Here is a 118,955-nt window from a genome sequence, read left to right on the forward strand (position 1 = left end):
AGTTCGGGGCATATACATTCACTAACACCTCCCGGGTCCCCTGCAGCTTGCCACTCACCATTATATACCTGCCCCCCTTGTCCGCCATGATGCTCCCCGCCTCAAATGCCACCCGTTTACTGACCAAAATGGCCACTCCTCTGGTCTTGGCGTCTAACCCCGAGTGAAACACCTGTCCCACCCATCCTTTCCTCAGCCTCGTCTAGTCAGCGAGCTTTAAGTGGGTCTCTTGCAACATGGCCACGTCCGCCTTCAACCCCATCAAATGCGAGAACACGCGGGACCGCTTGACCGGCCCATTCAGGCCCCTCACGTTCCACGTGATCAGCCTGGTTTGGGGGGGGGGGGGGGATCCCGCCGACTAGCCATCTCCCTTTTTCGGCCAACCGCGTGCCCCCGCCTCCCTCCTCCAGCTCTCCACCCGGCGGCCACCCCGCCTGACTCTCCATCCATTCACCTCACCTGGCTCCCCTTCAGTCAGCAAAGCAGCACCCCTTCCCCCCCCCCCCCCCTCCACCCCCAAAACCCCCTGCACCCCCCACCTCCAAAACCCCCTGCACCCCCCCACCCCCAAAACCCCCTGCACCCCCCCACCCCCAAAACCCCCTGCACCTCCCCACCCCCAAAACCCCCTGCACCCCCCCCCCCAAGCATCCACTTAGCTCTGGTTTCCCCGCCATTGTGCTTCCGTCAGTCATCTCACCCATGTTGACCCCGGCCGCTCCCACCTCTATATACCAACTTTTAACTTGTTGCCTCCTTTGGGCCCCCCCCCTCCCCCCCTGTCCCCACAGGGGTAGAGGGGCAAGCGCCCTCTGGGACCTCCCCGTGCGCCGGACAACCCGTCCCGGGCATTTCCCACCCCCTAGCACCGAACACCTGGAGAACAAAACACCTGGAAAAGAAACAACAAAACCACCAACCAAACTAGGGCAGACAAGCCCATAAACTTATGCTTTACCCGCCGTCCTCCCCTCAGTCCCTCCCCACCCGCACATTTCACCCTCATACAAGTGTCCCTTAGTTCAGGTCCAGCTTCTCCTGCCTGATCAATGACCACGCCTCGTCTGGCGTATCAAAATAGTGGTGCCTGTCCTGGTATGTTACCCACAGTCTCGCCGGGTGCAGGAGCCCAAACTTCACCCCTTTACCATGGAGGACCGCCTTCGCCCGGTTGAAACCTGCACGTCTCCTCGCCAGCTCAGCTCCCAGATCCTGGTAAATTCGGATCTCGCCGATCTCCCACTTACTGCTCCGCTCTTTCTTCGCCCACTGCAGGACTCGCTCCCGGTTTGCCAAGCGCTGGAACCGTATCACCATCGTCCTTGGTGGCTCGTTTACCCGCGGCTTTCTGGCGAGAGCCCCGTGCGCCCCATCCAGCTCCAAGGGCCACGGGAAGGCCCCCGCGCCCATCAACGTCCCCAACATTGTGGCCATGTACGTGCTCACGTCCGCCCCCTCCACTCCTTCGGGAAGGCCCAGGATCTGCAGATTATGGCTCCGAGACCTACACTCAAGGTCATCCAGCCTCTCCTGCCATCTCTTATGGAGAGCTTCGTGCGCCTCCACCTTCACCGCCAGGCCCAGGATCTCGTCCTCGTTCTCCGCCACCTTCCTCTTCACCTCCTTGATCTCCTTCTCCTGCGCCTTCTGGGTCACCACAATTCTTTCCATGAAGGCCAGCATCTCAGTTTTCAGCTCCATAAAGCAGTTTTTAAGGAGCTCCTGCTGTTCTCTGGCCCACTGGGCCCACACCTCCCGATCTTCTCCGGCCGCCATTTTGTCCTTCTCGACCTTCTTCCCCGGGTTCGCGCGTCTGCCGGCTCCGCTCCTGGTTCTCTCCATGCACCGCCGAGGAGAGCCTCTCCCACGTCCGTTCCTGCGCCGGTCCCTCCCGTCAAGTACCGCCGCCGCTCCTTTTAGCGGCCCGAAAAACCTATCCCGGCGGGAGCTGCCGTTCGTGCGACCTAGCAGGTCATGGCCGCTACCGGAACCTGCTTATGTGTGAATGATATTCATGTGTGTCTGTTTCAAGTGTTGATGTTTTTCTGTCAAAATTGCAATCGCTGAGCAAACAGCTTACAAAACCTGGAGTCATGTTTTTTCTGGCCAGAGGCATGCTTCCAGGATATTTGTGATCAACATGTGGGAATATTAATCCAGATACAAATTCACACATGTAAGAGTGATATAATTTTAGTTTATTATGATTTATTGGAATTTGGGATATCTAAAATGATTTTAGTTTATCATGATTTATTGGAATTTGGGATATCTAAAATGATTATGGCATTTGGGATATCTAAAATGATTATGGCAAATCCTGTGTTGGATAGATTATGTGTTAAAACTTCTTGTCGGGTTCAAAAAATAATTATTCCTGATGCAAGAAGAATGACAGAAAAAATTCTGAGATCGAGAGAAATAAAAAGTGTGTACAATAGAGAATATTAAAGAAAAGGGGGTCCCATGTTTCTTACTCGGTCAAAACAAAGAGAGGCGGTGACGTAATGGTGTCCAGTTGAAAATTTTCAAAGGAGCAGAGAATTAATCCATGCCTGTTAACAGCTGAAGATGTATTTATATTTTTACACAAATTGGGAATTACAAATTTTAAGTTTGAATTGTCAGATATGTTCCGATTAATTAACCCATTTTGCCCCAAGCAGAATGGATCTTTTGTGTTTTACTTTCCAGGTAACTGCAAGTGGAACAAGATTTGCAGCAGCTTCAGGAATTTGCGAATTTATTTGATAGAATCATTGCATCGTAGAATCACAGTAGTGCGGAAAGAGGCCATTTGCCTATCAGTCTGCACTGACCCTCTGTGGGAGTGCCCTCCCCAGGCCCCCTCTATCCCCATATACCTACCTAACCTACACATCCTTGGATCGTGACCAACACACCTACCCTGCACGTGTTTGGGCTGTGGGAGGAAACCTACACAGGCACAGGGAAAAAGTGCAAGCTCCCCACGGCTAGAGTAGAGCCCGGGTCCATAAGACCATAAGACATAGGAGCGGAAGTAAGGCCATTCGGCCCATCGAGTCCACTCCACCATTCAATCATGGCTGATTTCAACTCCATTTACCCGCTCTCTCTCCATAGCCCTTAAATTCTTGATTTCTCGAGGAATTATCAACTTCTGTCTTAAAGACACTCAACGTCCCGGCCTCCACCGCCCTCTGTGGCAATGAATTCCACAGACCCACCACTCTCTGGCACTGTGAGGTGGAAGTGTTAAACACCGTGCCGCCCCCTTTGTAAGACTTTCAATTTTGCAGCAATAGTCGACCTGATTTAAAATCCAGTCAAAGGGTGGGTGGGCATTCAGTGAGAAGTTGTAACACAGAATTGATGGAGAAGCGCGAGGTTGCATTCACCAGTCTTAGACAAGTCTGAGCAACAGCGTCAGCATTAGGTTTGCCAGATTTTACTTGCTCCCTTCCACATACATGGCCATAATAATGGGAATTATTACTTTGCCGTACCAACCCAACAATATGGAGATTCTAAATGATCTGAAGTCTGTTACTCCAACAGGCAATCAGCAGTTGCTGCTGGATAGAGGATATTCTGAACATGGGAAGATTGAAAATGATCTCAGATGCTAGAAGGGCTCCAGGGGAGTGTCTATTACTCAAATGGGCGGCTTACAGTAGTTCAGGACAAGAGGAACAACCAAGTTGGATATATGAACATTGAGGCAGATTGGAGTTGAGGGAGTGAGTAGGGTTGGGGAAGAACGATTAGAGGAGGCCAATGTGACGACGGGATACGGCAGAGTGAATGAAGAGCCAAGAACAGGATGGGCGATAGGTGAACAAGGCGGGATGCAATTAAAAATGAAATCTATTTGATGGGTAACAAGAACAACGATGATGTAAAAAAAAAACATCCAGTTTAGCTGGTGTCCATGGACATAAGGACAAAGCCTATTTTGAAGAAGAGATCCTACAACTTCAGACAAAGAAGAGATGAACTGGACATTAATACAAATCTGAAAGCCAACAACATTGTTGTTCGAATTTGAAACACTTCTGTGATGTGAAAAGACAATGTAATTGAGCAAGTTACTGTAAAACAAATGGGTAATTTAAGACAAAGAACAAACAATCACAATGTTACTGTCTGGAACCAAATGGAAATGTTGATTTCTGTTTTAAACATGAAGGTATATCATTGGACTGCTAGATAACTCCAGGGCTCATGGTTGGGGTAGGATTAAGTAATTGAGGGTAGACGAATGAGACAGGAAATCAAACCAGGAAATGGGAATTGGAATATTGGGTGCAATTCAATGGAATATTTCAATCTGGCCTTAATATGAAGGGGAAAGTTCAGAGGAGGCTAATACATTGATAAATTTTCTCTTGGTAATGCTTGTGTCCTTGTCTATGCTTTTATTTAAGAGAACAAAAATTTGATACTCTGGCCACCACCCAAGGCATCTGGATCATACGTGGAGAGATGAGCAACAACTTTGAGATCTTTTGATAAGATCACAAAAGGTTCAAGAATGTGTGGTTATGACATTGGGGGCACTGCGTACGTGTGCAGATGAGTTACGTGTGAAGAAACTAATAGGCAGGCTTGCCATTATGCATTGAAGAGCAGGCCCCATGCAGGCACACTACTTGACATGGCCGGAAATGGTAAATGGGGCCAACAGAGAGAAACACCATCATTAAGTGATCAAGGCACTGACACACATTCCATAGAGAAACTGACTTAAAATAATTGGGATAGAATCAAACACACTGTTACCTGTCGAAACGAGCACAATTGAAGTGACAGGGCAAATTATTTGGATAAGAACAAGTAAGGGGCTGCTAGCAAGTAAACCCGATGAGGAATATCCATAAGGTGGATACAGACAATTTGGAGAGCTGGAGAATATTTTAAGTCCATGCATGATGTTATTTTGAATGATATTTGAGTGAGATGCTTTGCAAATGGAGAGTGTCCGAGAGAAAGGGGTATCAATCCAATTATTCAGAGATCACATTCAAGTTACAATAGATTGTGGAATAAGATGGAATTTATCACAAGTTATGAAAAGAAAAAAATCAGATTAGAAAAGAAAAACAAAGTGAATTTTCTCCCTGCACAGATCACCCCACTCAAGGCTAAAGAAAGAAGTGACCAAGAACAATAATGAGATAAGGGGTGGAATAGTAAGATCTCACCCTGCGACAACTGGAACCGTATTATACATCACTCAAGTTGAAATTACATTTATTTTAGTTTAGTTAACACATAATCTGTGTATGGCAACTCAACATGATTTTATAGTCAATTTTGGATCAAAAGCTTATCCCATGACCCGGTCTTAGCATCACGCTCAAAATTGACAAGGAAGAAAGAACATATGGCCTTAAGACAGTGATGTGAGACGTCAAGGATGAACAATTACTGATGCAAACTATCAGATCAAAGAAGTAAACGTGCCATTACTGCACGACAAGTTTTTCGCTTTGTTTTTTTAAAAAATGGTGCTGCAAAGACAGCCAAAAAGTTAATAAACTGGCAGTCATCATAGAAAAGGTAGCAAATGACACCTCAACAGCCTTGTTCAGGATTTCCTCTGAAATGCGAGCTATCCGACCTGTGGCCTTGCAAATTCGAATAGCTCTGGATTATATTCTCACCAAGAAAGGTGGACATGTGCCCTGATCGGATCGGAATGTTGTACTTAGATTCCAGATCACTTCAAAGAGATCATTAATTTGGCAAAATACATTAAAAGTGAGGTTGAAAATCTCAAAAAACCCGAGTCCAGCACTCTTCGAGTTGGGATGTGGAGTGGTTGGGATTCTTGGGAGTTTCAGTGGTACAAAGCCTGGTTATGTTCTTTGTAGGTTTTTTTGCGATATATCTTGTATTTGTGATAATCAAATGTATCTGTAAAAGAATGTCAAAAACGCCGAGTCAGAAATGAAGGGTGCTTACTATTAATTTCTCATCAAATACTGTAAATGTGTTCATTTTTATGGCACTTGTTTCTTTGCTTTACTTTGTACTATTGTAATTGGTCTATTCGATTTTTATTTTGAATAATCAAAAGGGGAGAAATGATAGATTACAGATTTATTGATTCACTGATTTATTTAGTTGGAACCTTTAAGAATTGATGCAGTATAATTTTTAAATTCAGTACTTAGACAGAAAATGGAATGTCCAAAAAGCCAAATCCCGAGTCGCCACACTCCGGTGCCTGTTTGGGTACACGGAGGGAGAATTCAGAATGTCCAATTCACCTAACAGCACGCCTTTTGGGACTTGTGGGAGGAAACCGGAGCACCCAGAGGAAACCCACTTAGACATGGGGCGAACATGCAGACTTCGCACAGACAGTGACCCAAGCCGGGAATTGCACCTGGTTACTGCCGCAGTGAAGCAACATTGCTAACCACTGTGCTACCATGCCACCCTGAAACATGGGTTCAGATAAAAATATGAGAATTGCTGTACAAAGCTCACATTCTTTCAAGAAAATGTGCATAAAAGCCTTTGTAACGTAGAGACCATTGTTCCACAATACATTTAGTAATAAGAAAGTATTGTAGTCTTAGCAACAGGAGAAGAATGTACAAGAGTCTTAGAAACAAGCAAGGTTAATGCAGAACACCTTATCTTTGTAGAATTGGTACACGTGACGGGCACATATAGACATTTAATTAAGTTGATAGACATTAATGAATCTTAAGTACTGACCAATGCCCGGATAACAAATCATGTTTTGTGACAGATAGTTGTTTGAATAAATCAGAGAGCCTCACTCAGCTGAGAATTAGAACCAATGAGTGTAAATAAGGGGTTCGACCATTGATAAGAATTTCTTTAAAAATAAGGATTCATGATTAAAGTTTTTGTTCTGAATCTATGCTCTTAATAAATTCTGAACCATCTATTGATTTTTGAATGTTTTCGTTAAACTCTCTTTGTTTTGCTGTATTATTTGATCTGAGTTTTGATTTATTTTTATTTAAGAGAATCAAGGTGAATAATTAGCAATAAAGTTGTATTTTTTGGACACCTCCAATTCTTATTTTGAAGATAAATAAAAGATTGTAACATGGCAAGTTTGATCAAAGTATTCAAAGTGAATTGAATTTCTATCTGAAAAGAAAGAATATGCAAGGTTACGGGGATAAGGCAAGGGAGTGGGGCTAGGTAGAATGTTCTTTCAGAGAGTCAGCACAGACTCGATGAGTCGAATGGGCTCCCCTTGAACTGTAACGATTCTGTAGTTCTGTCAGCACAGGTCCTCCCTCATCAGCACTGGAATTGAAACTCCGATCATGACATTAACACCAGAACCACAATGGAATTTCAGAAAACTGGGAAATCCTCCGAAAGGCAACTGACACCAACATCAGGTGAATTTCACCAACCAGCCAAAGTCTTCAACAGATTGATAGGATTGATGAAAGCTCGGAGTTTAATCTGGGAGACGGTGAACCAGAGGAAAACAGAAACCAACCTGACTTGGACTTACATCGGCATTAATTCATTGTTGCCGGGTGATAATCCTGTAACTCGTTAGCTCATACCATTGTGAGAGCACCTTCACCACTCCGATTGCAGCAATTGACTAAACATCACCATCAAGGGAAACTGCTGATTGTCAGTCGATTGTTTCAATTCTTTCATGGGATGTGATCATTTGTTGTCCATCCCTAATTGTCCTTCCAAAGTTGGGGGTGAGCTTCCTTCATTAATCGCTGCAATCTAAGTATTGTTGGTGTACCTATAGTGCTGCTAGGAAAGGAATTCAGCCCAGAGACAGTGAAGGCACAACAAAATACCTCCAAGTCAGAATGGTGTGTGGCTTGGAAGGGTAATTGCAGGTTGTAATGTTCCCGTGCTCCTGCTGTCCATATTCTTGTAAGTTAGGGGGTTTGGAAGGTGCTTTCAGAAGAGGCTTGGTGAGTTGCTGGTTATGCTAGCGATGCCCATTTCCCAATAATAAATTTTCAAAATATTGTAGACATAAAAAGTCTCAACAGAATTAGATTTGCTGACTTTAAACACAGCCTTTAATCAGTCTGTGTTTTTAGACTCAGTTCTCAGAGCAACATCTGTAACAAAACAAAATAAAACACGATCAACATCTTGGGGCTGCCATTGACCAGAACCTGAATTGGACTAGCCATATAAATAGCATAGCTACAAAAGCAGGTTAGAAGCTAGGAATTATGTGGCAAGTACATGCCCAACATCTACAAGACACGAGTCAGGAGTGTAATGGAATACTCTCCACTTGCCTGTGTGAGTACAGCTCCAACAACACTCAAGAAGCTTGACACTATCCAGAACAAAGCAGTCCATTTGCTTGGCACCTAATCCACAAACATCTACTCCCTCCAGCACAATGGCAGCAGTGTGTACCATCAACAAGATGCATTGCAGAAATTCACCAAGGCTTATGCAGCACTTTCCAAACCCACATCCACAAAGGATAACGGCAACAGACACAACGAAATCCCCTCTCCTGGAAATTCCTCTCCAAGCCACTCACCATCCTAAATTAGAAATATATCGCTGTTCCTTCACTGTCGCTGAGTCAAAATCCTGGAACTCTCTCCCTCTTGGCACTACGGCTGTACCTACACCATATGGACTGCAGCAGTTCACCAAGGCAGCTCGCCACCACCTGCTCAAGGTCAGTTATGGATGGGCAATAAATACTGGCCTAGCCAACGACGCCAACATCAAATGAATGAAATTTTAAAAAGCAGAAACACTGCAGATGTTGGAATATCAAAATATAAAGAGCAAATGTTGGACATACTAATCAGATTAGACCGCATCTTTGGAGAGAAATGAACAGAAACGAGGCCTTCTGTGCTCAATGGACACCAAAGGGCTTGGACTGCTTTATCGACCCCAGTCAGTTTTCACGTTTTGATTTGATGTTTTAAGTTTCTGTTCCTCTTTGTTCTTTTTGGGCCATGCTCCGTTTGTTCTTTGCAGGAACGGCCCCCTTTAATTTATCTCTAAATTAATTTAGTTCTTCTATTTAGTTGATTGGGCCCTAAAATAAAACAGCAATATTATAGGTTCAGGTCTGATCTGCGGTCAGCCTGCAATAAAACAGCTGATGAATGGTAGCCACAGTCCCCACAATCCTCCGCGGCCCAGTAACCGCTCTATCCAATTTGCTCATTGCCCAGGCGCTGAGTGCGCATGCTCCAGGGCCAGCCAGCCGCGAGGCATTCTGGGTGATCCTATTGTTCCAAGTCGGAAGGAACCGGGAAGCGGTGGCGCAGATGGGCTGCAGTAAACTGGTAAAGATATGGAACCCCAGTGGGATCCATGGAGCCAGCTCTGAACGGGGAGAGTTTCTCAATCCCGAGTGAATGCCGCAGGCCGAAATAAGACCCTGCGGTACCGAGTTTGTGGCTTCGGGTCCGGTGCCTCTGATCAGGTCCGGGTGAACGGCCGCCATCTTGGTTCAGCGAGGATAAGAGCGCATGCGCTGGCGTCAGAGTGACGTAAGAGAATGGGCAGGACTTTCAGGGGTCTCTTTTCCAACTGTCCTAATGCCCGGGCGAGTCCTAATGGCGACAGGTTTTTAAGAGCTTAAATCGATAATTGGCAGCACGGTAAGCACCGTGGTTAGCACTGCTGTCTCACATGTTCGAATCCGAGCTTGGATGGCTGTCTTTGTGAAGTTTTCACTTTCTCCCGCGTCTGCTTGGGTTTCTTCCCACAGTCCAAAGATGTGCAGGTTTGGTGGGGTTCTGCAGATAGGGTGGGGGAGTGGGCCGAGAGAAGGAGCTCTTTCAGAGGGTCGGGGCAGACTCGATGGGCTGAATGGCCTGCACGGTGGAGATGCTAATGTGGATGTTACAGCCCCTGTATCGTTACCGGAAGAGGCTGCTCCTAAATGCTTTGTGATACGTTAACTCCACATTCCTAGCTTTGCTGCTCAGAGGGGTCTGTGCTAGACGGAGCAGAGGGTCTGCTCCTGGATCTGTTGAAAACACCAATTTGTAAATCCAGATGGGTGAGCTCTATGGGGGAGAATGTAGGGCTTCCTCTGACTGCTGGCCTCTCTTCCGTGGTCTTTTCCATGTTTAGGTAGCCCTGGAACGGAAACATGAGGTGTCCACCAGTACACTTCATACCTTCCACAGCTGTTGGTACCTCAGGGTGCAGAGTGCTTCTGAGACACGGAAAACAACATTCTGGTTTAGTGAAAAAGTTTTCCATGTTTTTGTTGTGATTTTGCCTTCTTTTACTTTGATTGGGCAACATATTTGGGGAAATTAGAATTATTTGTTCTGAATTTCTATCCTGGGCAGACAGTGATACTGACACAGTCAACTCCTTTTACAGGGGATTGGAAGGAGAGGATTTGACACATTCATCATGAGTTGAACATCACCAGCCTTTGAATGTGGGAAAGGATCTGAAACATCAGTGTGACTGGAAAAGCACCGAGACCCACACAACACACACCCGGGTGAGAGAGTTCCAGTGAACTGACAGTGGAGAGAGCTTCAACTATTACACAGCCTGAAAAAAACATCACATCATTCGCAGTGAGGAGACACTGTACAATTATTCTCTGTGTCCACAAGGCTTTAACTGATTATCCAATCTAGTGGCACCATGGTGAAACAGTGGAAATGTGTAGACTGTGGGAAGCGTTTCAGATCCCCATCACAGCTGGAAATTCATAAACGCAGTCACACTGGAGAGAAGTTATTCACCTGCTCCACCTGTGGAAAGGAATTCACTCAGTCATTCTGCCTAACGACACACCAGCGAATTCACACCGGAGAGAAACCCTACGATTGCTCTCATTGTGGGAAGAGCTTCCGGTCTTTATCCAACCTCACTGAGCATCTACGGGTTCACACTGGAGAGAGACCATTCCACTGCTCTGAATGCGGGCAGAGATTCACTTGTTCTTCCCACCTCACTCTACACAAACGTGTCCACACTGGTGAGAGGCCGTTCGTCTGCTCAGTGTGTGGGAAGGGATTTATTAAATCGGCGACCCTTCTTGAACACCAGCGTGTTCACACTGACGAGAAAGCATTCACCTGCATGGAGTGTGAGAAGAGTTTCAGTCGTGCAATTAGTCTTCGGGATCACCAGCGAATTCACACAGGGGAGAAACCCTTTACCTGCACTGAATGTGGGAAGGGATTTGCTTTGAAATCGCAGCTTCGGTCACATAAACTTGTTCACACCGATGAGAGACCATTTCAATGTTCTGACTGTGAAAAGAGCTTTAAAAGCAGAAGAGATTTGACGATTCACCAGCGAATCCATTCCGGGGAGAAGCCGTTCACCTGCCCAGTGTGTGGCAGAGGATTCACTCGGACATCCGGTTGTCTCAGACACCAGAGAGTTCACATGTGATTACAGGGATTGGATTCCTACATCCAGGAATGAACCATGTTATTCTGACAGTTCAGATTTATTTCCTTTGATGTTAAACTCCAGCCCAGTTAATGGAATTAATAGAATGGACCTGAATTGTCTTTGATTTGTCTAAGATAAGAGGAGACTGATTGCTGTCCTCTTGCCGACTATTCCATTGTTGGGTCTTTTCTCCTTTGTTAATGGAAGATTTGTATTTATAAAGCGCCTTTCACAACTTCAGGCTGTCCCAAAGTGCTTTACAGACAATGACGTTCTTTTGAAGTGTAGTCACTGTCGTAATGTAAGAACAAAGAAAAATTACAGCACAGGAACAGGCCCTTCGGCCCTCCAAGCCTGCGCCGATCTAGATCCTCTATCTAAAACTGTCGCCTATTTTCTAAGGATCTGTATCCCTCTACTCACTGCCCATCTTAAATGACGCTATCGTGGCCACCTCTACCACCTCTGCCGGCAATGCGTTCCAGGCACCCACCACCCTCTGCGTAAATAACTTTTCATGCGTATCTCCCTTAAACCTTTCCCCTCTCACCTTGAACTCGTGACCCCTAGTAATTGAGTCCCCCCTCTGGGGGGGAAAAAGCTTCTTGCTATCCACCCTGTCTATACCTCTCATGATTTTGTAGACCTCAACAAGGTCCCCCCGCAACCTCCGTCTTTCTAATGAAAATAATCCTAATCTACTCAACCTCTCTTCACAGCTAGCGCCCTCCATACCAGGCAACATCCTGGTGAACCTCCTCTGCACCTTCTCCAAAGCATCCACATCCTTTTGGTAATGTGGCGATCAGAACTGTACGCAGTATTCCAAATGTGCCCGAACCAAAGTCTTGTACTGTAACATGACCTGCCAACTTTTGTACTCCATACCCCTTCCGATGAAGGAAAGCATGCCGTATGCCTTCTTGACCACTCTATCGACCTGCGCAGCCACATTCCAGGTACAATGGACCTGAACAGCCAGATCTCTCTGTACATCAATTTTCCCCAGGGCTTTTTCATTTACCGTACAGTTCGCTCTTGAATTGGATCTTCCAAAATGCATCACCTCGCATTTGCCCGGATTGACCTCCCATCTGCCTTTTCTCCGCCCAACTCTCCAATCTATCTATATTCTGCTGTATTCTCTGACAGTCCCCTTCACTATCTGCTACTCCACCAATCTTAGTGTCATCTGCAAACTTGCTAATCAGACCACCTATACCTTCCTCCAGATCATTTATGTATATCACAAACAACAGTGGTCCCAGCACGGATCCCTGTGGAACACCACTGAGCACAGTTCTCCATTTTCAGAAACTCCCTTCCACTACTACTCTGTCTCCTGTTGCCCAGCCAGTTCTTTATCCATCTAGCTAGTACCCCATGAGACTTCACTTTCTCCATCAGCCTACCACGGGGAACCTTATCAAACGCCTTACTGAAGTCCATGTATATGACACCTACAGCCCTTCCCTCATCAATCAACTTTGTCACTTCCTCGAAGAATTCTATTAAGCTGCTAAGACATGACCTTCCCTGCACAACCATGTTGCCTATCACTGATAAGCCCATTTTCTTCCAAATGGGAATAGATCCTATTCCTCAGTATCTCCTCCAACAGCTTCCCTACCACTGACGTCAGGCTCACAGGTCTATAATTACCTGGATTATCCCTGCTACCCTTCTTAAACAAGGGGACAACATTAGCAAATCTCCAGTCCTCCGGTACCTCACCTGTGTTCGAGGATGCGGCAAAGATATCTGTCAAGGCCCCAGTTAGTTCCTCTCTCACTTCCCTCAGTAACCTGGGATATATCCCATCCGGACCTGTGGACTTGTCCACCTTAATGCCTTTAGGAATACCCAACACATCCGCCTTATGCCGACTTGACTTAGAGTAATCAAATATCTATCCCTAACCTCAACATCCGCCATGTCCCTCTCCTCGGTGAATATCGATGCAAAGCACTCGTTAAGAATCTCACCCATTTTCTCTGACTCCACACACAACTTTCCTCCTTTGTCCTTTGAGTGGGCCAACCCTTTCTCGAGTTACCCTCTTGCTCCTTTATATATGAATAAAAGGCTTTGGGATTTTCCTGTAGGAAATGCAGCAGCCAGATTGTGTACAACAGGCTCCAACAAACACAAATAAGATGCTGGAAATACTCAGCAGGCCAGGCAGCATCTGTAAAGCAAGAAAGTGAGTTCAAAACCGAACTATGATTATGACCAGATTATCTGCTCAGTGCTCATCACCGCGGGCTTTATATTGAGCAGTCAACCTGAGAGAACTTCCTCCTTTGAAATATTATCAGCAGAACTTTTACGTCCAGCTGCAAGAGCAGATGGGGTTATATTGGAAGGTTTCCTCTGAAAGTCATTGCAGTATTCCCTCAGTACAGTGCTGTATTCCCTCAGTACAGTGCTGTATTCCCTCAGTACAGTGCTCTATTCCCTCAGTACAGTGCTGTATTCCCTCAGTACAGTGCTCTATTCCCTCAGTACAGTGCTGTATTCCCTCAGTACAGTGCTGTATTCCCTCAGTACAGCATCGGAATACCAGCTGGATTTTATGGTCATGTTTCTGGAAGTGAAGTTGAACCCACATCCTCCTGACTCCGAGATGGGAATGCCACCACTGAACAATAACACCTCATCATTAACTCAAGATTATTTCCGTTCTCACATCTTTGGTTGTTCTCCTGAAAACATTAACCCATTGGGCTCTCGGACAAAGCCAAATGGATTTGACAGGCGATGCTGGTTTCCAGGGTTTGTGCTGATGCTACAGCAAGAGATCAAGAAGGTTTTTATTTCTGAATTCAAGAACTGGCATCAAGTATCATAACATGGTGACAATTTGAACTCAAGGCATTGCCTTTCAGAGACTTTGGCCTTAACCATTCAGGCCATTTGTTACTTTCTGAGAGAAAGAGCTTGAGATGGGAGAGATGGAACTTGCCTCCAAACCAATTGCCAGGACTTCTGATTCTGATGTAAAAATACCATTTAAAATCAGAGTCTGCATAATTGTTGCCAAAATTGATAAAGTAAAATTATAGCTTTTCTATTTCAAACTTCGAAAGGGAGATTTACCTGAAGCTGAGGGGGATTATCAAATATTCAGAACAAAACCTGATGACAAACGGTCTGGGTGGTTCCCGGGAATCGGAAAAGAAAGTTTCATTTGGGGAAATAAATTGAAGATTAAGAAAACCCGCCAGCCCCACAATACGGCAAATTGAATTTGAACTAATTTTGAAAATAAGAAACATACAAACTGTTGATACCTCGAATCAAATTGGAATGTCTGCTTCCTGTTTTAAAGATAGTAGAAGTATTGGACAGTAACGTTTCTCTAAGCCTCATGAATGAGATATCTAATGGGATGTGTAAAATTGTATAAGAGGAAGTGATTGAGCACAGGAATAAAGTTAAGGAAAAATAACCCCCCTGAATGGGAATTGGAATACCTCACTGTGGGTGTAGTTCAGTGGAATATATCGAGGTGGTATTGATGTACATTTTAATGAAGGGAAAGGGTAGATGAGACTAATAAATTGATGGCTCTCTTGGAGATGTTTGTATCCTTGTGGATGAACTTTCAAAGAGAATTGCATTTGATAAACTGGCCACTGCCTAAGACATTGAAGCATTCAGGGGAGATGAGCAAAGATATTTACAGACACATATAAGTGGGACGAGGCAGTAAGTTTCAATAGAAATGATTCATTTTCAGGTGAGCTACATTTTATATTTACTGAAGTAAGCTAATAAGATCAAGGAAGCCATTGTGAAACGTAACATTTAAATGAAAAGGGCATTTTGTATTCAGCAATTGATCGATTGTATTAATCAATGTGTGTATTAATTATTCACTCATCAGAAACAAATTATTAATTTAGTGTGCCTCAGTTGATTTTAATTGAAGATTTAATAATCTGGAAGTGGTTGTGTTAAAAGACTTGGTTGTACCTAAAACTGTGTAAGCCTGTTTTAAATTCTATATTACAGCTTCTGTGAGAAGGAATGTATGATCTGATATGATGGTTAGCAACGATTCTTCATACCCTTGGTAACCTTATTTGGAACTGGAAGGTCACACAACACTGGGAGGGACACATTAAACATTCCCATTGTATCCCGATCTGCGACATTTACCCAAATGGTTAAAACCCAATCAAACCGATTCAGGTATGAAATTGACCAACCATTGAGTTCTAATCAGTTTATTCAAACTGAGGGAGGATCTACTTAGGTACTTCAAACCCGAGGAGAAGGTCTGTTGCCAGCCAAGTACTGGAATCCCCAAAGCAAGATTCCCATCAGAATTGTCAAAGAAGGGGTACAAGAGGGATTATGTTTTTACAGCCTGATCAACCAAGAGAAATGGTAAAAGTCTGTTTTGTGTCGATCAGTTTCCTCTTTTCCTTCTGTATCGATCAGTTTACCCTTTTCCTTCTGTATCGATCAGTTTGCCCTTTTCCTTCTGTATCGATCAGTTTACCCTTTTCCTTCTGTGTCGATCAGTTTACCCTTTTCCTTCTGTATCGATCAGTTTACCCTTTTCCTTCTGTATCGATCAGTTTACCCTTTTCCTTCTGTATCGATCAGTTTACCCTTTTCCTTCTGCATCGATCAGTTTACCCTTTTCCTTCTGCGTCGATCAGTTTACCCTTTTCCTCCTGTGTCAATCAGTTTCCCCTTTTCCTTCTGTATCGATCAGTTTCCCCTTTTCCTTCTGTATCGATCAGTTTACCCTTTTCCTTCTGTATCGATCAGTTTACCCTTTTCCTTCTGTATCGATCAGTTTACCCTTTTCCTTCTGTGTCGATCAGTTTACCCTTTTCCTTCTGTGTCGATCAGTTTACCCTTTTCCTTCTGTGTCGATCAGTTTACCCTTTTCCTTCTGTGTCGATCAGTTTACCCTTTTCCTTCTGTGTCGATCAGTTTACCCTTTTCCTTCTGTGTCGATCAGTTTACCCTTTTCCTTCTGTATCGATCAGTTTACCCTTTTCCTTCTGTATCGATCAGTTTACCCTTTTCCTTCTGTATCGATCAGTTTACCCTTTTCCTTCTGTGTCGATCAGTTTACCCTTTTCCTTCTGTGTCGATCAGTTTACCCTTTTCCTTCTGTATTGCTGTGTATCTTTATTTTAAATAAATTTATTTCAATTTACCATCGGAAATTCCTGTCCTTCCTAATCGTTAAGTCTTGTTCAAACTAAAACAATTGAGTGAACTGTTTATAAACACTGGTGGTTTGGTTGATTGCAATTAGACTTAAACAATTCTAGGTTTTAATATGAGATCACCTGAAAGTCTCTGAATTGTCTGCATTGGATGGAGCCCTTGTAGCCTCATGCAAGCATATCGGTGTGAGTGTGCAGATGTGATTTGTCAGATGTAAAATGACTAATTCAGAAATGCTTTGTGAAATTCACTGAAGAATGAATCCCAGACGTGCTCAAACTGTGTCATAGGCCAAACTAGTTTCAGCTGATGCTTCATCAATGACCGGAGTCCCATGATAAGGTCAAAAGGTGGGATGCTCGCTGATGACTGCACAATGTTCACCATTTGCGACTCCTCAGTTACTGAAGCGTCCATGGCCAAATGCAGCGAGATAATATCTAGGTTTATACAGACAAGTGGTAAGTTGCATTTGTGCCACACAAGTGCCAGACTATGACCACCTCCAACAAGAGAGGATCGAACCATTGCCCCATGACATTCAATAGCATTACCATCATTGAATCCCTCACTGTCAACATCCTAGGGGTTACCATTGACCAGAAACCAAACTGAACTAGCCATAAATATTGTGGCTACACGAGCAGATCAAAGACTAGGGATCCTGCGGCGAGTAACTCACCACCTGACTCCATAAAGCCTGTGCACCATCTGCAACACACATCAGGAATGTAATGGAATACTCCCCACTTGTCTGGATGGGTGCAGACCCAACAACACTCAAGAAGGACAAAGTACTTGATTGGTACCCTATCCACAAACATTCACTCCCTTCACCACGTATGAAAAATGGCAGCTGTGTGTACCGTCTCCAAGATGCACTGCAGTAACTCACCTCGGCTCCTTGGGCAGCACCTTCCAAACTCAGGAATACTACCATCTAGAAGCAGAATGGCAGCAGATACCTGGGAACACCACCACCTGGAAGTTCCCTCCAAATCACTAACCATTCCTATTTGGAAATATATATATTTGAAAATATATATTACTGTCACTGGGTCAAAATCCTTGAACTCCCTCCATAACAGCACAGTGGGTGTACCCACACCTAAGGGACTGCAGCAGATGAAGACGGCAGCTCACCACCACCTTCTCCAGGGCTTCTAGAGATGAGCAATAAATGCTGGCCTAGCCAATGACACACACATTCCATAATTTATTTTGAAAATGTGACCGTAAAAGGAGAAAACATTTTTAAATCACCAAGGCATGGACTCATACTCCAATCAGGACAGAACAAGAAACACTGGTTATGGTCAACAGGAGTAGGATTTAAGTAAAAAGGAATTGAGTTTGGACAATTGGAGGCTTGGAAGAAATAATACTGAATTAGAACGATCCACAAGATGGATACAGGCAAAGGGAGAGCTGGAGAATCTTCAAATCCAAGCGCGATCTGTCACTTTAATGTTTTGTCTTATTTGCTGGTAAATTAAAGTCGCCATAGCCCCAGATGACCAGAGCCTGCTTTCCGCTTTGAGGGGGAGAGCTGACTGGTGGTGATTTAACTTGAGGATCACCACACCTCAGGCGAGGGGTCAGATTGCAAAGGCGGGGCCTTCATGAATAACCTCAGCCGGTTCAGGAATTCAACTTGCGCTGTTGACTTTATTCTGCATCACAAACCAACTGTCTGGCCAACTGAGCTCAACCGGCCCCCAGTTATTTCCTAGTATTTTAGAATTAGCGTCTCTGCTTAGGATAAGGAATATCATTGAGAGACGTGCGGCGTGCTTATTCAAGTAAATACTAATGAGCTACTTTTACCAGTTTCAGTGTGTCTTCTCAGGTATGTAATCAAGAAATCAGGGAAACAAGCTCATATCTTATAAAAAGCTGGATTAGCCAAAATTAATTGTGAGAACTGAGAGGGAGGAACTGACGGAGATCAATATTAGTAGAGAAATGGTGTTGGGGAAATAGATGGAAGTGAAGGCTGATAAATCCCCAGGGCCTGATAATCTGCATCCCAAAGTACTTAAATGAGTGGCTCTAGAAATAGTGGATGCATTGGTGGTCATCTTCCAGGATTCTATAGACTCTGGAACAGTTCCTGCAGATTGGAGGGTGGATTATGTAATTCCACTATTTAAAAAAGGGAGGTAGAGAGGAAACAGGGAATTATAGACCAATAAGCCTGATGCAGGAAGTGGGGAAATTTCTTGAATCCATGATCAAGGTTTTATAACTGAGCTCTTAGAAAACAGTGGCAGGATCGGACAGAGTCTGAGGGCAGCACGTTAGCATTGTGGTTAGCACAATTGCTTCACAGCTCTAAGGTCCCAGGTTCGATTCCCAGCTTGGGTCACTGTCTGTGCGGAGTCTGCACGTTCTCTCCGTGTGTGCGTCAGTTTCCTCCGGGTGCTCCGGTTTCCTCCCACAGTCCAAAGATGTGCGGGTTAGGTGGATTGGCCATGCTAAATTGTCCTCAGTGACCAAAACTGCCCTTAGTGTTGGGTGGGGTTACTGGGTGATGGGGATAGGGTGGAGGTGTGGGCTTGGGTAGGGTGCTCTTTCCAAGAGCTGGTGCAGACTCGATGGGCCGAATGGTCTCCTTCTGCACTGTAAATTCTATGAGTCAGCATGGATTTATGAAGGGAAAATTGAATTTTAAGGATAGAACTAGTAGAATTGCTTTTTTAAAAAATTTAGAGTACCCCATTCAATTTAGTGTGGCCAATCCACCTACCCTGTACATCTTTAGGTTGTGGGGGAGAAACCCATGCAAACACGGGGAGAATGTGCAAACTCTACACAGACAGTGACCCAGAGCCGGGATCGAACCTGGCACCTCGGCACCCTGAGACAGCAGTGCTAACCACTGATACATTTACATTGTTGTATCCAACCTTGTGCAAAACCTATCATGTGAGCGTTTGATGGGCCAATGTAGAGCACCACTCCTCCACCCTATCCCCGTAACCCCACCTAACCACTGGACACTCAGGAGAAATCTTTTAGAATGGGCAATCCACCTACCCTGTGCATCTTTGGATTGTGGGAGGAAACTGGAGCACCCGGAAGAAACCCACACAGATATGGGGAGAAATTGCAAAATCTACAGTCACCCAAGGCTGGAATGAACCCCCCTCCCTCTGATCTCCAGTCAGCCTTTGTTCGAATGAAAAGAGCCCCAGTTTCTCTAATATCTCCTGGTAACTAAAGCCTCTCTTCCCTGGGATCATCTCGGTGAATCTCTTCTACACCCTCTCCATGGCCTTGACATCCTTCCTGGTGTAAGATCCCCAAACCCTGATCTGATATTCCAACTACAGCCTAACCAATGATTTGTCCAGGTTTACATGACCTCTGTCCTTTTGTGCTCCACACCCAGAATTATAAAACCTTGGATCCCATGTGTTTTTTAAATACTTTATCAACTTGTCCTCCCACATTTAAAAGTTTGTGTATCTGAATCCTTTTAGGGTTTGGGAGATATTAACATAACATGGCTGAAATACATTGACATCCAATGTCTGATATAATGTGTGTTATGGAAGAAAAAAGTTTAGTCTGAGTTAGAAACTCAAGCAGGCGCTTCACTGCAGACAGGTCGCCGTGGAAACACTGATAAGACATTCCATTCCACAGAATCGACTCATTGGAAACTCTAGTCGGAACGGGGAGAGGACAGAGTTTGTCTGTTATTAACCTCAACATAAACTTAAACCAGAGTGAATAATAGAACAGATTGAATTCTAATGTGTGATGCTTATATCTACAGTAATGGAATTATCAGAAATAATAGAATTAACAGGCAGGGTAGTTTAGGGAAAATGAGGAAATTACTGAAGAAACGAAACTGCTGGGAACCAAGAATGTGTCCTTGTAAATCAGATTAGAGAAATTCCTGTTGTCTTTTCCTCATTTGCTGAATGAACTGTGTTCCGTACTGGGCACCAAACCTCAGGAAAGATACATTGCACTTGGTAACAGTCCAGTACAGATTGACCATGAAGAAGTGAGGCTGGTGAACTGAGTGAGTCCCTTCCCACACACGGAGAACATTAAGGGTCACTCCTCATTGTGAACAGGTCGATTAATCTCCAGGTCTGATTAAATCTGTTCCACAGTCCCCAGATTTCCAAGGTTTCTCCCAGCGTGACTACATATCATTCGAAAGGTCAGACCATCGGCTAAAACGTCATCCACATTCCGAACACATGAACTGTTTCTCCCACATTGAACAGGGTCTTTGAAAAAAGAACAATACAGCACAGGAACAGGCCATTCGGTACTCCAAGCCTGTACTGGTCATGATACCTTCCTTGTGCCGTATCCCTCTATATCCATCCTATCCATGTGTTTGTCAAGATGCCTTTTGAATGCCGTTAATGTATCTGCTTCCACAACCTCCCCTGGCAATGCGTTCCAGGCACTCACCACCCTCTGCGTAACAAAAGCTGCCTTGCACATCTCCACTAACTTTGCACCAGGGACCTTAAACCTATGCCCCTTGGTGACTGACCCCTCCACCCTGGGAAAGAGTGCCTGCCCATCCACTCTATCCGTGCCCCTCACAATCTTGTCGACCTCTTTCAGGTCACCCCTCAACCTCCTTCTTTCTAACGAAAACAGTCCGAGTCTATTCAGCCTCTCCACATCGCTAACACCCTCCAGACTAGGCAACATCCTGGTAAACCTCCTCTGCACCCTCGCCAAAGCCTCCACGTCTTTCTTGTACTGTGGCGACCAGAAATGTGGACAATATTCCAAGTGTTGCCTTAACAAAGTTCGATACAACTGTAGCATGACTTGCCAGTTTTTATACTTGATGCCCCATCCAACGAAGGCAAGCATTCCGTATGCTTTCTTAAGTACCTTGTCCATTTGTGCTGCCAGCTTCAAAGATCAGTGCACATGAACACACACAGCTCTCTGACTTTCTATATTCCCAGGAGTTTTGTCATTTACGGTATATTTCCCCCCATCATATAACAATATTCTCCTTAACCAGTAATGCTACTCCCCCACCCCTTTTACATCCTTCTCTATCACTCCTGAAGCATCTATATCCTCCAACGTGCAGCTGCCAATCCGGCCCTTCCTTTGGAACAAATACACTTCAAACCACTGCGTTTGAGCAGACAGGGTGATATTGTTCTCTTATTTTTGTTCTCCAATTCCCCTTCAGTTATTACACCTTCTGCGCTAGTGCTCCAGTTCCCACCCCTCTGCCATACTAGTTTAAATCCTCCCAAGTGACTCGACCAAACCTCCCAGCCAGGATATCAGTGCCCCTCCAGTTCAGATGGAACACATACTTCTTGTACATTTCGAGGATGACATCTACTCGGAGTCATGTGTTTCTCTTGTAGTCCTTCTGTGATTGGAGAAGGTGTTTCTCGACCCGCAGATCTTTGGCAGAGGTCCCTCTCGGCCACTCTCTGCCTCTTCGTTGGGGCGTTGGAATTCAAATGTAATCTTTTTTATTGTCACATGTAGGCTTACATTATCACTGCAATGAAGTTACTGTGAAACTCCTCTAGTCGCCACGCTCCAGCGCCTGTTCAGGTGAATTCAGAATGACTAATTCACCCAACAAGCAAGTATTTTGTTGAGAATGTGCAGACTCCGCACAGACAGTGACCCAAGTGGGAATTGAACCCGGGACCCTGGGGCTCTGAAGCACCAGAGCTAACTATTGTGCTACCATGCTGCCCTAATGATGCAGTTTGATGGGCACGTTGTCATGATAGTGACTGATTGGCAGCTATGAGACAGGAGCTGAGGAGCATAATGTGGGAACAATTGTTCTTGGGCAAATGCAGAACAGTAATGTGGTGGTTGTTTAAGGAGCACTTGCTGCGAGTGCTGAATAGTTTTGTCCCACTGAGATGAGGAAGGAATGGTAAGGTGAAGGAGTCTTGGATGACAAGAGAAGTGGAGCTTCTAGTCAAGAGGAACAAGGAAGTTTATGTAAGGTTGAGGAAGCAAGGATCCAGCACAGCTCTAGAGGGTTACAAGTTGGCCAGGAAGCAACTCAAAAATGGACTGAGGAGAGCTAGAAGGGGGCATGAAAAAGCCCTGGCAGGAAGGATCAGGGAGAACCCTAAGGCGTTCTACACTTCTGTGAGAAGTAAGAGGATGATCAGAATGAGAGTAGGGCCCATCAGGGATAGTGGAGGGAACTTGTGCCTAGAGTCTGAGGAGATGGGGGAGGGCCAAAATGAATATTTTGCTTCAGTATTCACGAGAGAGAGGGACCTTGTTGCTCATGAGAGCAGTGTGAACCAGGTTAATAGACTCAAACAGGTTGATATTAAGAAGGAGGATGTGCTGGAAACTTTGAAAAGCATCAGGATAGATAAGTCCCCTGAGACTGACGGAATATACCCAAGGTTTCTACGGGAAGTGAGGGAGGAGATTGCTGCGCCGTTGGCAATGATCTTTGCGTCCTGGCTCTCCATTGGATTGGTACCAGATGTTTGGAGGGAGGCGAATGTTGTTCCCCTGTTCAAGAAAGGGAATAGGGAAATCCCTGGGAATTATAGACCCATCAGTCTTGCGTCTGTGGTGAGCAAATTATTGGAAAGGATTCTGAGAGATAGGATTTATGATTAGTTAGAAAACCATAGTTTGATTAAAGATAGTCAGCATGGCTTTGTGAGGGGCAGGTCATGCCTCACAAGCCTCATTGAATTATTTGAGGATGTGACGAGACACATTGACACAGGTCAGGCAGTGGATGTGATGTAAATGGATTTCAGTAAGACATTTGAGAAGGTTCCCCATGGTAGGCTCATTCAGAAAGTTAGGGGACGTGGGATACAGGGAAATTTGGCTGTCTGGATACAGAATTGGTTGGCCAATAGAAGACAGCGAGTGGTAGTGGATGGAAAGTATTCCGACTGGTGGCCGTTGACCAGCGGTGTCCTGCAGGGATCTGTTCTGGGACGTCTGTTCTTTGTGTTTTTTATAAATGACTTGGACGAGGAAGTGGAAAGGTGGGCTAGTATATTTACCGATGACACAAAGGTTGGGGGAGTTGTAGATAGTGTTGAGGACTGATGCAGGTTACAACAGGACATTGACAGGATGCAGAGCTGGGCTGAGAAGTGGCAGATGGAGTTCACCATAGATAAATGTGAAGTGATTCATTTTGGAAGATCGAATTTGAATGCTGAATACAGAGTTCAAAGGCAGGATTCTTGGAAGTGTCGAGGACTAGAGGGATCTTGGGGTCCACGGACAGAGATCCCTTAAGTTGCCACCCAGGTTGATAGGGTTGTTAAGAAGGCATATGCTGTGTTGGCTTTCATTAACAAGGGGATTGAGTTTCAGAGCTGCGAGGTTTTGCTGCAGCTTTATAAAACCCTAGTTAGACCACACTTGGGATATTGTGTCCAGTTCTGGTCGCCTCATTATAGGAAGGATGTGGATGCTTTGGAGAGGGTACAGAGGAGATTTATCAGGATGCTGCCTGCACTGGAGGGCATGTCTTATGAAGAAAGATTGAGGGAGCTAGGGCTTTTCTCACTGGAGTGAAGAAGGAAGAGAGGTGATTTGATTGAGGTGGACAAGGTGATGAGAGACATGGATAGAATGGATAACCAGAGACTTTACCCCAGGGTGGAAATGGCTGTCATGAAGGGACATACTTTTAAAGTGATTGGAGGAAGATATCGGGGAGATGTCAGAGGTAAGTTCTTTAGACAGAGATTGGTGGGTGCGTGGAATGCACTGCCAGCAGAGGTGGTGGAGTCAGAGTCATTGGGGACTTTTAAGCGACTCTTGGACAGCCATATGGACAGCAGTAAATTGAAGGGGTGTAGGTGAGGTTGATCTTAGATCAGGATAAGTGGTCGGCACAGTATCATGTTCTATGTTCTAAACTCTGCCCAGTCATTACAGTCAATACTTATTACATAAGGGCAGCATGGTAGCCTTGTGGATAGCACAATTGCTTCACAGCTCCAGGGTCCCAGGTTCGATTCAGGCTTGGGTCACTGTCTGTGCGGAGTCTGCACATTCTCCCTGTGTGTGCGTGGGTTTCCTCCGGGTGCTCCGGTTTCCTCCCACAGTCCAAAGATGTGCAGGTTAGGTAGATTGGCCATGATAAATTGCCCTTAGTGTCCAAAATTGCCCTTAGTGTTGGGTGGGGTTACTGGGTTATGGGGATAGGGTGGAGGTGTTGACCTTGGGTAGGGTGCTCTTTCCAAGAGCCGGTGCAGACTCGATGGGCCGAATGGCCTCCCTCTGCACTGTAAATTCTATGAAGTGGGGAGTGAACAGGAGTGGAGTAAATTCAGAGATGGGCAAGGCAGCCCCCAGTTGTTAGCCTTGACCAGAACACCAGCTTTTTCAGCATTGTTTCTCCAGAGTTATTAAACCACTCGAAGGAAGGAAGCACAGGTTCAGGTGCTGATGGAGATCCTGGTGCATCCTCCATCACCAATAGTAATTATATATAAAGTCGAGGTCTTGAAATATGTGGAGGTATGATCAATAAGTTTGCAGATAGAAAATTGTTGGTGTGGTAACTAGTGAGGAGAAAAGCCTTAAATTACAGGATGATACAGATGGGTGGGTCATATGGGGAGAACAGTGGCAAATGGAATTTAAGCAGGAAAAGTGGCAGCTCTTGTACAGTCAGTACAGACATGGTATGCCGAGTGACATCTGTGCTGGATCATTCCAGAAAACATTGAACATTCAATATCACGAGCAAGAGGGAAGAAGAGGGGCAGCACGGTAGCATTGTGGATAGCACAATTGCTTCACAGCTCCAGGGTCCCAGGTTCGATACCGGCTTGAGTCACTGTCTGTGTGGAGTCTGCACATCCTCCCCGTGTGTGCGTGGGTTTCCTCTGGGTGCTCCGGTTTCCTCCCACAGTCCAAAGATGTGCAGGTTAGGTGGATTGGCCATGATAAATTGCCCTTAGTGTCCAAAATTGACCTTCGTGTTGGGTGGAGGTGTTAACCTTGGGTAGGGTGCTCTTTCCAAGAGCCGGTGCAGACTCAATGGGCCGAATGGCCTCCTTCTGCACTGTAAATTCTATGATAAGATAGAGGAATTATTGATTCTAGGATTGAGCCCAGCAAGAGTTGCATCTTCTGGGGAGTAGAGAGGAAGGACTCATTGGGGGAAAAAAACCTTAAATTCTGCATTCTTCCACAGGAGAGCAGCATTTAATCATTCTGAGAAATGGAGAATAGCAGAATACCCGTTGACAATAATTTGTTTGATTATTTTTATCAATTGGTAACAAAGTTATTTTGTATTTGTTTGTGGTGTCAATGGTGCGGCTATTACCCAACATTCCATGTGGCTGTGAATGTGCCCTATTCCCTCCACAGGAACCCAGTGCGCAGACGCATTGCTGGGTGTATCGAGCATGCGTAGTGTCACTTTGCTCGGCAGTCTGGGCGAATGGGAACGGCTAATTCCAATGGTGAGGCGGAGGGAAGAATGGAGCCGGGAGTCGGGGTGGGAAGGGAGTGAAACATACAGCCTGAGTGTTTCAGGCTTCGGAAACACCCCCTGCTGGTCACAAGTCCGGAATAAGACCCTGCAAGTCCCGTGTTTTGCAGCTGCGGCGCTTGTAATTGGTGTCAGGCCCAGTTCCACGGCCGCCATCTTTGTTTAGCGGAGCTGTGGGGCCACCTTGGTGACGTATCAGATGCGGTGCTTCAGGATCTCGGTGACTCTTATTATTGGACAATCAGCGAGTCAGCCTGAGCCAGTGGCCGATTTCATCATCTGTAACCGTCACAATGTCCGGGTGATTGACGTCAGGGTGGGGGCATGAGCGGTCATCCTGGAGTCGGGAGCAGGAGGGGAGAATGTTGTGAATTTCTATTCTGGACTGATAGTGATTAATTTTAGAAACTCCTTTTACAGGGGATTAGTAGGGGAGGAATTACATCCAGCAAACTCAAACCAGGAGAAATGTTTATCTTTCCAGAATTTCATTTCTGGACTGACCGTGATGCCTTTGTAAACTTCTTTCACAGGGGCTTAGAAAGGGATTCACAGACAGGAAACTCACAGCCAATCCTCACATCAAATTCTAACACCACTGTTCGAGTTACCAGGATCTGGAGATTATCGACCTTTGTGTGTAAGCATTGAGTTCCATATCATTGTCACTCACTGTATAAAATGTCTACCTCCTATGTCCTCTGTAGTTCTTGTTCACAATCTTAAATCTGTGTCCCGTAATCCTTATACAATCTGCTGATGGGACCAGTTTTTAAAAAATCTTTTGCTGGGTTTGCCGTTGTCGTTTCTGGTGCCTGGGTCGATGCCGGGTGGTCCGTCTGGTTTCATTCCTTTTTCATGTTTTTGTTGTGCTTGAATCAGCTTGGACCAGTCCATTTAGGATCCAGAACACAATTGATGTCTCCTCCAAGTATCAATTGATTTGTATCCACGTCTGGGATGGATTGCAACAATTTTGTTTACAAATGTTTCTATGAGATCCCCTCGTTTAAAAAATAAAAAGATAGAGAAGCAGAATTAGGTCATTCAGCCCATCGTGTTTTTGAGTTTGCTCTGCCATACGATCATGGCTGATATGTTTCTCATCCCCATTCATCTTGTATTGTAGCTCTCTTGAAATGAATGCGAACACTGCATTTGCCTTTCTAACTGCCAACTTTCCTTTATGTGTCCTTGGGATGTGGGTGTCGCTGGCTGAGCTGACATTTGCTGCCCATCCCTAATTTCCCTTGAACCGAGTAGCTTGCTGGGCCATTTCAGAGGGGGGCAGTTTGGGAGGATGTAAGGCTGAAGTGATTAAATGACAAAGTGGATAATGGTGCAAGACAAAACTGGGATGACAATATTGAATTTTTTACCCGTCAGTCTGGCCTCAATAAAACTCGAGATGGATTTTGTAGGTATAGTATTATTTATTTTAACCAACTTGCAAGGCTGACTCACTTCACACAGACTCCGAACAGAAATGCTGTCTCCTGGACCCCTCGAAAACTAATGAGGTCGGAGACAAAGAGATCTCTGCAAATACATTCAAATGGTATCAATTTTCACATACTCGATTCCCATAGGTCATCCTAAACCCCTCCTGACCTGGCCATACATCCTGATTGGCTCACTTCGCATTCCTTAACCCTGGGTCTCTTGTTACCCAGCATCCTTTTCCCCATCTTCCTTGCCATGCTTTCTGAATTCCTTTGTCCTTTGTGAACCCACTACCATTAGACTGACCCACATCTACATTACTGTAACTAATATTTGAACTAACTACTTTATGTCACATTCATCATTCCCTCCTTTTATCATTTCATGATAACCTATCCAATCCGTAGCTACGGCCCCTCATCTAAGAAGATTCCTCGCTGCATTTCCAATTCCTGTTGCAGCACCCCATTATCCGCTGCAACCTCGTGGATCCTAACAGCCAAGATTCTAGGGGTGTCTGTCCGTTCCAGTGCACCCTGCATTCTACCCATCACGCATTTAAGGATGGCCAGGCCCACAAAGATGCAGCCGAGTGCCACTGCTAAATACATGGCCATATTTATCAACCAGTCTTCCAACCCCCGAATCCCCAATTACCCCAAGAGCCAGGGTCCTGCATACCGTCCAGGTGATCCCGTATGTGATCCATAAATTTAGTGATGTTAGCGGTTAGGTCTTGAACTCCCATGATACACTTGCCCTGCACTATGGCGCATACCCCACCCTCCCAGGCCAGAAGATAGTCAAGAGTATACCGGTTCTGCATTGCAAACAACCGCGGCTGAGACAATTCCTTGGTTATTGCCCCGAGGGCTCCCAAGATTTCATTTCCCAGGATTGTAAGGCCACAAATAAAATAATTCCTATCGCTGACCGCCAAGGAACCCCCCACACCTCCCAGTGTCCAGACACACACAGAATTCCCCATCCGGCTGAGTGGCCCTGGTTGGGTGCGAGAACCTGAGGTTTTTTCCAGTTCTCGCAGAATTCGGCTGAGACTGCCCGGCCTGCCAACTGATTGTGCAGTATCCATGTCGAGGGGCAGGGGACTGTGGTAGGGACTAGAGTCCCGATAGCAATTTGGCGGGGAAATGGGGGTGACAAAACATTGGTCGCTGTGCCATTTAAAAAAAAGTAATATCCTTGCTCCGTGTACAGGCTCGCATCACAATCAGTATATCGGTTGCTGTGGGATCCCCCAGTAGCCCAGTTTATCCAGCTTTGGAACGCCCATTCGGGCCTCCCAGCAATGCGGAAAGCCCTAGTCCCAACAGTGATGTGAGAGACATTCGCCCAGCCACAAAGGAGCTGGAGGTCGGCGTTCAATGGAACGCAGGTGGTGTTGTAACAGACGCATTGGCCAGACACCTGAGTGATATGACGCCTCCTGTCCGTACAGATGGGGAACAGACGTGTTATATTCGTTTCCACCTCTACCAGCAAATGGCCGTACCCGTCACTGCTGAAACAATTCTCATACTGCCGGGAGTCTCTATTGGGAGTGAAGTGGCTAGGTATGTACGCCCTCCACCATTGTAGCCTATCATACTGTGAGTGGGAATTATCCCGAGGAAGGGGAAGCCAAATAGCCGGTGGTGCTGAACCCAGATCGTAAGGAAGAGTGACTTGCTTGGGCTCGGAACGCTGACAATGAACCACCGTTTGGGGAGTGCCCTAAAGCGGTGAAACAGAAACTAACCTAGACACCGATGCGGGGTTCGGGTAGCAGACAACCCATCCCTGGCCATACAAGCGGTGGTAGATCTGGTAGAAGAGATTCATACCACCCAGGTTATCCTCATTCTGGGTCCTAAATGAATTAAGTATATCTCCTGATAACCTACGTTCTAGTTGTACTCCCCTCCTTACATGCCCCGTCCTCTCTCTAGTCCCCCTCTCTCTCTCACAACCTCTTCCTACCCTCTCCTCACGGTCTGACTTAACGTTTATGGCACCAATCTTAACACATCCAAAATCAAATTTACATGTACTCCAAAAACAAGGCAATGTCCATGTAATGTTCCCTTCCCATCGCCGGGACTGGTGCAATTGCTTCATGAGCCGTGCATTGTCCGTTAGCCTGATGACCTTCCATGAGTCGATACCATGTCCTCGTATATGGGGTCAGCGAAGAATGTCACCTCTACATAAGTGAAATGTCCTTGTAGTTTGGCTGGGGTTACAGATGTAGATGATATTTCCCTTTTCCATGTCCGTCGCCGATGTCACCCCAAGAGAGGCGAGGCCGAAGATTACACAGGCGGTGCGTAGCCACCCCATCATGCGCCACACCTGTGAAACAGCGCTGGGGAAGGGAGGCAGGTTAGTGACCGACCTTTTTACAGTGGTGGAGGTGGACCCAAGCACTCTGCCCCTCCACTTTAACTGCTGTGGGGGTGGTAAGGAGAACTTGGAAGGGCCCCTCCCACCGTGGCTCCGACCCTTTCTTAGTCCAATTTTTGACCATGACATAACTACCAGGCTGCACTGAAAGCGAGCTAGGCAATGGGGGCGGTGGCGGGTGAGCCGTGCGGACCTGGCCATGGAGTTCCTTGAGGACCTTAGTGAGGGCTAGAACATAGGTAGTAATTTCTTCAGTCATATGGTGAAACTGAACCAGCCTGGGAACATGCAGATTCCAGGGAGTTCTAAGGGGCCTGTCATAAAGAATCTCGTCAGGAGAGAGCCGGGCCGGTCCCGCAGCTGGAAGAGGGCAACGGGGAGCAACTTAAGCCATGTCAGTCCCGTGTCTACTCTTAATTTTGCCAATTTAGTTTTGAGGGTCTGATTGTGTCTCTCAACCAACCCGGCCGCCTGCGGTCTATAAGCACAGTGTAACTGCTGGCGTACGCCCAACTGGGAGCAGAACTCTTTGTTAATCTGTCCAATAAAATGAGGCCCATTATCAGAACTTAACTGAGCTGGTATACCGTACCGGGGAATGATTTCCCGCATCAGAACTTTAACCACAGTAGCAGCTTTATTATCGGCAGTCTGATACGCCTCGACCCATCTGCTGAACACATCCACAATGACCAAAACATATTTATAACATTGACACCTTTCTAACTCAATGTAATCCATTTGGAGCGTCTCAAAGGGACCACTGGGCAACGGGGTTTGCCCCATACCACAAGGGATACCTTTGCCGGTGTCATATTGCTGACAAATCAAACACTGATTACTGATACTCTGGGCCAGCCCCTGCATTTTAGGGTGCCACCAAGTGTCCAGCAACAAATCACTAGTCCCCCGAGCCCCGCAATGAGTTGCAAAGTGTACACATTCGATGACCCATAAAGCCAGTACATCAGACATACAAGTCTGATGTGCAGGCTTGGTCCATAAAGAGGAAGCAGAATCATATGTACAACCTGACCGTTTCCACATTTGTTTATCACTCTCAGGAGCATCCTCCTGTAACCTTATGATGTCTTGGATGGTTGGCATTGGCTTGTCAGAAGCAGACCTATTTATAGCAGAACGCTTAGTCCGACTTAACATTTTAGGCGCCATCACTTGCTGAATTTGCGCGGCTGTCCGCGCTGCACAATCTGCTCGTTCGTTACCAACGTCAACTGGGGTCTTGCCATTTGTATGGGCAGCGCATTTAATGACGGAAATCTGCATGGGCATAAGGAGAGCCTGCAGTAGGTCATTAACTAAACCCCGGTGGGATATTTCCGTGCCGGACGAGGTAAGGAATCCCCTATTCTTCCAGAGCTGTCTGAAGTCATGAACTACCCCGAAGGCGTATCGGGAGTCAGTATAAATATTTACCCGACGATCTACCCCAAGTATACATGCACGGGTAAGGGCAAAAAGTGTGGCATGTTGGGCTGAATAAGGGGGTCTGAAAAGCGGCTGCTTCTAGGATCAGACCACCCTGATCTACGATTGCATAACCGGACAGTCTCCGGCCAGTGGGGCTTACTAATGCACTGCCATCAACATACATAATCATGTCAGGTTGTTCTAACGGAATATCACTCCGATCGTCCCTTATTGTGGTAGTTTCCTGAATCAAGGCTAGACAGTCGTGGCCAGGTGCGTCTTCATGGTCAGGGGGACCGCTAAGAAAATAGGCTGGATTGATAGTGGTACAGTGTTTAAATGTCAGACGTGGATTGTTTAAAAGGTATATTTCATACCTATTCTGACGAGCTGCGGTAAGATGCTGAGTCTGCAGTTGCCCCAGTAGTACGATGACCGAGTGGGAGCTATACACTGTAATATCCTGTTGGAGAGTTATATTGGCAGCAGCCTGCAAACTATTGTATATCGCTACCAAGGTCTGGGTGCAAACAGGGTGGCCCAATGCCATTGGATCAAATTTGGAAGAGTAATATGCCACAGGCCAGTGCTTACCTCCATGTTGCTGGGTGAGTACCGCTGTTGAACACCCTTCCAGAACAGTACAGTATATCTGGAACGGTCAGTCGTAGAGGGGCCTACCGAGGGCCGGTACTTGTAAGAAGGCCTGCTTCAGGCAACGGAAGGCTTAGAGTGCCTCGGTGGTGAGAGTAAAATTCCCCCCTTCAGTAGTGTAAGGCGTCAGCAGCTTTGTATAGACAGCGAAGTTTGGTATCCACTGCCTACAATAATTCATCATACCCAGCCAATGACGGACCTCCTTGGCTGTGGTAGGGGCGGAGAATTGGCATATTGGTTCAATCCTACTGGGTTCGAGACTTATTTCTGTGGCTGTAAGTAAAACTCCTAAGAACCTGACCTTTGTCTGAACCACCAGGACCTTTGATTGTGAAACAACATAACCCAACGAGGATCGGTGGTTTAATAACTGGATCACATCATCCCTGTTACTGGGCTCGTCTGGACTCGCTACCAATATGTCATCTACATACTGCACTACATATTGAACCATGCTCCAATGTTGAGGCCTGGAGTTGGGTCTGCAGACATCTGGAGAAGAGCATAGGTGAGTTGACGAACCCCTGAGGCAGTCAGGTCCAGGTATACTGCTGCCCATTGTAAGTGAAGGCAAACAAATATTGTCATTCAGGTGCGAGTGGAAGAGCAAAGAAAGCGTGCTGGAGGTCAACTATGGCGAAGACCCGGGCTCGAGCTGGAATTTGAGCCAGTATGTGGGTAGGATTAGGGACGAGCGCATGTAACTGCTGTGCGATGGCATTGATTGAGCTTAATCATAGATTATCATAGAATTTACAGTGCAGAAGGAGTCCATTCGGCCCATCGAGTCTGCACCAGCTCTTGGAAAGAGCACCCTATCCAAGGTCAACACCTTCACCCAACAGTAAGGGCAAGTTTGGACACTAAGGGCAATTTATCATGGCCAATCAACCTAACCTGCACATCTTTGGACTGTGGGAGGAAACCGGAGCACCCGGAGGAAACCCACGCACACAAGGGGAGGATTTGCAGACTCAGCACAGACAGTGACCCAAGCCGGAATCGAACCTGGGACCCTGAAGCTGTGAAGCAATTGAGCTATCCACAATGCTACCGTGCTGCCCCTATGCTACCGTGCTGCCCTGTACTAATCCTGTACTAATCGGTACTGGTCTGGTTTGGGCACCGCAAGTATGGGGGTGTTACATTATGATTGGCAAGGGACCAGAATACCCTGTTGCAACAGCTCTCGGATTAATTTGTCTATAGACGGGGCAGCTTGGGGTTTCAGCCGAATGGAAGGCAGTGTTACATGGTCCTTAATCGTTACCTTAATGGGTGTAACATTTGCCTGTCCCACTTGTGATGGGTATTCCGCCCAGATCTGTGGGTTGACATATTCCAAAACGTCACATCCCAGGTGATGCTGAAGTCGAGTGTTAATCATTTCAGGGATCTCAAAATATTTTATGGAAGTGCCATCTGGCATGACTTGAAGTGCGTACTCTGTTGGATCGGAATGATCCACTTCCCTCCTTACCATAGGCCCCAGATCCTTGACATGGTACTGGTCATAGACCTGGCGTGTAATATGAGGGTTTACAGAAGCTGACTGTGGCCATAAATGTGGTGGTGTTGTAACAAAATCGGCTGTACCTTCTTTTCCCGTGACTGTGGCTGTAATCTTGACTGGCCACTCGGTCCCAATTAATGGCCGGTACTTGTCCTCCAACTCACTGTTTTGTCCGGTTCTGTCACAGGCCAGGGTAACGTGGTGCAGTGAATGTTCAATGTCTAACGTCCACCACCGGGGTGTGATAGAAATATAGCACTGTTGTCTCATCCTCCATGATTGAACCGTTACCCCTTTGTCTCCGCACTCTAGCTGTAGCTGGAAGGTACACAGTAAATCTCGGGCCAACAAGTTACAGTCCAATCCAGTAGTCACCACAAACTGATAATCTGTAGACTTATTCTCATAAGTGACTGTCACAGGTTCAAAAATAGGGTACTCATACACCTGTCCTTGGAACACCGACAAATGCTGGGTGTGGTCGGATAATGGTAGTCAAAGTTCTGATTGCACCGAAGGCATGGCTGCTCCAGTGTCGATTACAAATGGGTAGTGTTGATCTCCTAGCTGCAGAGAAATAATAGGTTCCCTTTCCGATTGGAGAGTCCTTATGACTAAATTAGCTAATCAATCTTGTGTTGGGAAAGGGTTTGCCTGGGAGAAGTCGGTGTACCTCATCTGTCCTCCCCTTGGTGGGTACCCCCTTCCTTTGGGTCGGGTAGTCTCCTTCTGCTGCCCGTTTTTTAAAAGGGCATTCCTGTGCCAGTGACCTGCACGGCCACAATTAAAACATGTATTGTTCCCTCTATATCTGCCCCGTCCTCTTTTCCCAGTAGACCAATGGCCCCTGTGAGGGGCAGTTGTAAAGCTGTTGGTGCATACGGTGGGCCATAAAGAGGAGCTGAGGGTCCATTTGGGTGGGTTTGATATCCTCCCCCGTGTTGATCCACCCACCCAAGGTCACAATATTGGGGTTTCAGCTGGTAAGCCACTGTACCTGCCGCTGGTTGGGGTCTCAGATCATCCTTTTTCATTACATACTCAGTCTTAATCTTTGTAACTGAGCCTCCTTCCTGGCCTACACCCTCCTTCCAATAAAATCTGACTGCCCTGGCCATTTGAGAAGGGTCGTTCTCTGTCCAATTCATGTTATTACATTTCGCGGCAGTAGCCACGAAAGGTGGTAGGCAATGCATTAACATAGCACAATATTATGGGGAATTCTGACCATTTTGGTACAGCAAGTCTGTACTGCCCACAGTAGATTTCATTAAAACATTCCAGAAATTCCTCTGGCTCTTCAGTCTTTTTAGGTTTGAGGTCTAAGATAGCAGAAATGTTTATGGGCTTTTGAAATGTGACATTCAAAGCATTCAGGATTTGTGCCCATCTGTCATCGTCCAAAGCATGGGCTTGCTGAAGTGCGGCGTGGCTAGCATAATTCAAGTGATTGAGATGACTGCGGTACTCTGCTGTGGTTAAAACCTGCTGGACTAGGGCCCGGAGGTCCCATGAATCAGCTTGATAAACTGAGATGGTAGTTCTCAGATAGTCCACGAAAGCAGCAGATTTCTTCCTGTCTGGGATTGCAGCCAGAATAGCCATCATCTCACTGGGTCTCCATGGGAAATAAACGTCAATCGTGGGTTGGGCTGCTGCTGTTGCAGCATCAGGGTTGGGTATTTTCCTAATCGGCAACTGTCTCAGAGTCTCACTAGGGGGCACTTTAGCGGATTCCTCTGGCTCTTCAAAGACTTTGACGTCCTTCCCTTCCGATAGGGGGAGCTCCGGCTCCTCAGAACCATTCCCGTCCTCTTTCTTTGTTCTCATACTTTTCTGTCCTACCATATCAGTCTTAAGGGATCTAGGTGGTATGGGTAATTGTTTCTGGATAGGATCAGGCCCCTCTCTCATTGTTCAAGATCGGGTCCTAGAGCTAACTGGACTTGTGGAACAGAGCGCCCCTTCTCTAACAGATGGTGAAGGTGCTGAAATAGGACCCAAACTATCAACCGAAGGGGCTGGAAGGCTGGCATGATTTGAATCTGGGGAGCAATGACTGAATATAAATTATGATACCCTGGTGGTTCTGGAATTAGTGCAGACAATGGTACTGGTGCAGTCGGGACTCTACTCGACATGGTCCAATTCTCTAGGTCATCATCTGCGTCTGTCAATGCAAGGCCAGCCATTGAACTACGTAGCCCATTTTTTAAAACTCGAGTCCACCCTCTCTTTACTTGCACGTTTTTTGAATGCACACTCCTTTTTCAAAATCTCCAGAGTTCTTTGGTTCCCCCCTTCACTAATTGGAATCCCCATTTTAAGGGCATGTTCTTGCCAACTTGATAACAGGATCTTATCCCTCTCCTCTTGACAATATTGTCTCCATAATCCAATTAATTCTTTTGCTTTCAGACTTTGGATCTTTTTCCAGATTTCACCCTGAATTTTCTTAATGACGGCCAGGTCTTTAGCGCCCCCTGGTGGCCATTCTTCACCCAATTTCTTCCTTAAAGTTGCTGACATTTTCCTAAAATCTCTCGCTTTATCTGGATAAATATCACATAATATTTGCAATGGACTGCCTGGATCACTTGTGTTATCCAAGCAATTCCCCATAATCTCGAACTAATCCGCAAGACTGCATTGCTCGCCACTACAGTCCAAGGATACAATTTTGGCTGAATCAACTATAGTTTCCAAAACACTCACACGTGGAATTGAATCAATTCCAAAACACACACACGTGGAATTAAACCATCATCCTATGTCCCATCAATTTCAAAACACACACACACATCGAATTAAACCATCATCCGATGTCCCATCAATTCCAAAATTAACCCAAAACTGAATCAATATTATGATATCCCATCAGTTTAATTTTCTAATCCCCAGACTGACCTTTGATTTCGTCGAGACGATCTTTCCGTACCAACCGCAAGTGACCAGACCAATCCGACCATGAGAAGAGGGGAAACTCAATGTGGTCATTTTACAGCTACACACATTGTGGGCCCAGTTCCACTTTTCTTGTTCAACATCAGTCTAATTCGGATTTCGCAGCTGGTCGGTGACCGTCTGGACAATTTCCGGGTTTCGGCACCAAATGACAATATTGAATTCTTTACCCGTCAGTCTGGCCTCAATAAAACTCTAGATGGATTTTGTAGGTATAGTATTATTTATTTTAACCAACTTGCAAGGCTGACTTGCTTCACAGAGACTCAGAACACAAAAGCTGTCTCCTGGACCCCTCAAACGATTGAGGTCGGAGACAAAGAGATCTCTGCAAATACATTCAAATGGTATCAAGTTTCACATACATGATTCCCATCGGTCATCCTATACCCCTCCTGACCTGGCCATACATCCTGATTGGCACACTTTGCATTCCTTAACCCTGGGCCTCTTGTTACCCAGCATCCTTTTCCCCATCTTCCTTGCCATGCTTTCTGAATTCCTTTGTCCTTTGTGAACTCACTACTATTAGACTGGCCCACATCTACATTACTGTTAACTAATATTTGAACTAACTACTTTATATTACATTCGTCAGGGTGGCAATGAGATAAGTAAATAAACTAACAGGAAAAGAGAAGAAATAAAAGACAGGTCCAGGTGAGTATAAATGGCAACAGCAGAACCGTTACCAGCACCAACTGTCTAAAAATATCGGAGTGATGATTATAATCTGAAATTACTGAAATGAATGTTGTGTCTGGAAAGTCATAAATTGCCTGATCAGGGATGAGGTTCTGTTCCTCGAGTTTCCTTTGAGCTTTATTGGAGCAGTGCAGGAGGCCGAGGACAGAGTGGGAATGGGGCGGGGAATTAAAATATTAAATGATCAGGAGCTCAGGATTATGCTTGCAGACTGAATGGTGATGTTCCACAGTCACCAATCCAGATTTAATCTCCTCAGTGTGGGGGAGACCAAATCGTGTGCAGTGAATACACAATACTGGATAGCAAGAAATACAAGTGAATCACTGTCACCTGAAAAGTGTGTTTGGAATCCTGGAATATGGGAAGGATGGCGATGAACTGGTGGTTGTTGCATCTGTTGTGTCTGCATGGAAAGATTGACAGTGATGTTCAGAATAACACAAGAAATGGGAGCGGGTGGAGACCATATGGCTCATCGAGCCTCTGCATTTCTTGCTGGGTGTAACCTGCTCGTTCAGGCATCATTCTGGTACACTTTCCTGTATCTTCCCCAGACCTTCTAGATCCACTTTATGATATGGATATAATGAGTTCACATCTCACTGTCGTCACTGTTGTCAATCACACCCAGGACAGAACTGTGGCGGAGGGCCCGTACTATTTAGGTGCTGTATTAATTGGTTTCATACATTTGTTACCTTGGCCCAATGTTACTAATGGTAATCAGTTCGCAAAGCATAAGTTGTATGAAAAATATCCATTTCAATGGCGAGTTTATTACCCAACATGCGTTGCAGCTGAGAATGTGCTCCATCCACATTACAGAAGCTTCTCGCACATGCGCAAAGTCCAGCAGTGCCTGGAGCATGCGCCGTTCAGGTTGTCGCTGACGGTGCGAGGAGAGGGAAAGAAACAATCGAGCGACTTTCAGGAATGGAGCCGGTGGGTGGCCGGGGAGCGATAGAAGCTGCGGAGTGAGCCGGGAGGCTTCATATATACCCCGTGGAGGCTTCAACTCCCGAGGAAAATGTTAACGGTCCCGTCTTAGACAGCACCGAACAGAGTGAGCTGAGCGGTGACAGGCCCGGGTTACCGGCCGCCATCTTTACAGAGGACACGGTGCCGCAGGGCGCATGCGCTGCGAGCCTGGACCGGATACCAACTCTCCCGGATTGACTGACTGGAGTCTCCAGGATTTTATTTTAATCATTTGTGGGAATCACTGGCTGGGCCAACATTTATTGCCCATCCCTAATTTCCCTTGAACTGAGTGGTTTTCTAGACCATCTCGGAGGGCATTTAAAGAGTCAATCACATTGCTGTGGTTTGGAATCGTGTTGGCCAGACCAGGTAAGGATGACATTATTTTTTTCTATTCATTCACGGGATGTGGGTGTCACTGGCTGGGCCAGCATTCACTGCCCATCACTAATTGCCCTTGAACTGAGGGCATCTCAGGGCATTTTAAGGGTCAACCAGCTGACTGTGGATCAGACATGTTGGCCAAACCAGGTAAGGATCGAAGATTTCCTTCACTGAAGGACATGAGTGAACCAGATGTGTCTTTGCAACAATCGACAATTGTTTCATGGTCTTCAGTAGACTTTCAATGAACTTAAATTTTACCTCCTGCGTTGGTGAGATTCATACCTGGGTGTCTGGAAAATCATTGGGAAATCAAAAATATTTTTGAACATTTCTCTTCAGCGGATATGAAAATATTGAAAATGGGATAAAATTAAATTTAGAGTGCCCAATTCATTTTTTCCAATTAAAGGGCAATTTAGTGTGTCCAATCCACCTACCCTGCACATCTTTGGGTTGTGGGGGCGAAACCCACACAAACGGGGAGAATGTGCAAACTCTACACGGACAGTGACCCAGAACCGGGATCGAACCTCTGACCTCGGCACCGTGAGACAGCAGTGCTAACCACTGTGAACCGTGCTGCCCTAGTCAAACACTGTCCTGTAAGGTAATGAGCCCTTTTGCTTCCCAAGTGGCCGAGGAAGGCAGTGTGTCACAAGGATGGATGTGTTGATCGATTAATGGCTGGAGGATGTGGGAAGGTCATGTGATCAAACCTCCAGGAATACATTTAATCAAAGTTGGCGATGAGAGAATGTTGTGAATTTCTATCCTAAACTGACAGTGAGGTTTCTGTAAATTTACAGGATACTGGAAGTGGAGGTGTAACAGACGGGAAACGCAAACCAAACATCACATCGCAATCTGACAGAGTCACTTGATTTATTAGAACCTGAATTTCAGCAGCATCTGGGTGTGGAAGGTAAAAGGTTTGTCTGTTCTGTCTGTGAGGGATGATTTCTGGTCTCGTGTGACTGGAAAAGCCCCGGGATTCACAAACCCTGGTTAGACCAAATCTGGAGAACTGTGTTCAGTTCTGGACAACAAACCTGAGGAAGGAGAGGATGGCCTTGGAGCGAATGTAGCACAGATCTACCTGAGTGATATCTGAACCCCCCAGGGTTAGATTACAAGGCGAGATTAGACAGAAATGTCAGAGTCAGCTGGCAGCACGGTGGTGCAGTGGTTAGCACTGCTGCCTCACAGCGCCGAGGTCCCAGGTTCGATCCCGGCTCTGGGTCATTGTCCATGTGGAGTTTGCACATTCTCCCCGTGTTTGCGGGGTTTCGCCCCCACAACCCAAAGATGTGCAGGTTAGGTGGATTGACCACGCTAAATTGACCCTTAATTGGAAATAATGAACTGAGTACTCTAAATTTATTTTAAAATATTTAAAATTTAAAAAAGGGCAGAGAAGGGTATTCGGTCCATTGAGTCCATGCTAGCTCTCTATTCGGAACGGTGGTTAGCACAGTTGCTTCACAGCGCCAGGGACCCCAGTTCTATTCCCGGCTTGGGACACTGTCTGCGGAATCTGCACGTTCTCCCCGTGTCTGCGTGGGTTTCCTCCAGGTGCTGCGGTTTCCTCCCACAAGTCCCGAAAGACGTGCTGTTAGGTGAATTGGACATTCTGAATTCTCGTTCAGTGCACCCGAACAGGCACCGGAGTGTGACGACCTGGGGATTTTCACAGTAATTTCATTGCAGTGTTAATGTAAGCCTACTTGTGACACTAATAAATATTATTATTATCTGGAGCAATCCAGTCAGAGTCATTCTCCTGCTCTGTCTCTGTATCCTCACAGGTTTATTTCTCTCAGGTTTTTATCCAATTTTTAAAAAAATCATTTATTGTGTCTATTTCCAAACACTGTTATAGGCAGCAAGTTTAAGGTCATTGCCACTGGCTGTGTAAAAACATTCTTCCTCATACCTCCTAGACCACTTACATGCAGAGATACGGAGCAACGTAGAAAATAGGAGCAGGAGGAGACCATTTGGCCCTTCGAGCCTGCTCCACCATCCATTGGTCAGAGCTGATTAGGCGGCGACCATTTGGCCCTTCGAGCCTGCTCCACCATCCATTGCTCAGAGCTGATTAGGCTCAATAGCCTAATCCCGCTTTCCCCCCCATATCCTTTGATCCCCTTCACTCCAAGTGCTGTATCTAACTACTTCTTGAAAACATGCAATGTTTTGGCCTTAATTAGTTCCTGTGGCGACGAATTCCATAGGCTCACCACTCTCTGGGTGAAGAAATTTCTCATCTCTGTCCTAAATGGTCTACCCCGTATCCTCTAATTATCCCGTGATCCCTATTTCTGGACACACTCACTATCGGGAACATTCTTCCTGAATCTACTCTGTCTCGTCCTGTTTTTTTAACATAAATTTAGAGTGCCCAATTCTTTTTTTTGCAATTAAGGGCAATTTTAGCGTGACCAATCCAACTACCCTGTACATCTTTGGATTTGTGGGGGTGAGACCCACGCAAACACAGGGAGACTGTACAAACTCCACATAGACAGTGACCTGGTGCTGGGATAGAACCCGGGACCTCGGTGACATGAGGCAGCTGTGCTAACCACTGCGACACCATGCCACCCACTTTTTATAGGTTTCTATGAGATTCCCCTCTCATTCTTCTGAACTCCAGCGAATACAATCCTAACCGATTCAACCTAACCTGCACATCTTTGGACTGTGGGAGGAAACCGGAGCACCCAGAGGAAACCCACACAGACACGAGGAGAAAGTGCAAACTCCACACAGTCAGGCTGGGAATTGAACCCGGGTCCCTGGTGCTGTGAGGCAGCAGTGCTAAGCACTATGCCACCCCCTGTCATGCAACGCTCAAGAGAAAAAACAATCCTTATCCCCATCTGAAATAGGTGACCCCTCACTTTGCAACAGTGACCCCCTTGTTCCAGATTCTCCCTCAATAGGAAACATCCACTCCACATCCACCCTGTCAAGACACCTCAGGATCTTATATTGTTCAATTCAGGTTTTACCCCAAAATTTAAATCTGTGTCTCGACTGCTTGTACGATCAGTGAATGGAAACCGTTTCTTTGCCCACCTGATCGAAACCTGGCATAATCTTGTGTCCCTGAATCAAATCTCCCCTCAACCTCCTTTGCTGGAACCATTCTGGTAAATCTCCTCTGCACCTTCTCCAAGAACCTTCACATTCTTCCTGAAGAGTGGTGACTAGAGCATCATAAAGATTCATAGAATAGAATTAGACCCTTAGAATTCTTACAGTGCAGAAGGAGGCCATTCGGTCCATCGAGTCAGCACTGATTCTCTGAAAGGGCACCCTGCCGAGGCCCACACCCCTACCCTGTCCCTGTAACCCCATAGCCCCACCTAACCTGCATATCCTTGGACACTAAGTGGCAATTTATCAAGGCCAATCCAACTAATTTGCTTTTCTTTCGACTGTGGGAGGAAACCTGAGCACCTGGTGGAAACCGATGCAGACACTGGGAGTGCGCAAACTCCACACAGTCACCAAGGTCGGAATTGAACCCGGGTCCCTGGCGCTGTGAGGCAGTAGTGCCAATCACTGTGCCACCAGAAGCACAGCTTCAGCATCAATATTACTGTTTATGAAGCTCAAAATCGAATTTGCTTTGCCAACTACTCTCTTAATATGTTTTGTAGATATACAAAATCCCTCTTCACTTCTTTCTCTCTCCTCCCAAAGAGGCCAGTTGGGTTTTTATGACAATCCAGCAGTTTTCATGGTCACTTTTTCCCAGTGTCGGCCCCACAAATGACCAGATTCATTCAGCTCAATTTCACAACCTGCCTTTGTGTTTTTGTGGGTTCTCTCTCACTCCCTATTTTCTGTTTTAAATCAGTTTCTCAGGGTGTTCAAAGGGGCGGATTCAAAGTCCGGAAACTCAAACCAAGCATCACATCAGGATCAGACACAGTCCTCAATTTATCATATCCTGAATATTAGCGGATTTTGAACATGGAAGGAAAAAGCATTGTTCACAGTGGGGAGAAACTGTACACATGTTGTGTGTGTGGAAAAGGATTCAGTCAATCTTCAGGCCTCACAAGCCACATATGCAGTCAAACTGAGGAGAAACCGTGGAAATGCGCGGAATGTGGGAAAGGATTCACTTCCCCATCCAAGCTGGAAATTCATCGACGCAGTCACACTGGAGAGAGGCCATTCACCTGCTCCAAGTGTGGGAAGGGATTTATTCAGTTCACGGCCCTGCGGAGTCACCAGCGAATTCACACTGGCGAGAGACCATTCACCTGCTCCAAGTGTGGGAAGGGATTCATTCAGTCATCGGCCCTGCGGAAACACCAGCAAGTTCACACTGATGAGAGACCATTTCAATGTCCAGACTGTGGGAAGTGCTATAAAAGTTCTGGGGAACTGATGTACCATCAACGTGTTCACACTGACGAGAGACCGTTTAGGTGCTCTCACTGCGGGACTGGGTTTAGACGATCATCTCAGCTCACTGCACATCAGCGAATTCACACTGGGAAGAGTCTATTCACCTGCACCAAGTGTGGGAAGGGATTCACTCAGTCATCCCACCTGCTGAGTCACCAGCGAGTTCACACTGATGAGAGACCGTTCCAATGTCCAGACTGCGGGAAGTGCTATAAAAGTTCAGGGGAACTGATGTTCCATCAACGTGTTCACACTGACGAGAAACCGTTTAGGTGCTCTCACTGCGGGACTGGGTTCAGACGATCATCTCAGCTCACTGTACATCAGAGAACTCACACTGGGGAGAGACCATTCACCTGCGCCCAGTGTGGGAAGGGATTCACCACTTCATCCGCCCTGCTGAGACACCAACGGGGCCACAAGTAACCACAGTGATTGGGTTTTGCTGTTACTCACATTCAGGACTGAACCATGTTCATTTGGGTCTCTTTCTGCCGATAACAAACTCCATCCCATTTACAGGGGTAATATTCTGGCTAAAAGTCAAATAAATTTGATTTGTGTTAAATACGCAGAGTGCTGAAACTTTTTAATATCTCTGACACAAGTTAATTCCTTTTGAAGTACTCTCGCTCTCCCCTGTCTCTTCCATCCTCACCTCCAACAAGAAGTTTGAGGAGCTTGTGGAGCTTCTTTGTGACTGAGATTGAGTAAATCCGATCAGCTGCCTGAGCTGCTTCCCTCCCTTCCATGAACCCACCAGACCAAACTAAATTTCATTCTTTCCAGAGCCCTGAACCCACATCTTTCTCTAGTTTCTCTCCCATCTCCCCTCATGCCCTCTCAGAGCTCATCTTGTTCATGAGATCCAACTCCTGCTCCAGCGACCCTATTCCCACGAAGCTAACTAGTGGGAATAGCCAACTACCCTGTGTCCCCAATAAAAAACATTTATAAAGAAAACTACCCTGTGTCCCTGGATATTGTCAACATTTCTCTCCCTTCAGGTATGCCCCTCTGTCCTTCAAATCTTCCATCATCACCCCCTCCTCAATAAAACAAACCCTTGACCCTGCCATCCTTACAAATAACTGCCCCACCTTCAACCGCCCTCTCTTCTCCAAACTCTTTGAACATGTTGCCACCTCCCAAATCCTTGCCAATTTTTCCCAGAACTTCCATGTTGGAATCCCTTCAATCAGGTCTCTGCCCTGTCACAGTGAAATACAAGAGACAAACAGAATCTTACCCGGAGAGAAGACAGACAATCCGGGAGCTTGGATGCAAGTACGGCACGGTAGCACAGTGGTTAGCACTGCTGATTCACAGCACCAGGGACCCGGGCTCGATTCCTGGCTTGGATCACTGTCTGTGCGCAGTCTGGAAGTTCTCCCGTGTCTGCGTGGGTTTCTTCCGGGTGCTCCGCTTTCCTCCCACACTCCGAAGATGTGCAGGTTAGGTGGATTGGCCAGGATAAATTGCCCTTCGTGTCCAAAAAGGTTAGTTGGGGATAGGGTGGAGGTGTGGTCTTAAGTAGAATGCACTTTCCAAGGGCTGGCACAGACTTGATGGGCCGAATGGCCTCCTCCTGCACTGTAGATTCTCTGATTCTATGAGGTGAGGTTGTCCTTTCTGAGCTCCAGCCAGGTGATGTTAAACACTCAGGCGGGAAAGACAAAAATCTACAACGTGTTTAAAACAGCTGATTTTTTTCACCACTATCTGGAATGTTAAACTTCGAGGTTATTATCATCAGAAACAAACTCCAACTATCAGAGTAAAAACCTCAAAGTTCTGGTACAGATGGAGGCCATTTGCCCCGTTGTGTGTGTGCTGGCTGGGAGCTATTCAGCTTAATCCCATTTCGCAGATCTCAGTCGATTGTCCTGCATGTCCCAGTCCTTCAATTGGATATCCAAGACATTTATTTTAAAGTGATCTGGATTTCTGCTTCTATGACCCTATCAGACAGCGAGTTCTAGACCCCCACCACTGAAATGATGACCTCCTAGAAGTCATAGCCAAAAGAAGTATCCATTCTAAAGTGTAAGGTCCGTATTCAAGACAACACTATAGAAGCACAAGGAAACGCCCTTGCAGACTGAGTAGCAAAGGAAGCTGCCTCTCAGTGGGATTCTTCAGCAGAACCAAGACACATCTACAAATTGGGAGTGACCAATTTATTACAAGATCTACGTGAAATGCAACATGACTCTACACAAGAAGAGAAATGGTCATGGTTAGACTCAGGTATCCAGTTGTATGATGATGATGATATTTGGAGACAAGTTCAGACTGATAAATCATTTGCACCACTGGCACTGATGCCATTTCTGGCCCAACAGACCCATCCATGGGGACATTTAGCCCAAGGACAGATGGTGGCTCGATTCCAGAAAAGTTGGTGTGGCAAAGGATTCAAAACACCTGCACAATTGGTATCAAACCGCTGTGTAACCTGTCAAAAGAACTTGGGACCTATAACATCAATGCCTCAGCTAAAAGCTCCTGCCCCTGCAGGATCATTCCAGAACATGCAGGTCGATTACATCACCCTTCCTACATGTCAAAGATACACTAATGTCCTTGTAATAGTGGATAAGTTCTCTAGATGGGGAGAGGCTGCTCCAGCCAGGAGGACTACAGCCACCCATACAGCCAAAGTCCGATGCAAAGACTATATTCCCAGATGGGGAGTACCAGCTAGATTGACTCAGACAATGGAACCCACTTTACAGGTGCTGTTTGCCAGGAGGTGTGCAGGTTACTGAACATCGATTGGAATCTACACTGCCCTTATCATCCAGAAACATCAGGACAAGTGGAACGCATGAACCGGACTTTAAAAGAACGATTGTCCAATACAACCAAGAAGGCAGGAGTTGGATTCAAGCCTTGCCACTAGTTTTGTGCAGTATCAGAGCAACCCCAAACAGAACCACAGGCCTAATCATCACTGGCAGACCCATGTCCCTGCCAGGAACTATTGACTTAAGAAAGGCAGACTCTCATCTGATGAGTGATGCTTTACTTAGTTATTGTCAAAATTTAACAAATGCTGTCAGGTGTCGCCGGCGTGGGGCAATCCTCCTGAGGGGGGGCCACGACTTGGTGCCCGGCGAATCCGTTTACGTGAAAAAAATTCAGCGCGAACAGTTCGGAGCCAAGGAGGGAAGCCACCGACCAGATATTACTCACAACCCAGTCAGCCGTGAAACTCCAAGGAAATAAATCATGGATTAATGCGTCACATGTGAAGCGCGCATACCAAAATCAGAATCTGTAAACATATTTGCCATAATTTTGATTTTCAGTTACATGTTTGGCCCAGCAGGCCTTACCCAGGAGTTCAATGTTAACACGTTCCTTTACATGTCCTGTACCTATGCCAGAGACTTTAACATCTCTAAATGCTGGGTGTGTTCTTCTACCCCTACCAATTCCCAAGCAGGTATCCCAAGACAGCCTGTTCCTTTTACTTTATCCCAAATGGCAGAATGGTACATTTTCCAAAATCGCGACTATACCCTTCCCCAATGTGGAGACACCTGAACCAAAGAAATGATAAACGATGAGGTTAAGAGATGGCGATCTGCAGGCCGCCCATTAAACACTTTCAAGCGATGGTATCAACATGTCTATGATCGGTAACAGAAACCAGCCCAAGTAACCTTCCCAACTGGTCATAATCACACTGGGACCATATGTTTAATCGGCTATAATCATAGAGCATGGAATGCGGGATACAGTAAATGAATATTATTTGGATGTGAGTGCCAGTACACAGCGCACTCATGACACAAGAAAGGTAGTGGTCAATGGACATGAAGGGAATCCCATCGACTTTAAAGGGCTACCTAATCACACCGATGGGACAAATTTACAGAACGTTGGTCCCCACAACCGGTTGCCCAATATTCTACCTATAATGGCACCTGTTCCATCTGCGGTAATACTGCATACCCTTGGCTCCCGGTGAGCTGGAGAGGAGTGTGTTATTTATGATTCATTGTCCCCCTCATCCATCATTCCCTTTCCCTAGCCGATGCTATAAACGCAGACTCAAAACATGGACCTCTCATCCCACAGTTTGAGAAATATCAACCTACCACTATCATCACGAGGTCTAAATGCGAGATCACAGGGACTGAGAAATTCTTTTCTGCTCTCATCCCTGCCTATGGCGTCGTCGTATTGACCGGAGAATACATTAAATTGGCCGTAGACTTAGAGAAAATAGCCAATGACACTGCCCGAGCTGGAAGTAGCATTTCAGCCGAGGTGCTCGCCATTCGAACTGTGGCTTTACAGAATCAGATGGCACTTGACTATTTGCTAGCTGAAAAAGGTGGAACCTGTGCCCTGATTGGTGCAGAGTGTTGCGCCTACATCCCAGTAATTCAGAAGAAATCAAAAGCATGTCAGCACAGATGCAAGAAGAAGTTAGGAAACTTTACCAACCCTCTGACACCACTCTTTGGGGATGGTTCTCTGGATGGGTGGGTGGCACAGGAATTTCCATCATTCAGGGATTTCTCTGATTTTTCATATTTGTGCTTGTCATTTACGTAGTGATCTTGCCGATCAGATGCATTAGCCAATGTTTGGCTACCCATAATGCCCCAACAATCAAAGTGGTTCATAGTGGTCCAACTGCACTACCAGCCCATGACATTGAACAAGGGGGGCTTGTTCAAGGATCAGCTACTGCGTGTTCTTGATAAGTATGTACCGGTCAGACAGGGAGGAAGGCGTCGAGCGAGGGAACCGTGGTTTACCAAGGAAGTGGAATCTCTTGTTAAGAGGAAGAAGAAGGCCTATGTGAAGATGAAGTGTGAAGTTTCGGTTGGGGCGATGGATAGTTACAAGGTAGCGAGGAAGGATCTAAAGAGAGAGCTAAGACGAGCAAGGAGGGGACATGAGAAGTATTTGGCAGGAAGGATCAAGGAAAACCCAAAAGCTTTCTATAGGTATGTCAGGAATAAGCGAATGACTAGGGAAAGAGTAGGACCAGTCAAGGACAGGGATGGGAAATTGTGTGTGGAGTCTGAAGAGATAGGCGAGATACTAAATGAATATTTTTCGTCAGTATTCACTCAGGAAAAAGATAATGTTGTGGAGGAGAATGCTGAGCCCCAGGCTAATAGAATAGATGGCATTGAGGTACGTAGGGAAGAGGTGTTGGCAATTCTGGACAGGCTGAAAATAGATAAGTCCCCGGGACCTGATGGGATTTATCCTAGGATTCTATGGGAGGCCAGGGAAGAGATTGCTGGACCTTTGGCTTTGATTTTTATGTCATCATTGGCTACAGGAATAGTGCCAGAGGACTGGAGGACAGCAAATGTGGTCCCTTTGTTCAAAAAGGGGAGCAGAGACAACCCCGGCAACTATAGACCGGTGAGCCTCACGTCTGTAGTGGGTAAAGTCTTGGAGGGGATTATAAGGGACAAGATTTATAATCATCTAGATAGGAATAATATGATCAGGGATAGTCAGCATGGCTTTGTGAAGGGTAGGTCATGCCTCACAAACCTTATTGAGTTCTTTGAGAAGGTGACTGAACAGGTAGACGAGGGTAGAGCAGTTGATGTGGTGTATATGGATTTCAGCAAAGCGTTTGATAAGGTTCCCCACGGTAGGCTATTGCAAAAAATACGGAGGCTGGGGATTGAGGGTGATTTAGAGATGTGGATCAGAAATTGGCTAGCTGAAAGAAGACAGAGGGTGGTGGTTGATGGGAAATGTTCAGAATGGAGTACAGTCACAAGTGGAGTACCACAAGGATCTGTTCTGGGGCCGTTGCTGTTTGTCATTTTTATCAATGACCTAGAGGAAGGCGCAGAAGGGTGGGTGAGTAAATTTGCAGACGATACTAAAGTCGGTGGTGTTGTCGATAGTGTGGAAGGATGTAGCAGGTTACAAAGGTATATAGATAAGCTGCAGAGCTGGGCTGAGAGGTGGCAAATGGAGTTTAATGTAGAGAAGTGTGAGGTGATTCACTTTGGAAGGAATAACAGGAATGCGGAATATTTGGCTAATGGTAAAGTTCTTGAAAGTGTGGCTGAGCAGAGGGATCTAGGTGTCCATGTACATAGATCCCTGAAAGTTGCCACCCAGGTTGATAGGGTTGTGAAGAAGGCCTATGGAGTGTTGGCCTTTATTGGTAGAGGGATTGAGTTCCGGAGTCGGGAGGTCATGTTGCAGCTGTACAGAACTCTGGTCCGGCCGCATTTGGAGTATTGCGTACAGTTCTGGTCACCGCATTATAGGAAGGACGTGGAGGCTTTGGAGCGGGTGCAGAGGAGATTTACCAGGATGTTGCCTGGTATGGAGGGAAAATCTTATGAGGAAAGGCTGACGGACTTGAGGTTGTTTTCGTTGGAGAGAAGAAGGTTAAGAGGAGGCTTAATAGAGGCATACAAAATGATCAGGGGGTTGGATAGGGTGGACAGTGAGAGCCTTCTCCCGCGGATGGAAATGGCTGGCACGAGGGGACATAACTTTAAACTGAGGGGTAATAGATATAGGACAGAGGTAGGTTCTTTACGCAAAGAGTAGTGAGGCCGTGGAATGCCCTACCTGCTACAGTAGTGGACTCGCCAACATTGAGGGCATTTAAAAGTTTATTGGATAAACATATGGATGATAATGGCATAGTGTAGGTTAGATGGCTTTTGTTTCGGTGCAACATCGTGGGCCGAAGGGCCTGTACTGCGCTGTATTGTTCTATGTTCTATGTTCTAAGGCTCCTACTATTGAACTTTTATGACTGCATTATTGCATTATTACCCAAATAATACTCCATTCATATAATCAATTTCCATTATTACTGAATTGTACTGTATAATTATTTTTTTGAATAAAATGCTTCCAGAATGCTTGTATCGCTTGCAAAGCTTTGCCCGCTCCAGTGTTGAAGGCTGTTCACAAACAAGTGAACGATTACAGACAATGTGAATGCGTTCCTCCCCGCGCTTACTTCTATCTTGTCACATTTCTTCCTCAATTTCTATTCATTATTTTGATTCATCTTATTAATCTTTAGAAGAATCAAAAGGGAGGACTGATAGAAATTGGCTTTTCTAGTTAGCTATAGATGATAAAGGTAATAGGTTTAAATGAGAACACATTAAGCATAAATTGAGTGCAACAAAGCTGGAAACCCATTAAGGGTTAATCCAGAACATCCACTTTAGTTTTCTTTCATTCAACCTAGATTTTAACATTTGCAAATTGTTGAGCCAAACAAGGTCAGTGACGCCAAATAGCTAAAAGACCCCATTGTATGCTGCTGCTTTTCCAGCACAGGCAGTCCCGTTTCCATGGTAATATACAGTCAAAGGTCATAATGCCCTGAAGGCTGTGTTTTTTCTAAGTAATGTTGAGATGCAGGTGTCGATAATTTGGAAAATTGGCAAGTGATTGAATGGAAAAATTACACCAACATATTCAAAAACCTATATCTCTTAAATTGATGGACAGACACTTTGGCTGAATTGAGAAAATTCGAAATAGTTAAAGCCAATCAGCAGTAAAAAGAAGGCCAGACTTTGAGATAACAATTCTCTTAAGAATCACTTACCGGAATGTAAAAGTGCTTCTGTTGCTCTGTTCTGTTTCTCTTCTTGCTCACTCCATCTATATTTCTGAAACCTTTGCTGCTCGCTTTGCTAATCGCAATTACCCAGTTATTTTATCTGGTGTATTATGATTTGAATGAAAACTCAACTTCTGTATTCGCTAAAGACAATTAATCTGACTAACTTGCTGCAGGGCTAGTTGTTGATTCTTTCTAAATTTTGTATTAAAAACAAGTTTCCCAGTGGCACAGCTGACAAATAAAAGTTCAACTGGACTTTGCCAAAAAGCACAGACTTGACATCTGTTATTTGGGAACTGAGAAGGGATAACGCAGATCCAGGGTTCCGAATAGACATAGAGATCCATTAACCCCCTTCCACTCCCAATCCTCTGCTAATTATTTTAAATCGAAACCCCTTGGTTATTGATCTATTCATGAAATAGATCCTTCTTATCCATTCTATCCAGGCCCCTCATAATGTTAAACACCTCAGTTAATCTCTCCTCAGTGTTCTCTGTTCCACAGAAAACCACCTCGGCCCCTCCAATCTTTCCTCATTGTTAAAATTCTCCATTTGTGTCAACATCCTCGACAATCTCCATCCTCGCTGTATGAATACATCCTTCCTGTAATGTGGTGACCAGAACTGTACTCAGTAATGCAGCTGTGGTTTAACTAGTGTTTTGGACAGCTCCAGTATAACCTCCCTGATCTTATAATAAAAAGAGAAAATGCTGGAAATACTCAGCAGCTCTGGCAGCACCTGTGGAGAGAGGGGTTTCAGGTCTTTCCTCCAGTAGACATTGCTGGGAATATTCCCTGCTGTAGTACTCTATGTCCCCGTGAATAACAAAGTATCCTCTCTGCATTTACAATCACCATATCTACCTCTCCTGTCACCTTCAGGGATCTTTGGACATGCACTCTTACGCCTCTCTGTCCCTCTACACCTATCATACCATTCATATTCTTTCCCTTTACCGTGTTGTCCTCCCCAAATGCATTTATTACCCCGTGCTTCTCTGGATTGACCTCAGTTTGCTACTTTTCTGGCCCGCTGATCAGTCTATTGATGTCTTCCTGCAGTCATTACAGCCTTGGTTCAAACATGCACAAAAGCGCTGAATGCTTGAGGTGAGGTGAGAGTGTCTGCCCTTCACATCAAGGCAGCACTTGACCAAGTATGGCATCAAGGAGCCCTAGCTAATCTGGAGTCAATGGGAATCAGGGTGAAAACTCTACACTCGGAGTCGTACCTGGCACAAAGAAAGATGGTTGTGCTGGTTGGAAGTCAACCATTTCAGCTCCAGGACGTCACTGCAGGGGTTCCTCAGGGTAGTGTCCTCGGCCCAACCATCTTCAGCTGCTTCATCACTGACCTGCTTTCATCATAAGGTCAAAAGTGGGGATGTTTGCGGATGACTGCACAATGTCAACCACCGTTTGCGATTTCTTTGATAATGAAGCAGTCCTTGTCCAAATGCAGCAAGACCTGGACAATATCCAGGCTTGGGCTGATAAGTTGCAAGTTACATTCGTGCCACACAAGTGTCAGGCAATAACCATCTCCTCCTAGAGAAGATCTAACCATCGCCCCTTGACATTCAATGACATTACCATCGCTGAATACCCCACAATCAACATCCTGGGGGTGCCATTGATCAAAAACTGAATTGGACGAACCACATTAATACTGCGGCTACCAGGGCAGGTCAAAGATGAGGAATCCTACGAAGGGTAACTCATCTCCTGACCCCCCCCCCCCCCCCCCCCCTCCCCCAGCCTGTCCACCATCTGCAATGCACGAGTCAGGAGTGTAATGGAATATTCTCCACTTGCCTGGATGAGTGCAGCTCCAACAACACTCAAGAAGCTCAACAGCATCCAGGAGAAAGCCTGCTTGATTGCTCCTCCTCCACAAACATTCAAACCATCCATCACCGATGAACAGTGGCAGCCGTGTGTACCATCTACAAGATGCACTGCAGTAACTCGCCAATGTTCTTTAGTCAGCACCTTGAAAACCCATGACCACTACCATCTAGACGGCCAAGAGCAGCAGATCATGGGAACCCCATCACCTGGAGGCTCCCCTCCAAGTCACTCACCACCCTGACTGGCAAATATGTCATTGTCTCTTCCTGTTGCTGGGAGAACATCCTGGAACTCACTCCCTAACAGCACAGTGGGTTGACTGAATGACTGCAGCGGTTCAAGAAGAAAACTCCCCACCACGTTCTGAAGGGCATCGAGGGATGGGCAATAAATGCTGGCCTAACCAGTGAAACCCACATTCCATAAATGAATAATAAAAGTCTGCAGCTTTCTTTCTCACTGTCAAAAAGAGGACCGTAAATGACTTAATGCTGTCCCCATGTTAAAGTCTAAAGCATTGATATAGAACTCAAGAAGCATGGATTCATGACCTGAGAAATCTAGAATCCCACTGGAAATACTCCACCAATCACAAACATACCCCTCGACCACTGCCCTTTGCTTCCTGCTGCTCCAGTTGATGTCACTTCCTGCACTTGTGATTGTTCTGGACATGAGAAGTATCCTGGTTTTCCCATGTGGAGCAGGACTGGAATCCCTGGCCAGGTCTTTAGTTATTTGATTAGTTGACTTAAGCAAGATAAATTTAAGATTAAAATAAATAAAGATTCATCAGCTTCTCACCAATCAGTTTCTTCCATTGAGCTGAAGTCACCTTTTATCGAGAATTAACTGAAATGTTTTTGATAATTGTTTTATTTAAATAAATTTAAAATACCCAATTCTTTTTTTTCCAATTAATGGACAATTTAGCATGCCCAATTCACCTACCCTGCACATCTTTAGGTTGTGGGGGTAAGACACACGCAGACACAGGGAGTATGTGCAAACTCCACATGGACAGCGATCCGGGGCCGAAACCAGGTCCTCAGCGCCGTCAGGCAGCAGTGCTAACCAGTATGCCATTGCACTATCCGTTTTTGTTAATTGTTAATATCTAAACCTCTCAAATGATTAATTGACTGAGAAATTCAGACATCTTTACTCTTACAATGTCAACTTCATCTTTATCCCTTGGATTTGATTAATGGACAACGATTCTATGAATGATGATCAGATTGATTTCAGTTTTGTGCTGATTAATGAATTGTCTCACTTTACAATTGATGAATCCAGTGACCAGGATGTGCTCTCCACAGGACTGGGATGCCCTGTCATTGCCTTTATTTATTTCATTATTAACTGACTGAAGCAACAATAAGCTGGAGGTTAAAATAAATAAAGATTCATCAGCCACTCACCAATCAGCTTGTTCCATTTGCCTGAAGTCACGTTATTTTTATCAGGAATTAACTGAAATGATTTTCTTCATTCTTGTTACCGAAACAGCTCGGATTTTAACTTCCTGAAGAATTCAGACTTTTTCACTGTTACAATCGCTTGTCATTCAGCTTCAACTTTATCCCCAAGATTTGATCAACAGAACACTGACTGCAATTATATAAATGATCAAATTGACTTCAGGTTTATACTAATTAATGAATCATGACTTATAGTTCATTAATACAGTGACCAGAACGCTTCTCGCATAATCTCCTTGCTCTTATATTCCAGGCCTCATCCAAGAAAGGATTCTTGGCTGCCTGATCGATCTCTCCAGCTACCTGTGGATAGGGACTTCAATGCCTCTCTGTTGCTCTACGTTCACAGTATCATCCTACTTATAGTTCATTTCCTTGTCTTCTTTTCCCTCTAAAATTCATTATCTCTCACTGTTTGTAGCACAGCGGTTAACACTGTTCACAGCGTCAGGTTTGATTCCCAGGTTTGGTCACTGGTCTGTGCGGAGTCTGCACATTCTCTCCATGGCTGCCTGGGTTTCCTCCGCGTGCTACGGTTTCCTCCCACAATTCCTGAAAGACATGCTTTTTAGGTGAATTGAACATTCTGAACTCTCTGTGTACCTGAACAGGCGCCGGAATGTGGCGACTAGGGGATTTTCACAGTCACTTCATTGCAGTGTTAATGTAAGCCTACTTATGACAACAATAAAGATTATTATTAAATTGAATTCCGGGGTGGCAGGGTGGTGCAGTGGTTAGCACTGCTGTCTCATGGCGCTGAGGTCCCAGGTTTGATGCTAGCCCTGGGTCACTGTCCATGTGGAGTTTGCACATTCTCCCCACGTCTGCGTGGGTCTCACCCCAAGTTAAAAGATGTGCAGGGTAGGTGGATTGGCCACGCTAAATTGCCGCTTAATTGGAAAAAAATTGGATGCTCTAAAAAAAATTTGAAAGATTGAATTCCATTTGTAATGGTTCTGCCCATGTGACCAGTCCATTGATATCTTCCTGCTGTCCACGGCTTTCTACCTAAATGTCAACCATACATACAATTGTTGTACCAGAAAACTGTGAAGCCCCACTGGAAACAGGCATCCAGACATCATTCAATCCTGGATGTGATTCACAGCAGCAATAACAGCAGAATCCATCCCCTGCTGTCGCCTGTGAATTTGCTGATGTTGCAGCAGGTTGTTTGACTGAGCGAATCCCCTCCCACGCACACAGCAGGTGTACGGCCTCTCCCCACTGTGAACCATGTGTCAGCAGATTCCATTTACTTTTAAATCCCTTCTCGCAATCAGAGCATTTGAAAGGTCTCTGATCAATATGATAAGTTGGTGTGTTGTAAGGTGGGATGACTGAGTGAATTTCTTGTCACACACGGGGCAAGTGTACGGTCTCTGTCCAGTGTGAACTCGCTGGAGTACCAGAAGGTCGGATGAATCAATGAATTGCTGCCTACACACACGGCAGGAGAACAGTCTCTCCCCAGTGTGAACTCGGTGTCTCAGAAGGTGGGCTAATCAGGTGATTCCCTTCCCACAATCGGAACAGGTGAATGGCCTCCCTCCGGTGTGAATGCGTTGGTGTTTCAGAAGATCCCTTATACTTTTAAATGTTTTCACACATTCAGAACAATTAAAAGGTCTCTGATCAGTGTGAACAAATTGGTGTGTCTGGAGGTTCGATGCACAAGTGAATCTCTTCCCACACATGGAGCAGGTGAACGGCCTCTCAGTGTGAGTGCGTTGATGTATCAATAAATAATTTTTACTTTTAAAGCTCTTCTCAAACTCAGAACAATTAAAAGATCTCTGATCAGTGTGAACACGTTGGTGTGTCCGGAGGCTCGATGACTGAGTGAATCCTTTCCCACAAATGGCGCAGGTGAATGGCCTCTCCCCAGTGTGAGTGCGTTGATGTAACAGTAAATTATTTCTGCTTTTAAAGTTCTTTTCACAGTCAGCACATTTAAATAGTCTCTGGTCAGAGTGGACCTGGTGGTGAGTTTGGAGTTTTGATAAAGTATTAAATCCCTTTCCACATTCCAGACAGGTGAAAGGCCTCTCACCACTGTAAACATGCTGGTGTATGATGAGGTATGATGACCGAGTGAATCCCTTCCCACACGTGGAGCAGGTGAATGGCCTTTCCCCAGTGTGACTACGTTCATGAGTTTCCAATTCAGACGGGTAATTGAATCCCATCCCACAGTCCCCACATTTCCACGGTTTCTCCATGGGTATCGACAGGTTTATCAGATGTAGGTAACATGCAGATTTGAGGTCACTATCAGATCAGCCGTGATGTTATTAAATGCTGGAACAGGCTCACGGGGCTGAATGTCCAATTGCTGCTTCATGATTCCTGTTGTGCGAATGTCCTTTTGTCTCTTCAGCTTGGATTCAGTTTGTTGTGGGCAAATTCTCCACTTCTAACCCTTAGTAAAAGGAGGTCATCAATGTCAGTGCAGGATAGAAATTCTCAAAGAGACAATTCTAGTTTCTCTGGAACATTTTTTCCTCTCTTGTTCCCCCAAAGCTGTCAATCCCCGTCCCACACACTCTCCTTCCGTCCTTCCTGGGCTGAAATCCAAACCCATCTCCCCATCTGCACCATTTCTTTCCTCCACTCCAAGTTTTCTCCCTCCCTCTCCTCTGCCTGGGATCAGTTCTCCAGCTCCTGTCTGCAGTCTGACAATAAAACCAATGGGTCTTATTGGGGGTTTGGGGCCTCCAGCGGGTGTTTGTGAATCCTCCCCACCCATCTGCCAGTTTCCTTCCTTGCCAGAGATCAGAGTCCTCATTGATTTAAGTGCAAAGTGTAAGCTCTTATTTCTTGTCCCCCTCCCCCATCCTCTGATGTGAACCATCCTCCAGTGTCTGAAGCAGGATGGTGCCCGTTAACCTGGGCCTGTTACCGGGAGGGAGGGAGAAGCTCCGCAGCTGCAAACCAGGGAGCTGACAATGATTGTGAAGGGTTTGCTCCAGCTCACAATGCCCGGGGACTGATTGACGGCAGGTTCGGAGCTACAGGAAGAGGGGGCGTAGCTGGAGGACCGAACTAGAGCAGGTGGTCCTCCAACCAATCAGAGTGAATGGGAGGCGGGGTAGAGCCTCATGCGGCGCTTAATCTGGGCCTTTCTGGGATAAAAGCCCGAGCAACTTCCGCCGGAGCGACTTTTGCCGTCAAATGTCATCCCTCCCTCCCGACTTACCCGGTGGTATCTGACCGTTTGAAAATTTCCAAACGATCACCTGAATCGGAGTTACTCTCTTTTGAAAAAAATATGTTTGTATTAAAAAATTTTCAACAATATTTTCCACCTTACAAACAACCCCCCCCCCCCCCACCGTATCAAAAAAAAGAAAGAACTCGCGTGGCAAGACATGAACATGGCAAGTCAATAAGATACAGAACTTTGTACATTGGATTCATCCCGTACATATCAGTTTCCGGATCATTCATGTGTTTTCTTGCTCAAATGCCCCCCCAAAGAAACCCCCTTTCCCCCCCCCTCCCTCCCCTCCCCCACCCCACGAACGATGACCTCCCCCCCCCCCCCCGGGTTGCTGCTGCTGCTGTCCGACCTTCATCTAATGCTCCGCGAGATGGTCTAGGAACGGTTGCCACCGCCTGTAGAACTCCTGCGCAGACCCTCTCAAGGCAAACTTTATCCTCTCCAACTTGATAAACCCAGCCATATCATTTATCCAGGCCTCCACGCTGGGGGGCTTCGCCTCCTTCCACATTACAAACAACAAAGAACAAAGAAATGTACAGCACAGGAACAGGCCCTTCGGCCCTCCAAGCCCGTGCCGACCATGCTGCCCGACTAAACTACAATCTTCTACACTTCCTGGGTCCGTATCCCTCTATTCCCATCCCATTCATGTATTTGTCAAGATGCCCCTTAAATGTCACTATCGTCCCTGCTTCCACCACTTCCTCCGGTAACGGGTTCCAGGCACCCACTACCCTCTCCGTAAAAAACTTGCCTCATACATCTACTCTAAACCTTGCCCCTCTCACCTTAAACCAATGCCCCCTAGTAATTGACCCCTCTACCCTGGGGAAAAGCCTCTGACTATCCACTCTGTCTATGCCCCTCATAATTTTGTAGACCTCTATCAAGTCGCCCCTCAACCTCCTTCGTTCCAGTGAGAACAAACCGAGTTTATTCAACCGCTCCTCATAGCTAATACCCTCCATACCAGGCAACATTCTGGTAAATCTCTTCCGCACCCTCTCTAAAGCCTCCACATCCTTCTGGTAGTGTGGCGACCAGAATTGAACACTATACTCCAAGTGTGGCCTAACTAAGGTTCTATACAGCTGCAACATGACTTGCCAATTCTTATACTCAATGCCCCGGCCAATGAAGGTAAGCATGCCGTATGCCTTCTTGACTACCTTCTCCACCTGTGTTGCCCCTTTCAGTGACCTATGGACCTGTACTCCTAGATCTCTTTAACTTTCAATACTCTTGAGGGTTCTACCATTCACTGTATATTCCCTACCTGCATTAGACCTTCCAAAATGCATTACCTCACATTTGCCCAGATTAAACTCCATCTGCCATCTCTCCGCCCAAATCTCCAAATAATCTAAATCCTGCTGTATCCTCTGACAGTCCTCATCGCTATCCGCAATTCCACCAACCTTTGTGTCGTCTGCAAACTTACTAATCAGACCAGTTACATTTTCCTCCAAATCATTTATATATACTACAAACAGCAAAGGTCCCAGCACTGATCCCTGTGGAACACCACTGGTCACAGCCCTCCAATTAGAAAAGCATCCTTCCATTGCTACTCTCTGCCTTCTATGACCTAGCCAGTTCTGTATCCACCTTGCCAGCTCACCCCTGATCCCGTGTGACTTCACCTTTTGTACTAGTCTACCATGAGGGACCTTGTCAAAGGCCTTACTGAAGTCCATATAGACAACATCCACTGCCCTACCTGCATCAATCATTTTTGTGACCTCCTCGAAAAACTCTATCAAGTTAGTGAGACACGACCTCCCCTTCACAAAACCATGCTGCCTCTCACTAATACGCCCATTTGCTTCCAAATGGGAGTAGATCCTGTCTCGAAGAATTCTCTCCAGTAATTTCCCTACCACTGAAGTAAGGCTCACCGGCCTGTAGTTCCCTGGATTATCCTTGCTACCCTTCTTAAACAGAGGAACAATATTGGCTATTCTCCAGTCCTCCGGGACATCCCCTGAAGACAGTGAGGATCCAAAGATTTCTGTCAAGGCCTCAGCAATTTCCTCTCCAGCTTCCTTCAGTATTCTGGGGTAGATCCCATCAGGCCCTGGGGACTTATCTACCTTAATATTTTTTAAGACACCCAACACCTCGTCTTTTTGGATCTCAATGTGACCCAGGCTATCTACACACCCTTCTCCAGACTCAACATCTACCAATTTCTTCTCTTTGGTAAATACTGATGCAAAGTATTCATTTAGTACCTCGCCCATTTCCTCTGGCTCCACACATAGATTCCCTTGCCTATCCTTCAGTGGGCCAACCCTTTCCCTGGCTACCCTCTTGCTTTTTATGTACGTGTAAAAAGCCTTGGGATTTTCCTTAACCCTATTTGCCAATGACTTTTCGTGACCCCTTCTAGCCCTCCTGACTCCTTGCTTCAGTTCCTTCCTACTTTCCTTATATTCCACACAGGCTTCGTCTGTTCCCAGCCTTTTAGCCCTGACAAATGCCTCCTTTTTCTTTTTGACGAGGCCTACAATATCTCTCGTTATCCAAGGTTCCCGAAAATTGCCGTATTTATCCTTCTTCCTCACAGGAACATGCCGGTCCTGAATTCCTTTCAACTGACACTTGAAAGCCTCCCACATGTCAGATGTTGATTTGCCCTCAAACATCCGCCCCCAATCTATGTTCTTCAGTTCCCGCCTAATATTGTTAAAATTAGCCTTCCCCCAATTTAGCACATTCATCCTAGGACCACTCTTATCCTTGTCCACCAGCACTTTAAAACTTACTGAATTGTGGTCACTGTTCCCGAAATGCTCCCCTACTGAAACATCTACCACCTGGCCAGGCTCATTCCCCAATACCAGGTCCAGTACCGCCCCTTCCCTCGTTGGACTGTCCACATATTGTTTTAAGAAGCCCTCCTGGATTAGCAAGATCCTTCGCCGGTCTATTAGGGACGCAAAGGCCAGAATGCCAGCCTCTTTCGCCTCCTGCACTCCCGGCTCGTCCACTACTCCAAATAGTGCTAACCACCAGCTTGGCTTTACCCGGACTTTCACCACCTTAGATACTGTTCCCGCAACTCCCGTCCAGAACCCCTCCAGTGCCGGGCATGACCAAAACATATGGACATGGTTCGCCGGACTTCCTGAGCACCTCCCACATCTGTCCTCCACCCCAAAGAACCTACTCAGCCTCGTCCCCGTCATATGCGCTCGATGAACCACCTTAAAATGTATCAGGCTAAGCCTGGCACACGAGGAAGAGGAATTAACCCTACTTAGGGCATCAGCCCACAGCCCCTCCTCAATCTCCTCCCCCAACTCCTCCCATTTTCCCTTCAGCTCCTCTACCAAAGCCTCCCCCTCTTCTTTCATCTCCTGGTATATCGCCGACACCTGGACCTCTCCAACCTATACGCCCGATATCACCCTATCTTGAACCCCCTGTGCCGGGAGTAGCGGAAATTCCCTCACCTGCCGCCTCACAAACGCCCTCACCTGCATGTACCTGAAAGTGTTTCCCGGTGGTAGCCCAAACGTCTCCTCCAGCGCCCTTAAGCTCGCAAACGTCCCGTCAATGAACAGGTACCCCAATCTTCTGATCGGAGTTACTCTCAATACTCCGCATGCTCCAGCTCACCATGCCCCGGGGAGTGATTGACAGCATCTCCAGACCAATAGGAAGAGGGGGTGGGACTGGAGGACCGAGTTGATCCTCCAACCAATCGGAGTGAATGAGGGGCGGAGCTGATCCCGGATCTCTCTCATTGGCTGAAACTCTGCATCATTTTGAAAACTGATTTGTCTCAAACTCCAGGAGAAAACTGGACCTTTCTGTTTGTGGCGTTAAACAGATGAGAGGAAATGATGGGATCTGGAAAGTGTCATGATATCCATATTAACATATCATGGTGCAATCACACACACACACACTGATGGACAGGTCGACGGACCAATCAACACACACGCAACATCACAGCCAATCACCAGTGAAAGCACACGCACTATAAAACAGGGAACACCACAGTTCCCGCTCATTCCACCAGGAGATAGCTCAGAGCACAGAGCTCACAGCGTGACACTCAGACATACACCATGTGCTGAGTGCCTCTCTAAGTTAGTGCTCGGGCTGGGTCCACAGGTTAACTGGTGAAGTACGAACCACAGCCAGAAGTGAACAGTTGTTATTATACTGAATAATAAAACAAAGTTTTATTTGGGGCAGCACGGGAGCCTTGTGGATAGCACAATTGCTTCACAGCTCCAGGGTCCCAGGTTCGATTCCGGCTTGAGTCACTGTCTGTGCGGAGTCTGCACATCCTCCCCGTGTGTGCGTGGGTTTCCTCCGGGTGCTCCGGTTTCCTCCCACAGTCCAAAGATGTGCAGGTTAGGTGGATTGGCCATGATAAATTGCCCTTAGTGTCCAAAATTGCCCTTAGTGTTGGGTGGCGTTACTGGGTTATGGGGATAGGGTGCCGGTGTTGACCTTGGGTAGGGTGCTCTTTACAAGAGCCGGTGCAGACTCGATGGGCCGAATGGCCTCCTTCTGCACTGTAAATTCTATGAACCTGTGGTTTCACGCTGGGTAAAGAATCTGCAAACAAGGCAAGGGACTAAATCATCAATGGTAGGACCCTAGGAAGTACAGAGGATCAGAGGGGCCTTGGTGTGCATGTCCATTGGTGGACATGTAGATAGGGTGGTTAAAAATATAATATGGAATACTTGATATAAATACTTGAATAAAAAATGATACAATACTTGAACAAAAGAGGCCTGGCCAAATCCCATTCACCACCACCCTACTCCGCCTGGCTGAACTTGTTCTATCGCTCAACAACTTCTCCTTTAATTCTTCTCACTTTCTCCAAATCAAAGGTAGCAATGGGTACCCGCATGGGTCTGAGCTATGCTTGCCTTTTTATGGGGAACATTCCTTGTTCCATGCCTACCTGGGTCCCCTCCCACAACCCCTTTACCGGTACATCGATGACTATTTTGGTGCTGCTTCATGCTCTCGTCCGGAACTGGAAAAATTCATCAACTTCGCTTCCAGTTTCCACCCCTTCATCACTTTCAACTGGTCCATCTCAGACTCCTCCCCTCCCTTCCCTTCGTTGACCTTGCTGGCACCATTTCCGGCAATAGACTATCTGCTAATATCTATTACAATCCCACTGACTCCCACAGCTATCTTCGCACCCTACACCCTGTATGGACTCCCTCCCTTTCTCTCAGATCCTCCGCCTCCGTCGCATTTGTTCCAATGATGCCACTTACCAAAGTGATGCTTCAAATGTGTTCCTTCTTCCTCAACCATCATTTATCACCTCCAGCTGTTGACAGGGCCATCAACAGTGTGCGGTCCATCTCCCACACCACTACCCTCGCCCCGTCCGCTCCCTCCAAGAACATGGATAGAATCACCCTCATTCTCACATTTCACCCCACCAGCCTCCGTATGCAAAGCATAATCCTCTGCCATTTTCAGCGTGATGTCACCACCAAACACATCTTCCTTCCACTCCCTCTGTCAGCATTCCACAAACACCATTCCCTACGAGATAATCTAGTCCACTCTTCCACCATACCCAACACCTCTCCCATCATCCATGGCATCTTCCCATGCAATTGCGGAAGGTGCAACACCTATCCTTTTACCTCTTCCATGCTTAACATCCCAGGCCCAAAACATTCATTCCAGGTTAAAGCAGCGTTTCACATGCACCTCTTTCAATTTGGTCTATTGCATTCACTGCTCCCAATGTGGTCTCTGTATTGGAGAAACCAAACGTAGACCTTCGGTCTCTGCGCATTCAGGACCCTGACCTTTCCGTTGATTGCCATTTTAACACAAGACCATGTTACCATGCCCACATGTCTGTCCTTGGCCTGCTGCAATGTTCCAGTGAAGCTCAACGCAAACTGGAGGAACAGCATCTCATCTTCCGGTTCGACACGCTACAGCCTTCCGGTCTCAACATTGAATTCAACAACTTCAGATGATTAGTTCTAGCCCACCTCGACCCCTTTGTTTTCATTCAATTTAATTTTAACTGTCTTTTACCTTTTATTTCTTTGTCTGTCTTTATGTATATTTCCCCCCCACTCTTTCCCCCTATCTGATCCCCCCTTTCCCACTGTTACCAGACTCCTAAACGACCCTCTTATGGGCTGACCTCAGTAACACTACACCCCTGTATGCTTCACCCGATGCCGGTGCTTATGTAGTTACATTATGTAGCTTGTGTTGCCCTATTATGTATTTTCTTTTATTTCCTTTTCTTTGCGTGTACTTTATCATAGAATTTATCATAGAATTTACAGTGCAGAAGGAGGCCATTCGGCCCATCAGGTCTGCACCGGCTCTTGGAAAGAGCATCCTACCCAAGGTCCACACCTCTACCCTATCCCCACAACACAGTAACCCCACCCAACACTAAGGGCAATTTTGGACACTAAGGGCAATTTATCATGGCCAATCCACCTAACCTGCACATCTTTGGACTGTGGGAGGAAACCGGAGCACCCGGAGGAAACCCACGCACACACGGGGAGGATGTGCAGACTCCGCACAGACAGTGATCCAAGCCGGAATCGAACCTGGGACCCTGGAGCTGTGAAGTAATTGTGCTAGCCACAATGCTACCACGCTGCTTAATGATCTGTTGAGCTCTCGCAGAAAAATACTTTTCACTGCACCTCAGTACATGTGACAATAAACAAATCCAATCCAATCCTTCCCCCCTTCATCTCATTTTACCTCTCTCCCAGTCATGTCTCCCCTTCCCTCAACATCTACATCTGTCACAGCTTACTCTCTGATTTTAGTTTCTCTGCTATTTGCCCTTTTATTCTCTCTGGGGACTGCCATTATCATAGAATTTGCAGTGCAGAAGAAGGCTATTTGACACATTGAGTCTGCACCAGCCCTTGGAAAGAGCACCCTAATTAAGCCCATGCCTCCAACCTATCCCCATAACCCGAGGAACCTTTTGGACACTAAGGGGCAATTTAGCATAACCAATCCACCGAACCTGCACATTTTAGCACTCTTTTCCCTTGGTTTCTGTGGTTATGACTCATCTTTCATTCCCTCACCCTATAGTATAAATATGTCCCACTTTTACGGCTTTTATCTTTGACAAAGCGGCATCTGGGCCCTTTTTTTCTCCTTACATATGCTGCCAGTCCTGCTGAGATTTTCCAACATTTTCTCTAGTTTCAGATTCCAGCATCGGCAGCAGTTTGCTTTTGTTTAGAGCAGCCATTTAAATCACTTTGGAAAATAGAACATAACACACCCATTTACACGAATTTGTCTTTTATTTCAACGAGGCAACAAAATATATCTTCGTCTACCTATTCGGAGTTTCAGTAATGCTGTTATTACCCAACATACCCAGCGTTTGTGAATCTGCCCTGATCACTCCCCAGGAGCCCAGTACGCCGGCGCAATGCTGTATATAGAGCATGCGCAGTGTCACTTTGCTCCGAGGCATGCGAGTGCTGGAGAGTTTTATTTCGGCAGGTGAGGGTCGCTGGGAGGAATGGAGTGGGGAGTCGGGATGGGGAGGGAGCGGAGGCTTCATAAACACCTGGTGCAGACTGCAAGCCCCGACAGGAGCCTGGAGGTCCCGTGCTTTCGGTTCCAGGGCCTTTTCCTGGGAACAGGCCCCGGTTAACGGACGCCATCTTGTTTCGGCGGGCAGCGATGCGCATGCGCGGATTCGGCCAGACGAGTGGGCGGGCTCTCAGTGACCCGGATGGTGACAACAATCCAAACAAAACAGCTGGAGGACATTCCGCTGAGCTGACTGGGTGGCTTTTCGGTCAGATGGTTCAAATTAGAGCAAAATACTGCGGATGCTGGAAATCGGAAGTAAAGACATAAAATGTGGACAAATGTTCAGGTCTGTCAGCTTCTGTGGATAGAAACAGTTAATGTTTGGAATTTAAATTATCACAGCCACAGGGAATGAGCATGCGGAGGGGAGGTTGGGGAAAGTAGATTGTGAGTGAGCAGGGGTAGTTGGAGTGAGTGAGGAAGGAGGTCTGAAGAGAGGAACCTGTGAGTGAGATGGGGAGGGGGGTTGATAGAAAGGCTTCTGACTGAGTTGGGGGAGGACGTTTGATGGGAATGACCTGAGTGGGCAATGGTAGTTAGGATTAGGGGAATAGGCTTCTGTCTGTCAAGGGAGGGGATATTGCGTTTTTGTGTTTATATGTTGGGGACCAGCATGGAGTGTCTAAGGTCCAAGAGAGCTCTGTGTACACTTGGTGGGTAGAACAGGCAGAGTGTAAGTCAAACATTTTATATTTGGAATGTTATAAGGGCATATTTTTGGTTTTGGACAACTGTTGGGCCTCCTCCACCATGTAAATGGTGTGCACTTGATACCCCTGATAAAGCCACATGTCTCCAGTTTCCACAATCTTCACTCTCAACAGGTTTCACCCTTCCCCCATCAATCGTTTTGTCATCAACATCTCCCACCATACCCCCCCCCCCCCCCTCCCAAGATGTCCCCTTTTCTCCAGTGGATTCGGTCATTCCTGATGTTGGGTGAACAGGGATTAGTGTGAATCCGCACACAAGCAGCAGATTTTGACATGACCTTGTGTGGAGTTGAACCTGAGGCTGGCAAGGGAATCATTTGGAGTTGTTAAGGATTGAGGTGACAAAGGAATGAATGAATTTCAGTAGCAGATGAGATGCGGCAGCAGCACATCTGGATAAGGTTACTGAGGTGGAAATAGACAGTCTTAGTGATGTGTCATCAAAAAAACAGTTTGGGATGAAATTTGACAACCAGATTATGAACAGATTGGTTCAGCCTCAAAGAGTTGCAATAGAGATAGTAGCTAGGGAGTGGGATATGTAACAGAAACTGAAGACGATTGCTTTCCTCGTCCCGATATTTAAATGGAGGACATTTCTGCTTATCCAGTACTGAGTCAGACAATTCAGGACGTTTTCTGACTTGGAGGGACGTTTGGAGATGATAGTGGAGGTTAAGGGTTTTGGATGTTACATGAGAGCTCTGGTCGAGTTTTAGATAAAATCCTCTCCTTCAAGCCTTCCCACTCCCACCTCCCTCTTCCTCTCTCCCCCAGACCAGGAGGTGTAGGCCCAGATCAGGTGGCAGCTTCCCTTCCCAGAAGGACATTGGTGAACTAGTTGTTTTTTATGACAATCCAGAAGTTTTCATGGTCACATTTCCTAGTGCCGGTCCCATAAATGACCAGATTCATCCAACTCCATTTCACAAGCTGCCTTTCAGTTTATCACTCTCTTTTTCTCCTCTTTGAATTCATTTTTCAGGATATTGGAAGGGGTGATTTGTAAATATCACATCAGGATGTAACAGTCACTCGACTCATCAGAGCCAGAACATTATCAGCTTTTGAACATGGAATCAAAAAAATCCGCTCACAATGGGGAGAAAGTGTTTCCATGTTCTGTGTGTGGACGAAGCTTCAGCCAATCATCAACCTTGTCAAAACACAAGTGTTGTCCCATGGGGGAGAACCCGTGGAAATGTGGAGACTGTGGGAAGGGATTCAATTACCCATCTGAGCTGCATATTCATCAACGCAGTCACACCGGGGAGAGACCATTCACCTGTTCTGTGTGTGAGAAAGGATTCACTAAATCATCTGACCTTCTGAGACACCAGCGAGTTCACACTGGGGAAAGACCGTTCTTCTGCTCTGTGTGTCGGAAAGGCTTCAGAACTTCGTACCACCTCCTGAAACACCATTGTATCCACAGTGAGGAGAGAAATGGGGAGAACATGTTTCCGTGTTCTGTGTGTGGACGATGTTTCAGCCAAAAATCAAACCTGTCAAAACACAAGTGCTGTCCCAACGGGGAGAAACTGTGGAAATGTGGAGACTGTGGGAAGGGATTCAATTACCCATCTGAGCTGCATATTCATCAACGCAGTCACACCGGGGAGAGACCATTCACCTGTTCTGTGTGTGAGAAATAATTTACTAAATCATCCCACCTTGTGAGACACCAGCGAGTTCACACTGGGGAGAGACTGTTCACCTGCTCTGTGTGCCGGAAAGGCTTCACAACCTCATACGGTCTACTGTCACACCATGGTATCCACAGTGAGGAGAGACCTTTTCAATGTTCTTACTGTGAGAAAAACTATAAAAGGAAAAGAGATCAATTGAGCCATAAACTCACTCACACAGGGGAGAAGCCGTTCACCTGCTCCGTTTGTGGGAAAGGATTCGCCCGTTCATTCGATCTGCTGACACACCAACTTGTTCCTACTGATCAGAGGCCGTTTAAATATCCTGACTGTGAGAAGAGCTTTAAAAGCCGGAAGGATCTGCTGACACATGAACACACTCAAACCAGGGAGAGACCTTTCATCTGTTCTTTCTGTGGGAAAGGTTTCTCTTGGAAGTCCAACCTACTTAAGCACCAGCGGAGTCACACTGGGGAGAGGCCGTTCATCTGCTCAGTGTGTGGGGAGCGATTCATTCAGTCACCCCACATGCTGAGACACCAGCGAGTTCACAAGTGACTGCAGGGATTGGATTTGGATTCTGCTGTTTATCACATCTGGACTGAACCATCTTCACTCTGACAGCTAGAGTTTGTTGCTGCTGGTATTAATAAGCCTGAAAGCTGGGGTGTGCATTGATGTTCTATATAAATATTGATTAAATCAGCTTTGATTCAGACACTGTGTTTTGAATGTTTGGTTTCCTCAATGATAAGAGGAGACTGATTGATCTCCTGATACTGATTGGGACATTATTGTCATCTTTTCTTACTCTGAATTATTTTCGTTCTCTGGTTCACCTTCTCCCAGATTAAACACTGAGCTTTCATCAATCCTATCAATCTGTTGGAGACATTGGGTGGTTGGTGAATTTCACCTGATGTTGGTGTCAGTTGCCCTCGGAAGATTTCCCAGTTTTCTGACATTCCAGTGTGGTTCTGTGTTGGTGTAATGATCGGAGTTTCAGTTCCAATGCTGATGATGGACCTGTACTGACAGAACCACAGAATCATTACAGTTCAGGAGGAGGCCATTCAGCCCATCGAGTCTGCACTGCTCACTGAAAGAACATTCTACCTAATCCCACTCCCCTGCCTTATCCCTGTAACCTCGCACATTCTTACTTTTCAGATAACAATCCAATTCCCGTTTAAATACCTTGATTGGAGCTGCCTCCATCACCCTCTTAAGATGTTCATTCCAGACTCCAACCACCCTCTGGGTGAAAACATTTTTCTTCACATCACTTCTACTCCTTTTGCTAATTATTTTGAATCTGTGCTCTCTAGTTCTTGATGTACTCCAGAAGGGAAATAGATTTTAATTATTTACCCCGTCTAAAGCCCTCAGGATCTTGATTACCTCTACAAGTCTCCAATCTGCCTTCTTTTCTCCACGGAAAACAGACCCAACGTCTTCTCATATTTATCCCTGGAAACATTCTTGGGAATCTTCTCTGGACTCTGCACTCCAATGCCTTCACATCCTTCCTCAAGTTTAAAAAAAAATTATCTCATGGGATGTGGTGTCGCTGGTGGGCATTTACTGCCCATCATTAATTGCCCTTGAACTGAGTGCTTTGCTCAGCCATTTCAGAGGGCATTTTAAGAGTCAACCACTTTGCTGTGGGTCTGGAATCACATGTGGGCTGCACCAGGTAAGGGCAGGAGATTTCTTTCCCTAAAGGACATGAGTGAACCAGATAGGTTTTTATGACAATCAACGATGGTTTCATGGTCATCATTAGACTTTTAAATCCAGATTTTAAAAAACTGAATTCACATTCCACCATTCCAAATACTAAGAAGTTAATTTCTGGACTAAAGAATTGTGAGTTCTTCGAAGATGTAACAAGCAAAGTGGATAATGGGGATCCTGTAGATGTAGTATATCTGGACTTCTGGAAGGCGTTTGATAAGTTGCCACAAAGAAGGTTAATTGACAAAGTGAGATCACATGGGATTAGGATAATTTATTAGCTTGGATAGAAGACTGGCTGAAGGACAGGCGACAGAGAGTCAGGATAAATAGTTCTTATTCTGGATGGCAAGATGTAACTAGTGGGCTGCCACAGGGTTCGGTCCTTGGGCCCCAGTTATTTACAATCTATATTAACGACTTGGATACAGGGATAGAAGGTTCAAAAACCAAATTCGCAGATTACACAAATATAGGTGGGCCAGTAAACTGCAATGAGAAAATAAGAACCTTACAAATGGATATCGATAGGTTAGGAGAGTGGGCCAAAATGTGGCAAATGGAGTTTAACTCCTATGCAGAGGGATCTGGGTGTCTTTGTGCATGAGTCACAGAAAACGAGCATCCAGGTGCCGCAGATAATAAGGAAAGCAAATGGAATGTTAGCAAAAGGAATTGAGTAAGGAAGTGTTGTTGCAACTATACAAGGCATTGGTAATGTCGCACCTGGAGTATTGTGCACAGTTTTGTCCCCTTATTTGTGAAAGATGTAGTCGCATTGGAGGCAGTTCCGAGGAGGTTCACTAGATTGATTCCAGAGATGAGGGGTTTGTCATATGAGGAGAGATTGAACAGTTTAGGCCTAGACTCTCTGGAGTTTAGAAGAATGAGGGGCGATCTAATTGAGGTAAAGAAGAGAAACTACTTCTCCCAAAGGATTGTGAATCTGTGGAATTCACTGCCCCAGAGTGTGGTGGATGTAGTGACAATTCAAGGAGGAGTTAGACAGATTTTTAATTGGTGATGGGTTGAAGGTTTATGGAGAATGCTTTATGGAGAAAGTGGAGTTGAGGCCAGGATGGAATCAGCCATGATCACATTGAAGATGTCAGGCTACATTTCCTACTCCTGCTCTGAGGACATGTGTTCTAGCGAGGAGATGCTCTGGCTGATTTTGCAATCCCGCTCTTGGTCTTTAGCATTGTAGGGAGCAGATGAGGAAAATATCAGCTATGATAGAATGGTGGAGCAGATTCGATGGGCCAAATGGCCTAATTCTGCTCCTGTATCTTATGAACTTATGACTGCAGTAAGAAGTCTTACACCAGGTTAAAGTCCTTACACAGGTTTGTTTCAAATCACTAGCTTTCAGAGCACTGCTCCTTCCTCCTTTAACCTGGTGTTGTAAGACTTCTTACTGTGCTCACCCCAGTTCAATGCCAACATCTCCATATCCGAACTTATGACTGTACACAGAATACTTTTCACTGTACTTCAGTACATGTGACAATAAAACAAATACAATACAAACAAGTCTTGTTTACCCATCCCCTGTGCTCACTTTCCTTTTAAGAAGTACCAAAAGTTGAAATTTCCCATTCTTCGTTTCCTATAGTTGTGATCATCCTGATCTCTGTAATCTCCTCACACACCCCTTCAAGATCTCTGCACTAATTTATTTCTGCCCACTCCAGCATTCCTGATTTATTCGGTCCATCATTACTGGCCTTTTATAATTTGACTGGGCCACAAGCTCTGGAATTTCCTCTTTAAATCTCTCTCACTCTCTCACTCACTTTCCTCCATTAAGATTCTCCTAATATCTCCTCATGTTGCTCAGTGTCATTGTTATTTTATAACGTTTCTCTGAGATGTGTTAAATTGCTTGATTTTGTCAAGGCACAATAAATACTAATTATTGTCACTGCCCTGGACATGTATCATTGTTCTGCCTCATAAATAAGAATTTGTAACTCAGAGTGAAACAGTCTGTCATGGTGAAACATTCCAAAAATATTGCCCTCAACAATGATGGCGACTGAGCATGCGCTCCGCTGCTGCCCCAATACAGACGGTGGATGCGCGCGCGCGTATTGCTGCTCGTGCCCCAAGAACGTCGACGAATGCGCATGCGCAGCTCCTCTAGTACGCGCGAGAGTGATGGCCGCCATTTAGTCTCGTCTGTGAGAAAGCTGCAGGCCCCGCTCAGGTCCCCCCCTCCCCGATACCGGTAGGTTATTTTTCAGGATTTTCGGTTTATATAACATGTTTAAGAAGTGTGTACAACGACGCGCCTAATTGAGCTCTCCCTCGGTCCGGCCATTCCCACCTTTCCGGATCATGGATCCGAGAAAGAACGCCGCCATTAATCGCACTGCGCATGCTTCACTCGGCCTAGTCCCGCCTCCTCGTTCACTCCGATTGGCTGGAGGACCAGCTGATTCCGACTGGCCTTTCGAATCCACCCTCTTCACCCTATTGGTCAGGAGCTGCCGTCAATCATTGCCCTGGCATTGTGAGGTGTCGGGAGGCGGGGTTTACAAATCCTCAGTGCGGCCCGACTGCTGAATGTGAAACAATGAATGAAAAACGCTTATTGTCACAAGTAGGCTTCAAATGAAGTTACTGTGAAAAGCCCCTGGTCGCCACATTCCGGTACCTGTCCGGGGAGGCTGGTACGGGAATTGAACCGTGCTGCTGGCCTGCCTTGGTCTGCTTTGAAAGCCAGTGATTTAGCCCAGTGTGCTAAACCAGCCCCAATGGACATTCTCCACTCTCACTATCCGCCGCTTCCAGCTCCTCTCCGCAAACAACCTCATAGAGATCAGGGGGGGAGACACTGACCCAGTGACAATGTCACTGCATTAGTGAAAAAGTCTAATGTAACCCCTCCTGTTCAAAAAGTAGGAAACTAGTTAGTTTAAGCCTGTTGTTGGGAGACTGTTGGAATCCATTATTGAGGAAGTAGTAATTGGACTTTTGGAAAGCCAAACCGCAATCCATCAGAGTCAGTGTGGTAATGAACGGACATCGCGTGACAATCACCAGGCAGGAATGTTCCCTTCCAGTGGGGGAACACTTCAGCAGTCAAGGGCATTCAGCCTCTGATCTCCGGGTAAGCGTTCTCCAAGGCGGCCTTCAGGCCGCGCAACAACGCAGAATCGCCGAGCAGAAGCTTATAGCCAAGTTCCGCACACATGAGTGCAGCCTCAACTGGGACCTGGGATTCATGTCGCGATACATTCATCCCCCACCAACTGTCCTGGCTTGACACAATTCACACCTCTTTAACCTGGGGTTACCCCATCTCTGGATCTGTAAAGATTTAATTACCTGCTAATGCTCGCATTCCAAGCATTGTCTGGCATCTTTGAATTTGTCTATATATATGTTTCTGGAACATACCTCTTCATTCACCTGAGGAAGGAGCAGCGCTCCGAAAGCTAGTGACATCGAAACAAACCTGTTGGACTTTCACCTGATGTTGTAAGACTTTGTAGTGTGGTTTTGGAAAGGGTAAATCGTGTTTGACTCATTTGTTGGAGTTCTTGGAAGATGTAACAAGCCAGGCGGATAATGGGGGTACTGTAGATGTGTTTGGACTTCCAGAATACATTTGATAAGATGGAATTTAACATGCATCAGTGTGAGGTTATCAATTTTGGTCAGAGGAATAAAAAGGCAATTTTATTATCTAAATGGAGAGAAACTTTAGAGGACATTGGTTGGGTGTTGAATAAATATTTCACATCCGTCTCCAGCCAAGAGAATGAGGAGATAGACTTGGAACTCGGGGAGAGAAACTGTGAGGTTCTTGAGCGAATTGACAGAGGGAGTGACAAGACATTGGAAGTGTTGGCAAGCTTAAAAGTGGACAAATCTCCAGGTCTGGATGAATTGTGTCCCAGGATGCTGTGGGAGGTGAGATTGCAGGGGCCCCGACCCAAATTTTTAATTGCTCTTTAGCGACGAGGTCGGTGCTAGAGGACTGCAGATCAGCTAATATGATCCCACTATTTAAGAAAGGTTGTAGAGATAAGCCAGGGAACTAAGTACCAGTGAGTCTCGCATCAGTGGTTGGGAACCTATCGGAGAAAATTCAGAAGGAGAGAATCTATCTCCACTTGAAGAGGCAAGGTTTGATCAGGAATAGTCAGCATGGCTTTGTCAGCGGGAGGTCATGCCTAACAAATTTTGATTGATTGATTGACACCAGGTATGTCGATAGTGGTAGTGATGTAGTTTACATAGATTTCAGCAAAGCCTTTGCCAAGATCCCACATGGGAGACTTTATAAAGAAGACAAATACACATGTGATGCAGAGTAACATGATAAGGTGGATTCAAAATTGGCTTGGCTGTAGGAGACAGAGCAAGATGACAGATGGCTGCTTTAGTGTCTGGAAGCCAGTGTCCAGTGGCGTACCACAGGGATCTGCGCTGGGTCCCCTGTTGTTTGTCATTTATATAAACGCCATAGATGACGATGTGTGGGGTAGAATCATTACCTTTGTGGCTGTCACACAGCTTGGCCTGATGGTTAACAGTGAGGTTGAGTGTCTTTGGTTACAGGAAGATATAGACAGGATGGTCAAATGGGCAGAAACGTGGCAGATGGAATTTAACCCTGAAAAATGTGAGGTGACACACTTTGGCAGGCGTAATTTGACAACGAAGCATTCAATGAACGGCATGACACTGGGGCGTCTGAGGAACAAAGGGACCGTGGTGTGTTTGTTCTGAGATCTCTGAAGGTGGAAGGACAGGTTAATAGGATGGTGAAAAAGGCATATGGGACACTTGTCCTTTAGCAATTGCGGCATAGATGGGGTCGCAGTGACGTCTCGGACAGTGACGTCAGCCCTCAGACCACCTTCATGTTGAATTTGGCGTCGTCCCCGTCGCCACCTCTGCCACCCCCGCCCGCGTGTGGCACGAAGTCAACATGGATGTTGTTGTGTTTGATGGGCCCGCTGGCCCGGCTCCAGATGAAGAGTAAAGTGAAACAGAGCGACACCACGGTGAAGAAGGAGGCGAAGCCCATGGTGGTGGCCACCAGCAGCGTGTGGGTGTCGAAGGGATATCCGGGCCGTAGGCCGGCCTTGGCCCGGGAGTCGGAGCGCCCAGCCAGTCCCAGCTCCTGTAGCGAGAGCGGCCGCACCTGTAGCGAGGCCGAGGCCGTGTCGTTGCCGCCGGCGTTGCGGCCCACACAGCGATAGGTGCCGGAGTCCATGCGGCGGACCGAGGTGATCTGCAGGCTGCCGTCTAGCAGGAGGCGGCTGCGGCCCACAGCGGGGCCGGAGAGGAGTGGGGGCGCGGGGGGCAGGCTGGGGTCCGGACGTCCAGGGAGGAGGCCACGGTCCTCGGGGTTCAGGCCCAGATCCTCGGATACTAGGCCCAGGCCCCCAGGGAGGCTCTTCCCCGCCCCGGGGAGGCTCATCCCCGCCTCGGGGTGGCCCAGCCGCTGGCGCCGTGGGTTGAGCCACAGGATGAGGGGCGGCGGCTGGCCATCGGCCGAGCAGCGGAGGGTGACGGTCTGGCCCTCTCGGGCCTGCAGCCGCTGCGGCCTCTTGTCGTGGATGCGGGGCCGGCGGCAGCTGAAGGTGCTGGCAGGGAAGGAGCCGGCGGCCTCGGGCAGGCGGCGGCCGTGGAGGGACGGCGGGGAGGTGCAGGTGGGCAGCTGGGGGCCCAGGAAGCGGAGGCGGTGGCGCCGGCGGACGATCCAGAGCAGGCGGCAGTCGCAGGCCAACGGGTTGAGGCCGAGGCCCAGGCTCTGGAGGGAGGCCAGCGAGCGGAAGGCAGCAGCCGGCAAGCTGGCCAACTGATTGGCCGTGACGTCCAGCATCCGGAAGTAGACGAGGCCGCGGAAGGCAGCGTCATGGATGACGCGCAGACGGCCGCCCACCAATCACAGCTCCTCCAGGCGGGTCACATGCTGCAGCAGCGCTCCGCGGATGGCACCGATGGGATTGTGGGAGAGGTTGAGGAAGCGCAGGTAGGCCTGAGTCCTCAGGCTGGCGTAGGGGATGGCGCTGAGGTTGCAACGGGTGACCGAGAGCCAGACCAAATTGAGGCCTAGGAGGCAATCGGGGCCGAGTTGGGCCAGTGAGGCCCAGGAGTCGATTTCCAGCAGACGGAGGCGGGAGAGGTCCTGGAAGGGGCGGCCGGGCAGGGCGGCGGCCTTGGGGAAGGCCAGCAGGCGGAGGGCGGTCAGGTTGAGGAGGGGGGAGAGGGCAGCACCGGGTGGCCAGGTCAGCGCGGCACCGCGGACGGTGAGTTGGTTGAGGCCGCTGAGGCCAGCCCAGGCCCGCGGGCCGGCCCAGGCCAGCTCAGGGGAGCCCAGGCTGAGGGTGCGCAGGGCGGCCAAGCCACGGAAGGTGTGGCCGCCGAGCAGCAGCAGCGGGTTGCCAGCCAGCTCCAGGCTGCGCAGGGCGGCCAGGCCGCGGAGGGTTCCGGGCTGCAGGTAGCGCAGGAGGTTGTGGCCGAGGCCCAGGCGCTGCAGCCGCTCCAGGCCGCCCAGGGCGCCGGCCTCCAGCTCCCGCAGCCGGTTGTGGCCCAATTCCAGCTCCTCCAGCCGGCGGCTCAGGCCCCGTCCCGGGCCCCAGTCCAGCCGCTCCAGCCGGTTGTCACTTAGGTCCAGTGCCCGCGTGCCAGCCGGGATCCCCCGCGGCAGCGACTCCAGCCCCCGGGACGAGCAGCTCACCGTCCGGTTGGGGCTCCAGCAGAGGCAGTCGGAGGGGCAGCCGAGCCCCGTGCCCAGGAGGAGGAGCAGGGGGAGGAGAGGAGGCCTCACTGCCAGCAACAACGTCCTGCCCCGCGGCCTGTAAAGCAAACAAAACAGGGGGTCAGTGAGGGGAGCTGGACCCCCCAGACACACACCCACACACAGGACACCACCCCCACACACAGGACACCGCCCCCAGACCCCCCCCCCCAGACGCACACCCACACGGGACACCTCCCCCAGACACACACCCCACACACAGGACATTGCCCCCAGACACACACAAGACACCTCCCCAGACACCTCCTCCCCCCAGACACACACCCACGCACAGGACACCTCCTCCAGACACAAACCCACACACAGGACACCTCCCCACCACACAGGACACCTCCCCCAGACACACACCCCACACAGGACATTGCCCCCAGACACACACCCCACACAGGACACCTCCCCCACACATAGGACACCTCCCCCACACACAGGACACCTCCCCCACACACAGGACACCTCCCCAGACACACACCCCACACAGGCCATTGCCCCCAGACACACACCCACACACAGGACACCTCCCCGAGACACCCACCCACACACTGGACACCTCCCCACACACAGGACACCTCCCAGACACACACCCACACACAGGACACCTCTCCCAGACACGCACCCACACACAGGACCCCCCCCACACACACAGGACACTTCCCCAGACATGCACCCACACACAGGCCACCTCCTCCAGACACACACCCACACACAGGACATTGCCCGCAGACACACACCCACACACAGGACACCTCCCCCAGACACACATCCACACACAAGACCCCCCCCCCCCCCACACACACACACACACACACAGGATACCTCCCCCCAGACACACGCCCACAGGACATCTCTTCCCCCCCCTCCCTGCCTCCACACACAGGACCCCCCCACACCCAGATACAGGATGCCCCACCTCCCCCAGACACACGCCTGCGGACACAGGAACCCCTTTCCCAGACACTCACAGGAGCCCTCTCACACACAGGATCCCCGGTATCCCGAACACCACCAACACCTCTCCTTTGGACCACTTATTCTACAGTCTCTTCATCCCAGGTTCTCTTCCCCTCCCCCACCCCCTCCTCTCCAAAGATGTGCAGGTGGGTGGGAGTCGGCCTAGATTTGGGTTCTCTTTCACAAGGTCGGTGCAGAACCAATAGGCTGAATGGCCTCTCTCTGCACTGTAGGGATTCTGCGGTTCGACTCTTTTCCCCCAGACCCCATCATGCTGGGGGGCGGGGGGATCTCAGTAACCTCCCCTCGTAGAAGGATGGGTGAGTAAATTTGCAGATGACACTAAAGTCGGTGGGGTTGTGGACAGTGCGGAAGGATGTTACAAGTTACAGAGGGACATAGATCAGCTGCAGCGCTGGGCTGAGAGGTGGCAAATGGAGTTTAATGCAGAAAAGTGTGAGGTGATTCATTTTGGAAGGAATAACAGGAAGACGGAGTACTGGGCTAATGGTAAGATTCTTGGCAGTGTGGATGAGCAGAGAGATCTCGGTGTCCATGTACATAGATCCCTGAAAGTTGCCACCGAGGTTGAGAGGGTTGTTAAGAAGGCATACGGTGTGTTAGCTTTTATTGGTTGATGGATTGAGTTTCGGAGCCATGAGATCATGTTGCAGCTGTACAGCACTCTGGTGCGGCCGCATTTGGAGTATTGTGTGCAATTCTGGTCGCCGCATTATAGGAAGGATGTGGAAGCATTGGAAAGGGTGCAGAGGAGATTTAACAGAATGTTGCCTGGTATGGAGGGAAGATCTTATGAGGAAAGGCTGAGGGATTTGAGGCTGCTTTTGTTAGAGAGAAGAAGGTTAAGAGGTGACTTAATTGAGGCATACAAGAGGATCAGAGGATTGCATCGGGTGGACAGTGAGAGGCTTTTTCCTCGGATGGTGATGTCTAGCACGAGGGGACATAGCTTTAAATTGAGGGGAGATAGATATAAGACAGATGTCAGAGGTAGGTTCTTTACTCAGAGAATAGTAAGGAATGAGAATAGTGGAATGCCCTGCCTGTAACAGTAGTGGACTCGCCAACACTAAGGGCATTCAAATGGTCATTGGATAGACATATGGACGATAAGGGAATAGTGTAGATGGGCTTTAGAGTGGTTTCACAGGTCGGCGCAACATCGAGGGCCGAAGGGCCTGTACTGCGCTGTAATGTTCTATGTTCCCCGAGGCCTCTAGGACCCCCCTCCTCTGGAATGGATCCTCTCCTTAATCCCCCCGCCCACCCCGCAGCCGTCCCCATGACGCAGCCTTGTCCACCTTCCCTCTCAAATCCTCTCCACTACCTTCCACCCCCCCCCATTATCATCCCCTCTTGTTGCTTCACCTCGCTCCCACAAACGCCTTTGTGTCCTTCCCAAATTTCTATGCAAGGTCGGGCTTCGGGGTACAGAGAGAGATGGGAGGGGTTGAATATATTTGACTGAAAATCGTGATTACCTCATTAGCTTCATATTTATGGCAAAGAGCTTGAGGGTCTTCTTCGGTCCTGTTTCTGCTGACAGTCCGGGAGCAGCTTTCGCTATACAAGGAGCTACTGTCGGTTGTCAGCTTGTTTTAATGCTGCTGGGATCTGGTTACAGGTTACACACCAGCTGTAGCCTGTGGCTCAGGTTCCGGACGAGGGGCTCGATCGGGTTTCAACATAAACATTGTTCCTCCTCAATATTTAAACACTTGACATGGATAACACAGGTGCAGAAAGAGAAAACACTGGTTCAAAGTGTGAAAAGCTGGAGTGTGACCCACATTGATCTACACAGAGCAGTGTGCTAGACAGGGAGTAAAGCTCCATCCTTCTACACTGTCCCCATCAAACACTCCCAGGACAGGTACAGCACGGGGTTAGATACAGAGTAAAGCTCCCTCTACACTGTCCCCATCAAGCACTCCCAGGACAGGTACAGCACGGGGTTACATACAGAGTAAAGCTCCCTCTACACTGTCCCCATCAAACACCCCCAGGACAGGTACAGCACGGGGCTAGATACAGAGTGAAGCTCCCTCAACACTGTCCCCATCAAACACTCCCAGGACAGGTACAGCACGGGGTTAGATACAGAGTAAAGCTCCCTCTACACTGTCCCCATCAAACACTCCCACGACAGGTACAGCACGGGGTTAGATACAGAGTAAAGCTCCCTCTACACTGTCTCCATCAAACACTCCCAGGACAGGTACAGCACGGGGTTAGATACAGAGTAAAGCTCCCTCCCTCCGCACTGTCCCCATCACACTCCCAGGACAGGTACAGCACGGGGTTAGATACAGAGTAAAGCTCCCTCTACACTGTCCCCATCAAACACTCCCACGACAGGTACAGCACGGGGTTAGATACAGAGTAAAGCTCCCTCTACACTGTCCCCATCAAACACTCCCAGGACAAATACAGCACGGGGTTCGATACAAAGAAAAGCCCCCTCTACACTGTCCCCAACACTCCCAGGACAGGTACATAGGAAAGAAGCAGGCCATTCAGCCCATTGAGTGTGCTCTGCTCTACAATACGATCATGGCTGATCAGCCACTTCCATGGAAAAATAATTCCAAGTGAAAGTGGTTCTCTGAAAATTAACTTGGTTCACTGGTTAATGATTTCCCGCACACACAGCCACTGGTTAATGATTTCCCACACACAGAGCCACTGGTTAATGATTTCCCACACACAGAGCCACTGGTTAATGACTTCCCCCACAGAGCCACTGGTTAATGATTTCCCGCACACACAGCCACTGGTTAATGATTTCCCACACACAGAGCCACTGGTTAATGATTTCCCAAACACAGAGCCACTGGTTAATGACTTCCCACACCGAGCCACTGGTTAATAATTTCCCACACAGCCACTGGTTAATGATTTCCCGCACACAGAGCCACTGGTTAATGATTTGCTGCACACACAGCCACTGGTTAATGATTTCCCGCACAGAACCACTGGTTAATGATTTCTCGCACACAGAGCCACTGGTTAATGATTTCCCACACACAGCCACTGGTTAATGATTTCCCGCACACAGAGCCACTGGTTAATGATTTTCCGCACACAGAGCCACTGGTTAATGATTTCCCACACACAGCCACTGGTTAATGATTTCCCACACAACCACTGGTTAATGATTTCCCGCACACAGAGCCACTGGTTAATGATTTCCCACACACAGCCACTGGTTAATGATTTCCCGCACACAGAGCCACTGTTTAATGATTTGCTGCACACAGAGCCACTGGTTAATGATTTCCCGCACAGAACCACTGGTTCATGATTTCCCGCACACAGAGCCACTGGTTAATGATTTGCTGCACACAGAGCCACTGGTTAATGATTTCCTGCACACAGAACCACTGGTTAATGATTCGCTGCACACAGAGCCACTGGTTAATGATTTCCTGCACACAGAACCACTGGTTCATGATTTCCCGCACACAGAGCCACTGGTTAATGATTTGCCGCACAAAGAGCCACTGGTTAATGATTTACCACACAGAACCAGTGGTTAATGATTTCCCGCACAGAACCACTGGTTAATGATTTCCCGCACACAGAGCCACTGGTTAATGATTTGCTGCACACAGAGCCACTGGTTAATGATTTCCTGCACACAGAACCACTGGTTAATGATTCGCTGCACACAGAGCCACTGGTTAATGATTTGCCGCACAAAGAGCCACTGGTTAATGATTTACCACACAGAACCACTGGTTAATGATTTGCCGCACAGAGCCACTGGTTAATGATATCCCACGCAACCACTGGTTAATTATTTCCCGCACACAGAGCCACTGGTTAATGATTTCCCACACACAGCCACTGGTTAATGATTTCCCACACACAGCCACTGGTTAATGATTTCCCGCACACACAGCCACTGTTTAATGATATGCCGCACACAGAGCCATTGGTTAATGATTTGCTGCACACAGAGCCACTGGTTAATGATTTGCCACACACAGAACCACTGGTTAACGATTTGCTGCACACAGAGCCACTGGTTAATGATTTGCCACACAGAGAGCCACTGGTTAATGATTTGCCGCACAGAGCCACTGGTTAATGATTTCCCACACAACCACTGGTTAATGATTTCCCGCACACAGAGCCACTGGTTAATGATTTCCCACACACAGCCACTGATTAATGATTGCCCACACACAGCCACTGGTTAACGATTTCACGCACACAGAGCCGCTGGTTAATGATTTGCCGCACACAGAGCCACTGGTTAATGATTTGCCGCACAGAGCCACTGTTTAATGATTTCCCGCACACACAGCCACTGGTTAATGATTTCCCACACACAGAGCCACTGGTTAATGATTTCCCACACACAGAGCCACTGGTTAATGACTTCCCCCACAGAGCCACTGGTTAATGATTTACCGCACACACAGCCACTGGTTAATGATTTCCCACACACAGAGCCACTGGTTAATGATTTCCCACACACAGAGCCACTGGTTAATGACTTCCCACACCGAGCCACTGGTTAATAATTTCCCACACAGCCACTGGTTAATGATTTCCCGCACACAGAGCCACTGGTTAATGATTTGCTGCACACACAGCCACTGGTTAATGATTTCCCGCACAGAACCACTGGTTAATGATTTCTCGCACACAGAGCCACTGGTTAATGATTTCCCACACACAGCCACTGGTTAATGATTTCCCGCACACAGAGCCACTGGTTAATGATTTTCCGCACACAGAGCCACTGGTTAATGATTTCCCACACACAGCCACTGGTTAATGATTTCCCACACAACCACTGGTTAATGATTTCCCGCACACAGAGCCACTGGTTAATGATTTCCCACACACAGCCACTGGTTAATGATTTCCCGCACACAGAGCCACTGTTTAATGATTTGCTGCACACAGAGCCACTGGTTAATGATTTCCCGCACAGAACCACTGGTTCATGATTTCCCGCACACAGAGCCACTGGTTAATGATTTGCTGCACACAGAGCCACTGGTTAATGATTTCCTGCACACAGAACCACTGGTTAATGATTCGCTGCACACAGAGCCACTGGTTAATGATTTCCTGCACACAGAACCACTGGTTCATGATTTCCCGCACACAGAGCCACTGGTTAATGATTTGCCGCACAAAGAGCCACTGGTTAATGATTTACCACACAGAACCACTGGTTAATGATTTCCCGCACAGAACCACTGGTTAATGATTTCCCGCACACAGAGCCACTGGTTAATGATTTGCTGCACACAGAGCCACTGGTTAATGATTTCCTGCACACAGAACCACTGGTTAATGATTTGCTGCACACAGAGCCACTGGTTAATGATTTGCCGCACAAAGAGCCACTGGTTAATGATTTACCACACAGAACCACTGGTTAATGATTTGCCGCACAGAGCCACTGGTTAATGATATCCCACGCAACCACTGGTTAATTATTTCCCGCACACAGAGCCACTGGTTAATGATTTCCCACACACAGCCACTGGTTAATGATTTCCCACACACAGCCACTGGTTAATGATTTCCCGCACACACAGCCACTGTTTAATGATATGCCGCACACAGAGCCACTGGTTAATGATTTGCCGCACACAGAGCCACTGGTTAATGATTTGCTGCACACAGAGCCACTGGTTAATGATTTGCCACACACAGAACCACTGGTTAACGATTTGCTGCACACAGAGCCACTGGTTAATGATTTGCCACACAGAGAGCCACTGGTTAATGATTTGCCGCACAGAGCCACTGGTTAATGATTTCCCACACAACCACTGGTTAATGATTTCCCGCACACAGAGCCACTGGTTAATGATTTCCCACACACAGCCACTGATTAATGATTGCCCACACACAGCCACTGGTTAACGATTTCACGCACACAGAGCCGCTGGTTAATGATTTGCCGCACACAGAGCCACTGGTTAATGATTTGCCGCACAGAGCCACTGTTTAATGATTTCCAGCACACACAGCCACTGGTTAATGATTTCCCGCACAGAACCACTGGTTAATGATTTCCCACACACAGAACCACTGGTTAATGATTTGCCGCACACAGAGCCACTGGTTAATGATTTGCCGCACACAGAGCCACTGGTTAATGATTTCCCACACACAGCCACTGGTTAACGATTTCCCGCACACAGAGCCACTGTTTAATGATTTGCCGCACACAGAGCCACTGGTTAATGATTTCCCGCACAGAACCACTGGTTAATGATTTCCCGCACACAGCCACTGGTTAATGATTTCCCGCACACAGAGCCACTGGTTAATGATTTCCTGCACACAGAACCACTGGTTCATGATTTGCCACACACAGAGCCACTGGTTAATTATTTCCGCACAGAACCACTGGTTAATGATTTCCCGCACACAGAGCCACTGGTTAATGATTTCCTGCACGCACAGCAACTGGTTAATGATTTCCCGCACACAGAGCCACTGGTTAATGATTTCCTGCACACAGAACCACTGGTTAATGATTTGCTGCAAACAGAGCCACTGGTTAATGATTTCCCGCACAAAGAGCCACTGGTTAATGATTTGCTGCACAGAGCCACTGGTTAATGATTTCCCGCACACAGAACCACTGGTTAATGATTTGCCGCACACAGACCCACTGGTTAATGATTTCCCGCACACAGAGCCACTGGTTAATGATTTCCTGCACACAGAACCACTGGTTAATGATTTGCCGCACACAGAGCCACTGGTTAATTATTTCCGCACAGAACCACTGGTTAATGATTTCCCGCACACAGAGCCACTGGTTAATGATTTGTTGCACACAGCCACTGGTTAATGATTTCCCGCACACAGAGCCACTGGTTAATGATTTCCTGCACACAGAACCACTGGCTAATGATTTGCTGCACACAGAGCCACTGGTTAATGATTTGCCGCACAAGAGCCACTGGTTAATGATTTGCTGCACCGAGCCACTGGTTAATGATTTCCCGCACACAGAACCACTGGTTAATGATTTGCTGCACACAGAGCCACTGGTTAATGATTTCCTGCACACAGAACCACTGGTTAATGATTTGCTGCACACAGAGCCACTGGTTAATGACTTGCCGCACAAAGAGCCACTGGTTAATGATTTCCCGCACAGAACCACTGGTTAATGATTTCCCGCACACAGCCACTGGTTAATGATTTCCCGCACACAGAGCCACTGGTTAATGATTTCCTGCACACAGAACCACTGGTTCATGATTTGCCACACACAGAGCCACTGATTAATGATTTCCTGCACACAGAACCACTGGTTAATGATTTGCTGCAAACAGAGCCACTGGTTAATGATTTCCCGCACAAAGAGCCACTGGTTAATGATTTGCTGCACAGAGCCACTGGTTAATGATTTCCCGCACACAGAACCACTGGTTAATGATTTGCCGCACACAGACCCACTGGTTAATGATTTCCCGCACACAGAGCCACTGGTTAATGATTTCCTGCACACAGAACCACTGGTTAATGATTTGCCGCACACAGAGCCACTGGTTAATTATTTCCGCACAGAACCACTGGTTAATGATTTCCCGCACACAGAGCCACTGGTTAATGATTTGTTGCACACAGCCACTGGTTAATGATTTCCCGCACACTGAGCCACTGGTTAATGATTTCCTGCACACAGAACCACTGGCTAATGATTTGCTGCACACAGAGCCACTGGTTAATGATTTGCCGCACAAGAGCCACTGGTTAATGATTTGCTGCACCGAGCCACTGGTTAATGATTTCCCGCACACAGAACCACTGGTTAATGATTTGCTGCACACAGAGCCACTGGTTAATGATTTCCTGCACACAGAACCACTGGTTAATGATTTGCTGCACACAGAGCCACTGGTTAATGACTTGCCGCACAAAGAGCCACTGGTTAATGATTTCCCGCACAGAACCACTGGTTAATGATTTCCCGCACACAGCCACTGGTTAATGATTTCCCGCACACAGAGCCACTGGTTAATGATTTCCTGCACACAGAACCACTGGTTCATGATTTGCCACACACAGAGCCACTGATTAATGATTTCCTGCACACAGAACCACTGGTTAATGATTTGCTGCAAACAGAGCCACTGGTTAATGATTTCCCGCACAAAGAGCCACTGGTTAATGATTTGCTGCACAGAGCCACTGGTTAATGATTTCCCGCACACAGAACCACTGGTTAATGATTTGCCGCACACAGACCCACTGGTTAATGATTTCCCGCACACAGAGCCACTGGTTAATGATTTCCTGCACACAGAACCACTGGTTAATGATTTGCCGCACACAGAGCCACTGGTTAATTATTTCCGCACAGAACCACTGGTTAATGATTTCCCGCACACAGAGCCACTGGTTAATGATTTGTTGCACACACAGCCACTGGTTAATGATTTCCCGCACACAGAGCCACTGGTTAATGATTTCCTGCACACAGAACCACTGGTTAATGATTTGCTGCACACAGAGCCACTGGTTAATGATTTGCCGCACAAGAGCCACTGGTTAATGATTTGCTGCACAGAGCCACTGGTTAATGATTTCCCGCACACAGAACCACTGGTTAATGATTTGCTGCACACAGAGCCACTGGTTAATGATTTCCTGCACACAGAACGACTGGTTAATGATTTGCTGCACACAGAACCACTGGTTAATGATTTGCCGCACAAAGAGCCACTGGTTAATGATTTGCTGCACAGAGCCACTGGTTAATGATTTCCCGCACACAGAACCACTGGTTAATGATTTGCTGCACACAGAGCCACTGGTTAATGATTTGCTGCACACCGAACCACTGGTTAATGATTTGCTGCACACAGAGACACTGGTTAATGATTTGCCGCCCATAGAGCCACAGGTTAATGATTTGCCGCACACAGAGCCACTGGTTTAATGATTTCCCACACAGAGCCACTGGTTAATGATTTCCCACACAGAACCACTGGTTTAATGATTTCCCACACAGAGCCAGTGGTTAATGATTTCCCGCACAGAGCCACTGGTTAATGATTTCCCACTCCGATTTCCAGCTGCGATTGGCGTTAATGAGTGGAGATGGGCTTCATATACCTCCCCCTGGGCCGATTTGAAAGGTAGGCCAGCTTTGGGGGCTTCCTTGATGGGTGGTTTGCGGCGAGGTCCCCATCGGTTCCGGTCCCCGATGGAAAGGCAGATGGCTGGTCCCGAAGGTGCTCCTTTCCCGGGGACACGGTTCAGATTCACTCCCTTATTCTCTGGCGGGCAGGGGGAACTCTGTCTGAAAGGGAGGTAGAGACAGGGCCTTAGTTTCCTGTGGAATATATGAAGAACATCTAAAGCTCATCATTTAAGTATTTCACTGAGGACCAGAACTATGTAAGGAATGACTAGGCCTGTATTATTGCAGAGCTGTTAAGAAAGTCAGTAAAAGACAATCTGTTGCTGGGAGTTTGATTCTCTGGTGTCTGAAACCACAAGATTCAATGTTTAGAGGCAACAAGATGAACAAGGAAACACATCAAGGCCCAAAACTCCAGCTGGATATTCACAGGAGAAAGTCTGTTATCAAACACCTTGAATGGACAGAACAGAGAAAGATCCCAACTGTAAGAAACTCTCGAATCATTTGTAAATATCTTTCAAATGCTGACAGGTTGCAGCTGTCAGTTTCCATCACATTGAAGGTTAGAGAATGGGTATTCTAGAACTAAAAAACATTAGTTAGATCACAGCGAGAGCACTGAGTACAGTTCTGGTCACCACATTCCAGTACAATCACATTCTTCCTGGAGAGAGTACGGAAGAGGTTTTTCTGGATGTTTCCAGGATTAGGGAATTTTAACAAGGGGAACGATTGGATCGATTGTTTTCTGTGGAACAGAGGAGGCTGAGTGGACATTTAATTGAGGTGTGTAACATTATGAGGGCCCCAGATATAGTGGATCAGACGGCAGAAGGACCTATTTCATTAACAGACAGGTCAGTAACCTGGGGGCAGAGATTTAAGTATCTCTTGGAAGGATTAGAGGGGAATTGAGGATTTTCTTCACTCAGGGTGGTTGGGATCTGGAACTCTGTCTCAAAGGGAGGTAGAGACAGAAAACCTCATCGTATTAAAGACACCCCAATATGGAATTTGTGTGATCTGCAGGCTACAGACCAAGAGGTGGAAAGTGGGATTAGACTGGACAAGGAATTTTCAGCCGACACAAGGAATTTTCAGCCAACACAGCCACAATGGGCTGAATGGCCTCCTCTGTGCTGTAAATGTCTAGGATTCTGTGATGACAAGTAGTCCTCGAGTTTTTAATCCAAGGCAGACCTCAGCGCAGTCAGTTAGTCCAAGTGTTGATGTGATGGATTAAGAGGTGTCAGGTGCCAGGAGCAGTGATTCAAATGGAAATATCAGTAAATCCTGATATAGTTTATCTGTATGTGGTTCCATTTTAATAACTTCTCCTGAATGTGACCCTCACCCAGGTTTCATAGATTATCATAGAATTTACAGTGCAGAAGGAGGCCATTCGGTCCATCGGGTCTGCACCGGCTCTTGGCAAGAGCACCCTACCCAAGCCCACACCTCCACCCTGTCCCTATAACCCAGTAACCAAACCCAACACTAAGGGCAATTTAGCATGGCCAGTCCACCTGACCTGCACATCTTTGGACTGTGGGAGGAAACCGGAGCACCCGGAGGAAACCCACGCACACACGGGGAGAACGGGCAGACCCGGCACAGACAGTGACCCAAGCCGGGAATCGAACATGGGACACTTGAGCTGTGAAGCAAATGTGCTAACCACTATGCTACCATGCTGCCCCCAATAAGAAACAACATCAAAGGTCAAAACCGGGATTTGAACACGGGACGTCTCACATTTTCATAGAGCACAACCCCTGAAGCGAGAATCTTACCCCTGGACCAACGAGCCAGTTTTGATTTGATTTATTTATAATAATAATCCTCTGTCACACGTAGGCTTACATTAACACAGCAATAAAGTTACTGTGAAAAGCCCCTAGTTGCCACATCCCAGCGCCTGTTCGGGAGAATTCAATGTCCAGGGTCAGGGTCCCAGGTTCGATTCCTGGCTTGGGTCACCGTCTGTTGGAGTCTGCACGTTCTCCCCGTGTCTGCGTTGGTTTCCTCCCACAAGTCCCGAAAGACGTGCTGTTAGGTAATTTGGACATTCTGAGTTATCGCTCTGTGTACCCGAACAGGCGCCGGAATGTGGCAACTGGGAGCTTTTCATAGTAACTTCATTGCAGTGTTAATGTAAGCTTACTTGTGACAATACAGATTATTGTTATTATTAAGACGTGACCTTGTTTTTCAGAAGCCATTTGAGAATCTCTAATGGTTCCTTCTCTACCCCAGTGATCAGAAAATGAATCTGTGAGGATCCTCAAGCATCTTCCCTGTGATTGTGGGGCCTGTCGTTCCCTGTCTCTGATTTGGAATGCGGGAACTACGTGAGTTACCTTCCAATCTCGGGAAGCAATCCTTGACTCTTGACCTGTTGATGATGCAGCAAAGACCCAGGCTCCTGTCCCATTTCTTTACACATCCTGGTGTTGATGCTTCAGAAAATCTCTTTGCTTCAAAATATCCTGCATGTTTAGAACATGGACTGAATAACCGACTCCTGTTCCTGTTTCTGATGCCTTGATTCAATCTGAGACGACGAATCAAAATTGCAGAAAATCAAATTATTGATGAATATTTTGTTGACAAATGGAGTCTCAGAACCATAGAATTCCTTCAGTGCAGAAGGAGGCCAATCGACCAATCAAATTGTTGCCTTTTCTTCTTTTGCTCTTTTACTCGGTCCTTTTTGTGGCTCAGTTCCAATTATGGCAATCAGTGAGTTTGAACTTCTTTCAATGTTATCTATATTCTAATGCTTCGCGTCGCCAGGTATCAAATGATACCACCACAAGGTTCAACCGGCTATCGATCAAAGAGCCAAACACCAGTTAGTTAGTTCAAGGTCAAGGCTATTTTATTTACACACAATTAGTCATGCAACATAAACACTACTGGTTAACTACACCTATCGACTATGACAATCTGTACTTAACTTCGGACACCCGGTTTAGGTCAGAGAAACAGTAGCCGCTGTTCGATTCTGGATCTATCGAGTCCGAAGGAGTAACTGCTGCTCAGCTGGGCTCATCTGTTTGGTAGCGAGCGTTAAACTTGGACTTGCTTCTGGTGTTGCTGCAATTGGAGATGGCCGGACCGGGGTACCAGGTCCAAGAGAGGACGAACATGTGGCGAACTCTTCTTCTTATTCTTGGGGGGGTTTTCGTGCTCTTTTGGGCGGTCCTTCAGTTTGGACCCTACTAATTGGATGATCCCTGATCACTCCGTTCGATTCCTAACCAATAAGGTGAATAACCTGTAATTCCAGCATTGTGGGAGCAGCTTCACCACACAGACTGTAGCGGTTCAAGAAGGTCAAACATTATCTTCTCCACAGGTAACTGGGGATGGGGAATATTTGCTGCTGGTCTCGTTAGTGAAAGGACATGGAAGTGGGAGGAGCTGATTTGCTCTGGCAGAGAGAGCCAGCACAAACAGGACGGGCTGAATGGCCTCAATCTGCATTGTAACCATTCAATGATTCACTGATAAAGAAGTGACGCTGGAGACCTCTGGAACCAATGGCCAACCTGATACAAAGCGGCTCTTCATTGATCTGGAAGCTGCGGCCCCGCTCAGTGTAAACGGGGGGAGGGGGGATGCGCTCAGTTTATTCCCGGGGTTTCCGGAAACAATCCGTCCACCCACCGGATCCTCCGCCCCGCCATCCCCCCCTTTACCCATTGTGGACCCGTCTGCCCATCACCCGCACTGCACATGCTTCACTCACAGTCCAGCCCCGCCCCTCACTCACTACCATTGGTTGGAGGACCAGCTGCTCCCGTCCGGTCCTCCAGGCCCGCCCTCACAATTCCTATTGGTCCGGTACCGCCGCCAATCACTCCCTCGGCATTGTGACCGTTCGGGCTGTGACCGGCGAATACGCAGTTCAGGTTGTCGCTGATGGTGTGAGGAGCGGGAAAGAAACAATCGAGCAACTTTCAGGAATCGAGCCGGTGGGTGGCCGGGGAGCGATAGAAGCTGCGGAGTGAGCCGGGAGGCTTCATAAATACCCTGTGGAGGCTTCAACTCCCGAGGAAAATGTTAACGGTCCGGTCTTAGACAGCACCGAACAGAGTGAGAGCTGAGCGGTGACAGGCCCGGGTTACTGGCCGCCATCTTTACAGAGGACAAGGTGCCGTAGGGCGCATGCGCTGCGAGCCTGGACCGGATGCCAACTCTCCCGGATTGACTGACTGGAGTCTCCGGGATTTTATTTTAATCATTTGTGGGAGTCACTGGCTGGGCCAACATTTATTGCCCATCCCTAATATCCCTTAAACAGAGTGGCTTGCTCGGCCATCTCGGAGGACATTTAAAGAGTCAACCACATTGCTGTGGTTCGGAATCATGTCGGCCAGACCAGGTAAGGATGGCAGATTTTCTTTTCTGTTCATTCACGGGATGTGGGTGTCGCTGGCTGGGCCAGCATTCACTGACCATCCCTAATTGCCATTGAACCGAGTGTATCTCAGAGAGCATTTTAAGAGTCAGCCAGCTGACTGTGGATCTGGAGTCACATGTAGGCCAGACAGAGATTTCTTTCACTGAAGGACATGAGTGAACCAACAATCGACAATGGTTTCATGGTCATCAGTAAACTTTCACTCAATTCAAATGTTACCGTCTGTCTTGGTGAGATTCATGCCTGCGTCTCTGTATATTCATTAGGACAGTAAAAAAGATTTTTGAGTCACTGAAAAAATTATGCGCCCCCTCGAGACTGCTCCTTACACACAAACTGGGAGTCGTCTCCTCAGGTCTGCTCCGGTATTCAATAAGTTTGCGGCTGATCTAATTTTTTTAAAGAATTTCGAGTACCTAATTCTTTTATTTTCCAATTTTGTTCCCTTAAATTTAGAGTACCCAATTCTTTTCTTTTTCCCAATTAAAAGGCAATTTATTGTGGCTAATTTACCTACCCGGCACATCTTTGGGTTGTGAGGGTGAGACCCACGCAGACATGGGGAGAATGTGCAAACTCTACCTGGACAGTGACTCGGGGCTGGGATCGGACCCGGGTCCTCGGCGCCATGAGGCAGCAGTGCTAACCACTGCGCCACCGTGCTGCTCCATCGGCCGATAACCTTTCACCTCCTTGCTCTTCAAGAATCTATCCAGCTCTGCCTTAAAAATATCCAAGGACACTGCTTCCACTGCCTTTTAAAGATGAGTGTTCCAAAGTCATAGAATCTCTACAGTGCAGATTGACCCCATTCAGCCCATCGAATCCGCATCGACCCTCCGAAAGAGCTCCCCACTCCACCCTCATAATCCCACCCAACTTGCACATTGTTGGAGACTAAGGGCCATTTAAGCATGGCCAATCCACCGAACCTGCAGACCTTTGAATTTGTGGGAGGAAATCGGATCACCCGGAGAAAACCCACACAGATACAGGGAGAACATGTAAACTCCACAATCACCCAGGGTCGGAATTGAACCCGGGACCAAAAGAGAAAATGCTGGAAAATCTCAGCAGGTCTGGCAGCATCAGTGGGGAGAGAAAGGAGCTCACATTTAAAAGACAGAGAAAGTGGGCGATATTTATACTGTAGGTGAGGGAATGAAAGATGAGTCATAGCCTGGGTCCCTGGTGCTGTGAGGAAGCAGTGCTAACCACTGTGCCACACCCTGTCCTACTACCCTCAAGAGAATAAAAATCCATATCTCCATCTGAAATGGGTGACCCCTCACTTTGCAACAGTGACCCCCTTGTTCCAAATTCTCCCACAAGAGGAAACATCCTCTCCACATCCACGTTGTCAAGACCCCTCAGGGTCTTTGATAGTTCAATCCAGGTTTTACCCAAACCTTTAAATCTGTGTCCAGACTGCTTGTACGACCAGTGAATGGAAACAGAGTTTTTTTGTCCACCCAATGGAAATCTGGCATAATCTTGTGTACCTGAATCAAATCTCCCCATAACCTCCTTTGCTGGAACCATTCTGGTAAATCTCCTCTGCACCTTCTCCAAGAATTTTCACATTCTTCCTGAAGAGTGGTGACCAGAGCTTTATAAAGATTCATAGAATAGAATTAGAACCATAGAGTTCCGACAGTGCAGAAGGAGGCCATTTGGCCCATCAAGTCTGCGACTCTCTGAAAGGTCACCCTGCCTAGGCCCACACCCCCACCCTGTCCCTGTAAACCCATAGCCCCACCTAACCTGCACATTCCTGGACACTAACCGGTATTTATCAAAGCCAATCCACCTAACTTGCCATTCTTCAGACTGTGGGAGGAAACCTGAGCACCGCGTGGAAACCCACGCAGACACTGGGAGAAAGTGCAAGCTCCACACACACAATTGCCAAGGCCGGAATTGTACCCGGGTCCCTGGCACTGTGAGGCAGCAGTGCTAATCACTGTGTCACCGGAGGCCTGGCTTCCCTGTTTCTGAATCAATATTACTGTTTCTGAATCAATATTACTGTTTATGAAGCTCAAGATCGAATTTGCTTTGCCAACTCCTCTCTATTATGTCTTGTAGAGATACACAATCCCTCTTCACCTCTTTCTCTCTCCTCCCAAAGAGGCCAGTTGGGTTTTTATGACAATCCAGCAGTTTTCATGGTCACTTTTTCCCAGTGTTGGCTCCACAAATGACCAGATTCATTCAGCTTAATTTCACAACCTGCCTTTGTGTTTTTATGGGTTCTCACTCATCCCTATTTTCTGTTTTCAATCCGTGTCACAGGGTGTTCGAAGGGGAGTCTTGAAGGTCCGGAAACTCAAACCAAACATCAGATCAGAATCTGACAGAGTCCTCAATTTATCATATCCTGAATATCATTGGATTTTGAACATGGAAGGAAAAAGCATCATTCACAGTGGGGAGAAACCAGACACGTGTTGTGTGTGTGGACGAGGATTCAGTCAATCATCGGGCCTCACAAGCCACAAATGCAGTCACACGGAGGAGGAACCGTGGAAATGTGTGGACTGTGGGAAAGGATTCACTTCCCCATCCAAGCTGGAAATTCATCGACGCAGTCACACTGGGGAGAGACCATTCACCTGCTCCAAGTGTGGGAAGAGATTCACTCAGTCATCCAGCCTGTCCACACACCAGCGAATTCACACTGGGCAGAGACCATTCATCTGCTCCATGTGTGGGAAGGGATTCAGTGATACATCCAACCTGCTGAGACACCAGCGAGTTCACACTGGGGAGAGGCCGTTCACCTGCTCCAAGTGTGGGAAGGGATTCACTCAGTCGTCCACTCTGTCCACACACCAGCAAGTTCACAGTGGGGAGAGGCTATTCACCTGCTCCAAGTGTGGGAAGGGATTCAATCGGTCATCCCACCTGCTAAGACACGAGCGTGTTCACACTGGGGAGAGACCATTCACTTGCTCCAAGTGTGGGAAGGGATTCACTCGGTCATCCCACCTGCTGAGTCACCAGCGAGTTCACACTGGGGAGAGGCCGTTCACCTGTTCAGAGTGTGGGAAGGGATTCACTCTGTCATCCAACCTGCAGAAGCACCAGCGAGTTCACACTGGGGAGAGACCATTCACCTGCTCCAAGTGCGGGAAGGGATTCAGTGATTCATCCTCCCTGCTGAGTCACCAGCGAGTTCACACTGGGGAGAGGCCGTTCACCTGCTCCAAGTGTGGGAAGGGATTCACTCACTCATCCATTCTGTCCGCACACCAGCAAGTTCACACTGATGAGAGACTGTTTCAATGTCCAGACTGCGGGAATTGCTATAAACGTTCTAGGAATCTGATGTACCATCAACGTGTTCACACTGACGAGAGACCGTTCAGGTGCTCTCACTGCGGGACTGGGTTCAGACGATCATCTCAGCTCACCGTACATCAGCGAATTCATACAGTGGAGAGGCCATTTGCCTGCATCAAGTGTGGGAAGGGATTCACTCACTCATCCGACCTGCAGAGGCACCAGCGAGTTCACACTGATGAGAGACCGTTCACCTGCTCAGAGTGTGGGAAGGGATTCACTCAGTCATCCAACCTGCAGAAGCACCAGCGAATTCACACTGGGGAGAGGCCATTTGCCTGCGCTCAGTGTGGGAAGAGATTCACTCGATCATATGACCTGCGGAGGCACCAGCGGATTCACACTGGGGAGAGACCATTCACCTGCTCCAAGTGTGGGAAGGGATTCGCTCAGTCATCCAACCTGCAGCAGCATCAACGAGGCCACAAGTAACCACAGTGAATGGATTTTGCTGTTAACTCACATTCAGGACTGAACAATGTTCATTTGGGTCTCTTTCTGCTGATAACAAACTCCAGCCCATTTACAGGGGCTAATATTGTAGCTAAAAGTCAAATAAATTAGATTTTTGTTAAATGCGCAGTGTGTTGAAACTTTTAAATATCTCTGATACAAATTTGTTCCTTTTGAAGTACTCTCGCTCTCCCCTGTCTCTTCCATCCTCACCTCCAACAAGAAGTGTGAGGAGCTTGTGGAGCTTCTTTGTGATTGAGATTGAGTAAATCCGATCAGCTGCCTCTGCTGCTTCCCTCCCTTCCACGAGCCCACCGGACCAAACTGTCTCTAAATTTCATCCTATCCCGATCCCTGAACCCACATCGTTCTCTAGTTTCTCTCCCATCTCCCCTCCTGCCCTCTCAGAGCTCATCTTGTCCATGAGACCCAGCTCCTGCTCCATTGACCTTATTCCCACTGAGCTACTGATCAGCCAACTACCCTGTGTCCAAGGATATTGTCAACATTTCTCTCTCTTCAGGTACTGTCCCGCTCTCCTTCAAATCTGCCATCATCGCCCCTCCATAAAACAAACCCTTGACCCTGCCATCCTGACAAATTACTGCCCCATCTTCAACCTCCATCTCCTCTCCAAACTCTTTGAACATGTTGTCACCTCCCAAATCCTTGCCCATCTTTCCCAGAACTCCCATGTTTCCTTCCCATGAACTCCCTTCAATCAGGTCTCTGTCCTGTCACAGTGAAATACAAGAGACAAACAGAATCTTACCCAGAGAGAAAGACAGACAATCCGGGAGCTTGGATGCAAGGGCGGCACGGTAGCACAGTGGGTAGCACTGTTGCTTCACAGCGCCAGGGACCCGGGTTCGATTTCTGGCTTGGGTCACTGTCTGTGCAGAGTGTGCACGTTCTACCCGTGTCTGCGTGGGTTTCCTCCGTGTGCTCCGGTTTCCTCCCACACTCCAAAGATGTGCAGGTTAGGTGGATTGGCTATGCTAAATTGCCCTTCGTGTCCAAAAGATTAGGTGGGGTTTACTGGGTTATGGGGGTAGGGTGGAGGTGTGGGCTTAAGTAGGATGCTCTTTCCAAGAGCTGGTACTGACTTGATGGGCCGAATGGCCTCCTCCTGCACTGTAAATTCTCTGATTCTATGAGGTGAGATTGTCCTTTCTGAGCTCCAGCCAGGTGATGTTAAACACTCAGGCGGGAAAGACAAAAATCTACAACGTGTTTAAAACAGCTGATTTATTTCACCAATATCTAGAATGTTACACTCCAGTCCCTTTGAGGCTATTATCATCAGAAACAAACTCCAACTATCAGAGTAAAAACCTCAAAAGTTCTGGTAAAGAGAGAGGCCATTTGGCCCATCGTGTGAGTACTGGCTGCAGTGGAGATATTCAGCTTAATCCCATTTTGCAGATCTCAGTCGATTGTTACTCGTTGGAATTTAGAAGGATGAGGGGGGATCTTATAGAAACATATAAGATTATGAAGGGAATAGATAGGATAGATGCGGGCAGGTTGTTTCCACTGGCGGGTGAAAGCAGAACTAGCCTCAAAATAAGGGGAAGTAGATTTAGGACTGAGTTTAGGAGGAATTTCTTCACCCAAAGGGTTGTGAATCTATGGAATTCCTTGCCCAGTGAAGCAGTAGAGGCTCCTTCATTAAATGTTTTTAAGATAAAGATAGATAGTTTTTTGAAGAATAAAGGGATTCAGGGTTATGGTGTTCGGGTCGGAAAGTGGAGCTGAGTCCACAAAAGATCAGCCATGATCTCATTGAATGGTGGAGCAGGCTCGAGGGGCCAGATGGCCTACTCCTGCTCCTAGTTCTTATGTTCTTATGTCCTGTATGTCCCAGTCCTTCAATTGGATATCCAAGACATTTATTTTAAAGTGATTGGGATTTCTGCTTCTATGACCCTATCAGAAAGCGAGTTCTAGACTCCTGCCACTGAAATGATTTCCCCCTTCCACTCCCAACCCTCTGCTAATTACTTTAAATCTAAACCTCTTGGTCATTGATCTGTTAATGAAATAGATCCTTCTTATCCATTCTATCCGGGCCCCTCATAATGTTAAACACCTCAGTTAATCTCTCCTCAGTGTTCTCTGTTCCACAGAAAACCATCTTGGCCTCTCCAATCTTTCCTCATTGTTAAAATTCTCCATTTGTGTCAACATCCTCGTCAATCTCCTCTGCATCCTCTCTGGTATGAACACATCCTTCCTGTAATGTGACCAGAACTGTACTCAGTAATGCAGCTGTGGTTTAACTAGTGTTTTAGACAGCTCCAGTATAACCTCCCTGATCCTATAATAAAAGCAGAAAATGCTGGAAATACTCAGCAGCTCTGGCAGCATCTGTGGAGAGAGGGGTTTCAGGTCTTTCCTCCAATAGAAATTGCTGGGAATATTCCCTGCTCCAGTACTCTATGTCTCCGTGAATAACAAAGTATCCTCTCTGCCTTTACTATCACCGTATCTACCTCTCCTGTCACCTTCAGGGATCTGTGGCCATGCACTCTTACGCCCCTCTGTCCCTCTACATCTCACTATCATACCATTCATATTCTTTCCCTTTGTCGTGTTTTTCCTCCCCCAATGTATTTCTTACCCTGCGTTTCTCTGGATTGACCTCAGTTTTCTGGCCCGCTGATCAGTCTATTGATGTCTTCCTGCAGTCATTACAGCCTTGGTTCAAACATGCACAAAAGCGCTGAATGCCAGAGGTGAGGTGAGACTGTCTGCCCTTGAGATCAAGGCAGCACTTGACCGAGTATGGCATCAAGGAGTCCCAGCTATTCTGGAGTCAATGGAAATCGGTGAAAATTCTCTGTTGGTTGGAGTCGTACCTGGCACAAAGGAAGATGGTTGTGGTGGTTGGAGGCCAACCATCAGTTCCAGGACATCACTGCAGGAGTTCCTCAGGGTAGTGTCCTCGGCCCAAACATCTTCAGCTGCTTCATCAATGACCTGCCTTCATCATAAGGTCAGAAGTGGGGAGGTTTGTGGATGACTGCACAATGTTCAGAATCATTCGCAACGCCTCGGATAATGAAGCAGTCCATGTACAAATGCAGCAAGGCCTGGACAATATCCAGGCTTGGTCTGATAAGTGGCAAGTTACATTCGTGCCACACAAGTGTCAGGCAATGACCATCTCCTCCAAGAGAGGATCTAACCATCGCCCCGTGACATTTAATGACATTACCATCGCTGAATCCCCCACAATCAACATCCTGGGGGGTGCCATTGATCAAAAGCGGAACTGGACGAGCCACATTAATACTGCGGCTACCAGGGGAGGTCAAAAACTAGGAATCCTATGAAGGGTAACTCATCTCCTGACCCCCCCCCCCCCCCCCACCAAAGACTGTCCACCATCTGCAATGCACAAGTCAGGAGTGTAATGGAATGCTCTCCACTTGCCTGGATGAGTGCAGCTCCAACAACACTCGAAGCTCAACACCATCCAGGACAAAGCAGTCCGCTTGATTGCTCCCCCTTCCACAAATATTCAAACCATCCATCATTGACGAACAGTGGCAGCCGTGTGTACCATCTACAAGATGCACTGCAGTAACTCACTAATGTTCCTTAGTCAGCACCTTCCAAACCCATGACCATCTAGAAGGCCAAGAGCAGCAGATCACTGGGAATCTCACCACCTGGTGGCTCCCCTCCAAGTTACGCACCACCCTGACTGGGAAATATATCACCGTTCCTTCGCTGTCGCTGGGAGAAATTCCTGGAACTCTCCCTAATAGCACAGTGGGTGTACCTACACCTGAAGAATTGCAGCGGTTCAAGAAGGAAACTCCCAGCCACGTTCTGAAGGGTATCGAGGGATGGGCAATAAATGCTGGCCTAACCAGTGAAGCCCACATCCCATGAATTAATAATAAAAGTCTGCAGCTTTCTTTCTTACTGTCAAAAAGAGGACCGCAAATGACTTAATCCTGTCCCCATGTTAAATTTTAAAGCATTGATAGAGAACTCAAGAAGCATGGAATCGTGTCTTGGGAAATCTAGAGTCCCACTGGAAATACTCCACCAATCACAAACATACCTCTCTCCCACTGCCCTTTGCTTCTTGCTGCTCCAGCTGATGTCACTTTCTGCACTTGTGATTGTTCTGCACATGAGAAGTTTCCTGGTTTTCCCACGTGGAGCAGGACTGGAATCCCCGGCCAGGCCTTTAGTTATTTGATTCGTTGACTTAAGCAAAATAAACTTAAGATTAAAATAAATAAAGATTCATCAGCTTCTCAATATTAAAACATGCTGCTGTGCAGAGAGACCTGGATGTGCTAGTGCATGAGTCGCAAAAAGTTGGTTTTCAGGTGCAACAGGTGATTAAGAAGGCAAATGGAATTTTGTCCTTCATTGCTAGAGGGATGGAGTTTAAGACTAGGGAGGTTCTGCTGCAATTGTATAAGGTGTTAGTGAGGCCACACCTGGAGTTTTGTGTTCAGTTTTGGTCTCCTTACTTGAAAAAGGACGTACTGGCACTGGAGGGTGTGCAGAGGAGATTCACTAGGTTAATCCCAGAGCTGAAGGGGTTGGATTACGAGGAGAGGTTGAGTAGACTGGGACTGTACTCGTTGGAATTTAGAAGGATGAGGGGGGATCTTATAGAAACATATAAGATTATGAAGGGAATAGATAGGATAGATGCGGGCAGGTTGTTTCCACTGGCGGGTGAAAGCAGAACTAGGGGACATAGCCTCAAAATAAGGGGAAGTAGATTTAGGACTGAGTTTAGGAGGAACTTCTTCACCCAAAGGGTTGTGAATCTATGGAATTCCTTGCCCAGTGAAGCAGTAGAGGCTCCTTCATTAAATGTTTTTAAGATAAAGATAGATAGTTTTTTGAAGAATAAAGGGATTAAGGGTTATGGTGTTCGGGTCGGAAAATGGAGCTGAGTCCACAAAAGATCAGCCATGATCTCATTGAATGGCGGAGCAGGCTCGAGGGGCCAGATGGCCTACTCCTGCTCCTAGTTCTTATGTTCACCAATCAGCTTCTTCCATTGAGCTGAAGTCACCTTTTATCAAGAATTAACTGAAATGTTTTTGATAATTGTTTTGTTAAAATAAATGTAAAGTTCCCAATTCTTATTTTTCCAATTAAGGGATAATTTAGCGTGCCCAATTCACCTACCCTGCGCATCTTTAGGTGTGCGGGTAAGACACACAGACACAGGGAGAATGTGCAATCTCCACACGGACAGCGATCCGGGGCCAGGATCGAAACCAGGTCTTCAGCGCCTTCAGGCAGCAGTGCTAACCAGTGTGCCATCGCACCATCCGTTTTTGTTAATTGTTAATATCTAAACCTCTCAAATGATTAATTGACTGAGAAATTCAGACATCTTTACTCTTACAATGTCAACTTCATCTTTATCCCCTGGATTTGATGAATGGACCACGATTCTGTGAACGATGATCAGATTGATTTCAGTTTTGTGATAATTAATGAATCGTCTCACTTTATAATTGATGAATGCAGTGACCAGGATGTGCCCTCCACAGGACTGGGATGCCCTGTCATTGCCTTTATTTATTCCATTATTAACTGACTGAAGCAACAATAAACTTAAGGTTAAAATAAATAAAGATTCATCAGCCACTCAACAATCAGCTCGTTCCATTTGCCTGAAGTCATGTTATTTTTATCAGGAATTAACTGAAATGATTTTCTTCATTCTTATTACCTAAACAGTTCGGATTTTAACTTACTGAAGAATTAAGACTTTTTCACTGTTACAATCGCTTGTCATTCAGCTTCAACTTTATCCTCACGATTTGATCAGCAGAACACTGACTGTAATTATATAAATGATCAAATTGACTTCAGGTTTATACTAATTAATGAATAATGACTTATAGTTCATTAATGCACGGCAGCACGGTAGCATGGTGGTTAGCACAATTGCTTCACAGCTCCTGGGTCCCAGGGTCCCGGCTTGGTTCACTGTCTGTGCGGAGTCTGCACGTTCTCCCCGTGTGTACGTGGGTTTCCTCCGGGTGCTCCGGTTTCCTCCCACAGTCCAAAGATGTGCAGGTTAGGTGGATTGGTCATGCTAAAATTGCCCTTAATGTCCAAAATTGCCTTTAGTGTTGGGTCGGATTGCTGGGTTGTGGGGATAGGGTGGAGGTGTGGGATTGGGTAGGGTGCTCTTTCAAAGAGCCGGTGCAGACATGATGGGCCGAATGGCCTCCTTCTGCACTGTAAATTCTATGATCTATGAATGCAATTACCAGAACGCTTCTCGCATAATCTCCTTGCTCTTATATTCCAGGCCTCATCCAAGAAAGGATTCTTGGCTGCCTGATCGATCTATCCAGCTACCTGTGGATAGGGACTCCAATGCCTCTCTTTGCTCTACGTTCTCAGTATCATCCGACTAATAGTTCATTTCCTTGTCTTGTTTTCCCTCTGAAATTCATTATCTCTCACTGTTTGTAGCACAGAGGTTAACACTGTTCGCAGTGCCAGGGTCCCAGGTTCGATTCCCAGCTTCGGTCACTGGTCTGTGCGGAGTCTGCACATTCTCTCCATGCCTGCCTGGGTTTCCTCCGGGTGCTCCGGTTTCCTGCCACAATTCCTGAAAGACATGCTTTTTTGGTGAATTGAACATTCTGAACTCTCCGTGTACCTGAACAGGCGCCGGAATGTGGCGACTAAGGGATTTTCACAGTCACCTCATTGCAGTGTTAATGTAAGCCTACTTATGAAAATAATAAAGATTATTATTAAATTGAATTCCGGGGTGGCAGGGTGGCGCAGTGGTTAGCACTGCTGTCTCATGGCGCTGAGGTCCCAGGTTTGATGCTGGCCCTGGGTCACTGTCCATGTGGAGTTTGCACATTCTCCCCATGTCTGCGTGGGTCTCACCCCAAGTTAAAAGATGTGCAGGGTAGGTGGATTGGCCACGCTAAATTGCCGCTTAATTGGAAAATGTTTTTAAAGATTGAATTCCATTTGTAATGTGACCAGTCCACTGATATCTTCCTGCTGTCCACGGCTTTCTCCCTCAATGTCAACCATACATACAATTGTTGTACCAGAAAACTGTGAAGCCCCACTGGAAACAGGCATCGAGACATCATTCAATCCTGGATGTCATTAACAGCAGCAATAACAGCAGAATCCATCCCCTGCTGTCGCCTGTGAACTTGCTGGTGTCGCAGCAGGTTGTTTGACTGAGCGAATCCCCTCCCACACACACAGCAGGTGTACGGCCTCTCCCCACTGTGAACTCGCTGGTGCTTCAGCAAATTCCATTTACTTTTAAATCCCTTCTCGCAATCAGAGCATTTGAAAGGTCTCTGATCAATATGAATAAGTTGGTGTGTAGTCAGGTGGGATGACTGAGTGAATTTCTTGTCACACACGGGGCAAGTGTACGGTCTCTGTCCAGTGTGAACCCACTGGTGTATCAGAAGGTCGGATGAATCAATTAATTGCTGCCTACACAGACGGCAGGAGAACGGTCTCTCCCCAGTGTGAACTCGATGGTGTCTCGGAAGGTGGGCTAATCGGGTGAATCCCTTCCCACAATCGGAACAGGTGAATGGCCTCTCCCAAGTGTGAATGCATTGGTATTTCAGAAGATCCCTTTTACTTTTAAATGTTTTCTCACATTCAGAACAATTAAAAGGTCTCTGATCAGTGTGAACAAATTGGTGTGTCTGGAGGTTCGATCCACAAGTGAATCTCTTCCCACACACGGAGCAGGTGTATGTCATCTCCTCTGTGAGTGTAAAATAATTTTTACTTTTAAAGCTCTTCTCACACTCAGAACAATTAAATGTTCTCTGATCAGTGTGAACACGTTGGTGTGTCTGGAGGCTCGATGGCTGAGTGAATCCTTTCCCACACATGGAGCAGGTGAGTGCGTTGGTGTAACAGTAAATTATTTCTGCTTTCAAAGTTCTTTTCACAGTCAGCACATTTAAATAGTCTCTGGTCAGAGTGGACCTGATGGTGAGTCTGGAGGTTTGACAAAGTATGACATTCTTTCCCACAATCCAGACAGGTGAATGGCCTTTTACCTGTGTGAACATGCTGGTGTGTGATGAGGTGTGATATCGAGTGAATCCCTTCCCACACATGGAGCAGGTGAATGGCCTTTCCCCAGTGTGAATACGTCAATGAGTTTCTAATTCAGGCTGGTAATTGAATCCCATCCCACAGTACCCACATTTCCACTGTTTCTCCATGGTTATCGACAGGTTATCAGGTGTAGGTGAGATGCAGATTTGAGGTCACTATCAGATCAGCCATGATATTATTAAATGGTGGAACAGGCTCACGGGGCTAAATGTCCAATTGTTGCTTCATGATTCTTATTGTGGAGATGTCCTTTTGTCTCTTCCGCTTGGATTCAGTTTGTTGTGTGTAAATTCTCCAATTCTAACCCCCTGTAAAAGGAGTCTACAAAAGCCATCACTGTCAGTCCAGGATAGAAATTCTGAACAGGCAATTCTAGTTTCTGTGGAACATTTTTTCCTCTGTTGTTCCTCCAAAGCTGTAAATCCCCATCCCACACACTCTCCCTCCTCCCTGGGCTGAAATCCAAACCCATCTCACAATCTGCACCATTTATTTCCTCCACTCCCAGTTTTCTCCCTCCCTCTCCTCTGCCTGGGTTCAGTTCTCCAGCTCCTGTCTGCAGACTGACAATAAAACCAATGGGTCTTATTGGGGATTTGGGGCCTCCAGCGGGTGTTTGTGAATCCTCCCCGCCCACCTGCCAGGGTTTCCTTCCTTGCCAGAGATCAGTCCTCGTTGATTTGAGTAAAAAGTGGAAGCTCTTATTTCTTGTCCCCCTCCCTCATCCTCTGATGTGAACCATCCTCCAGTGTCTGAAGCAGGATGGTGCCCGTTAACCTGGGCCTGTTCCCGGGAGGGAGGGAGAAGCTCCGCAGCTGCAAACCAGGGAGCTGACAATGATGGTGAAGGGTTTGCTCCAGGTCACAATGCCCGGGGACTGATTGACGGCGGGTTCGGACCAATAGGAAGTTGGAGGACCGAACGAGAGCAGGTGGTCATCCAACCAATCAGAGTGAATGGGAGGCGGGGCAGAGCCTCAGTGGGCGGTTAATCTGGGCCTGTCTGGGATCAAAGCCCGAGCAACTTTCGCCGTCAAATGTCGTATCTGAGGTTCATATTCAGGACTTGGGACCTGCACGGTGTGTTTATGAAGCCTCCCGACCCACCCGCCGGCTCCCTCCCGACTTAATCGGCGGTATTTGACCAGCTGAGAATTTCCAAACGATCGCCTGAACCGGAGTTAATCTCAATACTGCGCATGCTCCAGCTCACCAGGCCCGGGGAGTGATTGACGGCAGCTCCGGACCAATAGGAAGAGAGTGCGGGACTGGAGGACCCAGCCGGAGCAGCTGAACCTCCAACCAATCAGAGTTAATGATAAACGAAACTAAACCTGGACCTCCCTCATTGGCTGAAACCCTGCATCATTTCGAAAGCTGATTTGTCTCAAACTCCAGGAGAAAACTGGACTTTTCTGTGGTTTTAAACAGATGAGAGGAAATGAAGGGATCTGGAAAGCAGCAGATTCTTCATGTTGTTCCAGGAAAGTGGGGCCTGTGGAATGTCAGGTTTTACAGAGCACACGGTCAGCCTGTGGTTTCACGCTTGGTAAAGAATCTGCAAACAAGGCAAGAGACTAAACAATTAATGGTAGGACACGAGGAACTACAGAGGATCAGAGGGCCCTTGGTGTGCATAACCATTGGTAGACAGGTAGATAGGGTGGTTAAAAAACGAATATGGAATACTTGATATAAATATTTGAATAAAAAAATGATATAATACTTGAATAAAAGAAGCCTGGACAATTCCCATCCACCACCATTCTCAACCTGGCTGAACTAGTTCAACAACTTCTCATAGAATTTTCATAGAATTTACAGTGCAGAAGGAGGCCATTCGGCCCATCGAGTCTGCACCGGTTCTTGGAAAGAGCACCCTACCTAAGGTCAACACCGCCACCCTATCCCCATAACCCAGTAACCCCACCCAACACTACTTTTATTCAAGTATTATATCATTTGTTCATTTATATTTGAAGGCAAAAAAATATTAAATTGTGATACTACTGGTGGCTGCAAAAAGCTACCAGCCATTATTATTTGCCATGTATTTTTTTATATAACATGACAGGTAACCTGGATGTTTATGAATGCAATAATGACTTTGACAATTGTGGAAACCACATGGGGGTTCACTCACAGTATTGCACGCCCTATCATTGTTTACTTTATCTTAATAGATTTTGCATGACATGTTGGGACAGTCAGTACTACCTGGCATCTTGTTTATCAGCCAGATCTCTCATGAGGTGAAGCCCTGCACAACATGTCACCTCATTGCACGGTTGACAAACATGAATCTCATTCTGTTGGAGATAATATAAGTTTGCCAGACCTAAAATCATTAAATTAAATGTTATTTATTTTGTACTTGCCTTCTTTCTGTATCTAGGCAAACGCTTTACCATAAAAGCAAGGCTAACATTTGTGCATTTTTGATCTAATTATGTCAGATAATAGTGGTAGTACTGTATTCTTTTAAGGAACACTGTATACCCTTTCTATGCATCATGCCTTTATTATTACTACTTGTTTAAATTACTAATTTACAGAAAATACAGGACAGCTCTTGGGCCTCCTTTACCATGTAAATGGTGTGCACTTGATACCCCTGATAAACCCACATGTCTCCAATTTCCACAATCTTCAGTCTCAACAGGTTTCTCCCATTCCCCCATCAATGGTTTTGTCATCAGCACCTCCCACCCCAAGATGTCCCGTTTTCTCCAGTGAATTTGGTCACTCCTGGTTTGGGGCGAACAGGTATTAGTGTGAATGCGCTCACAAGCAGCAGATTTTGACATGACCTTGTGTGGAGTTGAATCTGAGAGGCTAGCAAGGGGAACATTGTGTAGCTAAGGTTTGAGGTGACAAAGGAATGAATGAATTTCAATAAGTGTCGAGAGTTATGGGGAATTGGCAGGAAAATGGAGAGATAGCTGAGATGAGGAGGGATTTCTTTACTCGAGGATGCGTTGCAGCTTTGGACCACTACCCCTGAGGGTTCTGGAGCTTCAGTCAAGGTACATTGACGAGACCATGCAGACGCTGCGACAACGAATGACTGGACATCACGCGACAATCACCAGGCAGGAATGTTCCCTTCCAGTCGGGGAACACTTCAGCAGTCAAGGGCATTCAGCCTCTGATCTACGGGTAAGCGTTCTTCAGGACGCGCGACAACGCAGAATCGCCGAGCAGAAGCTTATAGCCAAGTTCCGCACACATGAGTGCGGCCTCAACCGTGACCTGGGATTCATGTCGCATTACATCCATCCCCCACCATCTGGCCTGCGAAATCCTACCAACTGTCCTGGCTTGACACAATTCACACCTCTTTAACCTGGGGTTACCCCATCTCTGGATCTGTAAAAATGTAATCACCTACTAATGCTCACATTCCAAGCATTGTCCGGCATCTTTGAATCTGTCTACATGTATGTTTCTGGAACATATGTCTCCATTCACCTGAGGAAGGAGCAGCGCTCCGAAAGCTAGTGACATCGAAACAAACCTGTTGGACTTTAACCTGGTGTTGTAAGACGTCTTACTGTGTTCACAATCATTGTCAGCTCCCTGGTTTGCAGCTGCGGGGCTTCTCCCTCCCGGGAACAGGCCCAGGTTAACGGGCACCATCCTGCTTCAGACACTGGAGGATGGTTCACATCAGAGGATGGGGGAGGGTAAACAATAAATAAGAGCTTACACTTTGCACTCTAATCAATGAGGACTCTGATCTCTGGCAAGGAAGGAAACCCTGGCACGTGGGCGGGGAGGATTCACAAACACTTGCTGGAGGACCCAAACCCCCAATAAGACCCATTGATTTTATTGTTAGTCTGCAGACGGGAGCTGGAGAACTGAACCCAGGCAGAGGAGAGGGAGGGAGAAAACGGAGTGGAGGAAAGATGGTGAGATGGGTTCGGATTTCAGCCCAGGGAGGAGGGAGAGTGTGTGGGACGGGGATTTACAGCTTTGGGGGAACAACAGAGGAAAAAATGTTCCAGAGAAACTAGAATTGTTTCTTCAGAATTTCTATCCTGGACTGCCAGTGATGGCTTTTGTAAACTCCTTTGACAGGGGGTTAGAATTGGAGAATTTACACACAACAAACTGAACCCAACAGAAAGGTTTGTTTCTTTGCAAATTCTATGCTGCATTGACAGTGATGACTTTGTAAAATGAGAGATGACAACTCTCAGGAAATATTTAATGGGGTGGGGCCTTTTTTCTATCAAAAACAACAAATTAAACAGTAGCCTGATAGAAATCTTTTAAATTATCAGTAGATTCGAGAGGAGCGATTTGAGAGAGAGACCAGCTTTAACCAATCACACAGCCTGAAATTAAATTGCAGCATTTACAACAGGGAGACACCGTACTCAGGCTTCAACTGATGATCCAAGTTGGAGAGACATAAGGACATTCGCACAAAAGGAATCAAGAAGCAGCAATTGGACATTCAGCTCCGTGACCCTGTTCCACCATTTAATAACTTCACGGCTGATCTGAAAATGACTTAAAATCTGCATCCCACCTACACCTGATAACTTGTCGATAACGATGGAGAAACCCTGGAAATGTGGGGACTGTGAGATGGGATTCAATTACCCGTCTGAATTGGAAACTCATCGACGTATTCACACTGGGGAAAGGCCGTTCACCTGCTCCGTGTATGGGAAGGGATTCACTCGGTCATCACACCTCCTGAACACCAACTTGTTCGTAATGATCAGAGACCTTTTAAATATGCTGACTGTGAGAAGAGCTTTAAAAGTAGAAAGAATTTACTGGTACATCAACGCACTCACACTGGGGAGAGGCCATTCACCTGCTCCGTGTGTGAGAAGAGATTCCCATGTTCATTGCAGCTTCTGCAACACCAGCGAGTTCACACTGGACAGAGACCATTCACTTGCCCCGTGTGTGACAAGAAATTTACTCAAGTCATCCCAAGTGACTTCACACCAACTTGTTCACACTGATCAGAAATCTTTTAAAAGTTCTGACTGTGAAAACAGATTTAAAAGTAAATCAAATCTGCAGAAACACCAGCGAGTTCACACTGAAACAGAATCATAGCATTTACAGTGCAAAAGGAGGGCATTTGGCCCATCGAGTGCACCGGCCCTTACAAAGAGCACCCGACTTAAGCCCATACCTCCAACCTAACCCATAACCCCACCTCACCTTTTTGGACACTAAGGGCAATTTAGCATGGCCAACCCATCTAACCTGCACATCTTTGAACTGTGGAGGGAAACCGGAGGACCCGGAGGAAACCCACACAGACACTGGGACAACGCGTAGACTCTGCACAGTGACCCAAGCCGGGAATCAAACCTGGGACCCTGGAGCTGTGAGGCAACAGTGCTAGCCACTGTACTACTGTGGGAGCGATACTGGGGAGAGGCTGTTTAACTGCTCCGTGTGTGGGAGGAGATTCACTCAGTCAAACATCAGCAAGTTCACAGGCAACAGCAGGGTTTGGATTCAGCTGTTGTTGCTGCTGTTAGCCACATCCAGGACTGAATGATGCCTGGACGTCTGTTTCCAGTGGGGCTCCACAATATTCCGTTTTACATCAATGATTTAGACTTAAATATGCATCAGGATTATACAAAAGTTGCTCATGTGTTTTAGACAATGAGGGAGAAAGCCACGGACTGGGTCAGGTGGACAGAAAAATGGTGAATGGAAATTTAGATAATGAGAGGTTAGGAAAACACTTCAGTTAACTCCCGATAAAAATAAGGTCACTTCAGGATCATGGAAAAAACTGATTGGTGGGGAAGCTTCAAATAATCCTTTAAAAAAAAAAAAAATTCAGAGTACCCAATTATTATTGTTTTTTCCAATTAAGGGGCAATTTAGCCTGGCCAATCCAACTGACCTGCACATCTTTGGGTTGTGGGGGTGAAACCCATGCAGACACGTGGAGAATGTGCAAACTCCACACGGACAGTGACCCAGGGCCGGGATTCAAACCCGGGTCCTCAGCGCTGTAGTCCCAGTGCTAATCACTGCTCCACGTCCTGCCCCAGCTACAAATAATTCTAATAACTTTATCGAACAGTTCTCAAATGGAAAGGCATTTGACCACATTAAAACTAAGGATCTGCAATAGACGTTCGATTTATCAAGTCATATTTAGGGGAAGGTTACAAACAGAGGGCAGTCATTTAAAGTGATTAGAAAAACAAGCAATGCTGAGCAAGGCTAGGAGAGTGGGCAAAGAAGTGGCAGATGGAATACAATGTGGAAACGTGTGAGGTTATGCACTTTGGAAGGAGAAATGGAAGCATAGTCTATTTTCTAAATGGGAAAATGCTGAGGAAATCAAGCACAGAGGGACTTGGGAGACCTTGTTCACGATTCTCTTCAGGTTAACGTGCAAGTGGTTAGCATTGCTGCTTACAGCGCTGAGGACCCAGGTTTGAATCCCGGCCCTGGGTCACTGTCCATGTGGAGTTTGCATGCTCTCCCCGTGTCTGCGTGGGTTTCACCCCCACAACCCAAAGATGTGCAAGTTAGATGGATTGGCCATGCTAAATTACCCCTTAATTGGAAAAAATAATTGGGTACTCTAAATTTAAAAAGAAAAAAAAGGTTAATGTGCAGGTGCACTGCAGCCTCACGGCGCCGAGGTCCCAGGTTCGATCCCAGCTCTGGGTCAGTCCGTGTGGAGTTTGCACATTCTCCCCGTGTTTTCGTGGGTTTCGCCCCCACAACCCAAAGATGTGCAGGGTAGGTGGATTGGCCACGCTAAATTGCCCCTTAATTGGAAAAAATGAATTGGGTACTCTAAATTATTTTTTAAAATGTTTTTAAAAAAGGTTAATGTGCAGGTTCATCGGCAGTTAGGAAGGCAAATGCAATGTATTCATGTCGAGAGGGCTAGAATACAAGACCAGGGATGTATTTCTGAGGCTGTATAAGGCTCTGATCAGACCCCATTTGGAGTATTAAGAGCAGTTTTGGTCCCGATTTCTAAGAAATGACGTGTTGGCCTTCGAAAGGGTCCAGAGGAGGTTTACAAGAATGATCCCTGGAATGGAGCTTGTCATATGAGGAGTGGTTGAGGACTCTGGGTCTGTACTCGTTGGAGTTTAGAAGGATATGGGGGGATCTTATTAAAACCTACAGGATACTGCGAGGCCTGGGTAGAGTGGACATGGAGAAGATGTTTCCACTTGTATAAAAAACTAGAAGCAGAAGACAATCTCAGACCAAAGAGGCGATCCTTTAAAACAGAATAAGAAGTCTTACAACACCAAGTTAAAGTCCAACAGGTTTGTTTCGACTCACCAGCTTTAGGGGCACAGTTCCTTCCTCAGGTCATGAGGAGGAATTAAAACAGATGAGGAGGAATTTCTTCAGCCAGAGGGTGGTGAATCTGTGGAAGTCTTTGCCCCAGAATGCCGTGGAGGCCAAATCACTGAGTGTCTTTAAGATAGAGATAGATAGGTTCTTGATGAATAAGGGGATCAGGGGTTATGGGGAGAAGGCAGGAGAATGGAAATGAGAAAAATATCAGCCATGAATGAATGGCGGAGCAGATTTGATGGGCCGAGTGGCCTAATTCTGTTCCTATGTCTTACAGGATGTGAAGAAAAACATTCTGTGCTGCATGTGGGATCATGAATGCACTGCTCGAAAATATGATGGAGGCAGATTCAATTGATGCCTTGAAAAGAGAATTGGACAACTATCTTACTATCAGATCAGCCATGAGCTTATTAAATGGTGGAGCAGACGGGGCTGAATAGCCAACTCCAGCTCCTTGCTCATCTGTTCGTATCTTTTGAGGAGAAAAATATCTGCAGAGTTCAGGGCCAATGACAGGGGATTGTGACAGTTGCAGAAAGTTGGCACAGATACAGTTTGTTGAGTACCTTCATTCTGTTCTGTCATCTTTCTTTGCCACTGTGTTATGAGGGAAATGCAGTGCACCAATGCAAGAGAGGCAGATTGCTCCTTCGATATGGACTGGATTTGTTTATTGTCACGTGCACCGAGGTACAGTGAAAAGTATTATTCTGCGAGCAGCTCAAACAGATCATTTTGTACATGAAAAGAAAGTAAACTAAAAAGAAAATACATAATAGGGCAACCCAAGGTACACAATGTAAATATATAAACAAAGGCATTGAGTGCCGCATACAGGAGTGTAGTATTAATCAGGTCAGTCCATAAGAGGGTTGTTTAGGAGTCTGGTAATAGCGAGGAAGAAGCTGTTTTCAATCTGTTTGTGCGTGTTCTGAGACTTTTGTATCTCCTGCCCGATGGGAGAAGTTGGAAGAGTGAGTAAGCTTGGTGGGAGGGGTCTTTAATTATGCTGCCCGCTTTCCCAAGGCAGCAGGAGGTGTGGATAGAGTCAATGGATGGGAGGCAGGTTTGTGTGATGGACTCAGCTGTGTTCACTACTCTCTGAAGTTTCTTGCGGTCTTGGGCCGAGCAGTTGCCATAACAGGCTGTGATGCAGCCAGATAGGATGCTTTCTATGGTGCATCTGTAAAAGTTGGTAAGAGTCAGTGTGGACATGTCAAATTTCCTTAGTTTCCTGAGGAAGTATAGGCACTGTTGTGCTTTCTTGGTGGTAGCGTCGATGTGGGTGGATCAGGACAGATTTTTGGTGATGGAAACCCTGTGCAGGAGAGGCTGGTTGTTGGGCAGTGTGAGCTGAACATACATGGCTGGATAAAAACTAAGGCAGATGGAGTGAAAACTGGTCAGGAGGGAGTGGGTCAAAAAACCTGGGGAGTTGCATTTTGCATGAATCGTGAGTGTGACCCAGTCACAATTATGAACAGTAAACAAACCTATCACTGATTTGATGAGATTATTTACCGTGTCCCAGGTGTTGTATATACTGTACATACTGTAGATCAGCCTGCTTGCTGCCCATGTCTAAGTGATGTCAGAATAATGTGCTTCTGTATTAAATAAAGTATCCAAACCTCTCATTGTGCTTCATGCCCAGCATCTTGCCTAACTGTGGATCCTCTGTTTTTGCTAACTGGGAAATAGAATCTTCCTGTTTACTAATGGCTCTATGGCGGCTGTGTTACCCAGAATCCCCCACGCTGCAGAAAGTTCCCGATCAGTGAGTGTACGAGGCCAGTCCACAGGTGCAGTGTGGGTGTGTGCTCTGAGCATGCTCAGTGTCAGTCATGGTGAGAGAGTGAGGAGGAGCTGGGTTGAACACAACAGTGAGCTGCACCCCTGTGAGAAGGGCATCGCCCAGTCTCTGTTTGACTCTCCTGCAGCTTCCTGTCCTGGTTGAGTTGGACAAGGAACCCTCATCATTTGAGCTGGAAAAGGTCATTGATTGCTGAGCAAGCAGAAAGGTGCCCAGCAAGGATGGAATTCCAGCTGAACTGCTCACACACAAAGTTCCATCGACTGTCACACCTTCCTGCCCTCCCGTTTTGGGCTGTGAGACTGGTCCACGGAACATGTGTGATGCAATAAAAACAGCAGTGACAGAGGAGACAGCATCAACTACAGGGACATCTCACTCCTTAGAGTCAGGGGAAGACCTTCACTTGGGTGATGTTTAAAAGATTCATCTACTTGCAGACTGAGTGTATCCAGAAGCACAGTGCGGTTTCTGTGCTGACAGATCTACAGTGAACATGATCTTCTCCACACACCAGCTACAAGGGAAGAGAACAATTGGGATTTGATCTAAAGTGTCAGTGCTGAGAAAGTGAAATGTTCTAATTACTGAATGAAAGTGAACCTTTCAGTGTGAATCACAATTTACTGGTACAATTGGAAAAGGCACCAAAACGTTTCGATCTCTGAAGATAAACTTCAGCCTTGAAGTTATGTTTCGGAGCTCACAAGCTGTGGGAAATTTGCAAATGTTTCCCTCCTCCCTTTTGTAAACAAGCAGAGAAGTTAACCCTTTCCCCTGACAGCACGGCAATAATTTGAAATAAAGACTTTGACTTTTAAAGATTTGGCTTCATCCCATTTGTCGGGGTCATATTCCCGTGCAAATCATCACGGGCGGGATGGAAATTTGCCGGAATATTTTTTTTTACAATCCTAATCTTTGTCACAAGTAGTCTTACATTAACGCTGCAATGAAGTTACCGTGAAAAGCCCCTAGTCAGCACATTCCGGTGCCTGTTCAGGTACACAGGGAGAATTCAGAATTGTTATGTGAGAGTACCTTTAAGAACTGTGTGTTTATCAAATAGCTGTAGTGAAGACAGACAGCCCAGCTCCACCCACACTCTGATATCACTGCAGCTATTTGATAAACACTCATTTCGTAAAGGTCGAGCTGGTCTTCTAACCAATCGGAGTGAATGAGGGGCGGGGCTGATCCCAGATCTCCCTCATTGGCTGAGAATCTGTATCATTTTGAGTTCTTCCCATTGGCCACATGGACCCGGGTTCCAAAACCTTATTTCCTGCCTGAGCGATGTCGACCAATGGGAGGATTTGGAAGACCGGATATACTCTGGTCCTCCAGCCAATCAGACTGCGGGCTTTGTGTAAGTGAAGATTGAGCTTCACACAGACTAAAAGTTCTTCCTGTGTCAAACCTCTGAGTAAAACACTTTCCACTTCAATGGACTTTAAATTAGAGTCCATTCACCCTTCTACAGAACTGTTACAACAAGGAACAACAAACGTTAACTCTGTTTCTCTCGCAACAGATGTGGCACAGTGGTTAGCACTGCTGCCACATAGCGCCAGCGACCTGGGTTCAATTCCAGCCTTGGGTGACTGTGTGGAGTTTGTACATTCTCCCCGTGTCTGTGTGGGTTCCCTCCGGGTGCTCCAGTTTTCTCACAGTCCAAAGATGTGCCGGTTTGGTGGATTGGCTTTGCTAAATTGTTCCTTTTGTAAGGGCCACGAAGAATCCAGCACGAGTTTTAAGGATACAAAGTAATAACATTTATTTACTGTAACATATATACATAACAGTAGCAGTAACTTCCCTTGCTACATACTCCTTCCTGCTGGTTCCTGAACTGGCCAGCTTTATTTATACTAGGAGTTTACTAGTGGTTTCTCCGCCCCCTCATTGGGGAAGCTCATACTCCCACAGGATTGTCGGATAGTCATTACTCCCCAGCCAATGGTAAGTAGGCAGGCTATAACATCCCTCCCCCCCAAAGTCCAAGGAATCCACCGAAGTTCCTGGCGAAGGAGGGCGTCGGACTCGTTTGGCCACAGGCCGGACACCATTTGCACGTGGCGCTGGATCAGGCGGCGTGTAACGAGACGGAGACCGGCGCTTCCGTGATGAACGGCGCGGTTGTACATCCACGGCCCGTGGACCCGAGGATTCCCCCTCTGATGCATCCTGTGTCTCCATCTCGGAGTCAGAGTCTGCTGCCTCCGTCATGTCAGCGTCTCTATCTCCATTCGGTGCCGTAACGACCTGCGCAGGCTTCGAGTGAGGCACCAGTGGAAGATTGTGAGGACTACCTTCCCTTGTCTCTGGTCTCTGCGGCTGTTGAAATGAGCTCCGGGGGCGGGGAATCTTTTGAGGGGATGGTCTTCTGGACTGAACGTGGTCTACATGTTTTCGCTGGAGACGACCCTGGGCTTGCACTTGGTAAGATATAGGGCCCGTTTGGCGAAAGATTATACCAGGAACCCATTGGGCACCACCAGAAAAATTCCGAACAAACACAGGGTCACCGGGCGCAAACTGCCGAATCAGCCGATGCCGAGAAAATCCCTGTCCCTGCCGTTCTTGTGTGCGGCGTACTTTTGCGCCAATGTCCGGGAAAACCATACTAAGGCGGGTGCGAAGTCTCCGGCCCATTAGGAGTTCTGCGGGAGCTACCCCAGTCACTGCATGGGGGGTGGTCCTGTACGTAAACAAAAAGCGAGCCAGTCTCGTGTCCATTGATCCGGAAGACTGCTTCTTTAGGCCTCTTTTGAATGTCTGCACTGCCAACCCATTTGAATCTCTGCCAACCCATTTGAAGCCGGGTGGTAAGGGGCAGTGCGGATATGGCGGATGCCGTTCATCTTCGTGAACCTCGCAAACTCCTCACTCGTGAATGGATTGCCATTATCCGTGACCAGCACCTCGGGGAGGCCATGCGTACTAAACGATAAACGCATCTTTTCAATTGTTGCGCAGGACGTTGTCCCCTGCATCTTATGCACCTCTAACCATTTGGACTGGGCGTCAATTAGTAGAAGGAACGTGGATCCTTGAAAAGGGCCTGCGAAATCTGCATGTAAGCGTGCCCAAGGCCGCCCTGGCCATTCCCAGTGATGTAGGGGTGCGGCCGGCGGAAGCTTCTGATGCTCCTGGCAAATGGAGCAGTTTTGGGCCACCTTCTCAATGTCGGTGTCGAGGCCTGGCCACCAGACATAACTCCGGGCAAACATTTTCATTTTGGTCACGCCTGGATGCCCATTGTGCAAGTCTGATAGTCTCAGCTCCTGGCCTTTTTCCGGGACAATCACACGCGTCCCCCACAAGAGGATACCGTCTTCCACGCTGAATTCTGACAGCTTGGAGGAAAATGCCCGCAACTCGCCTGGGAGCTGTCTATGCTGCCCACCATACAGGACTATGTGCCGAACCTTTGACAGGACTGGCTCCGTCTGGGTCCACTCACGGATTTGTGATGCCGTGACAGGCAAGGTGTCCATAAAATTTAGGGTTGCAACAACCTCACCGGTCGTGGGGGTCGACATGGGGCCGGTCGATAAAGGCAATCGGCTCAGTGCGTCGGCATTTGCTATCTGCGTACCTGGTTTGTGCTCCAGAGAATACTCGTATGCAGCAAGCAACAATGCCCAGCGCTGGATCCGTGCAGAAGCAATGGGCGGTATTGGCTTATCCTCTCTGAAAAGTCCCAGCAGGGGCTTATGATCAGTCACAATAGTGAAATGGCGGCCATACACGTACTGGTGGAAGCGTTTCACCGCAAAAACCACCGCCAGGCCCACCTTCTCGATCTGCGCGTACTTTTTCTCCGCTGCAGTCAATGTGCGGGAGGCGAAAGCTATCGGTCGCTCGGCCCCATTCTCCATCTTGTGGGACAGGACGGCCCCAATACCATACAGGGATGCATCACATGTGACGAGCAAAGGCTTTCCAGGATCATAGTGGGTTAGTAACCCAGACGACGTCAATTGTTGCTTTACCCGCCGGAAAGCAGTTTCTTGCGGCTGACCCCAAACCCAGGTGTGATTTTTCTTTAGCAGAAGGTGCAAAGGGGCCAGCATAGTTGCCAGATTGAGGAGGAACTTCCCGTAATAGTTTACGAGACCGAGAAAAGAACGAAGATGCGAAGTGTCAGTCGGGGCGGGGGGCATGTTGAATCGCACGCACCTTCTCTGCGACGGGGTGCAGACCTTCGCGGTCCACCCGATAACCTAGGTAGACTACTTCCTTTGCCTGAAATATGCACTTTGTGCGACGTAAACGGACTCCAGACTCCGAAAGGCGTCTAAGGACAGCCTCCAGATTTTCCAAATGTTCTTGCTCTGACGTCCCTGTAATCAAAACGTCATCTAGGTAGACAGCCACACGTGGTAAACCTCTCAAAATGCCCTCCATAACACGTTGAAAAATTGCGCAGGCAGAGGATACTCCAAATGGCAACTGTGTATATTCATACAGGCCCCGGTGTGTATTAATCGTTACATATGGTCAGGAGGCAGGGTCCAGCTCCAACTGCAGGTAGACGTGACTCATATCTAATTTTGTGAACGAGAGTCCACCTGCAAGTTTCGCGTAGAGATCCTCTATGCGAGGCATTGGATATCGGTCGAGTCGGGAAACCGTATTCCTGTAAGTTTATAGTCGCCACACAAGCGAACTGTGGCATCTGGCTTCATTACAGGTACAATTGGTGCTGCCCAGTCAGCAAAACGGACGGGCCTGATAATACCCAAACTCTCCAAACGAGTGAGCTCCCCTTCTACCTCCTCGAGCAAGGCGTAAGGCACTGGGCGCGCCCGGAAATAGTGCGGCGTGGCTCCTGGTTCAACTTGGATACGTTGGCTACGGCCCCTTTTATTTTCCCCAAACCAGGCTGGAATACATCTGGGTATTGTCCTAGCACCTCAGTCAACCCTTCAGAAACTGTTTGGAGGATGTGCTGCCATTGCAACCGCAAATGGCGCAACCAGTCCCGACCCAACAGGCTGGGCCCATGGCCGCGCACCACGATAAGTGGGAAACGCCCCTCCTGGCGTCCATAGACAACAGGGGTCATTGTAGTTCCTGCAATGTCCAGTGGTTCCCCCGTGTAGGTGGCCAACCTGGCCTGTGGGTCGGTTAATGTAAGGGTCTGTATACCCTGCTTCATGCGGTCGAATGTCCTCTGGGCGATCACGGAGACCGCTGCGCCAGTATCCAACTCCATCTCAAGCGGGTGACCATTGACCCGTACTGTCACCTTAATGGGGGCCACACGGGGAGCTGCCACACAATGCAGCTGCAGGCAGCCGTCCTCCGTCTCCACGTCCTCAGGAGTAGTTGCCGCAGGTTCATCCACATGGAAGGTACAGCCTCTGGGCTGGTCCCAGTTATGGCCCCTGGGCTGATCCCAGTTTCGGTCGGAACGATGGCGCCTCTGGCGTCCCCAGGACCGCCGTCCGTGACGGGGTCGGCGCCTACAAGTCTGACACGAACATGGCTCCTCATCCATTGGCTCTGGAGAAGGCTCCCTTCGGGGAGGAATGTCCGACGGCCACTGGCGTCGGTCCGGACGTTGCCTCGCCCAAGGTACCGCAGGAGTGCGGGGGGGACGTTTTCGGATGGAAAGGGTTGCGCCCCAAGGCATGTACTTCCAATCCCTGTAGCTCCTGTACTCCTCGCTCTGCGCTCTCTCGGGACAATATTATTTGAATGGCCTGTTGAAAAGTCAATGTTGGCTCCGCTAACAACTTTCTCTGGGTGGCCGCATTGTTTATACCGCAAACCAAACGGTTGAGTAACATTTCTGACATGGTCTCACCATAGTCACAGTACTCCGCAATCCTGCGTAGCCTGGATAGAAAATCGGCAAGGGATTCTCCAGGGGTCCTCTCAGCGGTATTAAACCAGTAACGCTGGACTATCGTGGACGGGGTTGGGTTAAAATGTTGCCCCACTATATTCACAAGTTCATCAAACGTTTTGGTGTCCGGCGCAGCTGGGTACGTAAGGCTCCTAATCACCCCAAACGTATGCGGGTCGCAGGCAGTGAGCAATATGACCACCTGCCGCTCGTTTTCGGTGATGTTTGCCCGGAAATAGTAACGCATCCGTTGTGTGTACTGGTTCCAGCTTTCCAGCGCAGCATCCAAACGTCCGTACAGAGGCTTGGTACAATAGAAAACAACTTCCAACCTGTATCCAACAAAAATCCAGGGAGGTGGCTTCAGCAGTGTAGACAGCTATTCAGTTTAACCCTCGTCGCCAGTTTTGTAAGGGCCACGAAGAATCCAGCACGAGTTTTAAGGATACAAAGTAATAACATTTATTTACTATAACATATATACATAACAGTAGCAGTAACTTCCCTTGCTACATACTCCTTCCTGCTGATTCCTGAACTGGCCAGCTTTATTTACACTCGGAGTTTACTAGTGGTTTCTCCGCCCCCCTCATCGGGGAAGCTCATACTCCCACAGGATTGTCGGATAGTCATTAGTCCCCAGCCAATGGTAAGTAGGCAGGTTATAACAGTTCCTTAGAGTCCAATGGTGAAGTGGGGTTATGGGGAGAGGTTGGGGGAAGTGCGCCTGGGTGGGGAGCTCTTGTGTAGTGTTGGTGCAAACTCGATGGGCCGAATGGCCTCCTTCTGCACTGTAGGGATTCTATGATGCTGCCAGACCTGTTGAGTTAATCTAGCATCTAGCATATTTTCCGTTTTTACTCTATATTGCACACCTTTTCAATCCACTAATTATATTTATTGAACCACTACACCATCAACTACCAGGAGCAGTGTGTTGATGTTTCAGCTATTCTGGCCTTGGGTGACTGTGTGGAGTTTGGACATTCTCCCTGTGTCTGTGTGGGTTCCCTCCAGGTGCTCCAGTTTTCTCCCACTGTCCAAAGATGTGCAGGTTAGGTGGATTGGCCCCGCGAAATTGCCCCTTAGTGTCCAAAGAAAGGTTAGGTGACGTTACTGGGTTACGGGGATAAACAAAGAACAAAGAATAGCTAAACGTACAGCACAGGAAAAGGCCCTTCGGCCCTCCAAGCCTGCATCGATCATGCTGCCCATCTGAACTAAAATATTCTATGCTTCCGGGGTCGGTATCCCTCTATTCCCATCCTTTCATGTATTTTGTCAAGATGCCCCTTAATAGGGTGGAGGCATGCGCTTAAGTAAGGTTATCTTTCCAAGGTCCGGTGGAGGCTGGATGGGCCGAATGGCCTCCTTCTGCACTGTAAATTGAATGATTCGGCAGGATTTTCTCTCCCACGGTCTGATCCGATGGGTCTGCCTGGTGGTATTTCCCTGATGGCGGCACAGTGGTTAGCACTGTGCTTCACAGTGCCAGGGTTCCGAGTTCAATTCTCGCTTGGGTCACTGTCTGTGCGGAGTCTGCACTTTCTCCCAGTGTCTGCACAGGTTTCCTCCCACAAGTCCCGAAAGATGCGCTTGTTAGGTGAATTGGACATTGTGAATTCTCCCTCGGTGTACCCAAACAGGCGCCGGAGTATGTTGACTGGGGGCTTTTCACAGTAACTTCACGTAGTGTTAATATAAGCCTACTTGTGACAGTAATAAAAATTATTATTCTGTGTTTGGATATTTTAAGGAGCAGGTAGAACCTCCTTGGTCCTATCTGTTGTCCCCTCAGATATTCCCATCTGTTTTTGGTTAATGTGTCTGGAGTCTGTG

The 118,955-nt window shown here is 47.1% G+C and overlaps 3 protein-coding genes and 1 long non-coding RNA gene across 25 annotated transcripts; 2 read left to right on the forward strand and 2 right to left on the reverse strand.

Annotated features, from left to right (window-relative positions):
* Positions 1-9,177: 9,177 nt before the first annotated feature.
* LOC140421524 (uncharacterized) lies at positions 9,178-16,567 on the forward strand. Of its 4 annotated transcripts, none has more exons than XM_072506315.1 (2): positions 9,178-9,611; positions 10,348-16,567. In XM_072506315.1, exon 2 carries the CDS (start codon positions 10,624-10,626, stop codon positions 11,380-11,382), a length of 759 nt encoding a protein of 252 aa, XP_072362416.1. In that variant the 5' UTR covers positions 9,178-9,611; positions 10,348-10,623; the 3' UTR covers positions 11,383-16,567. The 4 variants fall into 4 exon arrangements, with proteins under 4 accessions (XP_072362416.1, XP_072362418.1, XP_072362419.1 ...); XM_072506317.1 differs by having other exon boundaries at positions 9,178-9,500; XM_072506318.1 differs by having other exon boundaries at positions 9,178-9,433.
* Positions 16,568-25,999: 9,432 nt separating this feature from the next.
* Positions 26,000-94,105, forward strand: LOC140421511 (uncharacterized). Of its 19 annotated transcripts, XR_011946870.1 has the most exons (4): positions 26,010-26,036; positions 26,599-26,705; positions 39,359-39,474; positions 42,421-47,723. XR_011946870.1 is itself a non-coding variant. In XM_072506281.1 (3 exons), exon 3 carries the CDS (start codon positions 92,588-92,590, stop codon positions 93,959-93,961), a length of 1,374 nt encoding a protein of 457 aa, XP_072362382.1. In that variant the 5' UTR covers positions 85,658-85,747; positions 87,971-88,106; positions 92,480-92,587; the 3' UTR covers positions 93,962-94,105. The 19 variants fall into 19 exon arrangements, 7 of the variants coding, with proteins under 7 accessions (XP_072362381.1, XP_072362383.1, XP_072362382.1 ...); XR_011946876.1 differs by lacking the exons at positions 39,359-39,474; positions 42,421-47,723 and adding an exon at positions 32,319-32,481 and having other exon boundaries at positions 26,000-26,036; XR_011946869.1 differs by lacking the exon at positions 26,010-26,036 and having other exon boundaries at positions 26,060-26,705.
* Positions 73,080-78,108, reverse strand: LOC140421359 (leucine-rich repeat and immunoglobulin-like domain-containing nogo receptor-interacting protein 1). The gene is given in 2 exon segments (XM_072506026.1): positions 73,080-75,681; positions 78,095-78,108. Coding segments are annotated over 2 exon segments (1,971 nt in total). The 3' UTR covers positions 73,080-73,724.
* LOC140421544 (uncharacterized) lies at positions 85,634-88,250 on the reverse strand. The gene is made up of 2 exons (XR_011946898.1): positions 88,116-88,250; positions 85,634-85,911 (listed from the first exon to the last, which is right to left on the reverse strand). It is a non-coding gene; the product is annotated as an uncharacterized lncRNA (long non-coding RNA).
* Positions 94,106-118,955: the final 24,850 nt, after the last annotated feature.

The sequence above is a fragment of the Scyliorhinus torazame genome, chromosome 5 (assembly GCF_047496885.1).
Source record: "Scyliorhinus torazame isolate Kashiwa2021f chromosome 5, sScyTor2.1, whole genome shotgun sequence".
NCBI classification, from domain to species: Eukaryota; Metazoa; Chordata; class Chondrichthyes; order Carcharhiniformes; family Scyliorhinidae; genus Scyliorhinus; species Scyliorhinus torazame.

Excerpts from the sequence above, each read along its gene's own strand:
- LOC140421524 (XM_072506315.1), top strand. The coding sequence starts at position 10,624 with ATGGTGAAACAGTGGAAATGTGTAGACTGTGGGAAGCGTTTCAGATCC.
- LOC140421511 (XM_072506277.1), top strand. The coding sequence starts at position 88,369 with ATGGAGTCTCAGAACCATAGAATTCCTTCAGTGCAGAAGGAGGCCAAT. Across the intron at positions 88,498-92,479 it reads AGTTCCAATTATGGCAATCA|GGTGTTCGAAGGGGAGTCTT; the intron begins GTGAGTTTGAAC and ends TCCGTGTCACAG.